This window comes from Pan troglodytes, chromosome 10 (genome assembly GCF_028858775.2).
Source record: "Pan troglodytes isolate AG18354 chromosome 10, NHGRI_mPanTro3-v2.0_pri, whole genome shotgun sequence".
In the NCBI taxonomy this organism is placed as follows: domain Eukaryota; kingdom Metazoa; phylum Chordata; class Mammalia; order Primates; family Hominidae; genus Pan; species Pan troglodytes.
This window is the reverse complement of record NC_072408.2, coordinates 44,690,612-44,828,471: the sequence shown is the minus strand read 5'-3', so window position 1 is coordinate 44,828,471 and position 137,860 is coordinate 44,690,612. Positions and strand designations below refer to the sequence as shown.

The 137,860-nt window shown below is 43.6% G+C and overlaps 3 protein-coding genes and 2 non-coding genes across 39 annotated transcripts; 3 read left to right on the top strand and 2 right to left on the bottom strand.

The window, feature by feature from the left end:
* The first annotated feature begins 1,225 nt into the window (after positions 1-1,225).
* Positions 1,226-1,329, top strand: LOC112205065 (U6 spliceosomal RNA). The gene has a single exon (XR_002938930.1). It is a non-coding gene; the product is annotated as a U6 spliceosomal RNA (small nuclear RNA).
* A 10,372-nt stretch (positions 1,330-11,701) lies between these two features.
* Positions 11,702-32,672, top strand: LETMD1 (LETM1 domain containing 1). 18 transcript variants are annotated; one of them, XM_001152104.6, is made up of 9 exons: positions 11,702-12,211; positions 12,764-12,915; positions 15,814-15,929; positions 17,498-17,580; positions 19,558-19,744; positions 19,868-19,969; positions 20,074-20,226; positions 21,763-21,859; positions 23,082-24,147. In XM_001152104.6, the coding sequence occupies exons 1-9, from the start codon at positions 12,090-12,092 to the stop codon at positions 23,150-23,152; spliced, it is 1,083 nt and encodes a 360-aa protein (XP_001152104.1). In that variant the 5' UTR covers positions 11,702-12,089; the 3' UTR covers positions 23,153-24,147. The 18 variants fall into 18 exon arrangements, with proteins under 18 accessions (XP_001152104.1, XP_054519320.1, XP_009423662.1 ...); XM_054663345.2 differs by lacking the exon at positions 23,082-24,147 and adding an exon at positions 30,974-32,672 and having other exon boundaries at positions 11,728-12,211; XM_016923400.4 differs by lacking the exon at positions 23,082-24,147 and adding an exon at positions 30,974-32,672 and having other exon boundaries at positions 12,051-12,211; positions 12,743-12,915.
* CSRNP2 (cysteine and serine rich nuclear protein 2) lies at positions 24,930-47,326 on the bottom strand. 7 transcript variants are annotated; one of them, XM_063785634.1, is made up of 6 exons: positions 46,972-47,326; positions 40,460-40,748; positions 40,132-40,368; positions 37,544-37,803; positions 31,385-31,681; positions 24,930-28,387 (listed from the first exon to the last, which is right to left on the bottom strand). In XM_063785634.1, the coding sequence occupies exons 3-6, from the start codon at positions 40,280-40,282 to the stop codon at positions 27,464-27,466; spliced, it is 1,632 nt and encodes a 543-aa protein (XP_063641704.1). In that variant the 5' UTR covers positions 40,283-40,368; positions 40,460-40,748; positions 46,972-47,326; the 3' UTR covers positions 24,930-27,463. The 7 variants fall into 7 exon arrangements, with proteins under 7 accessions (XP_063641704.1, XP_063641705.1, XP_016778885.4 ...); XM_063785635.1 differs by lacking the exon at positions 40,460-40,748 and adding an exon at positions 41,303-41,504 and having other exon boundaries at positions 46,972-47,226; XM_016923396.4 differs by lacking the exons at positions 40,460-40,748; positions 46,972-47,326 and adding exons at positions 45,113-45,181; positions 46,155-46,328.
* Positions 47,327-57,425: 10,099 nt separating this feature from the next.
* Positions 57,426-136,828, bottom strand: TFCP2 (transcription factor CP2). Of its 12 annotated transcripts, none has more exons than XM_054663338.2 (16): positions 135,992-136,828; positions 110,063-110,107; positions 82,303-82,454; positions 81,353-81,429; positions 79,996-80,101; positions 74,530-74,636; positions 72,774-72,926; positions 70,896-71,006; positions 70,187-70,275; positions 67,820-67,868; positions 67,335-67,428; positions 65,597-65,687; positions 63,317-63,441; positions 62,434-62,576; positions 59,646-59,697; positions 57,426-58,941 (listed from the first exon to the last, which is right to left on the bottom strand). In XM_054663338.2, the coding sequence occupies exons 1-16, from the start codon at positions 136,111-136,113 to the stop codon at positions 58,904-58,906; spliced, it is 1,554 nt and encodes a 517-aa protein (XP_054519313.1). In that variant the 5' UTR covers positions 136,114-136,828; the 3' UTR covers positions 57,426-58,903. The 12 variants fall into 12 exon arrangements, with proteins under 12 accessions (XP_054519313.1, XP_063642735.1, XP_054519314.1 ...); XM_063786665.1 differs by lacking the exon at positions 110,063-110,107 and adding an exon at positions 88,649-88,804; XM_054663339.2 differs by having other exon boundaries at positions 57,426-58,938; positions 135,992-136,764.
* Positions 126,591-126,698, top strand: LOC112205057 (U6 spliceosomal RNA). The gene has a single exon (XR_002938922.2). It is a non-coding gene; the product is annotated as a U6 spliceosomal RNA (small nuclear RNA).
* Positions 136,829-137,860: the final 1,032 nt, after the last annotated feature.

Here is a 137,860-nt window from a genome sequence, read left to right as displayed (position 1 = left end):
CAAACTTCTGACCTCAGGTGATCCGCCCGCCTTGGCCTCCCAAAGGGCTGGAATTACAGGCGTGAGCCACCGCACCCGGCCTGATAAAAGTTCTTTGATGATGCTTTTTGATGACTGCAATTACGAAAATCAAAGGCTACTTCTTGGCTGGGCACTGTGACTCACGCCTGTATTCCCAACACTTTGGGAGGCCGAGGAGGGCGTATCCCCTGAGCCCAGGAGTTTGAGACCAGCTGTGCAACATGGTGAAACTCCATCTCTACTAAAAATACAAAAATTAGCTGGGCGTGGTGGTATACTCCAGTACTCTGTCTCTTAAAAAAAAAAAAAGCTACTTCTTGTAAGTTTAGAATACTGCTCCTTCTCTGGAGATACTAGTCTCCTCTTCAAGTCGTCTCTCACAAACTGGTTTCAGGTGGACTCTCCTGAAACCTTTCAGTTTGATGGTCAGGAGATCCGGGTACTAATCTTAGATTCACCAACAACTTATGTGTAACTCTGCTTCAGTTTCACAATCTTCTGGAAAAAAAAAACAGGAAAAAAAAAGCACATAGGATTCTCTTTACCTCTTCTTTCCCACTTGCTTCTTTTTTGTTTCTTTGTTTTTTGAGACGGAGTCTCACTCTATCACCCAGGATGGAGGGCAGTGGCTCGATCTCAGGTCACTGAAACATCTGCCACCCAGGTTCAAGCAATTCTCTGCCTGAGCCTCCCAAGTAGCTGGGATTACAGGGGCCTGCCACCATGCCCGGCTAATTTTTGTATTTTTAGTAGAGACGGGGTTTCACCATGTTGGCCAGGCTGGTCTTGAACTCCTGACCTCGTAATCCACCTGCCTCAGCCTCCCAAAGTGCTGGGATTACAGGCATGAGCCACTGCGCCCGGCCCTCCCACTTGCTTCTTTAAAGGCCTTCAGTGAACCAAGATCACCACTGCACTCCAGCCTGGTGACAGAGCGAGACTCTGTCTCAAAAAAAAAAATAAGGCCTTTGAAGAGCTATTCTAAGCCTGGGGCCTTTTATATTCCCATTCTCTTCAAGAAAAAGACTCTGAGGGAGGAGATTAGAAGCAGAGAGTCCCAAAGATGGTGAAGAATCACATAATGAGGTGCTGAAGTATCAGAAGACAGAAAAGGAATAGGCAAAAATAAACTCCAGGGCAATTAAATATCTAAAGTTGTAAAAACAAAACAAAACAAAACACCAACCAACTTCAAAATTATCTGGTGCTCACTTTGGCAGCACATATGCTACAACTGGAACGATACAGAGATTAGCATGGACCCTGTGCAAGGATGACACGCAAATTCATGAAGCATTCCATATATATTTTTTAAAATTTATTTTTAAAGGCTGAGCACAGTGGTTCACACCTGTAATCCCAGCACTTTGGGAGTCTGAGGCAGGCAGATCACTTGAGTCCAGGAGTGCGAGACCAGCCTGAGCAACATGGTGAAACCCTGTCTCTACAAAAAATACAAAAATTAGCCAGGCATGGTGGTGCATGCCTGTAGTCCCAGCTACCTGGGAGGCTGAGGCAGGAGGGCCGTTTGAGCCCAGGATGTGGAGGTTGCAGTGGGCTGAGATTGCACCATTGCAGTCCAGCTTAGGTGACAGAGTGAGACCTTGTCTCAAAAACAACAACAAAATTATTTGAAAAAATATATAGTATTTTTATACTCAAGATAAAATTTTAACAATAAAATTATGAAAAAGCAGAAGTAAAAATGGACCATTCTGATTAAATTGACTATTAAAAATATTTAAAACTCCCATCTAAAAAACTTTTTTTCTTTCTTTTTTTTTTTTTTTTTTTTGACACAAAGTCTCACCCTGTCGCCCAGGCTGGAGTGCAGTGGCCCAATCACAGCTCACTGCAGCCTTGACCTCCTGGGCTCAGGTGATCCTCCCACCTCAGCCTCCCAAGTAGCTGGGACTACAGGCACATGCCACCACGCCTGGCTAATTTTTTCCAAATTAAACTGACAATGATATTTGTTTCACATCTACAGGACCATCAATAATCTAAAATTCTGACCATTTCAAGTGTCATTGAGGATATGGAAAAACTAGGACTCTGATATCCTGTAAAACTGATACACCCACTTTGGAGAGCAACTTGATAATATCTACTCAAGTTGAAAATGCACTTATTCTTTGATCTAGAAAGTCTACTTCCAGATAAATGCCTTAGAGCATTGTTTTTCCATCCATTAGTGAGTCATAAAATCAATGTAGTGAGTCATGTCCAGCATTTTACAAAAATGAAATAGGACAGAATGCAATAGAGTAGGAAACAGAGTGCATATAGCAAGGGCAGGTATTATTTTGTTAAATTTTGTTAAATTTTTATTTCATCTATGAACTGGGTCTTAATATAAAACATATTTCCATAGTGGTTTCAAAAAAAAAACCTCTAAAAACATTCCTTCATAGAAACTCTCATCCATTAGCACTAGGAGACCTGTTGGAGGATATTCCCTGAAATGTAGTGTTTGTAATAATGAAACACTAAAAACAATGTAAATGTCAATTAGTAGCAAATGGATAAGCAAATTGGGGTGTATTCATGTGATGGAACACCATTCAGCAAGCTAAATGAATGAACTTGCTGGGCCAGTGGCTCACACATGTAATCCCAGCACTTTGGGAGGCTGAGGTGGGTGGATCACCTGAGGTCAGGAGTTTGAGACCAGCCAGGTCAACATGGCAAAACCCTGTCTCTAATAAAAATACAAAAATTAGCCTGGTGTGGTGGCATGTGCCTGTAATCCCAGCTACCCAGGAGGCTGAGGCAGAAGAATCGCTTGAACCCGGGAGGTGGAGGTTGCAGTGAGCGAAGATCATGCCACTGCACTCCAGCCTGACAGAGCAAGACTCCATCTCAAAAGAAAAGAATAAAAATTTAAAAAATTGAGAAAATAAAATAAATCAATGAACTTAATCTAGATGAACAAATTATGAAAACAAAGTTAAGGAAACAAAACAAGATGCAGGAAAATAAGTGCCACATGAAACAAATTACATGAATTTTTAAAACATTAAGAAATACCATATATATGTAAATGTTCATATGTATGTATATGTATGTGTGTATAGATGTATGTATGTATATATGTATGTGTGTGTAAATACATCATAGATAGATAGATAGATATTCAAAGAATTAAAAGCAGACTAGGCTGGGCACAGTGGCTCATGCTTGTAATCCCAGCACTTTGAGAGGCCGAGGCGGGCGGACCACTTGAGGTCAGGAGTTCGAGACCAGACTGGCCAACATGGCGAAACCCCGTCTCTACTAAAAATACAAAAATTAGCCAGGCATTGTGGTACGGGCCTGTAGTCCCAGCTACTCAGAGGCTAAGGCAGGAAAATCGCTGAAACCCAGGAGGTGGAGGTTGCAGTTAGCCGAGATTGTGTCACTGCACTGCAGCCTGAGAGACAGAGTGAGACTCTGTCTCAAAAAATAAAACAATTAAAAATTTTTTAAAAATGAAAGCAGGCTAATATAAAAGTGATGCCTAAAGGGAAGGAGAAAAGGAAGAGAATTGGACTTGGAAGGCGAAAATAGGTATGATACTATTTATTCATTTTGGGTAGTGGATACATAGAGGAATGTTATAGTATTCTTTCTTATTATCCTTTTAAAACATTTTTAATACATACAAAAGAAATAGGATTAGGTGGGTTTTTGGGAATTAGGTTTTACTCTTGCTCAGAGAGTATCATAAAACTGTATTAACCATTGGTTATTAAGACCCTTGGCCAGGGCTGGGCGCGGTGGCTCATGCCTGTAATCCCTGCACTTTGGGAGGCCAAGGTGGGTGGCTCACCTGAGGTCAGAAGTTCGAAACCAGCCTGGCCAACATGATGAAACACTATCTCTACTAAAAATACAAAAAATTAGCTGGGTGTGGTGGTGGGTGCCTGTAATCCCAGCTACTCAAGAGGCTGAGGCAGAAGAATTGCTTGAGCCCAGAGGGCGGAAGTTGCAGTGAGCCAAGATGGTGTCACTGCACCCAGCCTGGGCAACAAGAGTGAAACTGTCTCAAACAAAACAAAACAAAACAAAACCCTTGGCAGGGCTGGGCGCAGCGGCTCATGCCTGTAATCCCAGCACTTTGGGAGGCCGAGGCAGGTGGATCACTTGAGTTCAACACCAGCCTGGGCAACAGGCCAGGCTAGAAACCCTGTCTCTACTAAAATAAAATTAGCCAGTCGGGCATGGTGGTACATGACCTGTAGTCCCAGCTACTTGGGAGGCTGAGGCACCAGAATCACTTGAACTCAGGAGGTGTAGGTTGCAGTGAGCTGATATTCAGACACTGCGCTCCAGCCTGAGCAACAGAGCCAGACGCTGTCTCAATAAATAAATAAATAAATAAATAAATAAATAAATAAATAAATAAAACCCTTGGCCGGGTTCGGTGTGGTTCATGCCTGTAATCCTGGCAATTTGGGAGACTGAGGTAGGAGGGTTGCTTGAGGCCAGGAGTTTGAGACTGACCTGGGCAACATAGTGAGGCCCTGTCTCTACAAAAAAATTAAAACTCACTTAAAAAAAAAAATCCCTCTTTAAGACTGGGCCCAGTGGTTCACACCTGTAATCCTAGTCCTCTGGGAGATCAAGGTAGAAGAATCCCTTGAGGCCAGGAGTTTAAGACCAGCCTGGGCAACATGGCAAGACCACCTCTCTATAAACAGATTAAAATACAAACAAAAACTCTTTCATTCTGGTATTTTCCCCCCAGTTCCTTGGGAAGAATAACTGTCCCGAATCAGCTTGTCAAATTTAGTGAATTAGTAACTAAAAGTGGCAAATCACTGCAGTTATTACCTCTGCTACAAAAAGTAACTTTACCTTTCCCTAAGGTTGCATTCTTCCGTATCTTTGCACATATTGTTCCTTCTTTCTTCCTAGAAATGGTACTCCCAGTGATACTTGGGTTTGGGGGCTCCAATCTTGTGCCATTTATTCCTACTACTTGTCTGCCAAGCAATCTCCAATTGACTCTCCACAACCTACTTCAAATCTGACTTTTCTTCACCTGGAAGCACCACTACTGCCACCACCATCAGAATTTATAAATTTACAGCCAGGCGCAGTGGCTCACACCTGTCATCCCAGCTACTCAAGAGGCTGAGGCAGGGAGAAGTGCTTGAACCCAGGAGGCAGAGGTTGCAGTGAGCCGAGATCACACCATTGCACTCCAGCCTGGGTGACAGAGCGAGACTCTGTCTAAAAAAACAAAAAATTATGAATTTACTACTCCTTCGACTTTTTTTTTTTTTGAGATAGAGTCTCACTCTGTTGCCCAGGCTGGAGTGAAGTGGTGTGATCTCGGCTCACTATAATCTCCACCTCCCGGGTTCAAGCGATCCTCCCACCTCAGCCTCTAGGGTAGCTGGGATTATGGGCAAGCACCACCACGCCTGGCTAATATTTGTATTTTTGGTAGAGACGGGGTTTCACCACGTTGGTCAGGCTGGTCTCAAAGTCCTGACCTCAAAGATCTTCCCGCCTTGGCCTCCCAAAGTGCTGAGATTACAGGTGTGAACCACTGCACCCAGCTGCACATTTTAATGTAAGGCAATGCCTTATGTTTCTCAAGGAGAAGAACTAAAAGATAGTTTTTGGCCAACCTTTTATGAAGTAGTCAGATGTCTACTTTAAACACCTACTTAGTGGAAAATGTAAGTCTAATATTATTTAGCAACACATATTTTAAATCACATATAAAACATTTATTTAGAAATAATGCTTTTTCAGTCAAATTTTATATCATAATTTTATTCAAATCATCAATGTCATCATCATTCACGCCACTTTTATCGTTAACTAGCCCCATTTGCAGAGCAAGACATCCTTACATGTATCTAAGTTGAGGACAGTTTTTTTTTTTTTTAGTCCATGCTGTGTTTGTATGTTCTTGGCTTATACAATATAATTTCTGTTTGTTTGTTTGTTTGTTTTTGAGATGGAGTTTTGCTCTTGTTGCTCAGGCTGGAGTGCAATGGCGTGATCTCGGCTTACTGCAACCTCCACCTCCCGGGTACAAGTGATTCTCCTGCCTCAGCCTCCCGAGTAGCTGGGATTACAGGCATGCACCACCACGCCCGGCTAATTTTGTATTTTTAGTAGAGATGGGGGTTTCTCCTTGTTGGTCAGGCTGGTCCCAAACTCCTGACCTCAGGTGATCCACCCGCCTCAGCCTCCCAAAGTGCTGAGATTACAGGTATGAGCCACTGCGCCCGGCATGTTTTTTGTTTTTTGGGTTTTACTGAAATGGATTCTGGGTTTGTCACCCAGGCTGGACTGCAGTGGTGCGATCTCAGCTCTCTGCAACCTCCGTCTCCCAGGTTCAAGCGATTCTCCTGCCTCAGCCTCCCGAGTAGCCAGGATTACAGGTGCCTGCCACCTCACCCAGCTAATTTTTGTATTTTTAGTAGAGACAGGGTTTCACCATATTGGCCAGGCTGGTCTCGATCCGCCTGCCTTGGCTTTTCAAAGTGCTGGTATTACAGCATGATCCACTGTGCCTAACCCTTTCTGGTTTTTTGTTTTGTTTTCTTGAGATGGAGTCTCCCTCTGTCACCCAGGCTGGAGTGCAGTGGCATGATCTCGGCTCACTGCAACCTCCCCCTCCCGGGTTCAAGTGATTCTCGTGCCTCAGCCTCCTGAGTAGCTGGGATTACAGGTGCACACCACCACGCCTGGCTAATTTTTGTATTTTTAGTAGAGACGGGATTTCACCATGTTGGTCAGGCTGGTCTCAAACTCCTGACCTCGTGATCCGCCCACCTTGGCCTCCCAAAGTGCTGGGATTACAGGCATGAGCCACTGTGCTCAGCCTCTGTAGTTTTTATTTTATTTTTGAGATGAAGTCTCACTCTGTCACCCAGGCTGGAGTACAGTGGCATGATCTCAGCTCACTGCAACCTCCACCTCCCGGGTTCAAGCGATTCTCCTGCTTCAGCCTCCAGAGTAGCTGGGATTACAGGCGTGTGCCACCACGCCCAGCTAATTTTTGTATTTTTGGTAGAGACGTGGTTTCACTATCTTGCCCAGGCTGGTCTCGAACTCCTGACCTCAAGTGATCATCCTCCTCAGCCTCCCAAAGTGCTGGGATTACAAATGTGAGCCACTGCGCTTGGCCATATTCATTTAATAAATATTTAATAAGCCCCCCTTGTGTGCCAGGGACTGGAATACAGTGAGCTTAGACTCCTGTGGGGAAGATAGCCATGAAATGTATAATGACACAGCTAATTAATTATGATGTTAAGTACTATGAAAAATAAGTATAGCTAGCTACAAAGTGAGTAACAGGAACCTCAGTCTGTGGGGTTAAGAGTTTCCTGTAACAGAGCTGTTTATATACAGTGCAGCACTAACTCATATGCCCAGCCTGCCTGGGTTCAAATTCTGACTCAATCTTGAGCAGATTATTGAACCTCATTTTCCTCATGTATAAAGTGGAGCTAGGTCTGGCTTAGTGACTCACACCTACGTGGACCCAAAATATCTGAGACAGGTCTCAATCAATTTAGAAAGTTTATTTTGCCAAGGTCAAGGACATGACACAGCCTTAGGAGGTCCTGATGACACGTGCCCAAGGTGGTTGTGGCACAGCTGGGTTTTTCTTTTTTCTTTTTTTTTTTTGAGACAAGAGTTTCGCTCTTGTTGCTCAGGCTGGAGGCAATGGCGTGATCTCGGCTCACCGCAACCTCTGCCTCCCGGGTTCAAGCAATTTTCCTCTCTCAGCCTCCTGAGTAGCTGGGATTACAGGTGTATGTCACCATGCCCAGCTAATTTTTGTTTTTTTTTTTTCTTTTTGAGATGGAGTTCCGTTCTTGTTGCCCAGGCTGGAGTGCAGTGGCGCAATCTCAGCTCACCACAACCTCCGCCTCCCGGGTTCAAGCGATTCTTCTCCCTTGGCCTCCTGAGTAGTTGGGATTACTGGCATACGCCACCAAGCCTGGCTAATTTTGTATTTTTAGTAGAGACGGGGTTTCTCCATGTTGGTCAGGCTGGTCTTGAACTCCCGACCTCAGGTGATCCACCTGCCTTGGCCTCCCAAAGTGCTGGGATTACAGGCATGGACCACTGTGCCAAGCCTAAGTTTTGTATTTTTAGTAGAGACGGGGTTTCATCATATTGGTCAGGCTGGTCTTGAACTCCTGACCTCAGGTGATTTGCCTGCCTCAGCTTCCCAAAGTGCTGGGATTACAGGTGTGAGCCACTGTGCCCAGCCCACAGCCTTTTGTTTGTTTGTTTTTTGAGACACAGTCTCACTCTGTTGCCCAGGCTGGAGTGCAATGGTGTGATCTCAGCTCACTGCAACCTCCACCTCCCAAGTTAAAGTGATTCTCCTGCCTCAGCCTCCTGAGTAGCTGGAGCTGGGATTATAGGCACGCACCACCATGCCCGGCTAATTTTTGTATTTTTAGAAGAGATGGGGTTTCACCATGTTGGCCAGGATGGTCTTGATCTCCTGACCTCGTGATTCGCCCGCCTCGGCCTCCCAAAGTGCTGGGATTACAGGCGTGAGCCACCGCGCCCAGTCGGAAACCTGAAAGGTTTTATAAAGAGAAATGACAAGCTTAGATTTGCAATTTTAAAAGTTCTCTCTGGCTACATACAACATGGAGAACTGGTTGGAGGGAGGACAAAACATATGGCAGGGAAACCAGTAAAGAGGCTGCTGTAGAAGTGGGGACCAGAGGCTTGCAGCTTAGCCTAGGGTGGTGGCAGAGAAGATAGAAGGAAGCTGGCTGATTGAAGAACAGCTAGAAGATAGAACCAACAAGATGCATGTGTGTGTGTGTGTGTGTGTGTGTGTGTGTGTGTGTGTGTGTGTGTAGCGGGGGAAAGGGGGAAGAGGCCTAAACACTAAATAAATATCTCAGGAAAGGGCTGGGTGCAGTGGCTTAAGTCTGTAATCCCAGCACTTTGGGAGATCAAGGCAGGGGAATTGCTTGAGTCTAGGAGTTCAAGATCAGCCTGGCTAATGTGGCAAATCTCTATCTCTACTAAAAACACAAAAATTAGCTGGGCGTGGCGGCATGCGCCTGTAATCCCAGCTACTTGGGAGGCTGAGGTGAGAGGACCACTTGAGCCCAGGAGATCAAGGCTGCAGTGAGCCATGATGGGGCCACTGCACTCTAGCCTGGGCGACACAGCGAGACCCTATGAAAGAAAGAAAGAGAGAAAGAGAAAGAAAGAGAGGAAGGAAAGAAAGAAAAGGAAGGAAAGGAAGGAAGAGAAAGAAAGAAAAGTCTGAGGAATGACCTGTGTTCCTGCCACATTCTTTCATTGCATGAAATGCCTTCCCCTCTACTCCATCCTTTCAGACACAGTTCCTTCCTATTTTCTCCACAAAATTCTGATTTTGTCTCCTTCTTTCCAAGAGAGTTCCAGAATTTTAGAGCTGAACATTCTTGAGTAGTTGACATGACTCAGAAGCTACCTGAAGATGGCTGGGCACGGTGGCTCACGCCTGTAATCCCAGCACTTTGCGAAGCTGAGGTGGGCAGATCACCTGAGTTCAGCAGTTCGAGACTAGCCTGGCCAACATGGTGAAACCGCGTCTCTACTAAGAATACAAAAATTGGACTGGGTGTGGTGGCTCACACCTCTAATCCCAGCACTTTGGGAGGCCGAGGTGGGAGGATCACAAGGTCAGGAGATCGAGACCATCCTGGCTAACATGGTGAAACCCCGTTTCTACTAAAAATACAAAAAATTAGCCAGGTGTGGTGGTGGGCACCTGCAGTCCCAGCTACTCGGGAGGCTGATGCAGGAGAATGGTGTGAACCCGGGAGGCGGAAGTTGCAGTGAGACGAGATTGCGCCACTGCACTCCAGCCTGGGCAACAGAGCGAGACTCTGTGTCAAAAAAAAAAAAAAAAGAATACAAAAGTTGTCTGGGCATGGTGGCAGGTGCCTGTAAACCCAGCTACTCGGGAGGCTGAGGCAGGAGAATCACTTGAATCCGGGAGATGAAGGTTGCAGTGAGCTGAAATTGCGCCACTGCACTCCAGCCTGGGTGACAGAGTGAGACTCTGTCTCCAAAAAACAAAAACAAAAACAAAAAACTACCTGAATATGAAGACCACGTCTTAGTCAACTTTTCTTTTTTTTTTGAGACAGTCTCACTCTGTTGCCCAGGCTGGAGTGCAGTGGTGCGATCTTGGCTCACCTCAACCTCCGCCTCCTGGGTTAAAGCGATTCTCCTGCCTCAGCCTCCCAAGTAGCTGGGATTACAGGCGCCCACCACCACATCCGGCTAATTTTTGTATTCTTAGTAGAGACGAGGTTTCACCATGTTGTCCAGGCTGGTCTCGAACTCCTGACCTCGGGTAATCAGCCCGCTTCGGCCTCCCAAAGTGCTGGGATTACAGGCATGAGCCACGGCGCCCAGCCGTCTTAGTCAACTTTCTATCCCGTCCACCCCATCTACCCAACACTTGTGAAGATCCAGGGCCATCTTTTAAAACTTTTCCTCTGACTGCACGAGTGGTACAGTCATTAATAACCTGTGCTAATATAAAGCTCTGTGACCCATAAAGCATTATACAGATGTGGGAGCTTTCACAGCTGTATTCTCTTTAGATCCTCAAAGATTTCTTATAAAGTAGGTACTATTATAAGGGAAATAAACTCAGAGCTAAAGTGACATATCCAAGGTAACATTCACTAAAACAAACATCAATGCCAAGATTGAACCTATATCCAGGGAACCCACATGGGATGCTCTACCACCTTCCATGAAGAATAAATATTCATATATATCCAAGAGGACTGTTAATTCTTGGAGGCAGTTAAGTACCACTTCTGGGAATCCTTCTTAGTTTCAAGTATGAATCTATTCAAACATGTTTACTGAGCACCTACTATGTGCTAAGTAAGGCACCTAGTGTTGGAGGTGCAGCAATGAACAAGGCAGAGAAGATGCTTACCCTCATTCTAGTTCAGGGAGCTGTCAAACAAGGACACAAATACATTAACACTGTAAGTGATAGATGCTACAAAGAAAATACAAGGCCGGGTGCAGTGGCTCACGCCTGTAATCCCAGCACTTTGGGAGGCCAAGGCTGGCGGATCACTTGAGGCCAGGAGTTGAAGACCAGCCTGACCAACATAGTGAGATCCCGTCTCTACTAAAAATACAAAAATTAGCCGGGCGTGGTGGCGGACGCCTGTAATCCCAGATACTCGGGAGGCTGAGGCAGGAGAATCGCTTGAACCCAGGAGGCGGAGGCTGCAGTGAGCCAAGATCGCGCCACTGCACTCCAGCCGGGGCGACAGAGCAAAACTGTCACAAAAACAAAACAACAAAACAAAACAAAACAGAGTAACATGAGAATAAGTGTGAAGTGTGTCCTTTTCGCCGGCACTGCTTCAGATAGGGTGGTCACAGAAATCCTCTCAGAATAGTAACATTTAAGTTGAGACAGAGCTTGGTCTTCGGTAGGTGCTTAACGAAAACCATTTTCCCACAAACTTAGTTCTGGAAACGACAAAGAGAGGAAAAAGTGTACTCAGTCCGCACAGGGGCCGCTCCCAGGCCTCCAACCTTCGCCGCCAGACTCACTGGAAAGTGGACAGTTCCCGGCCTATCCACGCCGGCACCATTAGAGGGCGCCGCGGGTCCTCCCAGACCCAGGCACTGGCAAACTGACATCTGCTACCTAACAATCGAGGCTCCGACGCCCCGAGTCCAGGCAGAGGGCAAGGGCGGCGCTGGGAAGCCCTGAGGCCCTAAGGAATCGCGGAGGGTCACTGGGCGCCTCAAGGAGAGGGTGCCCTCCGCATCGCAAACCCACACCAGTGGCATAAGAACTCGCTCCCTCTGGGACACCCTGTTTCCGGCGCCTTTAAACCTGGAAGTACTGCTGTGTCCAATCCTGGCCCTCCTTCCGCACTTAGTCTTTGAGTCCTTCCCTCTCCTGGCTTGTGCTGGAGCCAAGCAGGCTATGGCTACCAATCAGCGCTCAGAAAAGACGCATGCGTCTTCGAACGAACGCGACGTACGGTTAACTTTGACCCAAAGACAACCTCTTCTCTCCCGCTTCCCTCGCTGTGAAGATGGCGCTCTCCAGGGTGTGCTGGGCTCGGTCGGCTGTGTGGGGCTCGGCAGTCACCCCTGGACATTTCGTCACCCGGAGGCTGCAACTTGGTCGCTCTGGCCTGGCTTGGGGGGCCCCTCGGTGAGGGACCTGTAGCGAGAAAAGCATTTTTGACGTCCAGACTCTTTCAGTGTCTCAACCTTGCTTGCATTCTGTCTCTTAATTCTCAGAGTTCCACGCCTTGGCCCTGGAATTTTTATTCTGTTCAGGATTCAAACTCCGATCCCCACTAGTGACCCGGCTTCCTGACCCTCTGTACTCTCAGTGCCCCATATTGTCTGGTTTCCCCGCGTGTCCTGAGCTCATCTTTCAGCCTCAGTTTTTCGGCTCAGGTTTTACCGCTGCTATCTCGATTCCACCTCTTTCTGACTTAGCCTGCAGTTCAAATTGTCCCACAGGCATTGCGCTCTCTCCAGAGGCATACCCTGAGTTCCTTTCCTGCCTGGCCTTTGCCTGATTTGTGTTTCACAGTCTGATTGCCTATCTCTTCTTGACCCCAAGACCTTCCTTGGATTTCAGAAGTGTCAAGCCTTGGGATACAATCTCCGAGACTCCTGCTTTACATTAGGGACTCAAGGCGTGAGGGAGCTTCTAGGACTGATTCCCAGATAGTCTCTTTGATCTTCCTTGTAGGTCTTCAAAGCTTCACCTTTCTCCAAAGGCAGATGTGAAGAACTTGATGTCTTATGTGGTAACCAAGACAAAAGCGATTAATGGGAAATACCATCGTTTCTTGGGTCGTCATTTCCCCCGCTTCTATGTTCTGTACACAATCTTCATGAAAGGTAAAAACGAAACTATAATAGAAATTCCGGAATCAGCTCTTGGGCAGGGTCAAAGAGTTAGCATAAATAAGATCATTTGCAGGTTCTGCTATGGGGATGTGAGCCGAGATATATTTCATAAATGCCTGCGCCTTAAACTAATTCTTATAAATTAGCACTTCTTGAGAATGTTTCTAGAAAGATGTTATGAGAAACAACTTATGACAGCAACATGAGGGAGGGAGAATATAGGTATGTTCTCGTACTTTCTTAACCACACACCTGGCTATAGTAGAAATTTTTTGCCTTGCACACAGCAGGGATCTGTGGCTGTATAGACCTGCCCTGTGATTTATCAGTTGACTTATCCATAGGAAAATGAGGTCTAACCCTTGTTATGAATCTAAATTAGGTAGTATGTTGTAGTGGCAATAGCACTACATAATACTTGGTTTCTAAATGTTTTATTTCAAATCAGAGATCCTTAGTTACTAGGAGAAGATATGTATCGTGTCAAGTGTCTACTCTGGAGCCAGATTGCCTGATTCAAATCCCAGTTCGTCACTGTGTGATTGGACTAATTAATTAACCCCTCTTTCCTTGGTTTTCTTATGTGTAAAATGGGAGTAATGGAACCTACCTATTTATCACATGGTTATGAAGATTTTAAAAATTGATACATGTAAAGTACCTAGAACAGGTCCTGATCCCTAGTAAGTGCCAAGTAAATGTTAAGTTATTTTCATCTAAATGTTACCTAACAATATTATAGGTTGGTGCAAAAGTAATTGCGGCTTTTGGCTTTCAGTGGCAAAAACCACAATTGCTTTTGCACCAAATCTATAATATGCTCTATGCTTTTATCATAACACTATAATAAACTACATTGTCAAATCTGAACATTATCATAATTACTAGCTTCATGGACTTGAAAAATTACTTATCCTTAATTTGTAGAGATAAAATTGGCTGCTTTTTCTGTTTTCATGTAGATAAATAGGATCAAATGAGAGAAAGGGATGAAAGCATGTGTTTGTTTTTAAGCTTTTTATTATGAATTTTTTTTTTTTTTTGAGTCTCACCGTGTCGCCCAGGCTGGAGTGCAATGGCATGATCTCGGTTCACTGCAACCTCTGCTTCCCGGGTTCAAGCAATTCTCCTGCCTTAGCCTCCCAAGTAGCTGGGAATACAGGCGCCTGCCACCACACCAGGCTAATTTTTTTATTTTTAGTAGAGGTGGGGTTTCACCATATTGGCCAGGGTGGTCTCGAACTCCTGACCTCGTGATCCGCCTGCCTCGGCTTCCCAAAGTGCTGGGATTACAGGCTTGAGCCACCGCGCCCGGCCAACTATTATGGAAATTTTTAAACACACACAGATGTAGAGAGAGTAGTGTAACAAACTTCCATGTATTCACCTCACTTCATTATCATAACTCATGGCTGCCAATCCTAGTTATATACTTGCCTTATGTATTATTTTGAAGACAATCGAGACATCATATAATGACATGTAAATCATTGATAAATATGAAAGCATTAAAAAAATAGATGCAAGAAGCCGGGCGCAGTGGCTCATGCCTGTAACCCCAGCACTTTGGGAGGCCGATGCGGGCGGATCATCTGAGGTTGGGCGTTTGAGACCAGCCTGACCAACATGGAGAAGCACCGTCTCTACTAAAAATACAAAATCAGCCAGGTATAGTGGCACATGCCTGTAATCCCAGCTACTAGGGAGGCTGAGGCAGGAGAATCGCTTGAACCTGGGAGACGGAGGTTGCGGTGAGCCAAGATCGCACCATTGCACTCCAGCCTGGGCAACAACAGTGAAACTCCCATCTCAAAAAAAAAAAGAAAAGAAAAAAATTAGATGCAAGAATTTTCATAAAATGAAAATTTTAAATGTAATCATAAAAATATATTGAACTAAACTACTTTAAAAAGTGTTCCAGGCTGGGCACGGTGGCTCACGCCTGTAATCCCAGCACTTTGGGAGGCCAAGGCGGGCGGATCATGAGGTCAGGAGTTTGAGACCAGCCTGGCCAACATGGTGAAACCCAGTCTCTACTAAAAATACAAAAATTAGCCAGGTGTGGTGACGGGCACCTATAATCCCAGCTACTCGGAAGGCTGAGGCAGGAGAATTGCTTGAACTCAGGAGGTGGACGTTGCAGTGAGCCGAGATTGCGCCACTGCACTCCAGCCTGGGCGACAGAGCAAAACTCCATCTCAAAAACAAAAATAAGTGTTCCAGGCCGGGCGCAGTGACTCATGCCTGTAATCCCAGCACTTTGGGAGGCCGAGGCAGGTGGATTGCTTGAGGTCAGGAGTTCAAGACCAGCCTGTCCACATGGTGAAACCCCATCTCTACTAAAAATGCAAAAATTAGCCAGGCATGGTGGCACACGCCTGTAATCCTAGCTACCTGGGAAGCTGAGGTGGGAGAATTGCATAAACCTGGGAGGTGGAGGTTGCAGTGAGCCGAAATCGCACCACTGCACTCCAGCCTGGGCAACAAAGTGAGATTCCATCTCAAAAAAAAGAAAAAAAAAAGTTCCAGAAAGGAGATTAAATTAATATCTGGCTGGGGAATACATAGGGTTAATTTAGCAAGACTTTCTGAAGTTAGGGAGCTTGATTTTTAAAAAGGAGTGACCAATGAAACAGAAGAGGGAGACCATTCCATAGCAGATTACAGAAGCCAAACGTAGCTAGAAGAGAGGCGATGTGCTAGGGGAAAAAATGTTGAGAAAAGAGATTCGGGTTGACCTCAGGAGTTTCAAGTTACCTAGTTTAAAGCTTTGAGTATTGTTGGGGAGGGGTGAGAGTGTTTGCATGTGATTGAACATGGAGTAGGAAGCTGTGGTTAAGATTTAAACTGGGATAACATCACACTCTGTCCTCTACTTTAATGAGGCAGGATTGCAGATGTTATGGGCTGATGCCAAAAAGGCTAGAAGAATAAAGACAAATATGTGGAAGCACAATATAAAGTTTCATCAACTTCCATACCGGGAGATGGAGCATTTGAGACAGGTATGGGCCAGGGGCAGATATCCAGAAGTTCATGGTGAGGTAATTACATTTAATCAAGATCTCAAGGTTTTTTCTTTCATTTGTTGTTCACCATTGATCAAGCTTTTGCCCTTTGCCATGAGAACAAAATATTGAACTGAATGAGGCATCAGATTATTTGTAAGAATTGGGTTCATCCAGAGTTGTAGCCCTCCATAGCAAGAGCTCCATAGAATTTCTGGCACACTTTCTGAATGAAAGTTGTAAATACTAAAATCTAAGTAGTTTCGGAACGTAACAAAAGTCTGCAAGGGAGCCGGGCGTGGTGGCTCACGCCTGTAATCCCAGCACTTTGGGAAGCCGTGGCAGGCAGATCACGAAGTCAGGAATTCGAGACCAGCCTGGCCCACAAGGTGAAACCCCATCTCTACTGAAAATACAAAAATTAGCTGGGTGTGGTGGCGGGTGCCTGTAATCCCAACTACTCAGGAGGCTGAGGCAGGAGAATCGTTTGAACCCGGGAGGCAGAGGTTGCAGTGAGCCAAAATCATGCCATTGCACTCCAGCCTGGGTGACAGGGCAAGACTCCATCTCAAAAAAAAAAAAATAATAAAATGAAAATAAAAGTCTGCAAGGGCAGCCAGGCACAGTGGCTCTCGCCTATAATCTCAGTATTTTGGGAGACCAAGGTGGACGGATCACCTGAGGTCAGGAGCTTGAGACCAGCCTGGCCAACATGGTGAAACCCCATCTCTACTGAAAATACAAAAATTAGCTGGGCATGGTGGCAGGCGCCTGTAGTCCTAGTCCCAGCTACTGGGGAGGCTGAGGCAGGAGAATTGCTTGAACCTGGGAGGCGGAGGTTGCAGTGAGTGAAGATCGCGCCACTGCACTCCAGCCTGGGTGATAAGAGCAAAACTCTGTCTCAAAAAAAAAAAAGTCTGCAAGGATCCAAAGGGCAGCATGAAAGTAGTATTTGGTGGTGACTTGGGTCGTTTTGAAGCTGAGAGTAAGAATCTAGGACCCATTCCGCAGATCAGGAAGAGTTCACTGAAGGATTTGGTATAATGTCAGGCTCTGTACTAGACATTATTTGGGATACAAAAGTAAATAAGTCAGAGGTTTTGTCCTCAAGGAACTAACCATCCAGAAGTAAATAGAAATAAACTTGGGGACCACATGCAGTGCTCATGCCTGTAATCCTAGCACTTTGGGAAGCCAAGGCGGGCAGATCACTGGAGGTCAGGAGATTGATACCAGCTTGTCCAACATGGTGAAACCCTGTCTCGACTAAAAATACAAAAGTTAGCCTAGAGTGGCGGCTTATGCCAATAATCCCAGCTACTCGGGTGGCTGAGGCAGGAGGATCACTTGAACCCAGGAGGCAGAGGTTGCAGTGAGCTAGGATCGCACCACTGCACTCCAGCCTAGGTGACAGAGCAAGACTCCATCTCAAAAAGAAAAAGAAAGAAATTTGGTCCTTTTTCTGGGCTGTAATAGAAGTTTACTGTACAGTGGGGTGGATGGATTGTCTATTGTATTAACAACTTATTTGGGTTAAAACTGCATCTGTGTTTATTTCTGCTTAGTTCCGCCAAGACGTCACCAAGTGTCTTTTCCTAGGTATTATTTCCATTCCACCTTTTGCCAACTACCTGGTCTTCTTGCTAATGTGAGTACAGACTTCCATCTCCCCAACATCTTGAAGATGTATCAATTTTTTAAAATTAAGAATTACTTTAAACAGAACTCACTTCAGAAGATAGGCAGAGGTTATCAAACTTCTGCTCCAATCTTCTCATTATTCCAAGGTTCATAAAAGCCACTTAGGAAGACCTTGGTTACTGTGACACATCACAGCTATAAGTGTAGGTGGCCTAGACTCTCCCTATCTCTTAGCTGCCCTGAGTCATGTGAAATAAGATAGTGACCTTCTCCATCATCCCTAGAGGCTCTCTCACTCCCCGAGAGAGAGTACTTTTAGACTAATTTCTTTAGGAAAAGTACATTTCGTATTCTGATAACATTTTTATTACTTCATATCCAAAAATGACATTTCTTAACTGTGATCTTGCATGTCATTCATTATCTATTGCTGTATAACAAATAACTTCAAAGCTTAATAGCATAAAACAATCGTATAAATCATTTTCATGATTTTGTAGGTCAAGAATTAGGGCAGTGCTCAGGTGGGCGGTTGATTTCTCTCTTCCATGTAGGGTTGACAGAGGTCCCTTAGTGATATTTAGCTGCTGAATGGACTAGTCTGGAAGGTCCAATATCACTCTTATGTCTGGTGCCCTGGCAGGGATGGCTACACGGCTAGAACTGTCAACCAGAGTGCCCAGATGTGGCTTCTTCAGTATGGCAGCCTCAAGATAGTGGGACTTCTAACTTGGGAGCTCAGGGCTCCAAGAGTGAGGGGTTCTAGTAAGAATCTACATGACTTTATAACCCTGTCTTGAAGGTCACATAGACTCACTGCTGCTCTGTCCTATTGATTGAATCAGTCACCTAGAATGAAAAAAGGGCAGGATGTAGACCTCAGCTCTCCATAAGACAAGTGCCAGAGAATTTGAGGTCATGTTTTAAAACCACCAAACACGTAGATAAATAAATTAAAAAACAAATCGTGGCCAGGTGCGGTGGCTCACGCCTGTAATCCCAGCACTTTGGGAGGCCGAGGCGGGCAGATCACAAGGTCAGGAGATTGAGACCATCCTGGCTAACACAGTGAAACCCTGTCTCTACTAAAAATACAAAATACTAGCTAGGTGTGGTGGCGGGTGCCTGTAATCCCAGCTACTTGGGAGGCTGAGGCAGTAGAATCGCATGAACCCAGGAGGCAGAGGTTGCAGTGAGCCGAGATCGCGCCACTGCAGTCCAGCTTGGGTGACAGAGCGAGACTCCGTCTCAAAAAAAAAAACAACAAATCAGTTGCCTTTTACATACTGGGTCCACATAAGGACTGTGCTATAGTTAGATTGTCAACATCACATATAGTGTCCAGGTCAGGCTGCAACTGTCTCTAAAGCATGCTCTTCACATGCTTTAGTTCAAAATGAGTCATTATATCTGATTGCTGCATGGCAGGCTATTCTGCTAGTCCTTCCTTTCACATCACATTTCAGTAATGGTGCTTGAAATTGTGCTTCAGTGTGTCTTATAAACTTTGGTCTGAGAGTCACTTAAGAGAAAGGGCTGACTGTAGTGGCTCTCACCAGTAATCCCAGCACTTGGGGAGACTGAAGCAGGAAGATTGCTTGAGACCAGGAGTTCGAGACCACCCTGGGCAATATAGCAAGACCCGTCTCTGCAAAAAAATTAAAAACTTAGCCAGGCATAGTGGCCTGTGCCTGTAGTCCCAGCTACTCAGTAGGCTGTGGTGGGAGGATTGCTTGAGCCTAGGAGGTCAAGGTTGCAGTGAGCTGTGATCTTGCCACTGTACTCCAGCCTGGGTGAGAGAGGGGACCCTGTCTCTTAAAAAAAAAAAAAAAAAAAAAAACTAAGAAAGAAAAAGAACACTGAGGTAGGGAAATAGTGTCTCCATCTCTTCTTCCTAGTATTCATGTCTACCAAATGCTTTCTTTGGCTTCCTCTGAAAGAAGCCAGTTTCAGCAAGTGAGTTTGTGATTCTTTCTCCTTTCAGGTACCTGTTTCCCAGGCAACTACTGATCAGGCATTTCTGGACCCCAAAACAACAAACTGATTTCTTAGATATCTATCATGCTTTCCGGAAGCAGTCCCACCCAGAAATTATTAGTTATTTAGAAAAGGTCATCCCTTTCATTTCTGATGCAGGACTCCGGTGGCGTCTGACAGATCTGTGCACCAAGGTATTCCTGCAGTTAACCCTTCCTACAAATGTGGAATCTTGTTAGATTCAGTGTGCACTAAAACTAGCTAAGAGGAGTAGTCAGGACTTTCCTAACATCTACAAATCTCTTACCTCTTCCAAGATACAGCGTGGTACCCACCCAGCAATACATGATATCTTGGCTCTGAGAGAGTGTTTCTCTAACCATCCTCTGGGCATGAACCAACTCCAGGCTTTGCACGTGGTGAGCACTTTGAGGGCTTCTCTTTTCCATAGCATCACCATGTTTCAGGTGTTTGCTTGAGCTCATACTATTTGCCTTTCCCCTCCTATGTGGTTGTGTTACAGAAAGCCTTGAGCCGGGCCATGCTTCTCACATCTTACCTGCCTCCTCCCTTGTTGAGACATCGTTTGAAGACTCATACAACTGTGATTCACCAACTGGACAAGGCTTTGGCAAAGCTGGGGATTGGCCAGCTGACTGCTCAGGAAGTAAAATCGGTAAGAGCTTGATTGCAACATCAACCCTCAATCCTTGGTGTGCTTTTGAGCCTACGGCAGGCTGGAGGTTTACAGGGGCTCCTTGTCTTGTTTGTTATATAGAACCCAGCTTCTTTATTCTCTCACTTCATTTATTTATTTATGATTTATTTTTATTTATTTATTTATTTTGAGACAGAGTCTCATTCTGTTGCCCAGGCTAGAGTACAGTGGCACAGTCTTGGCTCCCTGCAACCTCTGCCTCCCGGTTCAAGTGATCCTCCTACCTCAGCCTCCCAAGTAGCTGGATTACAGGTGTGCACCACCACGCCCAGCTAATTTTTTGTATTTTTAGTAGAGATGGTTTCACCATGTTTGCCAGGCTGATCTCAAACCCCTGGCCTCAAGTGATCCATCCACCCAAAGTGCCAAGACTACAGGTATGAGCTACCGCACCCAGCATAGTAATTTATTTTTCAGTCTCACTATTTTGACCAAGCTGGTCTTGAACTCCTGGCCTCAAGCAATCCTCCCATCTTGGCCTCCTAAAGTGCTGGGAATACAGCCGTGAACCACTGTGCCCGGCCTTTTTAAAAATTATTTTTTAATTAGCCAGGAGTGGTGGCACATGCCTGTAATCCCAGGTACTTGGGAGGCTGAGACATGAGAATTGCTTGAACCCAGGAGGTGGATTGCAGTGAGCCAAGATCGCACCACTGCACTCCAGCCTGGGTGATAGAGTGAGACTCTGTCTCAAAACCCCCCCCCCCCCCAAAAAAAATTATTTTTTATTTTTGTAGAGACAGGGTCTCACTATGTTGCCCAGGCTGGTCTTGAACTCCTGGGCTCAAGTGATCCTCCCGCCTTGGCCTTTCAAAGTGTTGGGATTACAGGCATGAGCCACTGCGCCCAGCTCCTCACCTCATTTCTGTGTCTTTTTTCTCAAGAAACTTAGCTAGGGGGAAGGAATTGCCCACAGAAATTTTGGTTTGTATTTCTTTTCTTCTGGCACTTCAGAAAGCAAGGATACTGCAGTTTAGACCTACTATTTTAGCTTATATAGGACTCTTTGCTTGTCATCTTGTCCATCACTAGTTTTCAAATTGCCACGAGGAAAGGCTTCATGTGGGAATGAGGTTGTAACTTTTTTTTTTTTTTTTTTTTTGAGACACAGTCTCGCTCTGTTGCCCAGGCTGGAGTGCAGTGGCATGATCTTGGCTCACTGCAACCTCCGCCTCCCAGGTTCCAGTGATTCTCCTGCCTCAGCCTCCCGAGTAGCTGGGACTGCAGGTGCATGCCACCACGCCTGGCTAATTTTTGTATTTTTTAGTAGAGATGGTGTTTCACCATATTGGCCAGGCTGGTCTCCAACTCCTGACCTCGTGATCCGCCTACCTCGGCCTCCCAAAGTGCTGGGATTACAGGCACGAGCCACCGTGCCCGGTGAGATTGTAACTTATTTAAAGGAGATTTAGGATTGTTTGTGGATTTCCATTTCCTTGGCGTAAGTAATCACTCTATGATTATTAAAGACCATTTCTGTTCTGAGTGGTATAGGCTTGTTATCTCCGTGGCCTGAATTCTACGCATATTGGTGAAGATAGGTGTCGAACTTGGCTGGGAGAATGGCTGCAGATTTCCTGCAGCCTGAAAGGTAAAACACATTTCTGTGATTATACCACTAAAATCCAAGTCACTTTTGTATTTTATTCTGAGGTCATTTTGGAGTTAATTATTGAGTACTGTGAGACATATATATACATACATCTAATTGAAAGGGCACAAACTCACATGCCTACTGCATGCCCGGCAGGTAACGAAGTAGGCCATAAGACAAGAGGGAGTAGTGGGGACTGTGGAAACATAAGAGTGAATGCATGCTAGTGTGAATTTTCCAACCTTGGCACTTCCTTATGGGGGGATATCCTGTGCTTTATTTATTTATTTTGAGACGGGGTTTCGCTCTTGTTGCCCAGGCTGGAGTGCAATGGTGCGATCTTGGCTCACCGTAACCTCTGCCTCCTGGGTTCAAGTGATTCTCCTGTCTCAGCCTCCCAAGTAGCTGGGATTACAGGCATGCACCACCACGCCCAGCTAATTTCGTATTTTTTTTTAGTAGAGACCAGGTTTCTCCATGTTGGTCAGGCTGATCTCGAACTCCCGACCTCAGGTGATCCGCTGGCCTCGGCCTCCCAAAGTTTTGGGATCACTGGCGTGAGCCACCATGCCCAGCCTATCCTGTTCTTTATAGGTATTTATTATAGCAGTATCCCTAGCCTCTACCCACTAGATGCCAGTAGCACCCCTTCACCCACAGTTGTCTCAACCAAAAATGTCTCTAGACATTGCCAAATGTCCTAGGGGTGGGGAGGAGAGAGGCAGGATTGTCCCCGTTGAGAAGTACTGGTCTAAAGGCATTCAAACTCAGAAAAAAAACAGTCTGCTGACCAAACACAAAGCATCTGAGGGTATGTATTAGGCTTGTTTGCCCCCTGTTTAGGCTAGGTCTTGATGTTTTGTGGGCCTTTGGATGTTAGGGTAGGCCTACTAATCTTGAAGCTGAGAAATGTCCCTAGAGCACCAACTTCTACCAGAAGAATCCCAAGGCGACTGGTGTTTAGTACCATTACCATCTCTGAATTTTCTACTGCAATCACATGAGAAATAGAGGATGAGCAGATACGAATATATAGTAGAAGGAAAGGAAGGCATGCATACAGGGGCTGAAACAAAGAAGGGGAACTTTGAGAAAAACAGCTTCTTCATTCCACCCCTCCCTGCACTTGGCTTCCTGCCTCCAGGCTTAAGCCATATATAACAAGGCAGTTATAAGGCAGTGTTCCCAAGCCAAACCACTAACACTGTGGTGTTTTCAGAAGCTGAGCTGTCTCTCTTGCTGCACAACGTGGTCCTGCTCTCCACCAACTACCTTGGGACAAGGCGCTGAATGAACCATGGAGCGGATGGCATTGTCCTGCAGTCGTATAGTATAGCAGTGCAGGAACAAACAGCACTTGCCAGCAAAGTCTGTGTGGACTGTTAAGTGTGTGGGAGGCAGAGAGAGGAGCAGGGGCCATGGGCTTCACAGCATGGCACACGTGTGGGAACTGCAGACATTCCCCTCACAGCTAGAACTGAAACAAACCCTCTTGCTAGGGGTGGCCCGTGTGAGGTGTCATCCTGTCCCCCTCATAATTACTAATAGCTGGAACTGGCAGCAGCCTCTACTGGGCTTTTACTGTGATATGTTCAGTTCATGTCCTAGGAAGTCAGCTTTTGCCCCAGGTGGGAATCCTTATTTGGCTTAGGACTGATCCACTTCCATGTTACTTACATCTGTGGGGTTTTGTTGTTGCTGTTAGAAAATTTGTGGCTGGTGAAAACAGCACTCCTTTGGCTGGAGCACTCTTGTCTGTGCATGTACTTGGGTGTTTCCCTCCATCCTTTCTGATATGACCAAAAATCAAGTTGTTTTGTTTTTTGTCACCTTCACTGGCATGGGCTAACCACTTCTTTTTCAAACCCTCTGAACACCTTTTTTTGATGGGTAACTTGCAGGAATATTCTATTGGAAAAGATAACAGGAAGTACAAGTGCTTCTTGACCCCTTCCTCAATGTTTCTAGCCTTCACTCTCCATTGTCTTTTCTGGGCTGTATTACAGCCCTCTGTGGATCTTCAACTCTGCTGCCTCCACTGTGATGCAGCAGTCCAACTGTAACTGACAGTGGCTGCCTTCTCTGGGCCACGGATCACACCTGTAAGGTACTAATTACTGCCCAGCCTGGGGAGATCAGGAGAGGTCTGCATAGAGTTAGTAAGTTGGGTTTAGCTTTTGTGTGTGCATCAGTGACTTAGAGTTCTGTAATAACTTACTGTAAATGCATGAAGCACTGTTTTTAAACCCAAGTAAAGACTGCTTGAAACCTGTTGATGGAAATGACTTATGCATACTCTAATCATTTTGCTGTCTCCTTTTACAAGACTGACATAACCTAACAAATGGGGATTTAATTGGTTGGAATAGAACCTTCTGATGGGATGGAAGTTTTGCAGAAACTGATTTGAAGTTGATCTCCTTGCTGGACACTTTAAGGTGATAACAAGGAAAAGAGAATTTCATAAAGTTAATGGAATGAGGCCGGGCACGGCGGCTCACGCCTGTAATCCCAGCACTTTGGGAGGCTGAGGCGAGCGGATCACAAGGTCAGGAGATCAAGACCATCCTGGCTAACACGGTGAAACCCCGTCTCTACTAAAATAGCAAAAAATTAGCCAGGCGTGGTGGTGGGCGCCTGTAGTCCCAGCTACTCAGGAGGCTGTGGCAGGAGAATGGCGTGAACCCGGGAGGCGGAGCTTGCAGTGAGCCGAGATCACGACACTGCACTCCAGTCTGGGCGACAGAGTGAGATTCTGTCTCAAAAAAAAAAAAAAAAAAAAAAAGTTAATGGAATGAGAAAATGGGAGCCCAGAGTAGGGACAGGGCTAAGCTCCAACAGAGCAGGAGCAAGGCCTGCTTCAGCTGAACAGGTACACAAGGGCATATGAATCAAGTCCAGCTCTTGGTACTCCAAAGAGAATATTCTATTTTTCCATCACAAAATGTTTCTATTGTTAATATTAATTCCTAACTGACCTAATTAGTTTTATAACGAAGCTAGAGAAGCATCCTTTTTCTAACAAGTAACTGAACTGTGGCCTGCCGAGACAAAGAGTAACACACCATTCTTTCGAATATTTCTTTAATATTACATTTAAATATTCTCTTTAAATACAGCATTATCACAATGTAAAGAACCTAAAGGGGAAAAAATTATTTTCAGAGAACCAGACAAGCTTTGGATTCACATTGAAAATACTACCTGTGTACAGTATGTGAGAAAGGAAATTGGAAAATAATAAGGGTTGTGGTAATAAGAGTCATTTATCTAGGCCTAGACTGGGACTGAAGCTATCTGCTTCTATGATCAGAGGCCTAGCTTTCCTAGCAACCATGAGCTAGAATTCTGTCCAACTCAGGTAGCACCAGAAGTGAGATGGACTAGGTTGTAGAGAAGGCCTTTTGCTTGACAAGACAGTTAATGCTAAATGTTAATATTTAGCACTTGTTTGGGATCAGTGTGAGTCACAACTGTAGAGTTAATGAAGGGGATGGACTTAAGAAACTACAGGTTTTCAGAAACATCAAATATCTTGTGGGTTGGCAATGAGCTTAATAATTACAGATTCATATTCCTGGTTTGATCCCAAAACCTAATGTGTTCCTCATCGTGCAGCTGGAATCTACTTCCTAGATTAAGCCGGAGCCTTCCTGCAGAGACAGTGGGCAAACCTCACCCTCCCCTTCCGACACAAACTTTGAAAAAGATTCTTTTCTCCATAAAGCCAAATTCCCAATTAAGCTTCAGTCCTGTGTTTGAGGGTACCAGTCTAAGGTAGGGGAGTCTAGTTCAGTTCTGGGTAGCTTTGAGATCTCAGGTACTTAAGACTCTCAACTGTGTTTTGTGAGGCTAGGGGATGGGGAGAGATAAGGATCTATGTACTTAAGTTCCCCTCCAAACTAAAACCAAGCAAAAACTGGAACAAATAGGAAAGGCAGAATGAACTAAAAAATGTTATGTGTATTAAATACAAATCCTTTCAGGCTCAGAGTTGAGAGACTTCAGGGGTGAAATGCTGCTGCGACATATGTGATGGTTTCTGTAAGACACCAGGGCCTTAATATCCCACCAGAAAAGGCTTTATGAGCAAGATAAGTAGGAGTAGTGTCTCCCCCCCAACACAGTTTTTCACTTTTGTGTGTGTGTGTGGTTAATAAACCATACCAGAAGTAAAGTATGGTGTAAAGGATGCTTGAGAAGAATAGTTTTGCTCCCTACTGCCTCCATTTTAGAACAGAGACAAAGATCACTTTGCTAGTGAAAGGAAATCAGTGCTGTTCAATGGAGATCTTAGAACACAGGATGAACAGGAACTGTATTCCTCCTGACAGAGGTAAGAACTGAATCAAACTGAATGAGTTCCATTCTATACGCTTTGAAGGTTATAATTAGAACTTGAATCCTTTGGAATCTGGGAGTTGCATGTAGCATTTAAGAACTGGCTTGGCTTCCAATTTTTATATATCATCAAGATGGAGGGGTCCAATAAACATTTGCAGTTCTTGGAATTGAACTGGAACGGTATAAGAACTCTAACCCGCTATGTTGAAAACGACCATGAGGGTAGGTCCAGGAAAAAAAAAACAAAAACTGATTGGTGACCTTAAGATTGCCACATTCTACATTCCACTAAAGCTCAGATCTCACAAAGAGGGAAAAACCTGGGTGAAAAAACAAGCATGGCACAAATATGTCATCTTTCCAGATAGCAAGCAGCCTGTTCCCGCTGCCTCCTTTGGCCACAGTTAACGCTCCACATAGGCCTCCTGTGGGATGGGTGAGCCCCAGCCGAAAGCTGCCTGACAGTGCTAGTGTCAAACACGTACAGAAGGCTCAGGCTCGTTATACCATATCCCCAACCAATCCAGCTCTTTCTCCAAAGGAAAAAGGATGGAGAGAAAAAAAGACACATAGACAAGTTTAACTCTAGTACTTAAGAACATGTGGAAGAAACAATTCAAGTTACAGACCAGGAATCCCCAGTGTGGGGAACAGGTCAGAGAACACCAAACATGTCAAATATTAACTTATTTACCAAATATGGGATTGAAGGAAGGCAGGTTACATTTTTGTAAATCCTAGAGATTTTGTACAGAAGCAGAGACCCTTCCACTCCCTCCTCCCTAGACTCGACCAGGTGACTTTCCAGTTTGAAGTATTATGACACACCAAAATGGGATATCAGAATAACCACCGAGAAAAATGAGCTTGTACCCTGCCTGGGGCTTGGGAGAGAAAGGGCTTTGCCATGCTCTTCAAATTCTCGTGTTCTGGTCCCTACGGAAAGAATAACTGCTTGAGTTACCCAGCTTTTCCTGTGAGATCCTAGTTCTTTGTTCCAGTGGCCCAGAAAGCTTAATGTTCAGCACTACGCAGCTTTCTTTGCCCCAAGACTATCCCCAGATCAAGGTAGGGCTGGTCTTGGTACTGTTTCCCTTTTAAAAAATACTCAAACAATCCTTTCCCACCCATTCCCCAAAGACCCCAATAAAATAACATGGGAGCAGCAGCTGCTTCTACAGTTTTGTTTTGAAATGGTGTTAGATAAAATAAGGGAATAAATAGAGAATGGGTAAGAGGCAGGACCTCTAGCGCCTGTCACACTGCCAGAGGGAGTTCTAAGGAAGAATCTTCAGGGGGCCGATCCTCATTCTGCTGGGAGGTCTTCACCATCCCACAGCCCTCTTCATTGTCCGTGTGGAAGGGGAGGCTTGAGGGGGACCAGGAAGGGTGGAAGTCTTCATTTTCAGGCTCCTCAGGGTTACAATCTTCGGGCAATAGAGCTTCTAGGGTGGGTGTTTTCCCCACCTCTGATTTACAGAGGGCAGCTGGGTCTGTGGAGCTACAAGCCACGAGTGAGGTAACAGGGAGAGAGAAGACATTCAGATCCTTCTCCTTTGGGAAAGAGGCTGAGCCTTCTTCCGTACCAGGCTCTCCTTTCACTCCCAAGACTGGCCTCTGCTCCACTTGATAATAGACCAGGGGCCCACTGTTCAAGTAGGATGGGCTGTTCACCGTTGAGGCAGTTGGGTGGCCTGAGTTCTCGGTAAAACACAGGACAGAGGAGCCTGGGGGCAGCTGAGCCTGGATGAGAATGGGGGCTGTAAGGCCTGGGCACAGCTCTTCGGGGACAGCCAGGGGCTCCTCTAGGATGCACACACCCAGGCTCTCGATGCTCGAGTCCAGGCTGGCACTAGAGCCGCTGGAATCTTCTTCTGCCTTGAGCCGCTCCAGTTCCTCTGCACTCTGCAGGTGCATCACTGCTGTCTCATTCTCAGCAATGAACTCCTGGAAGTCCTGGGTCTCAGAGCCCTGTGCTCCTGTCAGGCTGCAACTGGCAGTCGGGGAGGGCTCCTCATCTGGGGCTGCTGGGCGGCTCACCTGCCGCTTGCTCTCCAGCTCCAGCTTCATAATGGTGTGGAGGTAATGAGTCCGGACCCGGATTGGATTAAATTCAATGCGCCCTGCCATGTTCCCACAGCCATCCCGGGAGCAGCCACATGGAAAGGACATGCGATCCACCTGAGCGGGGACAAGACGGTTGGGGCAAGATGAGACCTACAATCCTAACAATGGAGACAGGAGACATGAGCTGGCAAACAGGCAGTTGGGATTTGAGGTCTCCTTATAAGAAGAAAAGCAACCAATTCAAAGCATAGCATGCAGTGTGAGCTAACAGAACACTAGATGGTAGTTATCAGACCACTTGCATTTCAATCCCAGCTCAGCCATTAATTAGTGGTGTGACCTCAAGAGAATCATTTATCTCTCTAGGGCTTTGTTTCCTCTTCTAAATAACAAGTAGACAAAATCACAGCACAGGGTCCTTCCAGTTAAGAGTCCACAGATACTTCTCTGAATGCTGATAGTTTTCACAGAGGAAATTTACGAGCCTCAGAGACTTTCAGAACTTACCTGGTTCACTGAGACAACAAAAGGCTGGAACCAAGCCTATGGCCTGCAATGACAGGCATGGGAGAGTGAGTGGAAGATCTTGCTACTTCAAAAAAAATACATTCTGGGGAAACTAAGCAAATGTGCCTTAGTTTGCTAAGGTGCTAGAACGCAGGTTCACACAGTGGCCAATTTTTTAGCTACCTGCTTTATTTTCCCTGAGGGTTGACTAGTTTAGTTCTGAAGCAGTTACCAAGATAATTAACTTACAGACCAGGAATATCTGGAAAGGAGATGCTTTCTACCTCCTTATCACTTTCATATTCCAACAGGAAAAACACATAAACCAAAAATAAGAGGAAAAATTAAAACCACAAGTAAGCAAATAAGCATGTACAAATCACAATGTCTTTCTATGATACTGACTTATAGAAATCTCCACTCCAGTTATACCATTTTTTTTTCCTTTGGAGATAGGGTCTTGCTCTGTCATCCAGGCTGGAGTGCAGTGGCGCCATCATGGCTCACTGCAGCCTGGAGCCATGCTGGGATTACAGGTGTGAGCCACCGCGCCCAGCCCTAATTTTAAAATTTTTTGTAGAGACAGGGTCTCGCTATGTTGCCCAGGCTGGCCTCAAACTCCTGGGCTCAAGCAGTCCTTCCACCCCAGCCTCCCAAAGTGCTAGTTACAGGTGTGAGCCAACGTGCCAGGCCCAGCTGCATCAATTCTTAGGACTGTTCTCAGGTGTGTGTGTAACAGAATGACTCATTATGGGACTTTGGGCTGAAAAGCAGTATTTGGCCAGATATACCACAGTTATTTGTTACCCAGTTAAAAATAAAGAAAGGGTGAGTTAGAAGAAATCCAACCACAAGGACTCAGCATCTACACCCTCAGTAATTAAGTTCCAGATAGATTTCATTCTTAGGGATGGTATTGCTGTTTTCAACTGAAATGTGTCTTAAACTGTCCCCCGTCAGAGGGCCAACAAGGGGCCAGGCACGGTGGCTCATGCCTGTAATCCCAGTACTTCAGGAGGCTGAGGCAGGCAGATCACCTGAGGTCAGGAGTTCGAGACCAGCCTGGCCAACATGATGAAACCCTGTCTCTACTAAAAATACAAAAGCTGGCTGGGTGCGGTGGCTCACGCCTGTAATCCCAGCACTTTGGGAGGCTGAGGCAGGCGGATCACGAGGTCAAGAGATCGAGACCATCCTGGCCTACATGGTGAAACGCTGTCTCTACTAAAAATACAAAAATTAGCTGGGTGTGGTGGTGTGTGCCTATAGTCCCAGCTACTCGGGAGGCTGAGGCAGGAGAATTGCTTGAACCCGGGAGGCAGAGGTTGCAGCGAGCCGAGATCACGCCCTACTGCACTCCAGCCTGGCAACAGAGCAAGACTCCGTCTCAAAAAAAAAAAAAAAGAATTACAACAATACAACAATTAGCCGGGCATAGTGGTGCACACCTGTAATCCCAGCTACTTGGGAGGCTGAGGTGGGAGAATCACTTGAACCCAGGAGGTGGAGGGAGCAGTGAGCCAAGATCACGCCACTGCACTCCAGCCTGGGCGACAGAATGAGACTCCGTCTCAAAAAAAAAAAGGGCAGCCAACAAGAGATGATACTTTCTCTTTCAGATAACTATGGTTTTAAGCTCTGCTAGGCCAGGTCTGATCCTGAATTATAAAGCTCTGAATACTATTTTGATTTTTTCAAAATTGGAGTAAAGGTACTGAAGAATAAGTGTTTGCAGATAGAATCTACAGGCCCACACCATTCCTCTGCTAACTTTTTGAGACAGGGTCTTGCTCTATCGCCCAGGCTGGAGTGCAGTGGCACAATCATAGCTTACTGCAACCTATGCCTCCCAGGCTCAAGTGATCCTCCTCCCATCTCAGCCTCTTGAGTACCTGGGACTACAGGCCCATGCTACCATGTCCAGCTAATTTTTGTATTTTTTGTAAAGATGGGGCTTAGCCATGTTGCCCGGGCTGGTCTCGAACTCCTGGGAAGCAATCTGCCTGCCTGCCTCGGCCTCCCAAAGTGCTGGGATTACAGATGTGAGCCACCATGCCCAGTCCTGCTTCCTTTTATCTCAAGGAATCAGTATTTAGGAAACAGTATTTAGGAAATACTGTTTAGGAATCAGTATTTAGGAAACATTTACTAAATGTTAAATGTACTAACTCCTCTTCATCCCTTTCCTAACAGCTGCTGCTTATCACCTCTGAGAAATGAAACAAAAAAAGATGAGATACCTCCACAGCCTAATAATCCTGTCATGCTTGTTTTCTTTGCAAAAATTTCAAGAGACAGGGTCTCACTCTGTGACCCAGGCTGGCGTGCACCGGTGTGAACTCAGCTCACTGCAGCCTTGACCTCCTGGACTCAAGAGATCCTCCTACCTCAGCCTCCCACATAGCTAGGATTAGAGGTGTGAGCCACCATGCCTGGCCGTGTGCTGTTTGCTTACTCTGTTGACGGAGGAGGGTTGCGGAACTGGAGAGTGTTCACAACCATAGGGAATCCACCCCTGAATGGGCCTCCCATGTTCAGTGGCACCCACACCTTACCCCGCTGACCCTGGTGTAGATATACTATCTCAGGCCAACTTGGACTGACCTGGCATTTAATCCCAGCCTGGCTGCAGGCACACGCTTCTGGGTCACAATACAGTCGGCAGTCACAACCACATTCTTCCCGTGACAGGCGGATGGCTCGAAGTTCTTGCTTCTCTTCAGCATCAATACGGTGGACCCCAGAAGCCCTCAGCAGGGCCCGTCGCCGTTTGGTGGGCAGAGGCTGCAGGAAGAAGTAATCATCCACCTCCACATTTTCCACATCAATATCTTCATCTGACACATCATCCAGCGTCAGGCCATCAGCCTCCACCGACTCCACTGTCCCGTTCTTGGTCAGCTGCCAAGAGACAGGAAAGGTTAGCCTCATAGACATGAGCGGCATGCACCTCCTCAGTGGCCATCCGAGAGCAGCACTGTCCCTTGAACCTTCTGCAATCATGGGAATATCTGTGCTGTCCAAAATGATGGCAGCTACTAGCACATGTGGCTACTGAGCACTAGAAATGCAGCAATTGGAAAACTGTCATTTTATTTATTTTTTTGAGACAAAAGTCTCATTCTGTCGTCCAGGCGGGAGTGCAGTGGTGCAGTCTTGGCTCACTACAACCTCCGCCTCCCGGGTTCAAGCGATTCTCCTGCCTCCCAAGTAGTTGGGATTACAGGCGTGAGTCACCATGCCTGGCTAATTTTTTCTATTTTCAGTAAAGACAGGGTTTCACTGTGTTGGCCAGGCTAGTCTTGAACTGCTGGCCTCAAGTGATCCACACACCTCAGCCTCCCAAAGTGCTGGGGTCCACTGTGCCAGCCCAATTTACATAATTTTAATTGAATAGCCGTATGTGACTACTGGCTGCTATATTCACTAGCACAAGTCAAAAGAACAAATCCAGAGTGGCAAGATGGGAAATCTTACGTACCATCACCTTTCTGGGTCCAAGCTTCTCAAAAACCCGTCTCATCTTCCCTCCTACACGAAAATCTATTTCCACAAACATACCGTCTATTTCCAGACATGTATCCCCTAATTTACACTCACTTGCCTTCTAACACAGGGAGGAAAAGGTATGTGAATGACTGGATGATCCTTGGATATACAGAAAAATGTGAAACACCCTTCAACTTGCACCCACTGAATGCAAAACTACCTTCTTGAAAAAAAAAAGGGCAAATTAAAGTGTAGTAAAAGGCTACCAGGTCTTAATCAATGAACCCAAATCCCCACAGTGTGAACAATTATCTGTGCATGCACTAAAGAGCTTCATTCTACTGTAAGGAGAAAAAGCAAATATATTAACAGGTATTAAAGAAAGCCCTTGGCCGAGAAAAAATGTATTTCTTCTCCTTTCTTTTTTCATTTTTTTTTGAGACGGAGTCTTGCTCTGTCGCCCAGGCTGGAGTGCAGTGGCGTGATCTCAGCTCGCTGCAAGCTCCACCTCCTGGGTTCACGCCATTCTCCTGCCTCAGCCTCCCGAGTAGCTGGGACTACAGGCACCTGCCACCACGCCCGGCTAACTTTTTGTATTTTTAGTAGACATGGGGTTTCACCGTGTTAGCCAGGATGGTCTCAATCTCCTGACCTTGTAATCTGCCCACCTCAGCCTCCCAAAGTGATGGGATTACAGGCATGAGCCACCGTGCCCGGCCTCCTTCTCCTTTCTAACTTTTTTTTTTTTTTTGAGACAGGGTCTCACTGTCGCTCAGGATGGAATGCAGTGCATGATCTCGGCTCACTGCAATCTCTGCCTCCTGGGTTCAAGTGATTCTCCTGCCTCAGCCTTCCAAGTAGCTGGGATTACAGGCTCCTGCCACCATGCTCAGCTAATTTTTGTATTTTTAGTAGAGACAGGGTTTCACAATGTTGCCCAGGCTGGTCTCGAACTCCCGACCTCAACTGATACACCCAACTCCACCTCCCAAAGTGCTATAATTACAGGCATGAGCCACTGCACCGGGCCTAATCCTTTTTTATTTGACTTCAAAGAAAAGCTGTATGTGAGGAAAGGTGGTATCAATAATACTGAGCGTACTATGTACAGGCAGAAATCTGGGTTTTCTTTTTTTTTTCTTTTTTCTTTTTTTTTTGAGACGGAGTCTCACTCTGTCACCCAGGCTGGAGTGCAGTGCCGCAATCTCGGCTCACTGCAAGCTCCGCCTCCTGGGTTCACGCCATTCTCCTGCCTCAGCCTCCCGAGTAGTTGGGACTACAGGCGCCCGCCACCACACCTCGCTAATTTTTTGTATTTTTGTATTTTTAGTAGAGACGGGGTTTCACTGTGTTAGCCAGGATGGTCTTGATCTCCTGTCCTCATGATCCGCCCACCTCAGCCTCCCAAAGTGCTGGGATTACAGGTGTGAGCCACCGAGAAATCTGGGTTTTCTGGGCTGAGATGGATAGAGAGCCAAGAAAGGGAGTCTTGGTGGAAGGACAGACTGAAGACAAGCCGTGGCTGAAAGAGTTCTGAAAACTCACTAGAGAACTCAAGAAAATGAGGCCTCATAATCCCTGGGGCTCTGGAAGCTGCTAGCAGGATGAAAGCCACGTGACTGGAGCCTTTGGTTGATTTCATCAGACAACCACAGAGTAGAGCTGCTAAAGGAACAACTCCTGGGAGAGATGTGATGCAATGGACTTGGGTAATCAGCTACACACCTGGTTTTCTTGTTTGTGGGGGAGGCGGTAGAGAAATGAAGAGAAGTAAGGTGGGGCTTCTGGAGGTTTCCTAGTCAGTGATTTCGGTACTAGGCAGGCCAACTACAAAGGGCCTTTCTGTTTATCTCAGGATTGCTCCTGTCTACATCTCCAGGGTTGACCTCCCCCTAAGCATACCCCCTCCTGCGGTCCTCTCATAGGCAAGGGATTAGAGATGTAACACGAGGACACTCATATAGATGTGAGAATTTAAATATCGAGATAGAAGTGGCATTTCAAATCAGTGAGAAAAGAGTCTTCTAGTTATTAAATCGTATTGGAACAACTGGATATTTTCTGGGGGAAAAAAGATTCCCAATGTATACTATTCATGATAATGAGTTCCATATGGATAACAGGCCAAAATACAAAAAATGAAATAAAAATATTAGAAAAATTATAGTTAACTAAAGTTGTGGAACACCAAGCAGCTGCTGGAACAACCCCAAAGGAAGACAAACATTAGATGGTACATGAGAGATGCAGAATGTACATTTTTTGAAACCAACTGCCTCCCTTATAGAGGGCTAAAAAACAGGCCTGGTGCAGTGGCGCATGACTGTTATCCCAGCACCTCTGAGAGACTAAGGTGGAAGAATCGCTTAAGACCAGGAGTTTGAGACCAGCTTGGGCAACAGAACAAGACCCCGTCTCTACAAAAATTGGCCGGACATGGTGGCTCACTCCTGTAATCCCAGCACTTTGGGAGGCCGAGGCGGGTGGATCACTTGAGGCCAGGACTTCGAGACTAGCCTGGCCAACGTGGCAAAACTTCGTCTCTACTAAAAATAAAAAAATTAGCCCAGCATGGTGGTACATGCCTATAATCTCAGTTGAGGGAGGCTGAGGCACAAGAATCGCTTGAACCTGGGAGGCGGAGGTTGCAGTTAACCGAGGTTGCGCCACTGCACTCCAGCCTGGGCAATGGAGTGAGACCCTGTATCAAAAAAAAAAAAAAAAAAAAAAAACTACAAAAATTAACCAAGCATGGTGGTGGGTGCAGCTGCAGTCCCAGCTATTTGGGAGGCTAAGGCAGGAGGATCGCTTGAGGATTGCCTCTGTGCTCCAGCCTGGGTGACAGAGTGAGACCCTGTTTCAAGAGAAAAAAAAAAATCTAAGCAAAGAATAAACTAGGTAAGGTAAAGCAAGGGATTCCTCTTGACATATAAAGATAAGCCTGGTGCAGTGGCCCACACCTGTAGTCCCTACTACTTGGGAGGCTGAGGTGGGAGGATCACTTGAGCCCAGGAGTTTGAGACTAGCCTGGGCAACAAAATGAGACCCCATCTTTAAAAAAACAAAGTGCTGTATTAGATGTCATCACTGCTGGTGCTCACTAAACATCCTGCTAACAAGTAGAGCTCCTGTATCTGTCTTGGGTTTGCCTGGCTTCGTCCCTAGAATTCCTGTAAGTGGAGAACACAGAACAGGATGGTATACTGTATTGACAGATCATTCCTCTGCCAGATTTAGGAGAGTGGAGTTTTCTTCTAGGGAAAGGAAGGAATGCCTTCACTGCAATTGATGAGAACAGTGTTTATTTGCCCAGCTGTTGCTACGGCAGCTGGAAGGTGACAGGGTCAGTGATGGAATTCCTCAGACAGAGGAAAGGGAAGCCTGAATGTCATTCTAGAGTGAGAAAAACAGGTGTAGGGCTTTAGGAATAGTCTGAGGGAAGTAGACATACAGCTCTCAGAGAAAGAAAGGAATGAGATGCTCTGGTTAGCCTACATCCTCTGCCACCAGTCTCCAACTCCACCACATTCTAATGTGTCTCTCTCATGACTCTGGAAATAATGGAGCTACCTGTTTTAATATGGGTCAGCATGCTTTGGGCTTCAAAGAAACCTGGCCAGGCTTAAACTGGTGTTCTTCAAATTTGGAATCAGGATCTCTGGGAGAAATTTTTGAGAACTAGTAGAAACTATGGCTGTGGGAATACCAAACAGTGCTAAGATGAAAAATGGGTGGCCAAGTGCGGTGGCTCACGCCTATAATCCCAGCACTTTCTGAGGCTGAGGTGGGCAGATCACGAGGTCAGGAGATCGAACCCATCCTGGCTAACATGGTGAAACCCCGTCTCTATTAAAAATACAAAAAAAAAAAAAAAAAAAAAATAGCCGGGTGTGGTGTTGGGCACCTGTAGTCCAAGCTACTCAGGAGGCTGAGGCAGGAGAATGGTGTGAACCCGGGAGGTGGAGCTTGCAGTGAGCCGAGATCGCGCCACTGCACTCCAGCCTGGGCAACAGAGCTAGGCTCCGTCTCAAAAAAAAAAAAAAGAGTGGCTATGAAGAGCCATGTAAGGTGGGTCTTTTCCCAGCCTCTCTCTCTCGAAGAGGTGGTGCTGTATCAGGTGGCAGGCACAGTATTATACAAATCTAAATAACTATTTGATAATGCTGTTTGTATCTACAAGATTATCACGTAAGGGTGATGGGGATTATAGAAACAGCAGGATCCTTTCAGAGACTGTGAAATATCCAAAACCTGTTCTGTGCATCCGGCCAAGGGACAATCATTTGACCAGAAATTGAAAATTGTGCTTCCTTGAGTTCCAGGGTAACAGACCTGAACGCCTTCACGTATTCATATTTTAAACTTAAAAATAAATTGGGGGCGGGGGTGTTGGGCATGGTGGCTCATGCCTGTAATCCCAGCACTTTGGGAGGTCAAGAGGGAAGGACCACTTGAGCCCAGGAATTGAGACCAACCTGGGCAACATTGCAAGACCCCATTACTATTAAAAAAATACTAGCCAGGCATGGTGGCATGAGCCTGTGGTTCCCAGATACTTGGGAGGCTGAGATTGGCAGATGGCTTGAGGCCAGGAGTTCAAGGCTGCAATGAGCTGTGATTGAGCCACTGCACTCCAGCCTGGGTGACAGAGAGAGACCCTGTCTCAAAAGAAAACATACATACATACATACATACATACATAAAATTGAGGGAGGCAGTGGGGGTTTGGGAGGGGGAAATTCTAGGGAAGCCATTTTGCTATATCTGGTAGACTCCCCTGCCAGATGCAAAGAAGGGAGTCTTGGACTGAGATTTGATTTCAAATCTGAGATTTTTCATTAGAAAGAGTTGAAATCTCTATACCCCAAGGACAACAGTCAAATAAAAAAAAAAAATCAGCTGGGTGCAGTGGCTCACACCTGTAGTCTCAGCACTTTGGGAGGCCGAGGCAGGTAGATCACTTGAGACCAGGAGTTCGAGACCAGCCTGGGCAACATGGCAAAACCCTGTCTCTACTAAAAATACAAAAACAAGACGGATGCACACCTGTAATCCCAACTACTCGGGAGGCTGAGGCACAAGAATTCGCTTGAACCTGGGGAGGCCGAGGTTGCAGTGAGCTAATATCATGCCAGTGCACTCCAGCCCGGGCGACAGAGCAAGACTCTGTCCCAGAAAAAAAAAAAAAAAAAAAAAAAATCAATCAATCAACCAACCAATGAACCTAAATGGTTTCCTACATGGACAGCAGCAGATCCCAGAACCCTTAGGCACCTTCATTTTCTTGGCATGGAGTTTCTCTTCCTTCAGGTGCTCACGCAGAATCTCTCGATGGTTCACCTCCTGTTCCTGGGCAAACTCACAGAGTGTATAGCTCCGTACAGAGTTATGGCGCTGGGCCATGCCCAGAGAGCTACCACCCTGGCTGGGCACACTGGTAAAACCTTGGCGCCGGGCAAAGTAGTATACAGTCACCTGGTCAAAGCGTACATTCTTCCTCCGCAGCTGCTTCTGCCGCTTCAGGATGGATGTGGCTGAGAAGGGAGCACAGAGAGATGTTTTATTTATTTTTCTATTTATTTATTTAGAGACGGAGTCTCGCTCTGTTGCCCAGGCTGGAGTGCTGTGGCACTGTCTTGGCTCACTGCAGCCTCCACCTCCCGGGTTCAAGCAATTCTCCTGCCTCAGCCTCCTGAGAAGCTGGGATTACAGGCGTGTGTCACCACGCCCAGCTAATTTTTGTATTTTAGTAGAGATGGGGTTTCGCCATGTTGACTAGGCTGGTCTTGAACTCCTGACCTCAGGTGATCCGCCCGCCCCGGCCTCCCAAAGTGCTGGGATTACAGGCGTGAGCCACCATGCCTGGCCGAGAGATGCTTTATTAACTCAGGGATGACCTGTTTGGGGAGCTTGCTCTTTCTCATCCATCTAGGCTCTCAACTCTTCTTCTCTAAACGTGCTCTCTATATCTAGAGAACTGTCTAATATCTTCAAATCCTAAATGCTCTGTCAGAAGGGACCTTGAACTTCAGCTGGTTCATACAACTGCCTCCAGACTGACTATACCTAAACAGATGACCACAAAATCCATTTTTAGACATCAGCTGGGAAGAGGATCTCTAGTTAATCTTTTCTGGATATAACAATCTATAGCTTTACTGTCCAATACAGCAGCTACTAGCCATGTGTGGCAATTTAAGCTAATTAAAATTAAACAAAATTTAAAATTCAGCTCGGGCTGGGCATGGTGGCTTATGCCTGTAATCCCAGCACTTTGGGAAGCTGAGGCAGGCGGACCATGAGGTCAAGAGATCAAGACCATCCTGGCCTACAGGATGAAACCCCATCTCTACTAAAAATACAAAAATTAGCTGGGCATGGTGGCACATGCCTGTAGTCCCAGCTACTCAGGAAGCTGAGGCAGGAGAATCACTTGAACCTGGGAGACGGAGGTTGCAGTGAGCCGAGATTGTGCCACTGCACTTCAGCCTGACGACAGAGCAAGACTCCATCTCAAAAACAAACAAACAAAAATTCAGCTCAATTATACTAACCATATTTCTTTATTTTCTTTTTTCCTTTGAGACAGGCTCTTGCTCTGTCACCCAGGCTAGAGTGCATGGCACAATCACGGCTCACTGTAGCCCCAACCTCCCAGGCCTAAGTAATCCTCCCACCTCAGCCTCCAGAGTAGCTGGGACTACAGTTGCACACCACCACACCCAGCTAATTTTTGTATTTTTTGTAGAGACGAGGTTTCGCCATGTTGCCCAGGCTGGTCTTGAACTCCTGAGTTCAAGTGATCCACCCACGTCAGCCTCCCAAAGTGCTGAGATTACAGGCGTGAGCCACTGCGCCCAGCCACTAACCACATTTCAAGTGCTCAATAGCCACATATGGCAACTGGCTACTGTTGGACAATGCAGATACAGAACATTTCTATCATAACAGAAAATTCCATTGGACAGCATTGATCTGTAGCAGGGGACAGCAAACTGTCAAGAGCCAGACAGTAACTATTTTAGGCTCTACAGGCCATGAGGTCTCTGTTGCAATAATTCAACTCTGCCACTGTAGCATGAAAGCAATCATACACAATGGGTATAACTGTGTTCCAACAAAACAGGCATTGGGCCAGATTTGGCCCATGGGCAACCCCTCATATATAGTATCAGTTCTTTCCAAGAACTAATAGAGCCGTAAGAATTAAGAAATCTTAGCCGGGCACAGTGGCTCACGCCTGTAATCCCTGCACTTTGGGAGGCCGAGGCGGGTGGGTCACCTGTGGTCAGGAGTTCAAGACCAACCTGGCCAACATGATGAAACCTTGTCTCTACTAAAAACACAAAAAATTAGGCGGGCGTGGTGGCAGGCGCCTATAATCCCAGCTACTGGGGAGACCTGAAGCAGGAGAATCACTTGAACCCGGCAGGCAGAGGTTGCAGTGAGCTGAGATCGCGCCACTGCACTCCAGCCTGGGCAACAAGAGCAAAATGAGAAAAAAAAAGAATTAAGAAATCTGGATTTGCCCCAGTTGTCCAAGCAGCAAGCATTTATATCCTGCTGCAGCTACAATTTCCTGGAACTCTCTGAGACTCTGGTGGGGGCAGGGTAGAGTCCTAGACTCCTTTTTCAATCTAATTTAACCCATTCTGGGAACCAGCAACCCACAAGACAAGTAAAATCAGCTAGAATAAATCAGACTTTAGTCTACGGTGTGAGAGAAATGAGGTCCTCCAAAGAGCAAGGAAAGATGATGATTAAGGGCAAATCCCCAAGCCACACAGACGCTGTCTCGAGCTGCCATGGGTTCTGCTGCTTGGGGAATGTGGGTATAGGCAGGGACGGAGCAGCTTACTCACGTGTGAAGCTGGCAGTGGTAGGAGGATTGAGGCTGTCGCAGCTGTCAGCACTATCACTGCTGGAGATCTCATCATCTGAGTTGGAAACTGATGAGCCCACATCCACATCATCAAACTTCCTCTTGAGACCCGAGCCCGTGAATGCATCCATTGGTTTCAAAGGGGTTTCCTTGGGGAGCCCACCAAGTTGGCCCCAAAGCCCCTACTCACCACCAGCTAGCCAGGTACATTAGGATTCTGCCCAGGGAAAAAAAGGAATCAGCATTCCTGTCCCCAGACAGACTCCTCCCCAGTCTATACACACAGCTCTCTAAAGAAAGCACCTCACCTAGCACTGATGTCTGCTTTCTCAATATTACGTTCTTTCTCTACTAGCTCTGGCCAACATTCTCCTACTTTCGTTTCCCTTCAGCTCCTCTATTCTCAATCACTCTTAGAATAATGAGATGGGTAGCAGCAGCACCTTTCCCAGTGAAGGAAAGGCCTTTGCTTCCAATCCAGCTGGGGTCTAGGCTTCATTAGCCCAGGAATCACAGTAGCTGCTCTTCTGATCATATAGAAAAGCTCTCCAAGGGACCAGTGAGAAGAACTTGAGATCAAAAACACAATTATCACTGCTGCTTGTTTGGTTGGCAAAAAAAAAAAAAAAAAAAAGGAAAAAAAGAAAAGCAGAATTAGGCTTTGCCTAAACCAAGACTAGACCCAACTATTTATCTGTTTTAGAAACAGGGTCTCACTATGTTGCCCAGGCTGGTCTTGAACACCTGGGCTCGAGCAATCCTCCTGCCTCAGCCTCCAGAGTAGCTGGGACTACAAGGCACACACCACTGAACCCGGCTAGACCCACTTATTTTTCCTAGTGATAATACAGCCCGGCATTTCCCAAAGTGCGTGTCTTATGGTATTAATAGCTTTTACATAGAAATACGACTGCTGTGTCAAAAGGGTTTTAAAAATTGCCTATAGTGGAACTTCTTAGAGGCTTTTAATATACTAATAAGGATGGTGAAGGCTGAGAGAACACAGAATGCAGTGTTTCTACAAACGTGATTAAGGAACCCACTGTTTCCAAGGTATTTTAGAGTGCAAATAATGCTTGGAATACACTTTGGGAAATACTGCTCCAGGCACTCAATTTTGAAGGACATTAGCAGTCAGGAAAACCCTTTACCCAGATCTTCATAAGTGTAAAGTGTTTCACCAGGCTTCTATAAAGGTCAAATTTGGTACCAAAGAATGGACCCAAGATTAGAATCTGCATGGCTTCAAAACCCAGAATCTTTTCCAATCTCATACTGCTCCATAAAATAGGGCTCATCTGGTCTGTCACCATCCTCTGTGCAAGGACATCGTAGCTTTACAATCTTTGCCCTCTATAAAGAAATCAGCAAGGGGAAAACAAATAGCAAGAGAAGTAACTATTTATTCTGGTTATATCAATATGGCAAGCAGTGTTGTTTTCAACACACTTTCATACAACCAAGGAGTCTGAGATAGTCCATTTCCTAGGTACAAATCTTTTTCCTCCATCTTTGGATTTAAGTTCCAGAAGGACACGAATCTGCTCAGCAGAAATGCTGTCAAAGCGGGAGCCATGTGTGATGAGACACGAACCCTCCCTTGCCTCAGTAATGCCAGAATCTCCCCAGACTATGATCTCACTAGTTGCTAATTATGCAGCAGGAATAACAACACTGCCCAGAACGACAGGGCTGCATTACTGCAGAGCAGCTACCCAGAATATACTGTGGTGTCAAGAGATGCCTGCTACAGAGCTGCTTTTCTGGACTGTGTCTGTTGGAAGCAATTTGCCTGCTTTTGGATCAGCTCTTCAAAGTCAACCAGACGTAATAAGTACCTTAGAGAAGGTATTTCCTAATCTATCCAGATTGCATCAAATTCTGCATTCAAGTCACAAGATGTACCTAAGAAAGCTCAGCCATCAGAAGTCTCAGACAAGCACATTCCTGAAATACATTTGCCAGGGAAGAAAAAAAAATCAAGTATTTGATAAAAATTGTAATTAAATTAAAAAACGAGCCCAAAGTATCAGTTTAGTTCTTCATGTTACTGATCTTATCAGAGGTCACATTCTTAGGGCATGGTAAGAAAGGAGCGAGCCAAGGGCTTTTTATGGGTTAAGATTTTAGCTGGGTTTAAAGATACCGATCAACAAGAAGACATTTATGCATCCAACAGACACATGAAAAAATGCTCATCATCACTGGCCATCAGAGATACGCAAATCAAAACCACAATGAGATACCATCTCACACCAGTTAGAATGGCGATCATTAAGAAGTCAGGAAACAACAGGTGCTGGAGAGGATGTGGAGAAATAGGAACACTTTTACACTGTTGGTGGGACTGAAAACTAGTTCAACCATTGTGGAAGACAGTGTGGCGATTCCTCAAGGATCTAGAACTAGAAATACCATTTGATCCAGCCATCCCATTACTGGGTATATACCCAAAGGATTATAAATCATGCTGCTATAAAGACACATGCACACGTTATGTTTATTGAGGCACTATTCACAATAGCAAAGACTTGGAACCAACCCAAATGTCCATCAATGATAGACTGGATTAAGAAAATGTGGCACATATACACCATGGAATACTATGCAGCCATAAAAAAGGATGAGTTCATGTCCTTTGTATGGACATGGATGAAGCTGGAAACCATCATTCTGAACAAACTATTGCAAGGTCAGAAAACCAAACACCGCACGTTCTCACTCATAGGTGGGAATTGAACAATGAGAACACATGGACACAGGATGGGGAACATCACACACCGGGGCCTGTCGTGGGGTGGGGGAAGGGGGGAGGGATTATACCTAATGTAAATGACAAGTTAACGGGTGCAGCACACCAACATGACACATGTATACATATGTAACAAACCTGCATGTTGTGCACATATACCCTAGAACTTAAAGTATTAAAAAAAAAAAAGATACCGATCGACAAACAAATTTCTCATTCCATTCTATTGTAGCGGGGAGGGGGAGCCCCTTGTGATTGAATGCTTATGTGGGTGGAATTTTTTAAGGAGACAGAATAAAGCTGGGCACAGTGGCTCACATCTGTCATCCCAGCACTTTGGGAGGCCGAGGCGGGCGGATCACCTGAGGCTGGAGTTCGAGACCAGCCTGACCAACATGGAGAAACCCCATCTCCACTAAAAATCCAAAAAAAAAAAAAAATTAGCGAGGCGTGGTGGCGCATGCCTGTAATCCAGCTACTCAGGAGGCTGCGGCAGGAGAATCGCTTGAACCCAGGAGGTGGAGGTTGTGGTGAGCCAAGATCGTGCCATTGCACTCTAGCCTGGGCAACAGAGGGAGACCTTGTCAAAAAAAAAAAAAAAAAAAAGCCGGGTGTGGTGGCTCACGCCTCTAATCCCAGCACTTTGGGAGGCCAAGGCGGGTGGATCACAAGGTCAAGAGATCGAGACCATCCTGGCCAATATGGTGAAACCCCGTCTCTACCAAAAATACAAAAATTAGCCAGGTGTGGTGGCGCGTGCCTGTAATCTCAGCTACTCAGGAGGCTGAGGCAGGAGAATCGCTTGAACCCAGGAGGCGGAAGTTGCAGTGAGCTGGGATTACGCCACTGCACTCCAGCCTGGGCGGCAGAGCAAGACTCTGTCTCAAAAAAAAAAAAAAAAAAAAAAAAAAGGAGGGAGGGAGGGAAGAGAAGAAGGCAAGCAGGCAGGCAAGCAGGCGGTCTTTTTCCTTAGCCTGGAAACACTCAAGGATTTATGACTGGAAGTAAATGTCCACTCCTGTTCTTTCCTCAGGTGTCCCCAGGCTTCTGGTAGTATCTCCTGTGAATATTTCTCTTTAAGCCCCATATGAACTTGGGTCTGCTCCAAAATCATCTTTATTACTAGAATTCTCCACGGTCTTAACCCAGTTGCCCTCAGAAGTATCAGTTATCTTTAGGTTACTTTTTGTGAACTTGGATGCAGCAAGGATTGCTGGCTGCTTGTTCTATTCTCCTCTTTTTCTGTGTTTTCTCTACTTCTGGAATAGTGGTTTCTGGGCAATGATAGGAGATAGGTAAGAAAGAAGAAAAAAGATGTGACACCTAGGAGAAAAGTATTTTCCTTAAGTTGTCTGAGAACAACTGGAACCTATGGCTATGTGTGTAAATAACATGTATACTGACTTATGGTCAAACTCTTCCATTCACATGGATGGCACTCAGGGAAATCCTCAAGGATTCCTCTCTTCACCCTACCCAGGCTCTGTTAGCAGCATTTTCTCTGACATTAGCTCCATTATTTTTTTAAAAAGAAAAAAGATTATGTCCCAACAACAATATAAGATTAAATTTCAACCCAGCTCCCCTTGTCCAACTCTCTGATACGAACTCGACTTTTAGATGAAGATGTTCACTGGGCACCAAGAACAAACCTCCTGTTCACTTCCATGGTGCCCTGAAGAAATCCTTCTTTGGGAGGCTGAGGCAGGAGGATTGCTTGAGGCCAGGAGTGCAAAACCAACTTGGCCAACATAGCAAGACCCTGTCTCTGTATTTTCAAAAAATTGGCCCGGCATGGTGGCACATGCCTGTAATCCTAGCACTTTGGGAGGCCAAGGCGGGCAGATCACTTGAGGCCAGGAGTTCAAGACCAGCCTGGCCAACATGGCAAAACCCCACCTCTATTAAAAATACAAAAACTAGCTGGGCATAGTGGTGTGTGCCTGTCGTCTCAGCTACTTGGGAGGCTAAGGCGGGAGGATTGCTTGAACCCAGGAGGCAGAGGTTGCAGTGAGCTGAGATTGTGCCACTGCACTCCAGCCTGGGTGACAGAGCCAGACCCTGCCTCAAAAAATAAAATAAAATAAATAAAAATAAATTTTTTTAAAAAATAAATCTTTCTTTGCAATAGTAACAGAATAGTTTCCATACTTTCCAATTCATCAAATTAATCTTTCAAACTACAACTAGAAAAATCAGTCATTCCTACCTCTCTCAATTATTCATTGGTAGAGGATCAATGCCTGTGTTCAAGAGATACACTTGTAAGTTTTAGCACCTAGGAATGCAGGTAAAAACCGACAGTTAACTGTCAAAATGACCAACTCAACAAATGCTTTTGGAGAAAATAACGCAACTCTCTTTAAAGCTTTTAAATGCCAGTGAAACGAAAGGTCAGCTGACACTTTCTGGCTACATGTCTAATGGTCTTTTCTCAAGAGTTTCTAGCTGAACATTTTCCAAAGTTATATGAAATAGTTAAGATCCAGAGCACAGAATACATCAGGCTAGCACCTAATAAACAGTTCCACCAGCATATGTATATTTTAGTACTAGATCTAAGTTTTTTTCAGGCCTAAAAGGATTCCTATAACCACCAAAACCAGCAAGAGGGACTGCCCAGGCAAAATTTTCTGGAAGAATCTATTTGCAAAGTTTAGGTAATATAAGTCTCTTTCTTAAATGAGTCCAAAGTAATAAGCTACATCTCACAGGAGAAAGCCTCTTCACTTGACTGGAACCCAACCTTCTGCTAAAGGTCAAGGAATCAAAACCTCCAGTAAGATGGTCAGGGCTACCATCTGTAGCTGGGTTGGAAGGAAGGCTTGCTGCTGTGTTACCATAAACCTGAATAAAATGACCTGCCCTGTTTCTCCTTTTACAAGATACTGTGGTTGTTTCTCATATACTATGAATTTCATGGATCCATGTGTCTTTGTGATCACCAGGATCATGAACTTACAAAGCACCCAAGTGAAAACCCCCCCGCTTAAGCTAGGTGTTTAAAGAAAGCCGTGCACTCACCACCCCCACTCCCCGATTTTTACCCATTCACTAATACAAGGTTAGAATTTTCCATGCCTAAACTACCATCGTGTGGAAGACAGATCTTTGTGGGAACTGGAACATGATGCTGCATTAACTCTCAAGGATATCCAGTCATTTATAACACCGGCACAACCAACATCCTGGCTTTGTGGATTTGCAAGACAGAAAGCCAGTGAAGAAAAAAATCTGAACTATGGATTTACCTCGAACTGAAAACTGCAGGACAAGGGGACAGTGTTGTCTTGTGGGGATAACTTCTAGCATTTCATTCTGAAGAACAGTTTGTGTGTCACACTGCCACTCTCAACCCCTTTAAAAGGATGAATCAAGACCACAGCACTAAAAGGGACGGGTGGCAGTTGGCTGCGTAATTGGGCCTAAGAAAAAAGATCAAGCTAGCAACCAGGGCAATTGATGCTTTCATTTTCCCACACGACGCCAGAAATATGGGAGACATCAGGAACCGGAGCGAAGGGACATGTCAAGTCACCAGTTCCTTTTAATGAACACTCCTGCCGAACCCTTCAGCTCTCGGCCCACTTCCCTCTGATTCCTGCTAACCTTCCCGCTCGTTCCAATCCTCTGCAGCCCCTACCCAGCCTTCCTCATCCCTTCCTGCCTGCTACTCACAAATTCCCAACCACTCCTCCCACATTTTCCTCTGTTCCCCCTCCCCTTCCTTCACTTTCCTCCATCCTACATCATTCTCCACTCCATTCCGAACTCAATCCTCATCCGCAATCCTGCAGGCTTCCAAGCCGCCCATCGGTCTCCCGCGAGCTGCCCCCGCAGTCCGGGCCAGCGTCCTCGGTGCCCCTCGCTCCCACGCCTCTTCCCGACTCGGTTCCTTCCCAACGGCACCCGACCTCCCCGCCCCCCGACCGCTCCCGTCCGAGCCTCTCATTTCTGACCCCTCCATCCGCACAGCTCTGGGCTTGACCACTCCTCCACGGCCGCCCGAGGGCCGATCCCGAGAAAGGACGAGGCGCACCCTCCGCCCCGCACCCCTAGGCCCATTACCAGCCCCGCCGCAGCTGCCTCCTCCCGTGATGGTCGCTGCCGCCCCCGCTGCCGCCGCCGCCCTAGCCCGGTGGGAAGGAGGGAGGAGCGAGCGAGTCCCGGGCCCCGCGGCGACGGCCGGGGAGCTCCCAGGGCGGCAGGGCGGGGAGGGAGGGCGGTGGGCAGCCCAGCCGGCAAGCAGAGAGGGCCGGGCGGCTCCGGCAACTCGGGCGCCCCCAGCAGCAGACGCCCAGAACCGCCCCGGCTCCGGCTAACAATAGGCTCCGGCTGCAGCGCACTGGCTCTTATAGGCGCCGGCACGTCCTGACCGAGACCCGGGGCTGGCTGGGAAATGGAGTCTACGGGCCGGCCCCACGCCCAGCAGCATGCCGGGAGTTGTAGGCGGTAACTGCTGCAAAGCCGAAGCCGGCGGGCAAACCGGCTCCCGAGGCGGCATCTCTGCTGCAACCTTTTAATGGGGGAAGAGAGGAGACTCAGCTACAGATCTTAAATAAACGAATTCTCCTCCAAAGCTCCCTTTTTCTTTCGTGTCCTGACCACACGCCATTAGGAACATGATCCCCCCTTCTCCTCGCTCATGGGGTCTTAGTCTTCAGCAATATGACTTATTGCAGCCTGCGCAGGTTATAAAGAATACAAGCAATATCTTGAGTTATCTACTTATATGAGGGAGTGCTTTGAGTGTTTTCTTTAAAAAAAAAAAAAAAAAAAAATTGCTGCCGGGCGCGGTGGCTCACGCCTGTAATCCCAGCACTTTGGGAGGCCGAGGTGGGCGGATCACGAGGTCAGGAGATCGAGACCATCCTGGCTAACAAGGTGAAACCCCGTCTCTACTAAAAAATACAAAAATTAGCCGGGCGTGGTGGCGGGCGCCTGTAGTCCCAGCTACTCGGGAGGCTGAGGCAGGAGAATGGCGTGAACCCGGGAGGCGGAGCTTGCAGTGAGCCGAGATCGCGCCACTGCACTCCAGCCTGGGAGAAAGAGAGAGACTCCGTCTCAAAAAAAAAAAAAAAAAAAAAAAAAATCTTCTCAACTTTGCAAACTAATTTATTTATTTAAATAGAAAAGTGGTTTTCGCCATGTTGCCCCAGCTGGTCTTGCACTCCTGGGCCCAGGCGATCCGCCCGCCTCGGCCTCCCAAAGTGCTGGGATTATACGCATGAGCCACCGCGCCCTTCCGCAACCTATTTTTAAGAAAGGGCGCCAGGCGCGGTGGCTCATGCCTGTAATCCCAGCACTTTGGGAGGCCGAGGCGGGCGGGCCATGAGGTCAGGAGTTCGAGACCAGCCTGACCAACGTGGTGAAACCCTGTCTCTACTAAAAATACAAAAATTAGCCGAGGGTGGTAGCACGTGCCTTTAATCCCAGCTCCTCGGGAGGCCGACCCAGGAGAATGGCTTGAACCCGGGAGGCGGAGGTTGCAGTGAGCCAAGACTGCACCATTGCCCTCCAGCATGGTCAACAAGAGCGAAACTCCGTCTCAAAAAAAAAAAAAAGAAAAAGAAAAAGAAAAAAAAGGGGAAAACCAAGATTAAGAAGTCAAATTTGTATGTGATTTGCCAAGGACACAGAGCCTTGGTTTCTTCTCTGTTGTCTTTCCCTTGAACTATAAGGCTCGGCAAGCTCGAGCTGCATTCTCTTGTCCCCCGCCCCCCACCCCGCCCCCTCATTTTGTTCTGTCATCTTGTTTGCTTCTACTTTCCCCCTTCCATACTCTGCTTGAATACACTGGCCTCATTGCAGCTCCTTCAACTGGGCAATCATTCTCTTACCTCAGGGCCTTTTGTCTGGCTTCCACCAGCTAGCCACATACTTACTCCCTCACATAATATCTGCTCGAATGTCCCCATATCCGAGATCTTCCCTAACCATATTTCTTTTTCCCTGCATTAAGAGACAGGATTTCACTCTGTCACCCAGGCTGGAGTGCAGTGGTGCAATCACGGCTCACAGCAGCCTCAAACTCCCGGGCACAAATGCCTAACCATATTTCTAAAATGGTGCTTCTCCTTAGTTTCTATCCCTGTGCCTTATATTTCTTCTTAGCATCCACGTATTTGTTTTTGTCTTGTCTCACTTGACTAAATTCGGTGAGAGCAAGGAATTGTTTTGTTTACTGTATCCTCAACACACAGTACAAAGCCTAGTAGTTGACATTTAAGAGCATGATAGATATTTATTGGATAGATGGATGGACAGCAGGATTTAAACTCACGTTAGGCTGGTTCCAAAACCTGGTACATTTTTCACTGCAACCAAGAAACTATGAAGCCAGATCCACTAGCTACCAAGCCATCTCAGCTTTAGAATTGAGAGGCTGGATGGCTTGGGAAAACATGCTAAGAATTTCAGTTCTCTCCCCTAGGTGACATCAGAGACTCCAAGAAGCTAGGACACTACACTGCAAAATAAAAAAGCAGGAGATCAGAAAAAAGCAATCTTTTGGTAACATGCACTTGTCATCTCTCTTTGCTGAAATTCAGAGGCAATATAATGAGTGATCAAGAGCATGGATCCTGGAGTGATCGAGAGCATTGATCCTGGAGCCAGACTGCCTGAATATAAACCCCACTTCCTCTACTTACTAGTGGCATGACCCCGGGCAAGGGACATAAGTTTTCTGCCTTAGCTTCCTCATTTGCAAGCCAGGAATAACGATGTCTATCTCATTGGGTTTTGTGAAGATTAAACAGCTGATATATTGGAAAATGTTTACAACAGTCAGTGCTGTGTAAATGTTAGCTATTTTTAATCATAAGCTTTCTATTCAGTTGTGTAGAAGGTTTGGTTCATGATCCCATTCTTCCTGTGCATACAGAAGACAAAAGGGAAGAGAAAACTATCCTAGACCACTCTATAGAATCAGTAGGCTGAGTAACAAAAAACCAGCCTGATGCCCATGTTGAGGATGCTAAAAAAGTGTCTCATATGCCTACACATCCAGTGTTCCAGCAGTCATGGAAATTCATCAGGGTACCATCAGCCCCAGTGCCCAATGCATTAACCTCAATTGGTTAATGCCACCAAACTAGAAGATAGCCAAACCAATGTTATTACATCCTTTGAGAAGATGGCAGAATTCAATTTGGCAATAAGCTCTTAATCAGTCAGAAGATCATCTGGGCCAGGCATGGTGGCTCACACCTGTAATCCCAGCACTTTAGGAGGCTGAGGAGGGAAGATTGCTCGAGCCCAGGAGTTTGAGACCAGCCTGGGCAACATGGAGGGAGACTCTGTCTCACAAGAAATTTTTAAAAATTGGCCAGGTGCAGTGGCATGCACCTGTGATCCCAGTTACTTGGGAGGCTGAGGTGGGAGAATCACTTGAGCACAGGAGGTCAAGCTGCAGTGACAGCTGTGTTCATGCCACTGCACTCCAGCCTGAGTGACAGAACAAGACCCTCTCTTTTTTAATTAAAAAATAATAATAAAATAGAGATGGGGGGTTCTCCCTGTGTTGCCCAGGCTGGTCACGAACTCCTGTGCTCAAGCAATCCACCAGCCTCAGCCTCCCCAAGTGCTGGGATTACAGGCCTGAGCCACCACACCTGGCAGAGACTCTGTCTCTAAAAATAAAAATAATAGGCTGGGTGCGGTGGCTCAGGCCTGTAATCCCAGCACTTGGGGAGGCCAAGGTGGGTGGATCACTTGATGCCAGGAGTTCAAGACCAGTCCAGCCAACATGGCGAAACCCCATCTCTACTAAAAATAGCTGGGAATGGTGGCACGAGCCTGTACTCCCAGCTACTTGGAAGGTTGAGGCATGAGAATCGCTTGAACCCAGGAAGGCGGAGGTTGCAGTGAGCCGAGATTGTGCAACTGAACTCCAGCCTGGACAACAGAACGAGACTCTGTCTAAAACAAAAAACAACAACAATGAAAAAAATCATGACCCGAGCAGTGTTTTCTTTTCTTTCTTCCTTTTTTTTTCTTTTCTAAGAGAGGGGTCTCACGTTCCCCAGGCTGGCCTTGGACTCCTGGGTTCAAACAATCCTCCTGCCTTTGCCTCCCAAAGTGCAAGGATTACAGGCATGAGCCACCACGCCTGGCCCTGGGAAGTGTTTTATACTTTGGTCTTGCAGCTATGACTGTGTGTGAAGGTGATCTTATAGTCAGTAGTATCCTTAGATTATTGAGCTAATGAACAGGTGTATAGTATTCAGTATAAACTGTTTTACACTCATAATCCCTTTAAAACTCTCAAATAACTCTATGAATTAAGTATTACCTCCTTTTTAATACTTAATTCATAGGGTTAAGATGATAAAATTGAGGCTTGAAAGATTACTCTGTCCAAAGTCATATCCAGGAAGAGAAGGATCTGGGATTTGAATGCAGGCCTATCTGACACCAAAATATATACTGTATCAACTACCTCTTACCACCAAAAGATAAACGAGAACACATTCCCCAGAGAGGTGAAAATAAATAGGACAGAGGATATAATATGTTGAAATTCTTAGAGAAAAAGAGTTAAAATAAAAATCTAAGGCATTGTGTTTGTTTTTCTGAAAAGGAATCTGTAGACTTAGCCCTAAAGTTGTTATGCTACTTCACTAATTGACATTTAATTATATTATATTCCAGATCTAGAGAGACAGGCACCTCTTTGTGACTAATTCCACACTAACAAAAAGAGAACAGTATGTGTAAATCTGAGAAAAAGAGTGCCACAGCAAACTGAAAGCACAAACACCAAAGAAGTCATATGCGCCATTGCACTCCAGCCTGGGCGACAAAAGTGAAACTCTGTCCTCCCACCACACAAAAAAAGGAAAAGAAAACAAGAATCTACATTAATTAAAATGTGCACCCTCATCTTAAACATATCTAATATATGAAAACAGAGATTCGCATAATAGGTAAGCCAGTTATAACTCATGTCCCAAAATACCATATCAGTAAAAAATAGTACAATAAGACAACAAATAATACAATAATATTAGTTTAAATAGCAAGTTCCCTTATAATTGATATTAATCCAATTGAAAACTTTAATTCATATAAACTTTTCAGTGTCTGAATTTGAAAATGCAAATGCTAGACTTACTTGAAATTTTTGGCCAGGCGCGGTGGTTCATGCCTGTAATCCCAGCACTTTGGGAGGCGGAGGTGGGTGGATCACCAGGTCAAGAGTTCGAGACCAGCCTGGCCAATATGGTGAAACCCTGTCTCTACTAAAAATACAAAAATCAGCCGGGCATGGTGGCAGGCGCCTGTAATCTCAGCTACTTGGGAGTCTGAGGCAGGAGAATCACTTGAACTCGGGAGGCGGAGCTTGCAGTGAGCCGAGATAGTGCCACTGCACTCCAGTCTGAGTGACAGAGCAAGACCCCACCTCAAGAAAAATAAATAAATAAATAAATAAATTTTCAAGCAAGATAGATTTTAGCTTAGGCCTATGTTCACAAGGAACACTACAGGGGAAATGCTGTAGAGAATGTGTGAACAAAGACGTGAAAAGAAGAAGGAAGAAGTGGAAATAGATGAAAATTCAAGGTTGAAGATAAAATACAAGGTCACTAAAAGAACCAGGAAGGAGAAATAAAGTATGCAGAAAAAACAGTGCTGGTGGCATTACTCCCATGTCACAAAGGGCATCTTTCCCAACTCACTCCATTTTGCAGTGGTAGGATATTCTTCCTCATTTAAGTTTTGGAGTTGGTATAATGAAACAAAAATTAATCACAAACTAAAAGCAAGCATTCTAGCAGGGAAAGCCTTAACTCACAACTAAGAAAGTAGAGCATTTGCAGGAGAAGCAGAATGATGTAGGATTACTCCTAATGACATAATATATAGGCTGGGTGTGGTGGCTCACGCCTATAATCCCAGCACTTTGGAAGGCTAAGGTGGGAGGCTCGCTTGAAGCCAGGAGTTCAGATCAGCAAGGACCACATGGCAAGATCCTGTCTCTACAAAAAATAAAAATTAGGGCTGGGCACAGTGGCACATACCTGTAATCCCAGCACTTTGGATGGCTGAGGTGGGAGAATCGCTTGAGCCCAGGAGGTCAAGGCTGCAGTGAGCTGTGATGGTGCCACTGCCCTCCAGCCTAGGCAGCAAAGTGAGATCCTGCCTCAAACAAAACAAAACCAATTTGTTGGGTGTGGTGGCACATGCCTGTAGTCCTACCTACTCAGGAGACAGGCGAGAGGATCACTTGAGCCTAGGAGTTCAAGGCTACAGTGCGCTATGATCACACCACAGCCTGGGCAACAGAGCAGGACCCTGTCTCTTAAAAACAAAAAAAGAAGCTAAGAAAGAAATAGGCTGGGTGCAGTGGCTCATGCCTGTAATCCGAACACTTTGGGAGGTCAAGGCTGGTGGATCACTTGAGGTCAGAAGTTTGAGACCAGCTTGTCCAACCCGGTGAAACCCCGTCTCTACTAAAAATATAAAAATTAGCTGGGTGTGGTGGCACATACCTGTAATCCCAGCTACTGAGGAGGCTCAGGCAGGAGGATCGCTTGAACCCAGGAGGCAGAGGTTGCAGTGAGCCGAGGTTGCGCCACTGCACTCCAGCCTGGGTGACAGAGACTCTGTCTCAAAAAAAAAAAAAAAAGGAAAAAAAGAAAAAAAAAGGAAATATATATATATATAAATGGGGCAGCTAGGTGGGACAATTGTGCCATTCCTACTGAGACTGGAGTTCTCATAAGACCCATGGGGGCCATAACAGATCAAATTCCTGTAGAGGAACCGTCCGTGACCAAGGAAGCAGACCAATAATTCAGTAAAATGATAAAATGGTCCTTCAATTTCAGTTCTCCTGTCCCCCCCAAATCTGGAATTGTTAGGTTTGGCCAGAGAAAAAAGCTACAATCCTGTCCCCCCAAATCTGGAATTGTTAGGTTTGGCCAGAGAAAAAAGCTTCAATCCTGACTTCAAATATTTGGACTCTAAATTGCTTTCAAGACTGAATACCGAAGCTCTGCTCAGCCCTTCATGGTGATTTGCAAGACAGTTCAAATCTCTGCGGTAACCCTATACAAAACACTTTCTCAGAATATGTGGGGATACACAGGGTTTTGAGAACACTCCTCCATTATGCATACATTAGAAATGGTTGGTGCCATTATCCCACACCTTCTTTACTTGCCAAGCTTCCCCCGGAACCTCCAGCTCAGAGATCATACTCTGCCCTCACAACATACCCAGTACCTGAACTTCCAGGAATCAGAACTTCAGCCCCTTCATGTGGACCTTACTTTTTTGTCACGTCTTGGGTTGTCTTTTTAAAATTTCTTTTTTTAGATAGAGTCAGTTTCTTTTTCTCTCTCTCTTTTCTCTCTTCTCTCTCTCATACAGGCTGGAGTGCAGTGGCGCAACCTCCGCTCACTGCAACCTCCACCTCCTGGGTTCAAGCAATTCTTGTGCCTCAGCCTCCTGAGTAGCTGGGATTCCAGGCACCCACCACCACGCCCGGCTAATTTTTATTTTATTTTTTTTTATTTTTAGCAGAGATGGAGTTTCACCATGTTGGCCAGGCTGATCTCAAACTCCTGACCTCAGGTGATCTGTCCGCCTCAGCCTCCCAAAGCGCTAGGATTACAGGGGTGAGCCACCACGCCCAGCCATGTTTCCTCCATTTATATGGCTTCTTAAATAAATCATTTACGTGGGCAAACATTCTCATTGGGCCATAACATTGAACAGTCAATCTCATTACTCAACAGCCACATTTCACGTACTGACTACTCAATCCTTAGAGTCCTGCAACGATTCCCTCCCCTTTTATTAATATTTCCCAATAACTCCCTTTTAATTATCAAGTCTTTATACAGCAGATTTTTCTACATGGAACCTATTATACTTCAAAGGAGTACAGGCAATTGTAAGTCAAATAGGATGCTACGCCTCTTCTCTAAATGGCCTAGGCCGGTATGGTGGGTGGCTCACACTTGTAATCCCAGCATTTTGGGAGGCTGAGGCAGGAGGATGCTTGAGCCCAGGAGGTCAAGACCAGTATGGGCAATATAGGGAGACCCTGTCTCTACAAAAAAATACAAAATTAGCTAAGTGTGGTGGCACACACCTGTAGCCCCAGCTACTTGGGAGGCTGAGGTAGGAGGATCGCTTGAGCCTGGGAGGCAGAGGCTGCAGTGAGCTGAGATGGTGCCACTGCACTCCAGCCTGGGTGACACGCACACACACAAAAAGATGCATGTTCAAATATATGTGACCTAAATGGCATCCATACAGAATAACCAGTTTTTAAAAAGAATGATGTAGAACTAAAAATTCTAGTATAGTAAGATATTCAAGATATGCTAAATACAAAAATCAAATTGCAGGTCATTAGTATAACATGAGCCCATCTGTGTGTGTGTGTGTGCATGTGTGATGGGGGAAATTCTTTGCAATGATTACCTCTACAGAGTGGGACTAAGAGGTAAGGGGGAAAGTTATATGATACCATTCTTTATTGTTTGAATTTATCATTCTGTGTATTACTTTCATAATGAAAAAGCTAGTATAAAATTTTCACTTAATTGAAAGGATTATTAGTGAACATATGCAATGTTTTAAAGCAAACTGAATAATTACAGTGTTCTAGCACTATGCCAATTCTTACCAATTATACATCACTGGCACAATAAAAATTTTTTGTAGCTAAAGAAAGCCTAAGAGATTTTCTGGTAAATTTAAGGATCTATAATTTCAAAGTTGTATAAGTTCATTTCCATAAATTCGAAGACTACTCTAAAAAACCCTGACTTCAGGTAAAAATAGTTAAGTGTAATTTATAGTCAATATATTAATAAAGGCCAGGCGTGGTGGCTCATGCCTGTAATCTCAACACTTTGGGAGGCCAAGGCAGGAGGACTGCTTGAGGCCAGGAGTTCAAGACTAGCTTGGCAACATGGTAAGATCCCGTCTCTACAAAAAAACATTAGCAGGGCTTCGTGGTGTGTGCCTGTAGTCCTAGCTACTTGGGAGGCTGAGGCAGGAGGATCACTTGAGCCTGGGAGTTTGAGGCTGCAGTGAGCTATAACTGGCACTGCACTCCAGCCTGGGTGACAGAGGGAGATATAATTCTTGTTTTGTTTCCTTTGAGATGGGGGTCTTACTTCGTCACTTAAGCTACAGTGCAGTGGCATGATCACAGCTCACTGCAGCCTCCAATCCTAGGCTCAAGTAATCACTGCCATACCTGGCTAATTTTTTAAACTTTTTGTAGGGATGGGGGGGGCGGGTCTCACTTTGTTGCCCAGGCTGGTCTTGAACTCCTGACCTGGCCTAAAGTGATCCTCCCATTTTGGCCTCCTAAAGTGCTGGGCTTACAGGCATGAGCCACTGTGCCTCATCTATATATTTAATTTTATGCATCATTTGCAGTAAGAGTCACAAATGCAAAGATTTGGAAGAAACCTTAAAAGTCACCTAGCCTTGGGCCAGGTGCGGTGGCTCACACCTGTAATCCCAGCACTTTGGGAGGCCGAGGTGGGTGGATCATGAGGTCAGGAGTTCAAGACCAGCCTGGCCAACATAGTAAAACCCCATCTCTACTAAAAATAGAAAAATTAGCATGGCATGGTGGTCCGTGCCTGTAGTCCCAGCTACTCAGGAGGCTGAGGCAGGAGAATTGCTTGAACCCGGGAGGCGGAGGTTGCAGTGAGCTGAGATCAGGCCATTTAACTCCAGCCTGGGCAACAGAGTGAGACTCCGTCTCAAAACAAAAAAGTCACCTAGTCTTGGCCAGGCACGGTGGCTCACACCTGTACTCCCAGCACTTTGGAAGATGAGACGGGGGATCACTTGAGCCCAGGAGTTCAAGACCAACCTGGCAGGCAACACAGTGAGACCTCATTTCTATATTTTATTTTATTAAAAAAAATTTTTTTTTTGAGACAGTCTTGCTCTGTCACCCAGCCTGGAGTGCAGCAGCCTGATCTCAGCTCATTGCAACCCCACCTCCCAGGTTTAAGCAATTCTCATGTCTTAGACTCCCAAGTAGCTGGGATTACAGGTGTGTGCCACCACGCCCAGCTAATTTTGTATTTTTAGTAGAGACAGGGTTTCACCATGTTGGCCAGGCTGGTCTTAATCTCCTGGCCTCAAGTGATCTGCTTGCCTCAGCCTCCCAAATTGTTGGGATTACAGGCATAAGCCACGGTGCCCAGACTCATTTCTATATTAAAAAAAGAAAAAAGAAAAAGGCATCTAGTCCAACTTTCCTACCCAAACACCTAGACATAAAAAAAAAAAAAAAAAAAAAAATCCAAACCAATAGCAGCCTGCTGAGGAAAGAACTGAGGTTGAGAACCAGTACTAGGAATATAAGACAACCAGATATGTCTCCTCCTCAAAATGGAGACACCTGGTAATCATTCACTAAGAAGCATTTTGGTGTAATATAACAAGTTGCTCAGGTCAGTTTTAAACAAGTCATTGACTTAATTTTTTGGTTTCAAAGTTTTCAATTTGTTTCAAATCAAGAGAAATTAGACCATGATGCAGATTGAGTTTAATGAACAAAAATCTCTGTATAAAAAACATTTAAACCTTATCAAATGCTTTAAACACACACACACACACACACACAAATCCAAATCCAATACACAATCTTAGAACATTATCTTTGTGTACCTCAACATAACCTGTAAAAGTATTTCTAGATAAAACTTTACAAGTGAAGAAAGAAAACCCATGATGTTACACTTACACACTTACACACACACACACACACACAATCATTCTTAAGGAAGAACAAAAACATGGTAAGAGTGTGAACAGGAAGGGAATGCATCTTTTTTTGTAAAGCTTATATTAAAAAACACAGCATGAGTAAAATAACTTCCTATGCCAAGAGAAGATGCAGAGAGAGGAAACAGAAAGCAGGGATGAGACTAACTCATTAATAAATAGTTTGAGAATGTCATTCAAGAACAGTAAATTTGGGGAGTTACAGATAATCCCCAGTTGTCACCACCTCAAATTCTTTGATTCCGATAACTAATGACACTTAAAAAGCATCTATGTGTTCATTTTTTGTAGGTCTTGATTTGTTCATCATTATTTAGGTGTGCTTTGTCTCTTTCAGTGGTTAATTCCTCAGTTCATACTCAGTGTTATGTCGTAGTCACCAGAAGGGCCACAGTAATAAGCGAAGTGAACACAGGTTATAATGGGTGGCACTGGTGGTATGAGAGGGTGAATAAGGAGGGCCAGATTGCCTGGTTTGGATTTCAGCATCACTGCCTGCCAGCTCCTGGCACCTAGCAAGCTACTTAGCCACTGTGTGTCTCCATTTCCTCATCTTCGGTTGGGGGTCACTATAGCACCTACTTCAGATAGTGTGATTAGGGGGTTAAACAAGATGGTCATTCAAAAAATTTATCACACTGCCTGGTCAATAAATGTTAGCTGAAAATACTATTAGTTGTGGTATTACAGGGGAACCAAAAGGAAAATTCTGTCTCTGTATTTCTCCTCACTGATAAAGTTTTCAGGGACAAACGATGGCAAAAAGCAGAGATACCAGTACATTTGAGACCAGTACAAAGAGATTGAAGACCTAGTCTTATGAATATAGACACCCATTTTTATATAAGAAAAAAATTACAGGGCTCCATATCACAAAATTTAAGATCTTCCTGTTAAACATCACACAATTCCCATCATCATTATGCCCTACATACACTCTAAATTATGTAGAGTTTCTACTGATATTCAACAACAACAAGGTCCAGAAAGTTTAACTAAAACAGCTGCAGAACTGCATGTTGGGCAGTAATCTGTGTGTGCCACAAGAGCTTGGGCCAACACAGAGGGCCAGGATTCTGCCTCCATGGCCTGGACTCCTCCACACACAGTCAGATGAGTCAGGTTCTTGCAGACCTTCAAATCTCCATTCATATCCCCCTTCAAGAGGGCCGTTTTCAGAGGTGAAGGAAGCAGCAGCCACTGGGCACAAAACGCCACACTCCTACTTCAGTATGATATGATAGCTATCATTGGTTTCTGCTGTTAAAAAAAAGAGAGAGAGAGAATCATCTTTAGTCACCTCTAAAACACAGCAGGAGAAAAAAAGTATGGTAAGATTCTCGTGAGAAGGGGAGAAAAGGGAGGTGGAGGTTGCAGTGAGCTGAGATCACGCCACTGGACTCCAGCTTGGGCAACAAGAGCGAAATTCTGTCTCAAAAAAAAATGCATTATAAAAACAACATGCCTCAATTTCCTCATCTGTAATGGAAGATGGAAGAGAATGGCAAAAAGCCGGGCCGGGCACAGTGGCTCATGTCTATAATCCCAGCACTTTGGGAGGCCAAGGTGGGTGGATCGCTTGAGGTCAGGAGTTCGAGACCAGCCTGGCCAACAAGGTGAAACCCATCTCTACTAAAAATACAAAAATTAGCCAGACATGGTGGCACGTGCCTGTAATCCCAGCTACTTGGGAGGCTGAGGGAGGAGAATCACTTGAACTTGGGAGGCGAAGGTTGTAGTGAGCCGAGATCATGCCACTCCAGCCTGGGCAACAGATCGAGACTCTGTTTCAAAAAAAAAAAAAAAAAAAAGCCAACTTAAAAAAAGGAACAATCTCTAATATTGTCACTTTCTTTACCCAAATATGGTTACTTTTCCTATCTCTCCTCAAAGAAGTATGTACTTTGCCTAGTAGTAGTAAAGCTGTTAAACTGCTTAGAGAAAGATGTTTGTCTTACTATTACCTTTCATTGTGTCCAGAATAAAACATGCTTCTTCCTGAAAGTTCTGTATCATCTGAAAAATGCAAGAAAATTTGTGATTATTTAAATGAAAAATAACCCCTTTATATTCCTGTGTCCCTAAGGACTACCCCACATCCAGAGGGATTTATATGGGAGGCTTTACAGGTCACAAATAATGTATTTCTTGAATATCTAGGATCATAAAAGTTTTTTCCTCCCCTCCCGTTTGGTTTTTAAATATTAAAAAACTAACCAGATTAGAAGAGTTGTTTTAAAGCCTGGTATGCATTTCCCTGGGTTAACTCCAAGACTCTCCAAGGAGCACACGGACACTAATATGTGCATACAGGAGAACTGACTTCCGTGTCTTCAACTCCCATATGTGCTCTTTCCTAAAACCTCTTTAATTTTCCTTCCCCACCTTCCCTTCTCAAACTCCCTTCTCCCAGGGATAAACTCCCTTCTCCCAAGATAAAGGCATGAGTTTCACCCTCCCAGGATCCTAATAAGGTGGCCCATGATGTGAAAGCTTCAGGTGGCAAAGTGGAATGGCGAAGGTGAACGCTAATAACTGAGCAATAGACCCTTTTATGAGCCACATGGTTTCTAACTCTTTCCTTTCACCAGAATTAAAGAGTAACCTAATCACAAATTGTTGTAAGATAGAGGATTCAAAATGATTTTTTGATAATATCACTATGTAATTTCTGGTATATAATTCTGAAGTATAATCTAATGACATTGTCATTACAAAATTCCATCCATTCCTATCAATTTATGGGAATCAAGTCCCTCAGCATTTATATCTAGAGGAAAAAAACAGAATGGAATTGATGCTGAAATCCTGTGTCATTCTAGCAATCAATAGGCAGTATTCATCTACAAAGGAAATGATTATGTGCAAGGGTATGGGTAGGGAAGGAAACAATTTCATTGAACTCATTCATAGATATACCTGTAATAATTTTTTTCTTAATTTTTTTTTTTTCTTCTGAGACAGAGTTTTGCTCTTGTTGCCCAGGCTGGAGTGCAATGCCCCCATCTCGGCTCACCGCAACCTCCGCCTCCTGGGTTCAAGGGATTCTCCTGCCTCAGCCTCCTGAGTAGGTGGGATTATAGGCACGTGCCACCACACCCGGCTAATTTTGTATTTTAGTAGAGGCAGGGTTTCTCTATGTTGGTCAAACTCCCGACCTCAGGTGATCTGCTTGCCTCAGCCTCCCAAAGTGCTGGGATTACAGGTGTGAGCCACTGCGCCTGGCCTTCTTTTTTTCTTTTTTTGGATGAAGTCTCGCTCTGTCGCCTAGGCTGGAGTGCGGTGGCGCAATCTTGGCTCACCGCAACCTCTGTCTCTCGGGTTCAAGCAGTTCTCTGCCTCAGCCTCCCAAGTAGCTGGGATTATAGGCACCTGCCATCATGCCCAGCTAATTTTTGTATTTTTAGTAGAGATGGGGTTTCACCATCTTGGACACGATGGTCTTGAACTTCTGACCTTGTGATCCACCCGTCTCAGCCTCCCAAAGTGCTGGGTTTACAGGCATGAGCCATTGCGCTTGGGCAGCCTTCTTAATCTTTAATAATTACTTATTAAAACATGTAGCATATTTACATTATTTTAATCAATTGTATAATTATGATAATTCCATTATAATAATTTTTAAATTTTTATTTAAAAACTTTATTTCAAACAAATATAGTAGGATAATCAATAAAAGATGTTTGTGCATAAAAATATGTTATGGTAAGATGGCCAGGCGTGGTGGTTCACATCTGTAATCCCAGCACTTCGGAGGGCTGAGGCGGGTTGATCACTTGAGGCCAGGAGTTCGAGACCAGACTGGCCACATGGTGAAACCCAGCCTCTACTAAAAATACAAAAATTAGCCAGGCATGGTGGTGGGTGCCTGTAATACCAGCTACCTGGGAGGCTGAGGCAGGAGAATCGCTTGAACCTAGGAGGCGGGGTTGCAGTGAGCCGAGATCACACCACCGCACAACAGCCTGGGCGACAGAGTGACACTCTCTCAAAAAAAAAAAGTTACAGTAAGATAAAATTCAACGGGGGAAGTAAATGAAAATAAGAGTTCAAGGAAACAGAGGAATAGTATAAGAATTCTAACTGTTAAAGAAAAGCACAATCATGTATTTTTTTTTAATGGATGGTGGTGGTATTAAATCATTTTTGTATTAAGGTTACATGGGACGCAATTAGAATAATGATGTAACCATTTCACTTAAAAATGTCATTATATATGCCCAGAAATGACATCTTTTACAACTATTTAAACTTTAACAAAAAATTTTAAGTCAACCTAAAAATGTGCATGGGAATATGTGGTTTTTAAAATATTTTAGGACCAGGCGCAGTGGCTCACATCTGTAATCCCACCACTTTGGGAGGCCGAGGCAGGTGGATCACTTGAGGCCAGGAGTTTGAGACCAACCTGGCCAACATGGCAAAACCCCATCTCTACTAAAAATACAAAAATTAGCCAGGCGTGGTGGCGCACGCCTGTAATTCCCACTATTCAGGAGGCTGAGACAGGAGAATCACTTGAACCCAGGAGGAGGAGGTTGCAGTGACCTGAGATTGGGCCACTGCACTCCGGCCTGGGCAACAGAGAGAGACTGTTTCAAAAAAAAAAAAAAATTAGGAGGAAAGCAAGCAAAAAAGTATGAAACCCTCTGATCTAGAAAACAGAACACTCTGCCCCAGGAGAACTGCTCTTGCTCCATGCACTGACAAATTAATCATCATCTGGTAATTCAACTGTACTGAAAAATCTACCTCATCACTGATGAGCACATGAATTCCTGTTGGCCCCTGCTTGTAAATCTGGCTGATCTGGCAAGGGGAAATGCTGAAAAGCTGAGCAATTTTTTCTGTCAATTCAACAGCTGTCAGTTCTTCTAGATAGATAGCATGGTAAACTGCAAAAGGGAGAGAGCAACAGCAGTCAGTACAAAGTTTGTCCACTCTTACAGGTAACTTGATCACTAGGAATGCCCACTTTTCTGAAGGACTCAGAAATCACACTGCCTACGTTCAAATCCTGGCTCAACCACTTGCAGCTGTGTGACCTAGGGCAAGTTATTTAACATTCCTAGGCCTGATTTTTCTTGCATAAATACCGGAGATAACAGTAAAATCCTCCACAAAGAGGAGATATTAGTTGTAAATATTAAAGCATATAAAAAGTGTTAAGAATAGCACCTGGCTGGGTGTAGTGGTTTACACCTATAGTCCCAGCAATTTGGGAGGCTGAGGCAGGGAGATCGCTTGAGCCCAGGAGTTCAAGACCAGCCTGGGCAACATAGGGAGATCCCATCTCTACAAAAAATAAAACAATTAGGCAAACGAGTAGCTATAGTTCTAGCTACTCGGTAGGCTGAGGGGAGAGAATCACTTGAGCCCAGGTGGTCAAGGCTGCAATGAGTCATGATTGCGCCACTGTACTTCAGCCTGGGTAACTGAGTGAGACTCTGTCTCAAAAAAAAAAAAAAAAAAAGAATGGCACCTGCCATGTATTAGGAACTTAATAAATGCTAGTGATTATTGTTACTTCTAGCAAATACTAAATCTGCTGTTTGATAGTTTCCCATCACACATGCCCATAAGTTATCTCTTCACCTTTCTTCATATCTGTCCTGGTGTGTCCAGAACAACCTACCGAAGAAAGTACCATTTGAGTCTCCATCCTCATGCTTCTGCTGCTGTTGCTGCTGCTGTTGTTGCTGCTCCCTCAACTGCAGTGATTCCTGACAAACATAAATGGTTAACCTTGGACGCACCATCCTAAGGGGAGGAAAAAGACTAATTAGTCTTACATTCTTTATGGTAAGCACAATAAAAAGAAGGGAGAAATTGTGTTTCTACATTAATCGTATAGAGCAGATGAAAATTGGAAGCTCATTGGCCAAATGCAATTAATTTGCTATGTTTTATTAGTTCCCCAGTAGTAGGGTTTTTTTTTCCTTAAGTGGAATTAGTTCCAATATGAGACATCATATAAACCTCTAAACTTTTGGTTTTTCCTGAAGACTCAGATCTAGCAATCTTAGGCCCGCATTCTCACATGAAAACAATCAGCCATTCTTCTTACATGATGCATATATTCTTCACTATACCCCAGTCTTGACTGCCATTCACTTACATTACCCGTATGTACTCTATAGTCATTTGAGTTTGTGGCCTTTGGTGTAAAAGTTAGAAATAGTCAAAATATAAAAGCCACTGTCTAATGGGTCAGGTTCAAGATATACTTTTTACTAAAAAATGCCAACACAGTAAACTAGATCATCTTATTTCTCTCATTACCTTCTCCTAACTAGCCTAAGTCCTTTCTCTGTTCTTCTTAGAGAAAGGTATTCAACTACCTCTTGATCTGATCATCTTACTCCTTCCAATTTCTAAACACCCTTTAGATAATATGCTTGAAAAAATGAAAGATCAATTATTTTTCCACAAGTCATCAACCCCTAATTTCACTTCCTTCCTTAAAATTTTCCAAGATTCAACATCCCTTATGATGTAGACAAAAACAAATATGACCAGGCACAGTGGCTCACATCTGTAATCCCAGCACTTTAGGAAGGCGAGTCAGAAGGATTGCTTGAGCTCAGGAGTTTGAGACCAGCCAGGGGAACACGGCAAAACCCCGCCTCTACAAAAAGTACAAAATTAGGCGGGCGTGGTGGTGCGTGCCTGTAGTCCCAGCTGCTCAGGGATCTAGGCAGGAGGATGGCTTGAGCCCAGGAAATCGAGGCTGCAGTGAGCCATGATTGCATTGCTGCACTCCAGGCTGGGTGACAGAGCAAGACCCTGTCTCAAGAAAAAAACCCCAAAACAAAAGCAAACCAAAAATAAATACTGCGCACTCTGTTTTACTGTGTAGTCACTGATTTAGTTCTGTTGCCATTGACCTAAATGCTTTTTTCATCAATGTTACTACTACCTATTTAAAATTGTAAATCCCAAAAAAGGACCACAAATTACTATGTATTTTAACAATTGCAGGCAGACACTTCCTACCCACATTTGCCAGGCGCGGTGGCTCACGCCTGTAATCCCAGCACTTTGGGAGGCCAAGGCGGGCGGATCACGAGATCAGGAGATCGAGACCATCCTGGCTAACACGGTGAAACCCTGTCTCTACTAAAAAATACAAAAAATTAGCTGGGCATGGTGGCGGGCGCCTGTAGTCCCAGCTACTCGGGAGGCTGAGGCAGGAGAATGGCGTGAACCCGGGAGGTGGAGCTTGCAGTGAGCCAAGATTGCTCCACTGTACTCCAGCCTGGGTGAAAGAGTGAGACTCTGTTTTCAAAAAAATTTAAAAAAAGTAATTCCCACCCACATTTAAGAATGACCACTTCTCCAGTTAAAACCAACTTGGGACCTTTGCACCTGTTGTTCCTTCTGCCTAGAACAGTCTCCCTTCCTGTGACTCCAGAGCTGCATCCTTCTCAGAACTCAGCTTAAATATCCCCTCCTTGGAGAGGCCCTTCCTGACCATATTCTGGGCACCCTATAGCCCACAACCTTGTTTTTTGCTTATTTGTTTTGTTTTTCTTCAAAGCTCTTATCACTATCCACAATATTTATTATCTTACTCCCCATTAGAAAGTAAACTCCCTAACAATGGGCACCCTGTTTTGCTCACCAATATATTAATATTCCCAGAGCCTACAATAGTACCTGGCTCATGAAAAGGATGATGAATTTTCATTGGAAAATTCATTCACCTGGAAATGAAAAATGGAATATCATGGGGAATTCCTTGGACAAAGTGCAAGAAAACATTTTTCTAAAATCTTTATTTGGTACATAGCTGACATTTAAAAGAAATGTTTTGAGAAGGTGTATTTAGCTGTGTAGAGTATTGTGAAGAATTCCTGAATCCAAATCCATTTGGAATCCCAACCTTATTGATATTTTAACACTAATTACATACCGGCCTTTTAATGCATTAAAAAGTCTGATTCCATCTGCAGGGCCACAGATTTGGATCACATCATCTCTAGTTAATTTCAATAAATCTGCCCCTGGAATAAATATAAGAAAATGGATGATAAAGGCAAAGATTCTCTTTGTTAATGACTATTAAAATGGGCTGTATTATAAGGACACCTCATTACCAGAATGTTACAATCCATAATTTTCTTCATGGCATATAAGGCCCTTCATGACCTGGCTCCTAGCTCCTCTCCCGTCTCAATTCCCCCCAATTAACCTCCCCACTTAACCCTATGCTTTCATCATACTGATGATGTCTAATGAGCAAGTTGTTCTTTCTGCCTGAAATAACCTTCCACTATCTAAGCTGGGCACAACATGCCTGTAGTCCCAGCTACTCGAGAAGCTGAGGTAGGAGGATTGTTGAGGCCAATCGACTGTTAGGAGTTCAAGACTGTTAGGCGTGGGTAACATAGCAAGACCCTATCTCTTAAAAAAAAAAATCCTGGGCCAGGAGCAGTGACTCACGCCTGTAATCCCAGCACTTTGGGATGTCGAGGAGGGTGGATCATTTGAGGTCAGGAGTTCGAGACCAGCCTGGCCAACATGGTGAGACCCTGTCTCTATTAAAAATACAAAAATTAGTCAGGTGTGGTGGTGGGTGCCTGTAATCCCAGCTACTCGGGGGCTGAGGCAGGAGAATCGCTTGAACCCAGGAGGTAGAGGTTGCAGTAAGCTAAGATTGTGCTTCTGCACTCCAGCCTGGGTGACAGTGAGACTCCGTCTCAAAAAATAAATATATAAATAAATCCTGGATTCACCTCATGTGTCACACATGTTCCCTAACACCAATCCTCCCATGAGCATCTTACTGTCACTATCAGAACACTTATCTACAAAATCACAACTATTTATCGTTTTTTCAGAGTTTTATTTTGATTTGATTAGTTGTGTTTTGTTTCGGTGCCTTTTTTTTTTTTGGATACCAGATGATTAATGGGCCATTTGATCAGGAAGTATGCCTCATCCATTTGTGTATTCCTACCACATCAAAAAGTGCTAAATAGGCCAGGTGCCGCAGCTCATACCTGTAATCCCAGCACTTTGGGAGGCCAAGAAGGGTGGATCACTTGAGGTCAGGAGTTCGAGACCAGCCTGGCCAATATGGTGAAACCCTGTCTCTACTAAAAATACATAAATTAGCTGGGTGTGATGGTAGGCGCCTATAATTCCAGCTAATCAGGAGGCTAAGGCAGGAGAATCGCTTGAACCTGGGAGACGGAGGTTGCAGTGAGCCGAGATCATGCAACTGCACTCCAGCCTGGGTGACAGAGTGAGATTCCATCTCAAAGAAAAAGAAAAAAAAGCTAAATAAAAGTGTATTGTGTAAATGAAATAAATTATAGTGATATCAAGGGGAAAATTTCAGACTACCTGCAAATGCCCCCTTGATAAAACTCTACGAAATATACATTTTAAAAAGTGTTGTATGAAATAAGCATTTTTAAATTAAATTGAATTTAAACTGAAAAGTGTTTGTTTTTAAGTATTTCACAGCACAGCTGCAGCTAGTGAGAAAGTCTTAAGGGTTCTATGAAATTCATTTCATCAGAAAAATGCAGTAAGATCTCTCATACACATATACACACACACAACTCTCCCATGGATACCAGGAGGCCCTAGAATGCAAAGGAAAATTTCATGCTAGGGAAAACAAAAGAAAAATAAAATTTAACCTGAGAAGTTTGTGAAAAGCCTTGTGAATGTAGAAAAACGATTTCGATGCAACCACTGCTGAGCTTCCTGAGGTGTGGTTGTTGGTAAGAGGTTCTGAAAGGGAGAGCACGTTTTTTAGGTAACCAAATAGGTTTGTCTGTTACCCCATTAGGTAACACATAGCCAAACACCCCACACAACCCCATACTCAGGCCTAGTTTGTGAAAGTTGTTTTCTCTTTCTCCAACCATGCAAGATGCTCAAGGAGTTCCATCCTTTTCTTCCCCACTAGACTGTAAGCTGCTCAAATGGAAGGGTCCTGCATTACTTGTTTCATATCTTTAGTCCCTAGCACAGTATCTGGTTCATAGTCAAAATTCAATAAATGTTTGTTTAATGAATGAATGAATAATACTCCCTAAAAGTTGGGCATTTCTACTGAATTGGACAGTCATCAAAGTATTACCAGACATTGCAAGTAACTGACATTCAACTTTAGACTTACATCTGTGACTGGAGGGGGTGGCTCTGGCTGGTGGTTTGGTGAACCATTTCTAAAGAAACATTTAAAATGAAAGGATGAGTCCATGACACATGCTGGGGCTCATTATTTCATTCCTCAGCTTCACAATAAATCTCATGCTAGAGATTAAAGAAAAATCTGTGCTCTCTCATAACACATTCTTATTCTTTGACCCAATACTTTAATTTTCTATTAGTTTAACCTAAAGACTTTATGAGGAGGAGGAGAAACTATGTCATTAGCAATATTTTCTTATTATTGAGGAAACTGAAGAAAATATCAACATTTCAATAAATTGGGACTGATGAGATAAATTATGGCATAAAAATATTTAACCATAAATTTACTAAGATGAAAAATTATGAAAGAATAATTATCAAGAAAAAAATTTAAAAATAAAATGAAAAATATCAGGATAAAAAATTTTATCAATACATTACTACTGTAGGAAATACATAAATATGCACACATATACAAGAAAAATATTGGAAGAAAATTTATGCAATGCAATATCATCACACAGATTTAAAATAAAAAACAATTTTTTTTTTTTTTGAGACAGAGTCTCGCTCTCTTGCCCAGGCTGGAGTGCAGTGGCATGATCTTGGCCCACTGCAAGCTCTGCCTCCCGGGTTCATGCCATTCTCCTGCCTCAGCCTCCTGAGTAGCTGGGACTACAGGCGCCTGCCACTACACCCAGCTAATTTTTTTGTATTTTTAGTAGAGACAGGGTTTCACCGTGTTAGCCAGGATGGTCTCGATCTCCTGACCTTGTGATTCGCCCGCCTCCACCTCCCAAAGTGCTGGGATTACAGGCGTGAGCCACCGCGCCCGGCAAAAAAAATTATTTTTAAAGTAGCCCCAAAAATTAGTGCTGCCTAATTTATGATCCAAGGGTTATCTCCACACTCCAGTTTTTCTTTTTCTTTTTTTTTTGAGACGGAGTTTCACTCGTTTGCCCAGGCTGGAGTGCAGTGGCATGATGTCAGCTCACTGCAACCTCTGCCCTCTGGTTTCAAGCGATTCTCCTGCCTCAGCCTCCCAAGTAGCTGGGATTACAGGCGCCCGCCGCCACACCTGGCTAATTTTTTTTATTTTTAGTAGAGACAGGGTTTCACCATGTTGGCCAGGCTGGTCTCGAACTCCTGACATCGTAATCTGCCCACCTCGGCCTCCCAAAGTGCTGGGATTGCAGGTGTGAGCCACCGCGCCCAGCCTGTTTTTCTTTATACGTTCTTTGTCTACGAATTGTCCCTCTTCCCTAATGCCTACTTTTATGGAAGAAAAAGTTTAACTAGTATGAAGTACATGACAAAGAGAAGAGAAAAATTTTTAAACACAGCTCTTAAACCCTATATCATATTTGGAATTACCTATAAGTAGAATGTATCATCTATGTGGATGTTAAGATTTTTTTTTCTTTTAAAAAAAGATGTTTTTCCTTTTTTAGCCTTAGCTGCAAAATTCAAATTTGGTATTCGAACTTAGTAATTAACTTATCTTAGGGCCCTACTTATATGTATTCCTTCTACAACTAATACCTACTTTTATTCTTAATTGTTACGTTTTAAATATTTAAGCTACCTTAATTAAATACTTTAAAAAGTAGGTCAGACAAAGAGCCTAAATAAATCCAAAACCACAAACATTGCAACCAAACAATACACTCGCACATTTGGTAGCCTAACTATTTCAAGTTTCAATATGGCTATGTGAAATACATGTTAAATGCTCAGACTATAATACAGCTACTTTTTAAAATTGGAGTAGGCATCTGTACCAACTTTCAATTATCTCTTATGGTAAAAGATAATAAGGCAAGATTAAATGTATCCCATAAATAATTCCAAAACTTCATTTTAGCCATCATCTTCAAACTTATTTCCCCAATTATCAAAGATTCATAATAATTAGGTGTTAGAAGTATTCCTAACAAGTAACAAAACAAATTTTAGTGTTTGTACAATTGTTTCCAGTTCCCAAAGACCACTGTCTGGTGCAAGTATGATCAGGAAATGAAATAACCACAAGATGTGCAGTAATAGGGAGAGGCAAAAAGCCCAGATCATCAGTCCCTGAACCACTAAAAATTGACCATAAATGCTACTTTCTAGTGGGGGGAAAAAAGACGAGGAGGAGGGAGAGGGGAGAACACAAAGAGAAGAAAGGGCTATATAAAACTCTTTCGATCTCTTTTGAAGCTACTCCAAATCTCAGTTAATATATAAATCCATCAAAGAACGACCAAATAGATATACTTATTGATTTAAAAAGATCTTGTTTATGAACAGGTAATGAAAGAATATATATTTTGGACAAATACAAGCCAATTTTATTTCCCAGACTTACCCTTCCCCAAGAGAAAAACTGCTATGGGAACTGTTGAAGCCAGGTGATGGGGAGTTATTGACATACGTGATCTCAGGCCATGGAGAACACTAAAAACAAAGGATATGTTAGATAATGAACAAGCACATATGACCCCAGGATTTGACTAAAACATTGTTACTTGAATAGCACATCTTGATTAGTAAATCTTAATTCCTCAGAGACTCCCATAAGCAATAGAGAACACTGCTTCTCTTTCCGCCATCTTGGAGCCTGTGGAGGCCTGCTGGGAATAGGACTTCTAAAAAGAAATACGTCTAGAAAACTGCAGTCCCGGGCCATTTTTGTTGGTTATAAGTGGGTTCCAGAACCAAAGGCAGCACACAGCTCTTCCTAAAATTGAAGGTGGTTTATGCCCAAGATGAAACTGAATTCTATTTGGGCAAGAGATGTGCTTATGTATACAAAGCAAAGAACACCACAATAGCTCCTGCAGCAAACCAAACCAAACCAGAGTAATTTGGGGAAAGATAACTTGGACACAGAGACAGTGGCATGGTTCGTGCCAAATTCTAAAGCAATCTTCCTGTTAAGGCCACTGGACACAGAATCCATGTGATACTGTGCCCCTCAAGGCTTAGGAGAAGTAAATTCTGACCAGTTTGGAAGTGATGAATTTTTAAGATTAAAAATTATGAACTGAAATTGTCACCAAAAGAAATCTTTTTACCTCTGTGAGTATGGTTGTCTCATAGGAAGGCTGATATTTCTCCTTTTCATGAGGTGTTCGTTTCTCCATTTTTTCCCTATCCGTTTTTTGCTTTCTGTCTGCACCTTTGGGCTGAAATGAAAAATATTTTGTTTTAAATTCAGGTACTCACCTTTTAACCCAAAATATTGCTTCCAAAAACTTAAATATTCACGTATGAAACAAAATTGTATGTGCAGTGATGTAAAGGCAAGACACATCACTTTAAGTTTGAAAATAGGAAATTTAAATGTTTATATTCGATGGAGTTGAAAAGAATCAGATCTATAGCTACTGACATGGAAAGATCTCTAAAGCACATAGTTCACTGAAAAAAATCAAGTCTCAAAACATTTCTTTCTTTTTTTTTGAGACAGAGTCTCACCCTGTCACACGAGCTGGAATGCGGTGGCGAGATCTCGGCTCACTGCAACCTCTGCCTCCAGGGTTCAAATTATTCTCCTGCCTCAGCCTCCCCAGTAGCTGGGACTACAGGCGTCCGCCACCACACCCAGCTAATTTTTTACCTTTAGTAGAGACGGGGTTTCACCATTTTGGTCAGGCTGGTCTTAAACTCCTGACCTTGTGATCCGCCCACCTCGGCCTCCCAAAGTGCTGGGATTACAGGCATGAGCCACCGTGCCTAGCCTCAAAACATTTCAAATAGTATAATCCCATTTATGTGTAAAAGAAAATATGTATATAGCTATGTATGTGTGTGTATAAAAGCATAGGAAGGAACTAGAAGAGCTGGGCGCAGTGGCTCACGCCTGTAATCCCAGCACTTTGGGAGGCCGAGGCAGGCGGATTGCCTGAGGTCAGGAGTTCGAGACCAGCCTGGCCAACATGGCGAAACCCTGTCTCTACTAAAAATACAAAAAATTAGCTGGGCATGGTGGTGTGTGCCTGTAGTCCTAGGTACTGGGGAGGCTGAGGCATGAGAACAGCTTGAACCCAGGAGACGGAGGTTGCAGTGAGCTGGCACTGCACCACTGCATTCCAGCCTGGGTGACAGAGTGAAACTCCGACTCAAAAAAAAAAGAAGAGGGAAGTAGAAGAACACATACGAAATTATGAAATTATGACAGTGGTTTCCTCTGGGAAGAGGTTGTGGAGGGGGTCAGTGTAAGAGTAGTAAAGGGAGAATTTCAGTGTTGCTATGAATACCTCTGTATTATTCAATCTCTTACAATGAGAACATATTTATTCATGTGATAAAAATAAACAGGACCCTGGCTAGGGCACAGTGGCTTACACCTGTAATCCTAGTACTTTGGGAGGCCAAGGAGGGCAGATAACTTAAGCCCGGGAGTTCAAGGCCAGCCTGGGCAACATGGCAAGACCCCCTCTCTATAAAAAATACAAAAATTAGCCCGGTGTGGTGGCACATGCCTGTAGTCCCACCTACTGGGGAAGCTGAGGCAGGAAGATCGATTGAGCCCAGGAGGTTAAACTATGATTGCGCCACTGCACTCCAGCCTGGGTGACAAAATGAAACCCAGTCTCAAAAATAAATAAATAAATAAGACCAAATAAGAAAAGATCAAGTATGAAAATAACCAAAACTAGTCAATTTTTGTGAGCTTTACAAGAGCTTGTAACTTCAATAGGCTTTAAGAGCTTTCAATGAGAATCCATGTTCTTGCCTCTAGCCCTCTTTTCCAAGTTCCTATTATCCTACGACCATGTAAATTTCTTTACCAGGCATCTTGGTAATTATTTCAATGACTCTAGCTTAGACTTTTTTTGTGTGTGTGAGTTTTCAAAAAAAGACAAGTTGATTTTCTGACTTGGTAACTAATGTTAAAATAGAAAGATAAGGTAAAAGAATCCAAGGGCCAGCACATTGCCCAGGAATACCTTGAAAACTTTGATCTGGCAGCTGGCCGAGTGTAAGTGCTCAGTATATTCCCCGTTTTCATTCTCCTTGAAGGTATCTATTTGTACTCGGAATGGCACCCCCTTTTCTCCACCATGTTTCCTCATAGTGAACTCTGTGCTAATACAGTGCACCTGAAAAGAATACAACAGCAAGGCTTCAGTACCGCTAGCTAGCCAAACCAGTTGGCAGTATTTTTTTTAGCAACTATTAACAGCAAAACCTTTACCAGGCATTATGAATACCTACAAAAAACACTTTTCCTCTTTTTGATCTTGAAGAACTTACAATCTGATAGAGGAAATAGAAAAATGCTTTACAAATGCAAACAAAATAAAAGTACAGATCTAATGCTAACAAAAGCTACTGTGAGGAACTAAATTCATTAACTGCTTCAAAGAACACAGAGCTAGCAAAAGAGAAATGATTTATGTTAGTTAAAGTTTCCTCAATTTTAAGGAAGATTGTAGAAAGAGGAGTCACTACCCAGTCTGGGAACATAGTAAATATGAAAGTTCACAGCAATAGTGGAGAAAAAGGTTTGCTTGGCTACTGCATAAAGTCTAAGATTGGTGAATTTTTTTTTTTTTTTTTTTGAGACTAAGTTTTGCTCTTGTCACCCAGGCTGGAATGCAATGGCACAATCTCGGCTCACCGCAACCTCCACCTCCCCGGTTCAAGCAATTCTCTTGCCTCAGCCTCCCAAATAGCTGGGATTACAGGCACACACCACCACGCCCTGCTAATTTTTGCATTTTTAGTAGAGACAGGTTTTCGCCATGTTGGCCAGGCTGGTCTCGAACTCCTGACCTCAGGTGATCTGCCTGCCTTGGCCTCCCAAAGTGCTGGGATTACAGGTGTGAGCCACGGCACCCAGCCTGGTGAATCTTAATAGAAGAACCTTGTCTGATTGACTACTCCACAAGATTATAGCTGAAAGTCTTAAAATCATATATATAAAGTGTTTACTTAACATAGTGACTATCTCATGTGAAGTATTAATAAACTAGTGGTTACTATAATTACTACAAATAAGGATTTTCAAGGACTCTACCCAAAGAACATAATCAGATACGCAAATCAAATTTTAAGTATAAATATGTTCAAAATAACATCACAGATAATAGTAAAAAATCAGGCCAATCAAGGCCGGGCATGGTGGCTCACACCTATAATCCCAGCACTTTGGGAGGCCAAGGTGGGTGGATCACCTGAGGTCAGGAGTTCAAGACCAGCCTGGCTAGCATGGCGAAATCCCACCCCTACCAAAAATACAAAAATTAGCCAGGCATGGTGACATGCGCCTCTAGTCCCAGCTACTGGTGAGGCTGAGGCAAGAGAATCGCCTGAACTGGAAGGCAGAGGTTGTAGTGAGCCGAGATTGCACCACTCCACTCCAGATTGGGAGACAAAGCCGAGACCCTGTCCCCCCCCAAAAAAATTATGCCAATCTAACTGCCAAATAATTGTTATGTAAATTATGGTACAACCAAGAAATGAAATATTATGCAGCCATTACCAAGCAATTTTGGGAGACACAAATAAATAAACTGGGGTATTAGAAGAGCAATTCAGAAACTCCTCAATGCTCTCAGGCACAGGTTAAAGAGCCTGGGCTTGACAGTCAGGCTAGAACCCTGTAAAGATTTCAAAGTTAACATGTTTTATCCTTTAAGAAATAAACTGGTAGTAAGAGAGATGCTCTTCAAAACTGGAACCCTATCTGCAACGCCTTACCTGAATAAACACAGATGTCCTCTTTGCAGGGTCCCACAGGAACTCCACTGTATTTAGTTGAGTTGGATTAGCCCTAGGATCGATTATACCCACAGACATTGGGATATCTGAGAAACAAAATGGTAATCATTGAACAATTCTGAGGGCCACTCAGTTTTAAATAAGAAAGCATTGATTCTTATATTACTCAATGTAGCTACCAAGATTTTTGTATATCACATCCTAAATTTCTTTGTTTTTTTTTTTGTCGTTGTTGTTGTTTTTTATGGAGTCTTGTTCTGTTGCCCAAGCTGGAGTGCAGTGGTAACAGGCCTGGAGTGCAGTGGCACCATCTCAGCTCACTGCAACCTCCGCCTCCTGGGTTCAAGCGATCCTCCTGCCTCTGCCTCCTGAGTAGCTGGGATTACAGGCCCGTGCCACCACGCCCGGCTAATTTTTTTGTATCTTTAGTAGAGATGGGGTTTCACCATGTTGGCCATGCTGCTCTCAAACTCCTGACCTCAGGTTATCCACCCAGCTTGGCCTCCTAAAGTGCTGGGATTACAGGCTTGAGCCACTGTGCCCAGCCCACACCTTAAATTTCTTTTTTGTCAATGAAAATATTTGATTAGAGTAAAATTGACTTAAGTACTTTGCTTCTGAGCACCTTTTTTCCTCTTTAAAAAGTTTTTAAAATACGGCAATTAAAAAAATTATTTGGCCAGGCACGGTGGCTCACACCTGTAATCCCAGCACTTTGGGAGCCCAAGGCAGGCGGATCATGATGTCAGGAGTTCGAGACCAGCCTGACCAACATGACGTAACCTCATCTCTACTAAAAATACAAAAATTAGCCGGCCGTGGTGGCCCACACCTGTAATCCCAGCTACTCAGGAGGCTGAAGCAGAAGAATTGCTTGAACCTGGGAGGTGGAGGTTGCAGTGAGCCGGAGATCGAGCCACTGCACTCCAGCCTGGGTGACAAAGCAAGACTTCATCTCAAAAAAAAAAAAAAAAAAAAAATTATTTTTAGGCCAGGCGTGGTGGCTTACACCTGTTATCCCAGCACTTTGGGAGGCCAAGGTGAGCGGATCACCTGAAGTCAAGAGTTCAAGACCAGCCTGGCCAACATGGCGAAACCCCGTCTCTACTAAAAAATACAAAAATTAGCCAGGCATGGTAGTGGGCATCTGTAATCCCAGCTACCTGAGAGGCTGAGGCAGAGAGAACTGCTTGAACCAGGGAGGCAGAGGTTGCAGTGAGCCAGTATTGTGCCATTGCGCTCCAGCCTGGGTGACAGAGCAAGACTGTCTCGAAAAACAAAAAAATCATTTTTAAATTGAGAAATAATAATTGTACATATTCATGGGCTATATAGTGATGTTTCAATACATATAATGCATAGTGATCAGATCAGGGTAATCAGCATATTCATTGTCTCACACATCTGTCATTTCTTTGTGTTGGGAATGTTCAGTATCCTCCTTCTAGCTTAAAATATGGCAATTTAAAGGCAGTTTCCTTTTAATTTGTTAAAATCCTATTTAAGGTGGATTAAGTCTACACTATCATGAAAACTGTAATTTATAATCTATTTCAACTACAGTTTGAAAATTAGTTTCATTGCCAAAAGCACATTAAGAGTATTGCTATTGAAGGGGTGCAGCAGAGTGTCTATATGAAGGTAGAAAGCATTATATCACGAATGGAAGTGGGAAAATTTTAACATAAAGATTGATGCAGGCCAAGCATGGTGGCTCACGCCTGCAATCCCAGTACTTTGGGAGGCCAAGACGGGTGGATCATTTGAGGTCAGGAGTTCGAGACCAGCCTGGCCAACATGGTGAAAACTTGTCTCTACTAAAAATATAAAAATTAGCTGGGCGTGGTTGTGGATGCCTATAATCCCAGCTACTCAGGAGTCTGAGGCATGAGAATGGCTTGAACCCGGGAGACAGAGGTTGCAGTGAGCCGAGATCATGCCATTGTACTCCAGCCTGGATGACAGAGCAAGACTCTGTCTCAAAAAAAAAAAAAAAAAAAAAAAAGATGGTTGATGCTGACTTACCAAGTCATCAAATAATCCTATAACAGAGTGACAAATCTTTACTTAAAAGGGAAGCAAGAATTAATGGGTTTGAGTAGAACTTTTCTTTCCATTCCACACAGCAGATATTCAAATAGCATTCCCTGATTTCTCCTATTAATGATCAAACTGGGGAGTTAAGGCCAGGTAATATGTATTATCAGAACTGTGGTATTAACTATACTACTGTTTTGGTATCAATGATTCAAACAATACAGCATCAAGTGGGTCCCACTCCACAATATTAGTTGTGTTAGATTCATCTTAAGGTCAACTTATCATACAGATATCAGGATCACTGCATGAGAACCAATATTTTCTCAGGTAAAATTAGTAGCAGTTAAATTTTTCTTAACAACTATGTTTACCAAAAGGAAATTTTAACCAATTAGAAATCAGAGATGCAGATACCATGAAAAGTGACTGCATGTGTATTTGTGAAGATCTTTCCTTTATACCCTATGACTTAGGAAAAACAAATTCTACTCTGTGTAGCAATGTGGGAAGACACAACTTAACTGCAAACCAAGTGACATAGCTTCTAATACCAGAACTCCCACTTTATAGTGCCTGGTTCTCAGGCACTAGTAAAATGAAGGAACTTTCAGCATGCTGGGGAAAAAAGTCTGCCCCTCTTTACAAACGCAAAACAAAATATCAGATCCTGAGCAGCCAAAACAATGGTGAAATAGAACAAAGTTGGAGGTCTCATGCTTCACGACTTCCAAACTGACTATAAAGCTACACTTAGCAAAATAGTGAGGTATAGGCATAAAGACAGACATTTAAACAAATGGAATAGAATAGACAGCCTACAAATAAGTATTCAAATATATGGTCAAATGAGTTTTGACAAGGGTGCAAGACCATTCAGTGGGGGAAAGAACAGTCTTTTCAACAAACGGTGTGGAGAAAACTGGGTATCCACATGCAAAAGAATGAAGTTGGGCCCTTCTTTCTGTATATGGTTTACCATACAACCTTTTTTGTATATGGTTGTACCATATACAAACACGAACTCAAAATGGACCTGTGACCTGAATATAAGACCTAAAACTATAAAACTCTTAGGAGAAAACATATGGGAAAAGCTTCTTGGCACTGAATTTGGCAATGATTTCTTGGATGTGGCACCAAAAGCACAGGCAATTAAAAAAAATTAGATAAATTGGACCACCTCAATGTAAAACTTTAGTGCATCAAAGGATAGTATCAATATAGTAAAAAAGCAACCCACACAATAACAGAAAAGATTTGCATGTGATATATCTGCTATGGGGTTAATATCCAGAATATTTAAAAAATTCTTTCAAATCAATAACAAAAAAAAACAAAACAATCCAATTCGATAGTGGGCAAAAGACTTGAATAGACATTTCTCCAAAGAAAATATATAAATGACGGGCCAGGAGCCTTGGCTCACACCTGTAATCCCAGCGCTTTGGGAGGCCAAGGCGGGTGGATCACCTGAGGTCAGGAGTTCGAGACCAGCCTGGCCAACATGGCAAAACCCTGTCTCTACTAAAACACAAAAATTAGCTGGGTGTGGTGGCGGGCACCTGTAATCCCAGCTACTCAGGAGGCTGAGGCAGGAAAATCGCTTGAACCCGGGAGGTGGAAGTTGTAGTAAGCCAAGATCATGCCACTGCACTCCAGCCTGGGCGACAGAGGGAGACTCCATCTCAAAAATAAATAAATAAATAAATAAAAATAAAGAAAGAAAGAAAATATATAAATGGCCAATAAGCACATGCAAAGATGCTTGACATCACTTATCACCAGGGAAATGCAAATCAAAACCACAATGAGATACTACTTCACAACCATCAGGATGGATATTATCAAAAAATAGAAAGCAACAGGCCAGGTGTGGTGGCTCACGCTTGTAATCCCAGCACTTTGGGAGGCCGAGGCGGGCAGATCAAGAGGTCAAGAGATTGAGACTACCCTGGCCAACATGGTGAAACCCCGTCTCTACCAAAAATACAAAAATTAGCTAGGTGTGGTGGTGCATGCCTGTAATCCCAGCTACTTGGAGGCTGAGGCAGGAGAATCACTTGAACCTGGGAGGCAGAGGTTGTGGTGAGTTGATATCGCGCCATTGCACTCCAGCCTGGGCAACAAGAGCAAAACTCCATCTCAGGAAAAAAAAAAAAAAAAAAAAAAGGAAAGCAGCAAGTGTTGACAAGGATTGGAGAAATTGGAACCTTTTTTTTTTTTTTTTTTTGAGAGAGTCTCGCTCTGTCACCCAGGCTGGAGTGCAGTGGCGTGGTCTTGGCTCACTGCAAGCTCCGCCTCCCGGGTTCACACCATTCTCCTGCCTCAGCCTCCTGGGTAGCTGGGACTACAGGCGCCCGCCACCACGCCTGGCTAATTTCTTTGTATTTTGAGTGGAGACGGGGTTTCACCGTGTTAGCCAGGATGGTCTCGATTTCCTGACCTCATGTTCTGCCCACCTTGGCCTCCCAAAGTTTTGGGATTACAGGCGTGAGCCACCACGCCCGGCCGAAATTGGAACCTTTGAGTACCGCTGGTAGAAATGTAAAATGTGTAGTCACTGTGGAAAACAATATAGTGGTTTCTAAAAAAAATCTAAGATAGAGTTACCATATGACCCAGCAATTCCATTTCTGGATATGTATCCAAAAGAATTAAAAGCAGAGACTCAAACACATATTTGTACATCCATGTTCATAGCAGCGTTATTCACAATAGCCAAGAAATGGAATCAAATTAAGTGCCTATCATGGGATGAATGGATAAACAAAGTGTGATATATACACACAATGGAATATTATTCAGCCTTGCATGGGAAGGAAATGCTAATGTATGCTATACCATGAACCTTGAAAACATTATGCTAAGTGAAAAATGCCAGTCACAAAAGGACAAATACTGCATGATTTCATTTATGCAGTACTTAGTAGTCCAATTCATAGAGACAGAAAGGAGAATAGTGGTTACCAGGGGCTATGAAGAAGGGAGAATGGGGAGTTGTTGTTTAACAGGTACAGACTTCTGGTTTTGCAGATGAGAAAAGTTCTGGAGATGGATGATAGTTATGGTTACACAATAATGTGAATGTACCTAATGTTACTGAACTATCCACTTAAAATTGGTTAAAATGATAACTTTTATGTAATGCATATTTTACCACAACTTAAAAAACAACAAAATCAACCTATAGTTGCTATGGAACTAAAGTGTTTACACTTCCAACTTCAATTTTGATATCATTTTAACTTGTATTACTTAAAATTTTTTATGCTTAGTAAATAATTTCAAGGTTTATACTAATTGAGCCTCTCAAGCATATGAATCAAGGTAAATGTCAAATAAAGAAAACCAACTCTGGGTCCATAGCTAAAGGCATTTCCTAGGCAACAGATTCTCTTAACTCACCTATGTCAAGAATTCTGTCTCCAGGTCGGTTCCACCTCCAGCCCTCTAGCTGCTGATGTTCAGTGTACTGAAGCCTTCTGTCATGGAACACCACACGGAATATACTCTAAAAGGATACAACAAAATCAGATGATAACAAGACCTCTTGAAAATCAGTGCTGACAAAGAAAAACTAGCAGGACTCACTGCCAGTTGGTTTCTAAACGCAATCTAAAATTATTTTTCTTAAGATCTGTTTCACTCTAAAACCCATACCATACTAAGTGCTATTTCAGGATAAAATTTTATAATTTCTCAGATATAATCTTTTTTTTTTTTTGAAACAGATTTTGCTCTTGTTGCCCAGGTTGGCGTGCAATGGTGTGATCTCGGCTCACCGCAACCTCTACCTCCCGGATTCAAGGAATTCTCCTGCCTCAGCCTCCTGAGTAGCTGGGATTACAGGCATGTGCTACCACGCCTGACTAATTTTGTATTTTTTGTAGAGACAGGGTTTCTCCATGTTGGTCAGGCTGGTCTCAAACTCCCAACCTCAGGCGACCCGCCCGCCTCAGCCTCTCAAAGTGCTGGGACTATAGGCGTGAGCCACCGGGTCCAGCCAATTTCTCAGATAGAATCTTTATAATTAACTGGTACCATATTTAAAACTTGGCTTAAACTTCAGTCCGATGGTAACTAGGAATAAAGTACTCCTGTCTGAAGCGTTTCTGCACGCCTCTTCTGTTATACCACGGCCTATCTGGCTTAGCTCTTCAGATGTATATGAAAAACTCACCAACTCCCCTGCTTGCTAACCCACCATACAACCTGTAAACACTGAGGGTAGGTAGAGCCTGTTTCCATCAACTTTCCTTTTGTTACTCTTACTTTGTAGAAGTGCCTATTAATTCCTCCCACTACCTTTTGACAAAACTCCTCTGTTTCAACTGTGCTGTGAATTATCAAAATCCTAACTGTTAATCTAGACTAAGAGAACTGCTCTTCATCAAAGTAGCTTCTGTTTTCCTTGCTATAAGACTAAGTATCAAAAAAGATACTGAGGCTTCTCTAAAGATCTCAAGGAGGTTACTTTACTCCACCCAAAAGAACTTCACTGAGCCAGGGGTGATTACCCTGGACAGGGAGTGGTAAGCGTTCTATTTCTGCAGCTCTGAAAAATTCATGTGAATACTGGGGCTTACTCTGACCCCAAAGAAATAACACATCAGCTTACTACTCTGCCAACAAATTACTGCAGGCAAGAGATACCATTAAGCCATTGGAAGCAAAAGAACATTAACAACAACAACAACAAAATTTAAAATCCCAAAAGGATTAGTAAAAAATATTGTACAGAAGAATGATTTATTCGTTTTACCTTCACCAATTTGCCATTAATTTCTGGAAGTTCTCCAAGTTTCCTATTGTCTAGCATTCGAATTTCGTAAGACTGTCCTAGAAGAAAAAGTAATTACATATTATATTGACCACAAATTAACTTCACTAGATTCGGAAAGAATAAAATTCAGTTGGTTGAATATACAACAGTATAATAATATTATTAGTATTAGTAACAACAATCAGAAGCCTTTACTAGATGCTCAGCACTGTGCTAAGTATTGTCACATTATCTCATTTAACTGATATACCTTTCTAAGGTATTATCAATCCCATTTTACAGACAAAGAAATTGAAACTTAAAAGAGTTTTAGCAACTTGTCCAAGGCCACACAATTGGTAAATAATAGAGCCAGGTAGAGTAATACTTCTCAGACAGTAACCAATGGGAGTGTCTAGGGAATATGATTAGGAAGAGGAAGCTGGACACTAAAAATGGACAGCTAAGCAAAAGAAGCTAGTAATAGATATCAAGTATGACATTAGAACTCAAATCTCTGAAGTAGGACTTCTAGTTTGATAGGGCACACTAGAAAGATCTAAGTTTTTACATATAAGTGTACCTAATAAAACATCATAAATGGCCAGGCACGGTGGCTCACGCCTGTAATCCCAGCACTTTGGGAGGCCAAGGCAGGCGGATCATGAGGTCAGGAGATCGAGACCATCCTGGCTAACACGGTGAAACCCTATCTCTACTAAAAATACAAAAAAATTAGCCGGGTGTGGTGGCGGGTGCCTGTGGTCCCAGCTACTCAGGAGGCTGAGGCAGGAGAATGGTGTGAACCTGGGAGGCAGAGCTTGCAGTGAGCCAAGATGGCGCCACTACACTCCAGCCTGGGTGACGCCGTCTCAAAACAAACAAACAAACAAAAAAATCATAAATACAGTAGGTCTGCAATAGTACTAATGAATGAGGAAGGATCTAACCTTGATTGAGATACGTTAGGGTTTCATCATGGAGTTTCACTGCTGGAGAGGTAGCAGCACAAAGCACATATTGAAAAGGCAGGATTTTATTCTCATTATCAGGAGGCAAACTCGACTCTTCTTGCTTAAAAATGGGCAATGCAAGGACATCACTAAAATAAAACAAATGACTCACATTAATACCTGGCAATGGTGCAAACGCAGGTTTATTGCTGAATGATTTAACTGCAATGCTTTGGAAAGCCATAAACATTACTCACCTTGGTGGAGTTTCATCCCAAGAATTCCATTTAGATTACCTGCTGTGATATCCCCCTGACCACAACAGTGTGGGTGATGACAGATATTCACTGCTAAAACCACTAAGTGTTAAAGAGAATGTTTCTAGGAATCATAGACAGGGGTTCCTAAAAGGACTGTGGAAATTATAAACAGAGTTCTAAAATGTATAAATCTAGGACATTCAGTAACGTCTTCATTCTCAGAAAGGCAACAACTATACTATCTATATAACCATATCAGCTGATTTACTATAAGGACTAAAATAACTTCTACAATTCCTTAGAAGCCACGTGAAAAGGACAAATCAATAACGAGTATATATTTCAAGGTCATCTTACATTCTGTGGAATAACAACTAATATTGAGATGTTCCTACAAGCCATTTCCTCTAAGAAAAAGCTTTTTGTATCTATCAGTTTATATAAACTTGCAAACCAAAGACACATACCCATCCTTTGTCAGTGGGAATGTAAAACCACACTCTCATCCTTTTGTCAGTAGCAATGTACAATGACATAAAACAGTTTAGGAAAAGGTTTGGCAGTTTTTTATAAAATTAAACATGCAGTCAGGCACAGTGGCTCATGCCTGTAATCCCGGCAATTTGGGAGGCCGAGGTGGGCGGATCACCTGAGGTCCGGAGGTGGAAACCCGCCTGACCAACATGGCGAAACCCTGTCTCTACTAAAAATACAAACCTAGCTGGGAGTGGTGGCGCATGCCTGTAATCCCAGCTACTCAAGAGGCTGAGGCAGGAGAACTGCTTGAACCCGGGAGGTGGAGGTTGTAGTGAGCCGAGATGGTGCCACTGCACTCCAGCCTGGGCAACAAAGGCGAAACTCCATCTCAAAAAAAAAAAATTAATTAAAAAAATTAAATTAAATTAACCATGCATCTATTGACCCAGCAATTCCACCCATTGGTACTTATCCAAGAAAAATGAAAACGTAAGTCCACCCAAGACTTGTTATAAATGTTCACAGCATAAAAGCAAAAACTAGGCCAGGTGCTCACGCCTGTAATCCCAGCACTTCGGGAGGCCAAGGCGGGTGGATCACCTGAGGTCAGGAGTTTGAGACCAGCCTGGCCAACATGGTGAAACCCTGTCTCTACCAAAAATACAAAAATTAGCTGGGTGTGGTGGCGCATGCCTGTGGTCCCAGATACTTGGGAGGCTGAGGCAGGAGAATCACTTGACCTCAGGAGGCAGAGGTGCAGTGAGCCGAGATCGTGGCACTGCACTCCAGCCTGGGCAACAAAGCAAGACTCTGTCTCCAAAAAAAAAAAAAAAAAAAAAAAGAACAACAGCAACAACAAAAAAATAAAAACTGGAAAGAACCTAAATGTTCATGAGTAAGAGAACGGATGTACAAACCATGGTATATCCATACAATGGACTACTCAGTGAAACAAAGGAATGCAACACGGATGAATCTCACAGATATAATGCTCGACAAAAAAAGCCGGACACAAAGAATGTGTAATGCATGGTTCTGTTTATATGACAGTCTAAAACAGGCAGAGCCAAAGAGAACAATGGTTTCCTGGTGGGGCAGGGGATGACTTGGAAGGTATATAAGGGAACTTTGTAGGGAGATAAAAATGTATTATACTATGATAGGTCTGCTACATGGTTGTAACTGTAACAGCTTATTTTTGCATCTCATTGTATATGAATTTTACCTAAAAAAAAAATTATTGATTAGAGGATGGGGAATAGGTAGAAGTAAAAATAATAAGAGGGCTAGGTGTGGTGGCTCATGGCTGTAATTCCAGCACTTTGGGAGGCCAAGGCAGGCAGATCACTCGAGGCCAGGAGTTCAAGACCAGCTTGGCCAACATGGTGAAACCCCATCTCTACTATTAATAAAAATACAAAAATTAGATGGGTGTGGAGACACACATCTGTAATCCCAGCTATGTCAGAGGCTGAGGCACAAGAATTGCTTGAGCCGAGATTGTGCCACTGCACTCCAGCCTGGGCGACATAGCGAGACTGTGTCTCAAAAAAAAAAAAAAAAGGTAAAAAGAGTAGTAACATGTTAAAGCAAGGTGATGAGTACAAGAGGGTTCATCATATTATTCTGTTTACTTTGTATATGTTTGAAATTTTCCACAGTAAAGTTTTTTTTAAAAAAGAAAAAATATATATAGGCCACAGAGTACTTCTGGGTACAAAAGAAAAGGAACAGGGTACATGAAATAAAAGAAACAATTAAGATTCCCTTGGCTAGGCACGGTATGGCTCATGCCTGTAATCCCAGCACTTTGGGAGGCCAAGGGGGGCAGATCACTTGAGGTCAGGAGTTTGAGACCAGCCTGGCTAGCATGGTAAAACCCCGTCTCCACTAAAAGTACAAAAATTAGCCGGGCGCGTTGGCGCGCGCCTAGTCCCAGCTACTTGGGAGGCTGAGGCAGGAGAATTGCTTGAACCTGGGAGGTGGAGGTTGCAGTGAGCCAAGATCGTACCACTGCACTGAAGCCCGGGAGACAGAGTGAGACTCCATCTCAAAAGAAAAAAAAATATTCCCCCAAAAGATCAGAAGTCAGGAATCCAGTGATTTTTTTTTTTTTTTTTAAGACAGTCTCGCTCTGTCTCCCAGGCTTGAGTGCAGTGGCACGATCTCGACTCACTGCAACCTCCACCTCCCGGGTTCAAGTGACTCTCCTGCCTCAGACTCCCAAGTAGCTGGGACTACACGCACACGCCACCACACCCGACTAACTTTTGTATTTTTAGTAGAGATGAGGTCTCACCATGTTGGCCAGGCTGGTCTCAAACTCCTGACCTCAAGTGATCTGCCCACCTCAGCCTCCCAAAGTACTATGATTATAGGCATGAGCCACCACACCCAGCCCAATGATTCTTGTTAACATTCCCCATGTTCAAAATGGAATACATTGAAATCTTTACCATAATTTAAATATTAAGCTTCTAAAGAGACAAAAATGCTTTTGTTTTAACCATTCACAGATGAAAAAGCAATTCTTTATATGTACCTATATACCTCACCTGTATACACATTTTCCCCAATACATCAGATTACAGGGTCACTACCTTCAGGCAAAGACACTATTGACAGAAAGTTGACTACACTCTTGTGAATTTTACAGACAATATTATAAATTATTACTGGAAAATAAAACAAGTAGCAAATGTTCTGATTATTGACTTCACACACAGGTATAATACAAATTTACTGGCATGAACACTAAAAAACAGAGGGGTGGAAGAGAAGAAAATTTTTCTTTCTGTTGATGTCTGGAAAACAATGTTATTATTTGAATCCAGAAAGATTAGATGCAAACCAGTTTTCATGAAACAGTTTTATTTTTTTTCTTTTCTTTTCTTTTTTTTTTTTTTTTTGAGATAGAGTCTCCCTCTGTTACCCAGGCTGGAGTGCAGTGACACCATCTTGGCTCACTGCAACCCCTGCCTCCTGGGTTCAAGTGATTCTCCTGCCTCAGCTTCCCGGGTAGCTGGGATTACAGGCACCTGCTACCACACCCAGCTAATTTTTATATTTTTAGTAGAGACAGGGTTTCACCATGTTGGCCATGCTGGTCTCGAACTCCTGACCTCAGGTAATCTGCCCATCTCGGCCTCCCAAAGTGCTGGGATTACAGGTGTGAGCCACCACACCCAGCCTATGAAACAATTTTCTAATCGTTAAAACATATTTCAAAGGCCAGAAACATAAAAGGCACTTTCTTTTGCTTAGGCTTTGCTCATATGAGTTAAGAGTGGAGAATGTTGAGGGAATCCTTCTTCCTGTCCATATTAATTTTTTTCCACATGAAACATATTATTGTTCCCTTGAGACTATTTACAACTGTAGAAACATAGAGTTTTCTAAAAAATTACTCTGTTCTAGTTCTTTTATTTCTCAAGATCAGGAAGTTACCAGTGCTCTCCTAACAAAAAGTATAGAAAATAAAGTAAAACACCACAAAACTTAACACAGTGTTAGCATTTCTAAGCCTTTACTACCTTATCATTCTCAAATACATCACATCTGATGATTCCTTAAAAGATTAGTAAAGATTACCAGATTTCAAGGCAAACAGAATTTTGAAACATAGCAACAGTTCAACCTCTATGAATGTAGGGTGGTTATTTTTTCTTCTCAAGTATCACTACCAACCACGGTTAATAAATAGCAACCATTCCTAGTCTTCTCAGGATCATGTGGCATTACACCTAACCCATGACTAAGCAAAGGACTGTCATCTGGGGCTGGAATTCTAAAACTGATTCTCAAAGTTACCCCTAAAATTAACTCAAAACAGTACAGCCAAACCAAATACACAAGACTGTATTTCCTCATCAAAGAGTTTAAGATCTATAAACCCCAAACATATTTCAATTATTCATATTCTTGCTACACTGCATTTCTTTTAGTCTGCTGCAGGAGCAAAAGTATCATCCAGTTCCACATTCCTAGAGATAGAGGTTAAAGGTCACTGTAAATATAATTCTAGGCCCCTATTTATACCAAAACAAAAACAAGTGCATCCAGAAAGAAACAATTTTGGAAATACAAAAGTCTGCTCTTCCTCAGAGGTGAGTTTAGAAAAGGAAAACCCAAACCCATTCTGGTAGATTCTAAGTAGTTGCTGCCAATGTATAATTTAACATTTTATTATATTTTCTGATTGCTTTATGTATTTAATTCATTTTTTTATTTTTATTTTTTGTAGAAATGGAGGTCTTGCTATGTTGCCCAGAGTGGTCTCAAACTCCAAGCCTCAAGTAATCCTCCCACCTCTTCTCCCAAAGTGTTGGGATCACAGGCACGAGCCACTGTGCCTAGATTAATTCATTCCAATGAACAATAAGCTATTTGAAAGGAAGACTTCTCTTTCCTGTTCTTAGCAAATATTCACTGATATGATGTATACTTTTGTTTTGTGAAATAAAAATTATAGGAGGCCACTAAACTCCTATACTAGGCCCCAACAGGGCAGACTAAAAATAAAAATGGAGTCATTCACCTTAAGGTCTACATCGCTAAACCTAAACTAAGCTATGTTATCTTCTAAGAAATCAGGAGAGAGAGAACACCTAATTTCCCAAACAGGACAGTTTAAATCTTCAAACAGCATGATAATGAAGTTCCCTCTGCTTTAATCCTCACACAAAAACAGTAGCCTGAAGTAACCTGATGTTAACCAACCAGATACTTTTCTTTTTTTTTTTTTTTCTTTTTTGAGGGGGTCTCACTCTGTCACCCAGGATGGGGTACAGTGGCATGATCAAAGCTCACTGCTGCCTTCAATTCCTGGGTTCAAGGGATCCTCCAGCCTCAGCCTCCCAAGTAGCTGGGACTACAGGTATGCACCACCATGTCTGGCTAATTCTTAAATTTTTTGTAGAGATGGGGTCTCATCATGTTGCTCAGACTGGTCTTGAACTCCTGAGCTCAAGCTCTTCTCTCTTAGCCTCCCAAAGTGCTAGAATTACAGGCATGAGCCACCTGGCCCAACTAATTGGTTATTTTTTTCTTTTCTTCTTTTCTTTTTTTTTAAGAGTTCTGAAGTGATTTTACTTTTATTTCCTTCACTTTAAGCCAATTATGAAATTTCAGTGATTTCTGGGGTAGGGGGGTAAGGCAGTGTTAAGAATCATTGGGGCTGTGGCCCAGTCAGCCTGCGGAGGTGCAGGCAGGGTGGGCCCTCATGGGGCAGCCAGAGGAGCGGACTGCCCCGCCGGCAGGTAGGTCATGTTCCGAGAGCGTGAGGGCTATTACGCAATGTCCTCCGCGGCTTCCAACTTGCACAACTCGATCAGGCCGTCCCCCGCGGTGGCCAGTGAGTTGGCAATCAGCTCGGTTGCCTTGGAGTCGCCCTCAGCAGAGAGCACGGCTGCCTTTTTCTGCTGCTCAACCTTTTTCTGCTGCTCAGCCTTTTCCTTCACAAATCTGGCCCTCTCTGCTTCCTGCTGAGCCACCTGTTTGGCTTCCACTGCTTCTGTGAACTCCTTTCCAAAGGTCAGATATGTCAAGGACACGTCGTCCAGGATGAGCCCAAATGTGGCTGCTTGCTCCGTAAGGTCGTTGCTCACCTGCCTGGAGACCAGCTCTCTCTGAGTGATTACTTATTCAGCATCAAAGCGAGCCACCACTGACTTGAGGATCTCGGTCGTGATGTACGTCAGCACAGGCTCATCATAGTCCTCTCCGATGCTGGTGAAGATGCGAGGAAGCTGGCTAGCAACAGGCTGGAAGATGATGCGCAGTGTGATGTTGACATTCTGTAAATCTTTGCTACCAGTGATGATTGGTACATTACGTGGTGGAGAAAGGCAAAGATAATTGGTTTCTGTACCCACGGGATGAGAAAGTGAGTCCCCTACCACAATGTCCTGTCATTTTTGTCCTGGAATCAGTCAAAGATGACAGCTCTGTGCCCAACATCCACATTATATAAGGCAGAGTTCACAGGTCTCCTGCAACAGCTAAGGCCAAGACAAACTTACCGTGGACTCAAACACTTTGGCTGCCATGTTTTCTTCTGTGGGACCCTCTCACACCTGCTTCCACTCTGACCTCCATATGAATCAACCAGTTATTTTTCTATTGTTCTGTCTCCCTCTCCCAGCCTTATAAGAAAAAGTAACTAATTGAAAAGTAACTAATATACTCTGTTCTTTGCTTCTGCTTTCTTTAGCCCTTCTGTCTAACCTCTTCTGCTCAGCTCACTGGAACAATTACTGTATTTTATGGAATGATGTCTTGCTCAATTCCAGAATCATAAAGAAAGCCAATTGAGATCTTTTAAATTTGCTGTAATTCTGTCCTTTGACAGGTTGTTTGCATTCACCAGAATACTCAGCACTATATACACTATGATCATTTTGGAATTTTTTATCTTACCCTATCTCTGATCAAAATATAAAGATATAGAAATCACAGGCTGGGCGTGGTGGCTCATGCCTGTAATCCCAGCACTTTGGGAGGCTAAGGTGGGCGGATCATGAGGTCAGCAGATCAAGACCATCCTGGTCAACATGGTGAAACCCCGCCTCTACTAAAAATGCAAAAATTGGCCAGGCACGGTGGCTCACGCCTGTAATCCCAGCACTTTGGGAGGCTGAGGCAGGTGGATCACGAGGTCAGGAGATCGAGACCATCCTGGCTAACATGGTGAAACCCCATCTCTACTAAAAAAGACAACAAAAATTAGCCGGGCGTGGTGTTGGGCGCCTGTAGTCCCAGCTACTTGGGAAGCTGAGGCAGGAGAATGGCGTGAACCCGGGAGGCGGAGCTTGTAGTGAGCCGAGATTGCGCTACTGCACTCCAGCCTGGGCGACAGAGTGAGACTCTGTCTCAAAAAAAAAAAGAAAAGAAAAGAAAAGAAAAGATATAGAAATCATACCTGTTAAAAGGATAAGTTGAGTGTATGTTAAAAATGTATACCCCTAAATGGAAATCCACACCTCAGCATGGAGGCATAGCAGAAAGCAATTGAGTGAAAGTAAGAGGAACAGAAGCAATATCAGGAGTGATCTTTCTTGAATGTAACTAGGATTCCACAAAGAGCTGCTTCATGGTCCCCTGAGGTATAAATTACCCTTTTGAGAAAAGGCAGCCCTGAATGGTCTCTAATTCATAACTGTGGTTTAGCTTTCTTCCTTCAGGCCTACCAGCTGTTCGAGATGCTCTGTTCTAGAAAGAGCCTAGAAAAGGGAGAAGGAGAGGGTTGAAGAGTGTTACCTTGAGTAAGAAAGGCAGTAGATAGCATCTAAGGAACTTAGAAACTAACTTGGGACAATAAGATGTCATGAACTTCAACTTTCCTATTTGTAACCCTCATTTAGCCTCCACTAAATAAGAATAAGGCATTTGAAACAAAAGCATGCTAACATCCCTATGTTAGCTACAGCATGAAAGGGCAACAGCTGAAGAGACTACACTCTACTCTGAGGCCAGCTTCAAAAGAAAAAAAAATCTCCAGCAAACAATTGGCCATAACAACTTTAAGAAAATAGATTGATTTTCTGGGATTTGTGGGAAGGATGTAAGGTCAGATCAGGGAGGAGACCTGGCAAGAAGAGATGGCCCTGTGGTTTTACCATAAAGCCAGTGATGATACAAGATTTCTGCTACTGAAAAATCTCATTCAACTAAAAACCAGCATATATGATTTTTAAAATTTGCCTTGCTAATTATTCTATCATCCAGAAGGTAGAAGAAATGAGTAGAATTATAATTTGGAACCTAATCTGAATAAGAAGAAACTGATCAGAAAAGAAGTAGTGGATGCCTCAAAAGAAAACAACCAAGACAGATAGGCAGGCAGAAGGGCAAGGGGCACAGCTAGATGTAGCAACTAGACTCTGAGAACAGGCTTCAACCAGACCTAAGGCTGAGGTGCTAAAGACAGGACCGAAGTCTGAGGTGCTAAAAGGGAAGACAACAGGATTGAGGTTCTCAAAAATGAAATTCTGGCAATCTCACATTATTTAACATAGGGGGGAAAAAAGAGGGGGCTTATCTAAAGAGACTAGCTGGAAAGCTCACCAATCAACTAAGAATTAGACAGACATACACAATATATATAAAAAGAAAGAAACTATTTTTAAAAATTGCACTGATGTGTCATCAAGAAGGAAGCTGAAGCTGAAGCCCAGAATGTGCTGAGACTTGCAACAAAGGTAAGGAAGGCACAGGCCCACTCTTTGATGTAAAAGGCGTATTACTAATTAATATAAAGCAGAGACAGAACATCTCAATTCCTGTTTTTCCTCTATCTTTTCTGTCAAGAAAAATCATCTTGAAAGTAGAAAGAAAAGAAGAAATATTAGGAAAAGTGGATTAGTGACCAAGATAAATAAGGAGACTGTCAAAGGGTGCCTATCTCTCTAAATGAATAAAAAATTCCTGGATGAATTCTACACTAGAGAACTTGAAGAGTCTCTGCAGATGAGACCCATGAGTGACACTCTGGAAACCCAGACAAATCTCATGATTCTAATAATCCCAAATATCACATTAGCTTTGTGTGTCTGAAGAAGCAATTTTCTTTTCTTTTTTTTTTTGAGACGGAGTTTCACTCTGTTGTCCAAGAGGGAGTGCAGTGGTGCGATCTCGGCTCACCGCAACCTCTGCCTCCTGGGTTCAAGCAATTCTGCTGCCTCAGCCTCCTGAGTAGCTGGGATTACATGTGTGCACCACCACGCCCAGCTAATTTTTGTATATTAGTAGAGATGGGGTTTCACCATGTTGGCCAGGCTGGTCTCGAACTCCTGACCTCAAGTGATCCACCCAACTCAGCCTCCCAAAGTGCTGGGATTGCAGGCATGAGCCACCGTGCCCAGCCTGCAGAAACAATTTTCAAAAAGAAGGGAGAATATATTCCCTGTACCTTATACCAGAGTTGATGTGATGTGCAGGACAAGCAAGACTGAAGAATAGGTTACTAAAAGAATAGTTCATTAAAAAACTAGTATTGGCATTAGGAGATATACCTAATGCTAAATGACGAGTTAATGGGTGCAGCACACCAGCATGGCACTTGTATACATATGTAACTAACCTGCACATTGTGCACATGTACCCTAAAACTTAAAGTATAATAAAAAAAAAAAAAAAACAAAAAAAACCTAGTATTGGGAACATCTAGAAACCATAACCAAACTCCATTTTCCTTTTTTTATATGGTTAGGCCAGCAAATGCTAGAGGCATAAATATAGTATCTGGATTTCAGCAAGGCATAAAATAAAGTCTCTCTTGATATCACTGTGCAAGGTGAAAAAATATGAATTTTTTAACTTAAAAGTTAAGTGGCTTCACAGACAACTATACAACTGTACCTAAAGAGTGCAGATAAATCTGGAAGAAGGCTCAGTAGTATGCAACAGGGGCCCAGAGCAACCTGTCCTTTGTAACATTTTTTTATAAATGACTTGGATGAGAATATGGAAAGGAGGATGATCAAATGTGCAAATGACAGGTATCTGGGATGGGAAAGTAAATACCCTGTATGACATAATCAACTTTTTAAGTAATTCTAAGTGGCTGGAACAGGAGGCTAAATTTAAGGGGATCATATTTAATAAGGATAAATATAAAGTCATAAGCTTAGAACAAAAAAATCAACAATAACAACAAAATGGCACAGGACAGTGAGAAACAACTAGGCTTTTAAAAAAGTCTATTTCAAAGAGACATACAGCGTGTTACAGCTGCCAAAATCACTGGTATCAGGTTTCATTAAAAACAAAGTCTGAATGAAGAAAATGTCATTCTCTATGCAAATCAGACTACATTTGAATATACTTAGTTCTGAGTGTACAAATTTGAGAGGACTTAAAAAATCTAAGGAGAGGCCAGGCACGGTAGCTCATGCCTGTAATCCCAGCACTTTGGGAGGCTGAGGTGGGCGGATCACGAGGTCAGGAGTTTGAGACCAGCCCGGCCAACATGGTGAAACCCCATCTCTACTAAAAATACAAAAAATTAGCTGGTCATTTTGGCAGGCGCCTGTAATCCCAGCTACTCAGGAGGCTCAGGCAGGAGAATCTCTTGAACCCAGGAGGCGGAGGTTGCAGTGAGCCGAGATCGTGCCACTGCACTCCAGCTCGGGCGACAGTGAAAGACCCCGTCTCAAAAAAAAAAAAAAAAAATCTAAGGAGAGAGATAAGAATAAGTGAGGTGACCTAAAGTCATGCCACATGTAGAGTAACTAAATGGAAAGAGGATCGCTGAAGCAAAGAAGTCTTTTTAGTTCTGTTCTGTAAAGAGATTTCAATAGCTCAGGGTTGGATGAGTTGATCTCTTTAAGAGGGCCTCCTAATCAGTTCTATGATTTTATTATTCTAAAAAGACTAAATGTTGTGAGACTATTCAGGTATTAGAAGCTGCACTGGAAGGAAAATGGGCACTGGGAATCTTTTTGGCAGGATAAAAATGTTCTAAAACTGGGGGAAAAAAAAAAAGCAGCAGCAGCTTCATTGGGGCCAGGCACAGTGGCTCACACCTATAATCCCAGCAATTTGGGAGGCTGAGGCAGGAGGACTGCTTGAGACCAGTAGTTTGAGACCAGCCTGGGTAAAAAATAAGACCCCATCTCTACAAAAAAAATTGTTAAATTAGCTGGGCATGGTTCTGTGCATCTGTAATCCCAGTTAATTGGGAGGCTGAGGTAGGAGGATCGCTTGAGCCTGGGAGGTCACAGTGAGCCATGATTGTGCCACTGCACTCCAGCCTGGGCAACAGAATGAGACCCCATCACAAAAAACCTACAAACAGAAAAATAACATTAAAAAAAGAAGCTGTTGGCCGGGCGCAGTGGCTCACTTCTGTAATCCCAGCACTTTGGGAGAACGAGGCGGGTGGATCACCTGAGGTCAGGAGTTCAAGTCCAGCCTGGCCAACATGGTGAAACCCCGTCTCTACTAAAAATACAAAAATTAGCTGGGCATAGTGGTGTGCATCTGTGATCTCAGCTACTCAGGAGGCTGAGGCAGGAGAATCGCTTGAACCTGGGAGGCAGAGGCTGCAGCGAGCCAAGATCATGCTACTACACTCCAGCCTGGGTGATAGAACGAGACTCCGTCTCAAAAAAAAAAAAAAGAAGCTGCATTGGACTGTGTTTAGGGATCCTATTTATTATTAGAAAATGCTAACTGGCATATAGTGTCCTCTGATAGGAAATATCACCAGTTCACTGCTATTACAAAGTCCAAAGCATATTTTCCATCTGCTATAGAAGGCAGAGCCAAATGATAACTATAAAAGCCTATATACTGGCTAAACTAACTGGCTTATAAATCTGTCTATACTTAAAAAAAAACTGGCCAGGCACGATGGCTCACACCTGTACTCCTAGTACTTTGGGAAGCCGAGGCAGGTGAATCACCTGAGGTCAGGAGTTTAAGACCAGCCTGGCCAACATGGCAAAACCCCATCTCTACTGAAAATATAAAAACTAGCTGGGCATGGTGGCAGGTGCCTGTAATCCCAGCTACTCGAGAGGCTGAGGCAGGAGAATCATTTGAACCCCGGGAGGCAGGGGTTGCAGTGAGCCGAGACTGCGCCACTGCACTCCAGCCTGGGTGACAGAATGAGACTCCATCTCAAAAAAAAAAAAGAGTTATTTGTACATTTGTGTACTTGCCATGACAAAACAAGGACTAGACGCAGTTCGGGCGCGGTGGCTCACGCCTGTAATCCCAGCACTTTGAGAGGCCGAGGCGGGCGGATCACGGGGTCAGGAGATCGAGACCATCCTGGCCAACATGGTGAAACCCCATCTCTACTAAAAAAAAAAAAAAAAAAAAATTAGCTGGGTGTGGTGGCGGGCGCCTGTAGTCCCAGCTACTAGGGAGACTGAGGCAGGAGAATGGCGTGAACCCGGGAGGTGGAGCTTGCAGTGAGCCAAGATCGCGCCACTGCACTCCAGCCTGGGTGACAGAGCAAGACTGTCTCAAAAAAAACCGAACAAGGATTAGACAAATTGACAAATTATATTAAAGGTATAGATAACATCTAGGCATACTAAATCTTCTGTATACTAAATATAACAGGCCCATTGGTATAGTTTTTTTCTATCACAAACAATTCCTAAAAATGGTATTCTTGGTTGAAGTTAAGATATAAAAAGTTTTCAGTTCTCAGAGAATGTCTACATCTTATGAACATCCACTTGGCCAAAGATGAACTATGCTCTCAGTATAATGAATGATACTCTCAGATCTTCTAAACTGTCTATGAACAAGCTGAGTAAAATATGTATTTCCTGAAATATCAATAACTCCCTTTAAAAATAATTTTTTTCACTCAAGGTGGCCTTGAATAACTCCTCTTTTGAAAAGAAAACTTCAGTCATTCAAAGATTTATTACCTACTAAGTACCAGCTACTATTCTAAGTTTGAAAAACCACACACTGATTTTTAAAAATAAAATTATTTTATTTTCCTTCTTTCCTCTCCTTTTTCTGTTCTTTTGGTCTTCAGTGTTTCAGCAGCAGTAAATAATTGGTATATCTTTTTAAGTTCTTACTACTTATTTAAACACAAAGTTTATGACATCATCTATTCTCTATTTTGTACTCACTTCTCCCTAACCAATTTACAACTAAGTTATTTTTCATTTATGCCTAACTTTCAGCTAAACACTTGCTAGACAGTTCCTATCTAACTGTAATAGAACAAATGCTAAAATAGAGGAACAACTGGTTGTGGGGGAAATGAATATAAATGAAGTCTAAATAATCCAAATGTAGTCTTAAGTTTTAAACATCATAAAAACCACTCGAGATTTCATCACTAGGCTGCTAAATGTGCCTTTGGTAGCTAATCTCCAAAGATGGTCTCAGATGACCCACAGTTCTTTGTATTCACACCCTTTTGCAGCACTCCTTCCACACTGGATCTGGGCTGGTAACTTGCTTTAACAACAAGAATGTGGAAGAATTAGCAGTGTGCAAGTTCTGGTTTAGGGATTAGTGTTTTTTGTTTGTTTGTTTTTTGTTTTTTTTTTTAGACAGAGTCTCACTCTATCGCCCAGGCTAGAGTGCAGTGGTGCCATCTCGGCTCACTGGAACCTCCATCTCCTGGGTTCAAGTGATTATCTTGCCTCAGTCTCCCGAGCAGCTGGGATTACAGGCATGTACCACCATGTCTGGCTAATTTTTTGTATTTTTAGTAGAGATGGGGGTTTCACCATGCTGGCCACGCTGGTCTCGAACTCCTGACCCTGTGATCCACCTGCCTCTGCCTCCCAAAGAGCTGGGATTACAGGCATGAGCCACCGTGCCCGGCCGGGTCTAGTCTTTAAGAAGGATTGCTAGCTTTTACCTTTGCACTTTTGGGAACCCTGAACTGCTAGTAAGAAGTCTGGCTACTCTGTTGAAGCAACCACATGGAGTGGCTCAGTGGAGAGGGGGAGACCCTGAGGCTACACGGAAAGAGAGCGAGCTCCAGCCAACCCAGTGTCCCAGCAGAGCCCAGCATCAAACATGTAAGTGAGCCATCTTGAACATCCCAGCCTAGGCCTCAGAATGACTGCAGCCTCAGCCTGCTGATACCACATGAAGAAGAACTGCACGGTCAATCCACAGATTCATGAGATGTCATTGTTGTTTGAGCCACTAAGTTTTTGTGCGTGGTTTGTTATGCAATAAGATAACAAAGCTTCTAAAAAATTTCTTTGTTCTAAAACAAAACTTAATAGTAATGGTGAATATGCAAAGGAAAATATTAAGTCAACCTTAATTAGAACAGTTCTACTAAAAAAAAAAGGTACATTCCGAAAGCCATTGTATGACATTTAAGAAAAAATAACAGAGCACAAAACCACCTCAGATTACAATATAACTCATCTGAACTTAAATTACCCTTTAAAACAAGTTAATGCTATAAAACCTTTTACTACACTGCCAATAAAATATACCTATTTTCACTCTCTCTTTTTTTTTTTTCAGACGGTCTTGCTCTGTTGCCCAGGTGGGGTACAGTGGCGTAATCACCACTCACTGTAGCCTCAGCCTCTTGGGCTCAAGCCATCCTCCCACCTCAGCCTCCCAAAAAGCTGGAACTACAGGTGTGTGCCACCATGCCCAGCTAATTTTTGTATTTTTTTTTGTAGAGATGAGGCTTTGCGATGCTGCCCAGACTGAGACTGGTCTCAAATTCCTGGGCTCAAGCAATCTGCCGCCTTGGCCCCACAAAGTGCTGGGATTACAGGCGTGAGTCATCATGCCCAGCCTTTGTTTTCACTCTTTGGGTAAAGAAACAGTGTTGGCTGGGCACAGTGGCTCACGCCTGTAATCTCAGCACTTTGGGAGGCTGAGGCAGGCAGATCACTTAAGGTCAGGAGTTTGAGACCAGCCTGGCCAACGTGGTAAAACCCTGTCTCTACTAAAAATACAAAAATTAGCCAGGCATAGTGGCAGGTGCCTGTAGGTTACTTGGGAGGCTGAGGCACAAGAATCACTTGAACTCAGGAGGTGGAGGTTGCAGTGACCTGTGATTGCACCACTGCACTCCAGCCCAGGCAACAGGGCAAGACCCTGTCTCAAAAAGAAAGAAAGAAAGAAAGAAACAGTGTTAAAGAATTTGAACAATATGGCCAGATCCAAAAATTAAGCAACTGGATAAGAAAACAAACAAAAAATGTATAAGAAACAGAGAAAAAAGGAGAAAATAAATGTGTGTAACAATCAGTGTAGCCCCATTAAAGGAATGATGGGATGACTATCTTCTTTCCTCCATCTTGTCACATATTCTTTAGTTTTGTGGTTTTCAACATCTTGAAATACCATTCGTATTAGGTAAGCCATTTTATATTCAGACCCAGTACACACATACATATGTTTGTGCGTCTACAGAACTGAAAAGTTTCACAAAACAATACTTACTAATTTTGGTATTTTTTCTTTTTTTCTTTCTTTTTTGAGACAAGGTCTGGCTCTATTGCCCAGGCTGGAGTCCGGTGGTGCAATCTTGGCTGACTGCAACCTTCACCTCCTGGGCTGAAGCCATTCTCCCACCTCAGCCTCCTGAGTAGCTGGGACTACAGGCATGCACCACCATGCCCACCTATTTTTTTTGTATTTTTAGTAGAAATGGGATCTCACCATGTTGCCCACGCTGGTCTTAAACTTGTGAGCTCAAGTGATCCGCCAGCCTCAGCCTCCCAAACTCCTGGAATTACAGGCATGAGCCACCCCACCTGGCCTTGGTATTTTCTATTTGACTTCATTTTAAATTTTCCTACAACTTGAAGTTTGGAAAAAATACTGTTCTAGTCTTTTGTGCCCCTTAGAACTTTGTACCAATTAAATCAAGTTTATTTACAGTTCCTTTAACAGTATTTTAAAAACAAACATAATAAAAGACAAGTCTAAAAGATCATACTGTAATTCAGCTACTTAAGTACAGGAATAATATCTACTTAAATAGATAATCAAACAAATACAGGTTGGGCACTGTGCCTCATGCCTATAATCCCAGCACTTGGGAGGCCAAGGCAGGAGGATCACTTGAGCCCTGGGGTTCAAAACCACTCTGGGCAACATAGTGGGACCTTGTCTCTAAAAAAAATTTTAAAAATTAGCCAGGCATAGTGGTGTGCACCTGTAGTCCCAGCTACTCAGGAGGCTGAGGTGGGAGGATCACTTGAGCCCTGGAGGTTGAGGCTGCAGTGAGCCGTGACTGTGCCACGGCATTCCAGCCTGGGCAACAGAGTGAGACTGTCTCAAAAAGAAAACAAAAAACAAAAAACCTACAATTCAGGGCCAGGCGCAGTGGCTCACACCTGTAATCCCAGCACTTTGGGAGGCCGAGGCGGGCGGATCACTTGAGGCCAGGAGTTCGAGACCAGCCTGACCAACGTAGTGAAACCCCATCTCTACTAAAAATACAAAAATTAGCCAGGGGTTGTGGTGGGCACCTGTAGTCCCAGCTACTCGGGAGGCTGAAGCAGGAGAATTGCTTGAACCTGGGAGGCAGAGGTTGCGGTGAGCCGAGATCGTGCCACTGCACTCCAGCCTGGGTGACAGAGTGAGACTGTCACACACACACACACAAAAAAAACAACTACGATCAGATCCTGCTTTTTAAGTCAGAAAGTATTTAGAAATAAAACAGTTTTCAAGTCATCTTCTGCTGTATTTGTACATTATATTACTAAATTCAAGTCAGGTCTGTATGAAAGGCATATAAATAGCAGTGGCTCTCAATCTTAGCAGCTGAACATCAGAATCACCTGGGGAGCTTTAGGCCATATCCCATGTCAACTAAATCCAAATGAGGAGGAGGGATTGGTGAGCTTAATTACTCAGTGCTATGTATTAATATAAGATAATGAATGGATTTGATCTCTATGTCATCTAGGATGACCATCTTTTTATAGCAAGACTTGACTTTACAGAGGTCCTCAGTGAGCTATCTTGAAACATTACCACAAAGGGTGAGGGAATTTGTTCCGGTCTACACATACTCATCACCACTACTGGGGTGAAAACACTCAGTCTGACACTGTCTCAGTAAATCCCTTCAAACCTTTTTTTCTTTTTTGAATTCATCAAATAGTCTTTGAGCACTTGCTATGTTCTAGGCCCTGTTTTAGGTAGCAGGAATATAGCAATAAACAAGTTAAAGAAGGTTCCCTGGCCGGGCGCGGTGGCTCATGCCTGTAATCCCAACACTTTGGGAGGCTGAGGTGGGCGGATCACGTGGTCAGGAGTTCGAGACCAGCCTGGCCAACATAGTGAAACCCCGTCTCTACTAAAAATACAAAAAAAATTTGGCCAGGTGTGGTGGCAGGTGCCTGTAGTCCCAGCTACTCAGGAGGCTGAGGCAGGAGAATCTCTTGAACTTGGGAGGTGGAGGTTGCAGTGAGCTGAGATCGCGCCATTGCACTCCAGCCCAGACAACAGTGTGAGACTCTAAATAAAAAAAAAAAAAAGAAAAAGAAAAAGAAGGTTCCCTGACAGAGCATAACATCACTGTCATCTAAATTTCTATCTCTTCACAGCAATACCATACTAAATTATTCTGCAAACCCCTCATGTTTTCTTCCTCTCCAGTTCAGTCTTTACAGTATTACTGATAATAAAGGAAGCAGTATTACTGATAATAAAGGAATTATTTTAAAATATATAGTAAAAATGATGTAACTTGAAAGGGCCTAGTATGTTTATAGCAGGTGTTTTATGCAACTGCCCTGAGTAGCTTACCTGTATTCCCTTCCAGTTTCAAAGCAGGAACATGGAAACACAAGTGAGCAGTAGATAAAAACTACACCATAGGCTGGGCACAGTGGTTCACGCCTATAATCCCAGCACTTTGGGAGGCCAAGGCAAGTCGATCACTTGAGGTCAGGAGTTTGAAACTAGCCTAGCTGACATGGTAAAACCCCATCTCTACTAAAAGTATAAAAAATAATTAGCCGGCATGGTGGCACGCACCTGTAGCCCGTAGTCTCAGCTAGTTGAGAGGCTGAGGCAGGAGAATTGCTTGAACCCAGAAGAGGAGGTTGCAGTGAGCTGACACTATGCCACTGCATTTCAGCCTGGACGACAGAGGAGACTCTGTCTCAAAAACAAACAGCAACAAAAAAAACTATACCATATCTGGATTTTATGCTGTCCCTGAGAGAGATACCTGTCATTTGATAGTCTTTCTCTGGGAATACTGGTTCTGGAACTGTTTCCCACATGTCAAAACTGGGCTTAATGTTCTTTAAGCACTTTAAGAAGTGCTTCTGGACTACAAATCTATTTCTTCAGCACGATTATGAGATCAGTTTAGATCACTTGCGAGATACCAGATGTACATTTCATTATGTACATCTCAAAGTTTACCAAAAAATGGAGCTGATTTCCCTTTTTTTGCCTCGTCTTTCAGTCTCTCACATTTCCACTCTGCTGAATTATTTGCCAACTACCAATTATTTATACCTACCAGAAATGTGCTTTTATTTTCCTTTAGCTTATAAAGTCACTAAACACATCTAATTTTTGCTAACCTTATTTATTTTGGAAGCTGAAAAGTATCTGTGTCAGATAAAAATTTACTTCCAGGGAGCTTGTAAGATATTAAAAGTTTAATCAAAGAAATCTGAATCAGCAAAGCCCTACCTCAGGAGATTTACTAGATATAGGCCTACCTTCTTAGTTTTTTTCCATACATTATAGGATTAGCATTTACCAGCCTACAGATCTCATTAAAACACTGCTAATTGAAAACATCACCTGTGGCATCATTAGTACTAGGCTCTTTTATTAAATTTCTGAAATCACTGACTCTTTCCAGTTAGGCAAAAAATGGCAACTCGCAGCAATATTCATAGGCTATATGTTGAAGGGAATCTGACTATTTTGATACAGAAAATAGAACTCCCATTTCAGCATTCAAAGCTCAAATGTATATCATCATAGTATGGCATAACTGGGAAAACACCAACAGTTTTGTTTTGTTTTGTTTTCTTGGGACTAAGGGAATCCACACTTAACCCTTTATAGTGCTGAGCCTCAAAGCTTCTTTTCCGATCCAAAATGTCTACCAGCTCATGCTTTCTTCCCCCTTGCAGTCAGGCTTCCATCTTCACTGGCAAGCATCACTATTACCTCTCTATACTTGAGAGTTCTTATGTCTTGCTCATCCTGTACTCCCTACCATGCCTGGCTTCAAAGTAGGACAATCTCTCTAGTCCCTCATTCCTCCCCTTAATGAAAGGCACAGACACTTTTCTGTGTATTTATTTATTTTCTATTTTTCTCTGTGTGTGTTTTGTTTGTTTTTTGAGATGGAGTAGCACTCTGTCGCCCAGGCTGTAGTGCAATGGCACTATCTTGGCTCACTACAACCTACGACTTCCACGTTCAAGTGATTCTCCCACCTCGGCCCGTCGAGTAGCTGGGATTACAGGCGCACTCCTATAATCCCATGTAAACCATGCCTGGCTAATTTTTGTATTTTTAGTAGAAATGGGGTTTCACCACATTGGCCAAGCTGGTCTCAAACTCCTGGCCTTAAGTGATCCAACCGCCTCGGCCTCCCAAATTGTTGGGATTACAGGTGTGAACCACTGTGCCTGGCCTAGTTTTCTGTGTTTTAAGGCTTTAATTGCTGATGACTTTCAGGAAAATCCTGAAAGTACCAGAATAGTTAGTCCTATGAAATGGTAAATAGGCTCTAACCATCTCTCCTCTTTTATGCTAAAAGTGATAGGACTTACGAACATTTCTCCTCCTTCAGACCACATTTCTTTTTTCTTTTGAGACCAAGTTTCGCTCTGTTGCCCAGGCTGGAGTGCAATGGTGAGAGGCTGGAGTGCAATGGCATGATCTTGGCTCACCACAACATCCACCTCCCGGGTCCAAGCGATTCTCCTGCCTCAGCCTCCTGAGTAGCTGGGATCACAGGTGTGCGCCACCACACCTGGTAACTTTCTATTTTCACTAGAGACGGGGTTTCTCCATGTTGGTCAGGCTGTTCTCGAACTCCCAACCTCAGGTGATCCACCAGCCTCGGCCTCCCAAAGTGCTGGGATTACAGGTGTGAGCCACCGTACCCGGCCAGACCACATTTCTGATGAAGGAAGGCCTTTTCTTCTAAAATGGCCAGCAAATTCCCTAGAGATGTAACCAGTTAGACGTGATGATGCAATCAAAGCAGAAATGTTATTTGCCCCTTGTCTTTTATAGACAGAGAGTAAATTTGTATTTCTAAGGATACGCAGAGCAGAAGACACCCAGTTTACTAAGCCTCAACCCTCCTCAGGCACGATAACTAGCTTTTTATCATTATCCTCCAACCTGCAGCCAGAGTAACTTTTTAAAAAGGTAAATCTAGAAATGTCCCTTCTCTGTTTATAAAGCTTCAGTGGTTTCCCAACGCAATCATGATAAAGTGCTAACTCTTCAACATGGCTCCCAAAACTCTTCAAAACTGGGCCCAGTTTACCTTTTCAGTCTCATCTCTCACCATACTTCCCATCTCTCTTTTCCCTTTATCTACATATGTATAGTGAGACGGCGTCTTGCTCTGTTGCCCAGGCTGGAGAGCAGTGGCGTGATCATAGCTCACTGCAAGTCTCAAACTCCTGGGCCCAATCAATCCTCCCACCTCAGCCTCAGCCTCCCAAGTAGCTAGGACTATAGGCACACACCACTACGCCTGGCTCATCTTTTAATTTTTTGTACAGACAGGGCCTCACTATGTTGCCCAGACTGGTGCTGAACTCCTGGCCTCTCAGGATCCTCCTGCCTCAGCCTCCTAAAGTGCTGACATGACAGACAGGAGACACTGCACCTGGCCTCTTTGACTTTTTTAAAAGATTCAGCAGACAAACTGCAGTTCCTTCCCTTGCCCCCAGGCCTTGGGGTCCATCTGCTCTCTTCTACCTCAACTCAATTGCTATGATTCATTTTTTGCACATAAATTTCCATTTAATTCATACAATAATGCTGTGAGGTAGGAGGAATTGTCTCCTCCTCACCATTTTCCAACTGAAGGAACTGAGGCTACAGTAATTAGAAATGTTAAATGATGTGCCCAAGGTTACACAGCTATTAAATACTGGATTTGCAAATGAGTTTATTCATTCATTCAATAAATACATTATGAACACTGATATGCCTGGAACTATTTCAGGCAGTAGGGAAATAGTAAGCAAATAAACTCATTTTATCCAAGTTTTATCCTTGTTTATCAACACTCAATGCCTCATATTAAGTAGCAACTGTTCAAAACATCCCTGAGGGGAAAAATAAATAATCAAAAGCTCCCACTGATGCTCCAAAGATATTTCTAAAGGTGTTGCACTCTAACACTTATGCATGGATATTTGCACAACTCATACTAATAAAATGATAGTATTGATTAACTATGATTTCACTAAAAGAACCTGAAAAGGACTCAAAGGCCAGGCATGGTGGCTCCCATTTATAATCCCAACACTTTGGGAGGCTGAGGCAGAGGATCACTTGAACCCAGTAATTCAACACCAGCCTGAGTAATATAGTGAGACTCTGTCTTTCTTCCTTTTTTCTTCCTTCCTTCTTTTCTATCTTTCTTTTCTTTTTCTTTTTTTTTTGTAGAGGTGGGGTCTCAAAATGTTGCCCCGGCTAGTCTCAAAATCCTGGGCTCAAGTGATCCTCCCACCTCAGCCTCCCAAAGTGCTGGGATTATAGGTGTGAGCCACTGCACCTGGGCCTTCCCTTCTTTCCTTCATTTTTTAGAGACAGGGTCTTACACTGTCACCCAGGCTGGAGTGTAGTGGTGCTATCATAGCTCACTGCCACCTCAAACTCCTAGGCTCAAGGGATCCTCCTGCCATAGCCTCCTGAATAGCTGGGACCACAGAGACACACTACTGCAACCATCTAATTTTTAAAGTTTTTGGTTGGGCACAGTGGCTCACACCTGTAATCGCAGCATTTTGGGAGGCCAAGGCAGGTGAATCATCTGAGGTCAAGAGTTTGAGACCAGCCTGGCCAGCATGGTGAAACGCTGTCTCTACTAAAAATACAAAAATTAGCCAGGCGTGATGGCAGGCGCCTGTAATCCCAGCTACTTGGGAGGCTGAGGCAGGTGAATCGCTTGAACCGGGGAGGCAGAGGTTGCAGTGCGCTGAGATCACACCACTGGACTCCAGCCTGGGCAACAGAGTGAGACTCTGTCTAAAAAATACAAATAATGATAATAATAATAAAAAAATAATATTTTTTACATTTTGTTTTGGTAGAGATGGGGTCTCACCATCTTGCCCAGGATGGTCTTGAATTTCTGGGTCTAAGCAATCCTCTCACCTCAGCCTCCTGAGTAGCTGGGACCAAAAAAAAAAAGCAGGGGGAAGTGGGGGAAGAACTAAAAGATTCTGCAATATAGCTGATCTTTCTGCCCAGAAGGCTAAATAAATTTCCAGATTTCTGTGTGGTTCTTTTTATTATTTAGGTCTGTGTTCAAGTGTGTACCTCTGCAGAGAGACATTCACTCATCATTCTACCTAAAGAAGACTCCATATATTTTCATTATGGCACTTCTTTCTGAAATTTCCTTATCTATCTGTTTATAGTTTCTTCTCTGTACTTCTTCCATAGGAATGCAAGCTCTACTCTTGCAAGGATCTTCTTTGTCTTGTCACCCTATTATCAACAAGACCTGGCCATCCTAGGTACTTAATAAACACTATTTTTTTAAATAACTAAAATAATAAGAATATGCCCATATAAAAAATAGGGGTCTTTAGCTGGGCAGGGTGGCTCACACTTGTAATCCCAGCACTTTGGGAGGCTGATGTGGGCAGATCACTTGAGGCCAGGAGCTAGAGACAAGCCTGGACAACATAGTGAAACCTCATCTCTACTAAAAATACAAAAAAAAAAAAAAATAGCTGGGCATGGTGGCGCACGCCTGTAATCACACCTACTCGGGAGGCTGAGGTACAAGCATCGTTTGAACCTGGGAGGCAGAGGTTGCAGTGAGCCGAGATGGCGCCACTGCACTCCAGCCTGAGTGACAGAGTGAGACTCTGTCTCAAAAAAAAAAAAAAAAAACCAGGCACAGTGGCTCACGCCTGTAATCCCAGCAGTTTGGGAGGCCAAGGCGGGTGGATCACGAGGTCAGGAGTTTGAGACCAGCCTGACTGACACGGTGAAACCCCGTCTCTACTAAAAATACAAAAATTAGCCAGGCGTGGTGGTGCACACCTGTAATCCCAGCTACTCAGGAGGCTGAAGCAGAAGAACTGCCTGAAATCCCCGAGGTGGAGATTGCAGTGAGCCAAGATTGTGCCACGGCACTCCAGCCTGGGTGACAGAGCAAGACTCTGTCGCAAAAAAAAAAAAAAAAAAAGTCTTTATAATTAGGCTACTTGGCAAACATGATTGGGATATACTGTGGATGAATAGTCAAGACAATGCTGCTACCATTTATTATCAAATCTGTATTGAGTACCTGGCTGTCTATGATCCCTGTGAAGATCTCCTGAATATTCTTCTTTACGGGTCTGCATGTTACTGCAATTACTTCTTCATGTACAATTTAATTAATTAAATCTCTCATACATTTTTAAGCATCTTCTTTCCCTACCAAACCTACAAACCTATATGCCCTTGAAACCATCTTCTCTTTTGCTCCTGATGCAACGAAGGCTAAGTTCCTCCTCCTGGGAAAGGCTAATCCTTACCCACAGACTTGGATCCCATCCCTTCTCAATTCTCAAGAACCTTTTTCCTCTGATTATCCCAATACATGTACCATCAATCTTCCTCCATGGATCATTCCCATTAGCATACCATCACATTTGAGTATTTCCCATCTTTTAAAAAGAAAGTCTTCCCACATCTGCCTTCAACTACTGCTATACTTCTCTGTACCTTTCATAACTAAAAGTCTTTATACACAGAATCTCTATTTCCTCACTTCCAATTCATTCCTTCAACCAAGACAGTTCAGCTTTCACTACAACACACCATGGCAAGTACTTGTCATGGTCACCAATGACTTCCATGTAGCCAAACTCAGTGGTCACTTCTCAGGGCTCATCTTACTTCTGTTTTCAGGAGCACTCAACCCAACTGTAACTCCTAAATTTACCACTCTCTTCTCTGGATCCTGAATACTCTTACCTGATTTTCTTCCTACCTCACTGGCAACATCTTCTCAACTCCCTTGTGGCAACCCTCCCCCTCTACAAAATCTCTGGACTTGATTTTTGGCTCTTCTCTTTCTACACTTTCAGAAGATCTCATTAACTCCCATACATTTAAGTATCTCTTTATTCTGATGACTCCCAAATGTGTCTACTAGGCCTAGACTTGTATATTGATTTGCATATTTAATACCTACCTAACACTGCCTTTTGGATGTCTCTCAGAGATACCAAATGGACCAAGTCCAATATAAAACTCTTGATCTTATTCTAAACATAACTAGCCTATCCCCCTTTCTCAGCAAATGGCAACACCATCCAACAAAATATTCAAACCAGAACTATTGAAGGCATCCTAGATGGATCCTTTCCCTTATCCTCATGTCCCTTAGCAAGTCCTATACATTTTTATCTATAAAATATATCTTGAGTTCATGTTCTCTTCAGTAGAGGATAGAAATTTAGAGGACAGGCTCTGGAGGTAAGCTACTACAATTTATATGACAGTAATAATTGCTAGCATTTATTGAGCACTTACTAGTTGCCTGACACTACCCTAATTATTTTACGTATATAAACTCATTTAATCTTCATAACAATCTCACAAGGTAAGTACTATTATTATTACCTCCATTTTAAAGAGAAGCATGGAGGTGTTAAGTAATTTGCCCAATCCTGGTGGGGCCAGAATTCAAACCCCTAAGTTTGGTTTCAGATGTCACTATGCTAGGCTGTCTCTTGGAAAAGATAGACCAAAGATGGGGAGTTGAAAGCTATTCAACAGTCCAGGTAAGAAACAATGAGAATTTGACCCAGCAACGAAAGTACAGATACAAAGCAGGCAAATTCAAGAAATATTCAGATAAGACCTAAATAGAGGGTTACATTATGTTCAAAGATTGAAAGGCTGGATACATATGCCAATGATGTCAATTTATCCCAAATTCATCTATAGGTTCAATTCCAATAAATATTGCAATAGATTCAACTTGACAAGATGATTCTTAAAAAAAAATTTTTTTTGAGACAGGGTCTCATTGCTGCCCAGGCCAAGTGCAGTAGCATAATCATGGCTCACTGCAGCTTCAACTGCCGAGGCTCAAGCAATCCTCCCCCAACCTCAGCCTCTTGAGTAGCTGGGACTACAGGTGTGCACCACCACACCTGGCTAATTTTTCAATTTTTTTGTAGAGATAGGGTCTGTTTATGTTGCCTAGCCTGGTCTCAAACTCCTGGGCTCAAGCAATCCTTCCACCTTAGCCTTCCAAAATGCTGAGATTACAGGTGTGTGCCACTGCACCCAGCCATTCTAAAATTTCTATCAATAAGCGAACCAAGAAAGGCCACATACTCCTGAAAAAGAATGAGATGAGGGCTATGCCCTGCCAGATACCAACAATTACTTAAAAACTTGAGTAATTAAGACAGCATGGTATTGACACAGATAGACAAATTAACCTATAGAAGAGAACACAGAACCCATAAACTGACCCCACATATACAGAAATTTGATTTATGACAGCTAGTATAGTTGATCAGTGGCAAAAGATGGACTTTTCAACAAATTATGCTGGAAAAATTAGACATTTGTAGGTGAAAAAAATGGAATTGGAGCCTTAGCAACACCCAATACAAAATCAACTTTAAGTAGATTAAAGACTAAAGTGTGAAAAGCAAACATAGAAAACTTTAAAAAGACAATACAGGAGAATATCTTTACAGCCTCAGCATAAGCAAGAATTTCTTAGACAACACTGGACACGGTGACTCATGCCTGCAATCCCAACACTTTGGGAGGCTGAGGCGGGAGGATCACTTGAGGTCAAGGGTTTGAGACCAGCCTGGCCAACATGGCAAAATGCCGTCTGTACTAAAAATACATAAATTAGGCCAGGTGCAGTGGCTCACGCCTATAATAATCCCAACGTTTTGGGAGGCCGAGGTGGGCGGATCACTTGAGGTCAGGAGTTCGAGACCAGCCTGGCTAACATGGTGAAACCCCGTCTCTACTAAAAATACAAAAATTAGCTGGGCATGGTGGTGGGTGCCTGTATTCCTAGCTACTTGGGAGGCTGAGGCAGGAGAATCGCTTGAACCTGGGAGGCAGAGGTTGCAGTGAGCCGAGATCACATCACTGCACTCCAGCCTCGGGGACAGAGTGAGACTTCGTCTCAAAACAAAAAAAAACTAAATACAAAAATTAGCTGCGTATGGTGGTGCACACCTGTAATTCCAGCTACCTGGGAGGCTGAAGCAGGAGAATCACTTGAACCTGGGGGGTGGAAGTTGCAGTGAGCTGAGATCACACCACTGGACTCCAGCCTGGGGGACAGAGTGAGACTCTGTCTCAGAAAAAAAAAAAAAAAAATACAAATACAAATACAAAAATTAGCCGGGTGTGGTGGTACACACCTGTAATTCCAGCTACTTGGGAGGCTGAGACAGGAGAATTGCTTGAACCCAGGAGGTGAAGGTTGCAGTGAGCCAAGATCACACCACTCACTGCACTCCAGCCTGGGTGATGGAGTAACACTATCTCAAAAAAAAAAAGATTTTCTTAGACAAGACTCAAAAATCATATACCATAAAAGATTCATAAATTATACTAAGTTAAGAACTTTAAGCCAGGCATGGTGGCTAATGCCTGTAATCCCAACACTTTGAGGTAGGTCAAGATGGGAGAACTGCCTGAGCCCAGGAGTTTGAGACTAGCCTCAGCAACATAGGGAGACCCCCGTCTCCACAAAAAATACAAAAAATTAGCCAGGCATGGTGGTGCATACCTGTGGTCCCAGCTCCTTGACAAGGCAGAGGCAGGAGGATCACTTGAGCCCAGAAGTTCGAGGCTGCAGTGAGCTGTGATTGCCACTGCACTCCAGCCTGGTCGACAGAGCAAGACCCTGTCCCTTCCCCCTCCCCACCAAAAAAAGAACCTTAGAACCAAAGACACATAAAGAGAGGGAAATGACAAGCCACAAACTGGCAGAATATACTGACTACATACAAAACTTGACAAAAGATAAGTATCTAAAATATATTTGAGGCTGGCCATAATGGCTCACACCTGTAATCTCAACACTTTTGTAGATTACTCCGTCTCTACAAAAATAAAAAATTAGCCAGGCATGGTGGCATGCTCAGCTGTTATCTCAGCTACTCGGGAGGCTAAGGTAGGAGGACTGCCTGAGCCCAGTAGTTTGAGGCTGCAGTGAGTCAAGCTTGTGCCACTACACTCCAGCCTGGGTGACACGGCGAGATCCTATCTCAAAAAAAAATTAATAAAATATATTTAAGATTCCTATAAATTAATATGAAAAAGGCCAAACCTCCCTCCCCCACCCCATACCCCCAAAAAACTCAAATACTTACTTCTTAGGAGAAAACATCAGTGGCCCACAAACATATGAAAAGGTGCTGGCCTCATAAGAAATTAGGAAAATACAAATTAAAACCACAATAAAATACTATTCCACACAAAAATTACAACAGTGAACAATTAAAATAATGGCTAGGATGCAGAACCGAAACACCTGACCTCTAAGTATACTAGAACAATAATTTAGCATTATCTTGTAGGAAGATACAGCAAGCTCATAATCCAACAATTCCATTGTTCCTATAATCCCTCTGCCTGGAATATCTTTCTCCTCCACCTTTGCAGGGCCAAATCTTACCCTTCTTTCAGATACCACCTTAGGAGGCAGAAGTAGTATTTCTGTGTTCTGAATTCCTATAGCACTTCAAGTGCTTTTAGCATATTTATTTCCAGCCTGTATCAAATTTATTTATATACATGTCTTATCTTCTCCATCAAATTGTAAGCAAATGAAAGACAGAAACCTGTTTATTTAGATTCAGCACCTGCATATGGGAGCATATGGTGAAGACAAAGCTACAGAATCAAGTTGTACAAAACCAAGTACATAGTAGGCACTCGAGTGTTTGCTGAATGATAGAGTAAAAATCTGCTTAGTGACTGAGGGAATAAACCAGGATTTGCTGTGCATATAAAACATTAGGCCGGGCACAGTGGCTCACGCCTGTAATCCCAGCACTTTGGGAGCCCAAAGCAGGCAGATCACCTGAGGTCGGGAGTTCGAGACCAGCCTGGCCGATATAGTGAAACTCCATCTCTACTAAAAATACAAAAATTAGCCAGGTGTGGTGACACATGCCTGTAATCCCAGCTACTCGGGAGGCTGAGGCAGGAGAATCACCTGAACCCAGGAGGCAGAGGTTGCAGTGAGCCGAGATTGCGCCACTGCACTCCAGCCTCAGCAACAGAGTGAGACTTCATCTCAAAAAAAAAAAAAAAAAAAAAAAGAAAGAAAATTAAACCATTGGTGAAAGGAAAACTGGAACACCAATTTGTGTACACAAAGTCCCAAGTTTATTCTGTTAGGTTCTACTTGAGGCATAGTGAGAGTCGACTATCAGCAACAAATGGAAACTACTATGAACAAGGCAGATAAAGGAGATCAGGATAGGAAGAGGTGGGGGGGAAAAAAGAGAGAAGGTGACAAAGTAGAGGGAAGGCTGGGATAACTGGCAAGCCACATGTAGGAGAATGAAACTGGATCCTCATCTCTCACCTTATACAAAAATCAACTTAAGGTGGAGCAAAGACTTAAATCTAAGACTTGAAACCATAAAAATTCTAGAAGATAACATTGGAAAAAGCCCTTCTAGACACTGACTTAGGCAAAGACTTCATGACCAAGAACCCAGAAGTAAATGCAACAAAAACAAAGATAAACAGATGAGACTTAATTAAACTAAAAAGCTTCTGCACAGCAAAAATAATCAGCAGAGTAAAGAGACAACCCACAGAGTGGGAGAAAATCACAATCTATACATCTGACAAAGGACTAATATCCAGAATCCACAAGGAACTCAAACAAATCAGCTAGAAAAAAAACAAACAATCCCATCAAAAAGTGGCTAAGGACATGAATAGACAATTCTCAAAAGAAGACATACAAATGGCCAACAAGCATATGGAAAAATGCTCAACATCACTATCAGGGAAATGAAAATCAAAACCTCCATGCAATACCACCTTACTTCTGCAAGAATAGCCATAATCAAAAAATTAAAAAAAAATAGATGTTGGCATGGATGTGGTAAAAAGGGAACACTTTTATACTGTTGCTGGGAATGTAAATAGTACAACCACTAGGAAGAACAGTGTGGAGATTCCTTAAAAAACTAAAAGTTTATCTACCATTTGATCCAGCAATCCCACTGCTGGGTATCTACCCAGAGGAAAAGAAGTCATTATATGAAAAAGATACTTGCACACGCATGTTTATAGCAGGACAATTTGCAATTGCAAAAATATGGAACCAGCCCAAATGCCCATCAACAAGTGGATAAAGAAAATGTGGTGGCCGGGCGTGGTGGCCCACACCTGTAATCCCAGCACTTTGGGAGGCGAGGCGGGCGGATCACAAGGTCAGGAGTTTAAGACCAGCCTAGCCAATATGGTGAAACTCCATTTCTACTAAAAATACAAAAATCAGCCAGGCGTGGTGGCGGGCGCCTGTAGTCCAGGCTACTTGGGAGGCTGAGGCAGGAGAATCACTTGAACCCAGCAGGAAGAGGTTGCAGTGAGCCGAGATTGCACCACTGCACTCCAGCCTGGGCAACAGAGTGAGACTCTGTCTCAAAAAAAAAAAAAAAAAAAGAAAAAGAAAAAGAAAAGAAAATGCGGTATATAGGCCAGGTGCAGTGGCTCACATCTGTAATCCCAGCACTTTGGAAAGCCGAGGTGGGCGGATCACCTGAGGTCAGGACTTCAAGGCCAGCCTGACCAATATGGCGAAACCCTGTCTCTACTAAAAATACAAAAATTAGCCTGGAGTGGTGTCAGGCACCTGTAATTCCAGCTACTCAGGAGGCTGAGGCAGGAGAATCTCTTGAACCCAGGAGGTGACGGCTGCAGTGTGCCAAGACTGCGCTGCTGCACTCCAGCCTGAGCAACAGAGCAAGACTCCATCTCAAAAAAAAAAAAAAAAAAAAAAAAAAAACCAGAAAGAAAGAAAATGTGGTATATATACACCATAGAATATTACTCAGCCATAAAAGGAATGAAACAATGGCATTTGCAGCAAGCTGGATGGAACTAGAGCCCATTACTCTAAGTGAAGTAACTCAGGAATGGAAAACCAAACATCGTATGTTTTCACTCATAAGTGGGAGCTAAGCTATGAGGTACAAATGTTTAAGTATAATACAATGGACTTTGGGGACTCAAGGGGAAAGGATGGGAAGAGGTGAGGGGTAAAAGACTATACATTGGGTACACTGTACACTGCTCAGGTGATGGGTGCACCACAATCTCAGAAATCACCACTAAAGAACTTATTAATGTAACCAAACACCACCTGTTCCCCAAAAACCTTAAAAAAAAAAGGAGAAGGAAGGAATGGCAGCACTGCTGCTTTGTAGGTTGTTTTCCATAATAAGAGGAGGACAAGAAAAATGTAGGAAAGCAAAGAAAATTTATGAACTTACAGTAAAAAGGAGTAACAGCATAACTTAAAAGAATGAAGAAATAGATTACGTGTTAGATAAATTTTTTCTTAATTTTTTTTCTTTTTTTTCGAGATGGAGGCTTGCTCTGTCACCCAGGCCGGAGTGCAGTGGCACGATCTTTGCTCACTGCAATCTCCACCTCCCAGGTTCAAGCGATTCTCGTGCCACATCCTCCTGAGTAGCTGGGACTACAGGCATGCATCACCACGCTCAGCTAATTTTTTGCATTTTTAGTAGAGATGGGGTTTCGCCATGTTGGCCAGGCTGGTCTCGAACTCCTGGCCTCAGGTGATCCACCTGCCTCAACTTCCCAAAGTGCTGGGATTACAGGGTGAGCCACCGCGCCTAGCCTTTAATTTGTTATAAGGTATTTTAGACATAAAAAAGACAAAACAGTGTAACAAATGACTGTGTACACTCTAGGCAGCTTAAGATACAGCATTAACAGTTGAAGCCCCCTATATTTTTCCTCAGTTACATCCCCTCCAACTCCCAGAGGCAACATTATCCTGAATTTGCACTTAATCATTCTCAGCATGTCTTTATATTTTTACAGCAGTGCCATCTTTTAAAAAGTAATGAAGTATGGCTGAGTGCAGTGGCTCACGCCTGTAATCCCAGCACTTTGAGAGGCCAAGGCAGGCGGATCACCTGAGGTCAGGAGTTTGAGACCAGCCTGGCCAACATGGCGAAACCTCTTCTCTACTGAAAATACAAAAATTAGCTGGGCGTGGTGGCAGGCACCTGGAATCCCAGCTACTTGGGAGGCTGAGGCATGAGAATCGCTTGAACTCGGGAGGCGGAGGTTGCAGTGAGCCGAGATTGTGCCACTGCACTCCAGCCTGGGCGACAGAGCGAGCCTCCATCTCAAAAAAAAAAGAAAAAAAAATTTTTTTTAAAAGTAATGAATTAAAAATTCTTTTTAATTTTAAAATTTAAAAAGTAATGGATAACGTTTGCAGCAAAACAGGGCGAATCTCATCTAAATACACTGTCCATCATAACAGACTTAGAATGAAAGGGAAAGTAAAGGACAGTAACAACTGACCAACTCTGAGACAAAGAGAGAAGATTTGGAAGATGGACAGATGATAATTGAAGTGGGGAGAAATGAAGAAAAAAAGTACTGAAAAATCACAGCAAACAACAACAACAAAAGGGCAAAAATCAGTCTCAATAAAGAGACTTAGGTCTCAACGAAGAGAGATAGTTGCCTCAGGAACTGCTATAGTACTTGCCTTTTTTAACAAAATGGAGATAGTGAATTCATTCATTCAACACATCAGCGCAAACTACTTATTAGGCACTATTCTAACAGTAGGCAGAGGGTAGAGAACAAAAGAAAATCCCTTCTTTTATGAAGCATGAAGTTGGGGAGAGAAGCCAACAAATGAATTACACATCAGATGTTAGGGAAGAAATAAAGCAGAGGGGGTAAAGAAAGCAAGGAGTGCTGGTGAGGGGGAGGAGGCTCTTGCTATTTTACGTGAAGGACATTAGAAGGCCTCTCTGATAAAAAGACATGTGAGCAGAAACCTAAAGGAAGTAAGGAACATACAGGAATGTTTCGGGAAGAGTAACTGCAAATGCAAAGACACTGAGGTGAGACTGGAGCCCTAAGACCAGGTGCGGCTGCAGCAGAGCAAGCCAGGGGAAGAGTATATTCAATGACTGGAGGAGCAGACCATATGGATCCTTGACAGACCTGTGGCTTTTATTCAAAGTGAGATGTGAAGCCACTGGACAGTTTTCAGGAGAAAAGTAGCATGATCTGATGAACATTTTAAAGAAAGTGATCATATAATTTATCACTAAAACAGGTACACCTTGGTGAGTGAGGAAGGGTGATATTAACAGTTACCTTAGGACAGTATTAATAAGACCTAATTTTTTGTTGTTATTGTTGTTGAGACGGAGTCTCTCCCTGTCGCCCAGGCTGGAGTGCAGTGGCGCGATCTCGGCTCACTGCAAGCTCTGCCTCCCGGGTTCACGCCATTCTCCTGCCTCAGCCTCTCAAGTAGCTAGGACTACAGGCGCCCGCCACCACGCCCGGCTAATTTTTTGTATTTTTAGTAGAGACTGGGTTTCACCGTGTTAGCCAGGATGCTCTCGATCTCCCGACCTCGTGATCCGCCCGCCTCAGCCTCCCAAAGTGCTGGGATTACAGGCGTGAGCCACCGCGCCTGGCCAATACCTAATTTTAAAAGGCTTCTCTGAGTGCAAGTCATTTTGAAGGGATTCCTGCTGGCCAAACCTGGAACACTGTCATCAAAATATATAGTGATAGAAGATTACATTGTATTCAATAAAGTAAGAATCTATGAGTCTACATTGATAAAAAATAATAGGAACAGAAAGCTCTTTCTTACAGTAGAAAGCCAACTAATAAATGTAGAGGGAAGGCAAAAAGAGAAAATCACTTGGCAACGATCATAAAGATAACTGATTAGGGCAAGAATCATCTGAATGCTAAAATTAACAGGTGAAAAGTTTGAGAACAGGATATTTACATAGTCTCAAAACATCTCCCAAGACATTATTACAAAAGGCAAATGAATAACTTTATGATGGAGAAAACTGGACCCTACCACTCAAGTAACACTGCCAGTAACAGAAGCAATAAATAGCATGTGCATCCTAATATGATACGCAGAGAACTCAGCATCACTTCTTAGGTATTAATGCCCAACGTGCATAACCTGAATCTAACCACGAGGAAACAACAGACAAAAACAAATTGAAGGATGCTCTACAAAATAACTACCCTGCACTTATCAAATTGTCAGTGTCATAAAAATACAAGGAACAAGAACTGTTCCAGATTAAAGGAGATGAAAGAGACAAGGTCACTGAATCAACACATCATATTGGATATTCTTTTACTATAATGGATATTATTAGGACAACTGACAAAATCTGAATAAGGTCTATAGATTATAGCATTGTGTCAGCGTTAAGTTCCCGATTTTGATCATTATACCATAGTTATGTAAGAGAATTTGTTTTTAAAAAATACAAACTGAAGTATTTAGGTGTTTGGGGAGCCACATCTGCCTTTTACCTTTAAATCATTCAGAAAAAAATAATTCTGAGTGTGTAAGAAATTCTGAGAAAGAGAAGGATAAAGCAAATATATTAAAATATTATCCTTTGGGGAATCTAGGTGAAGGGTTTTCACAAATTCTTTGTAGTATTCATGCAAATATTATACAAGTCTGAAATTATTTTTTCCCAACTGCTTTTTATTGTGATAAAATACACATAACAAAATTTACTATCTTAATCACTTTTAAGTGGACAGTTCAGTGGTATTAAGTACAATCATATTGTTGTACAACCATCACCATCATCCATCTCCAGAACTCTTTTCATCTTGCAAGGCTGAAACTCTTATAGCCACTGAACAGTAACTAGCCCCTGGCAACCATCATTGGTGGTGATACTTTCGCAGCTAGCTGAGGCATCAGGACTTGGGCAAAGGAGAACTATTTGCATTCTTTTTGTTTTCCATTTTTAAAATCTGTAGTAAAATATACATAATACAGTGTTGGCTGGGCACAGCAGCTCATGTTTGTAATTCCAGCACTTTGGCAGGCCAAGGCAGGGGGATGGCTTGAGGCCAATTCTAGACCAGCCTGGGCAACATAGCAAGACCCCATCTCTCTAAAATTTTTAAAAAATTAGCTAGGTGTGGTGGTGCACACCTGTAGTCCCAGCTACTCAGGAGGCTAAGGCAGGGGAATAACTTGGGCCCAGGAGTTTGAGGTTGCAGTGAACTGTGATTGTGCCACTGCACTGCAGCCTGGGTGACAGAGCAAGACCCTGTCTCAAAAAAAAAGTTATCATTTAACCTTTTTTTTTGTTTTTTGTTGTCTATATCAATGCTTCAATCTGTAATATTTTAACCATTTTTAAGTATACACGTCAGTGCTATTAAGTACGTTCACCACTATCCATTTTCAGAACTTTTCATCATCCCAATCTAAAATTCTGTGCCCATTAAACAAGAACTACTCACTCTCCCCTCTCCTGGTTAACCACTATTCAACATTCTATCATTATGAATTTGACTACTTGAGGTATTTCATGGCAGTGGAATCATATATTTATCATTTCGTGTCTGACATTTCACACACCATAATGTCCCAATGTTTATCCATATTATATTACACATCAGAATCTCCTTCCTTTTCAAGCCTGAATAATATTCCATCATATGTATACATTATATACATTTTGTTTATCTAGGTTGCTTCCACCTTTTGGCTGTTGTGAATAATGTTGTTAAACATGGGTGTACAAATAGCTGCTCAAGTCGCTGCTGTCAATTGTCTTGAATATACACTCAGCAGTGAAACAGTTGTATCATAATTCTACATTTAATTTTCTTGAGGAACCACCATACTGTTTTCCACAGTGAATGCACCATTTTACAATGCCACCAGCAATACATAAAGGTTCCAATTCCTCTACATTCTTGCCAACACCTGTTACTTTGACTTTTTACTAGCAGCCATCCTAAAGGCTGAATAATATTCCATTGTATGTACTTACAACATTTTGCTTATACATTCATCCCTTGATCAATGGGCTATACCTATGAACACTAAGTACACAAATATCTCTTAGAGACCCTGCTTTCAATTATTTTGAGTATACATTAGGTCATCCTTATCTGATGGGGGGGATCCAAGACTCCCATGGATGTGTGAAACCAGGGAGAGTATCAAACCCCGTATAGTGTGTTTTTTCCTATACATGTATATCCATGGTAAAGTTAATTTATAAATTAGGCAGAGTAAGAGATTAACAACAACTAATAATAAAATAAAACTATAACAATATATGGTAATAAATTATATAAATGTGGCTGGGCACAGTGGCTCACGCCGGTAATCCCAGCATTTTGGGAGGCCGAGGCGGGTGGATCACTTGAGATCAGGAGTTCGAGACCAGCCTGGCCAATATGATAAAATCTCGTCTCTATTAAAAATACAAAAATTAGCCAGGCGTGGTGGCAGGTGCCTGTAATCTCAGCTACTCAGGAGGCTGAGGCACAAGAATTGCTTGAACCTGGGAGGTGGAGGTTGCAGTGAGCTAAGATGGTGCCACTGCACTCCAGCCTAGGTGACACAGCGAGAGTCCATCTCTAAATAAATAAATAAATGTGGTCTCTCTCTTTCTCTCAAAATATCTTATTGTACTATACTCACCTATTTTTTTACAGGCCACAGTTGACCTTGGGTAACTGATATCTCAGAAAGTGAAACCTAGGATAAGGGGGAACTACTAAACCTCCACAAGTAGAATTACAGGATCATATGGTGTGATGATTTTTAGGTGTCAACTTGACCGGATTAAAGGATACTTAAAAAGCGGGTAAAGCATGATTTCTGACTGTATCTGTGAGAGTGTTTCCAGAGAAGACCGGTGTGGGAGTAGGTTGACTGACGGAGTAAGATCCATCCTCAATGTGGGAGGGCAACATCTAAAGGGCTGGGTGCCCAGATAGAACAAAAAGGCAGAGTAAAGGTAAACTCATTTTTTCTCCTGGGGCTGGGACATCCTTCTCCTGCCCTTTGATATCAGTACTCCAAGTTCTCCAGCCTTTGGACCCCAGGACTTACACCAGTAGCCTCTCAGGTTTTCAGGCCTTCAGCCTCGGTCTGAGAGTTATGCCATTGGTTTCCCTGGTTCTGAGGCTTTGAGACTTAGATTGAGCCACGCTACTGGCATCCCTGGTTCTCTAGTTGCAGATGGCCTATCACAGCCTTCTTAGTTTCCATAATTGAGTAAGCCAATTCCCCTAATAAATCCCCTCTCATTCACCCATCCATCCATCTATATCCTATTGGTTTTGTCTCTCTGGAAAATCCTGATACATATGGTAATTTTATTTTTAATTTTTGGAAGAACCACCAGTTTTTCACATAGGCTATGACATTTGACACGACTAACAACAGTGTACAATGGTTCCAATTTTTCCATGTCCTTCCCAACAATTATTTTCTGCTGTTCTTGATAGCAGCCATCCTAATGGGTGTGAGGTAGCATCTTGGAGTTTTGACTTGCATTTCCCTAATTAGCAACGTTGAGTATCTTTTCATGTGCTTATTGGTCATGGTGTATAATCCTTTTACTATGCTGTTAAATCTGGTTTGCTGGTATTTTGTTGATGATTTTTACATCAATGTTTCTAAGAAATGTTAGTCTATAGGCCAGGCGCAGTGGCTCACGCCTGTAAAGCCAGCACTTTGGGAGGCCAAGGTGGGTGGATCACTTAAGGCCAGGAGTTTGAGACCAGCCTGGCCAACATGGCAAAGCCCCGTCTCCACTAAAAATTTAAAAATTAGCTGGGCATGGTGGCACATGCCTGTAATCCCAGCTACTTGGGAGGCTTTGGCACGAGATTCATTTGAACCCAGGAGGCCCAGGCTGCAGTGAGCCAAGACTGCACCACTGCACTCCAGCCTCAGTGATAGAGTGAGACTCTTTTTGTCTCAAAAAAAAAAAAAAAAAAAAGAAAGAAAGAACTATTAGTCCATAGATTTCTTATAGCATCTTTGTAGGGCTTTGGCATCAAGACTATTCATCCATTTTGCATTGCTATAAAGGAATACCTGAGGCTGGGTAATTTACAAAGTAAAGAGGTTTATTTGGCTTATGGTTCTGCAGGCTGTACAAGAAGCATGGTGCCAGTATCTGCTTCTGATAAGTACCTCAGGAAACTTTCAATCATGGCAGAAGGTGAAGGAAGAGCAGGTATGTCACATGGCAACAGAGGAAGCAAGGGGGGGGGAGGTGCCACACTTAAACAACCAGCTCTTGAGTAAACTAATAGAGCAAAAATGCACTCATTACCATAGGGACCACACCAAGCCATTCCTGAGGGATAAACCCCCATGACCCAAACACTTCCCACTAGGCCCCACCCACCTCCAACACTGCAGATCAAATCTCAACTTGCGATTTGGAGGGACACATATCCAAACTATGTCAAAGATAATGCTGACTTCACAGAATGAATTAGTGAGTGTTCTTTCCTCTTCAATGTTTTGAAAAGTCTGAAATGGATTGGTGTTAGTTCTTCTTGAAATGTTGATAGAATTCACCAGCGAAGTCATCAGGTCCAGAGATTTCTTTGTTGGGTCATTTTCGATTACAAATGCAATCTCCCTATGAGTTATGAGACTATTTACATTTTCTATTTCTTAGTAGTTTAGTCTTGGTAGGTTTTGTGTTTCTAGGATGTGACCATTTCATCTAGGTTACCCAATTTGTTGGTGTACAATTGGTTTATTAATCTGTTTCCCCAAAAAACTAGTCAAGTGCAGTAGTAAGGATAGGGGAAAGAGTAGAACAAGTTCTATCTGTAACTGACTGTCAACAATCAATTAAGACAGTTCACTATCTCCAGACCAGCCTACAATTGCTTATCGTACTCTATTATAATCTCTCTTTTTTTTTCTTTTTTTTTTTTTTTGAGATAGAGTTTCACTCTTGTTGTCCAGGCTGGAGTGCAATGGTGCAATCTCAGCTCACTACAACCTCTACCTCCCAGGTTCAAGTGATTCTCCTGCCTCAGCCTCCTAAGAGCTAGGATTACAGGCATGTGCCACTACGGCCGGCTAATTTTCTTATTTGTATTTTTAGTAGAGACGGGGTTTCACTATGTTGGCCAGGCTGGTCCCAAACTCCTGACCTCAAGTGATCCGCCCACCTCAGCCTCCCAAAGTGCTGGGATTACAGGCGTGAGCCACTGTGCCCGGCCCATGATCTCTCTTTTTAAGAGACAGGCTCTGTTACCCTAGGTAGAATGCCGTGGAACAATCATGGTTAACTGCAGCCTTGAATTCCTGGACTAAAGCAATCCTTCTGCCTCAGCCTTCCGAGTAGCTAGGACTACAGGAATGTGTTATTTTTTTGAATAGACAGGGTCTCAGTATGTTGTCCAGGCTGGTTTGAGCTCGTGGGCTTGAGTGATACTCCCATTTCAGCCTTCAAAAGCATAGAGATTATACATGTGAGCTGCCATGCCCAGCCTACCCTTTCCATTTCTGTGGAATTGAGGGTAATATTCCCACTTTCATTTTTATCTTTAGTATTTCAGTAATTTGAGTTTTTTTTTCTTTTTTTTTTTTTTTTTTTTTTTTTTTTTTTTTGAGACAGAGTCTCGCTCTATTGCCCAGGCTGGAGTACAGTGGCATGATCTTGGCTCACTGCAACCACCGCCTGCCTCCTGGGTTCATGCGATTCTCCTGCCTCAGCCCCGCAAGTAGCTGGGATCATAGGCGTGTACTAATTTTTGTATTTTTAGTACAGACAGGATTTTGCCATGTTGGCCACGCTGGTCTCGAACTCCTGACCTCAGGTGATCCTCCCACTTTGAACTCCCAAAGTGCTGGGATTATAGGCATAAACCACTGCACCCGACCCATTTTAATTTTTTTTTTCCACTATAATCTTAATTTTTTTTTAGAAACAGAGTCTTGTTCTGTCACCAAGGCTGGAGTGATATGGCATAATCATAGCTCACTGCAGCCTCAAACTCCTGGGCTCAAGCAATCCTCTCACCTCAGCCTCCTGAGTAGCTAGGACTACAGGAATATACCACCATGCCCAGCTAATTTTCCTTCTTTTATTATTTTTTGTAGAGACGAGGTCTTGCTATGTTGCCCAGGCTGGTCTTGAACTCTGACCTCAAGAGAGCCCCCCCATTCCTAAAGCACTGGTATTACAGGTATAAGCACCATGCCTGGCCTCCATTATAATCTTATAGGACCACTGTTATCTATTCGGTCTGTCACTGACCAAAACATCATTATGCAGTACATGACTTTACTGAGCCTTCCACCCACCCCTGGGCATACATAATGACTTCTTAATTTCTCCCATCTATTTGGTTCCTTTTGATCATCTTAGTCATCAGTATCTGTTTTTTTGTTTGTTTGTTTTTTAAGATAGAGTCTTGCTCTGTCGCCCAGGCTGGAGTGCAGTGGCAGGATCTCGGCTCACTGCAACCTCTGCCTCCCAGGTTCATGTGATTCTCCTGCCTCGGCCTCCCGAGTAGCTGGGACTACAGGCATGAGCCACCATGCCCAGCTAATTTTTATATTTTTAGTAAAGACAGGGTCTCACCATGTTAGCCAGGCTGGTCTCAAACTCCTGACCTCAAGTGATCCACCAGCCTTGGCCTCCCAAAGTGCTGAGATTACAGGCGTGACCCACCACACCCAGCCCCTAGTCATCAATATCTGGCTCTCAAAAGGGAAAAAAGAAAAAAAAATGGAGACGGGGAGTATGGTGCCAGTCCTTTAAATCTCCTGGACATCGGCCAGGTGCGGTGGCTCAAGCCTGTAATCACAGCACTTTGGGAGGCCGAGGCGGGAGAATCACAAGGTCAGGAGTTCGAGACCAGCCTGGCCAACATGGTGAAACCCTCTCTCTACTAAAAATACAAAAAAAAAAAAAAAAATTAGCCAGGCGTGGTGGTAGGCGCCTTTAATCACAGCTACTCAGGAGGCTGAGGCAGGGGAAACGCTTGAACTCAGGAGGTGGAGGTTGCAGTGAGCCAAGATCATGCCACTGCACTCCAGCCTGGGCATCATTGTGAGACTCTGTCTCAAAAAAGAAAAAAAAAAAGAAATCTACTGGACATCACTTCAGTGGTGGTAGTGGGGGAATTTGCAACAAAGTGGTGAGATGCAACAATAACCATTGCCTCTTTGCAACTCTGTGATCAAAACCAGCAATTCTTTCTTTTATTTTTATTTTTATTTTTTTTTGAGACAGAGTCTCGCTCTGTCACCCAGGCTGGAGTGCAATGGCGTGATCTTGGCTCACTGCAAACTCCCGCCTCCCAGGTTCAAGCGATTCTCATGCCTCAGCCGCCCAAGTAGCTGGGATTACAGGCGCCCACCACCACGCCCAGCTAATTTTTGTATTTTTAGTAGAGACTGGGTTTCACCACATTGGCGAGGCTGGTCTCGAACTCCTGACCTCAGGTGATCCACCCACCTCAGCCTCCCAAAGCGCTGGGATTGCAGGCGTGAGCCACCGCGCCTGGCCAGAAGCAGCAATTCCGACCGGAGCACAGATTTCTGAAATTTGGGTTTGTTTTTAGAGACAGGGTATCACTATGTTGCCCAGGCTGGCCTCAAACTCCCAGGCTCAAGCAATCCTCTCGCCTCAGCCTCCCAAAGTCCTGGGATTACAGGCACCAGCCACTGCACTTGATCCAGATTCCTGATATTTGGAAGAGATGGTCCTTTCTGCCCACCTTAGGTTCCACAAACTACATGCAAGCTGCTCCAGGAACATGTGCACAGCTGCCTGCCATGGGGCTGAGGGATGTGGATGGGCAGCTGCTATTGTGCTAAGCGCTGAAACTGACTGAAATTAACCAAAATTTACCATCCAGGATTGGATGGTAAATTGCAGTTAATTCCTCACAGTTGTAAGATTTCAATAAACTCCAGAGTTCCAAAGGAGATGCATCAGACAGATTCTGCCAAAGCAACTGTTATCTTGGTGGTGGGGAGACAGATTTCTGGTACCTCCTACTTTATCAACTTCCCAGAATCCTCTCTGAATTTTTTTTTTTTTTTTTTTTTGAGACGGAGTCTCACCCTGTCACCCAGGCTGGAGTGCATTGGCACAATTTACGCTCACTGCAACCTCCGCCTCCAGGGTTCAAGCGATTCTGCTGCCTCAGCCTCCCGAGTGGCTGGGATTACAGGTGCCCACCACCATGACCAGCTAATTTTTTGTATCTTTAGCAGAGATGAGGTTTCACCCTGTTGGCCAAGCTGGTTTCAAACTCCTGACCTCGTGATCCACCTGCCTTGGCCTCCCAAAGTGCTGGGATTATAGGCGTGAGCCACCGCGCCCGGCTGTGAATTTTTTTTTTTTACTCCGCTTTTTCCATGTTAAGAATGAAATTATCTTTTAAGTGAAAAAAACACAGGCACTGGCACTTACAAAGGGTTCTTTCTGTGTAGAGAACAGATTGGATGAGTGTGTGTGCGCGCATACACTGAGAAGGAGGGTTGGATCAACTAAATGTGTGCTGAAAATTAAGGACATAGGTCAACATGACAGAGTAGGAACTTCAGGAGTTAGTACCTTCACCAAAATAACTATTGAGATGGCAAGAACTGCTTGAGGTGATATTTTAGGACTCTGGGGTCTAATGAAACACTTGCAGTGTCCAGAAGAGTGCTTGATGAAGAAAAAAGTTGGTAAATTTTAGTGAATTTTGGCATTTGGAATAGCATCTTATCATTCTCTAGCTCCCATCCCTGTGGTACCCAACTGTTGGGATGGCAGTTCCTGCTGCAGCTTGCTGGTGCTAGGGCAGGAAATAGGGGCTTTGTCCTCCAAAAATTGAAGTTATGTGTTTCGTTCACTACTTTTGATTGCTGAGGAGCTGCCAGAGCGCTGGCCACTGTTTCACACATGCACACCCCCGACTGAAGTTGCCTACCTAGTGGCACTAGACAAGTGAACTTAAAGGGAGAGAACACTCTTTTTTTCTTTCTGTTTTCTTTTCTTATTGGATCTAAGCATTTAAGGAACTCTCTGTCAAGTCATTGAAAGACCACAGAGATAAAAGAACAGAGACTTCAGTGACCGCATGCAACCAGATATACACTCTTTGCAAAGACAGTTTGGAAAAGTCACTAAACAAATGCAGCTTTCGTAAGTAACAACAGTAATCCCTAGGGAGGCAGTGGAATCTGACTTTCAGAGTTACCATATTACAACACACAAAATGTCCACTTCCCAACAAAAATTTGCAAAGCAAACAAAGAAACAGGACTATATGGCCCATTCACAGGAAAAAAAAAAAGAAATTGGCTGGGCACAGTGGCTCACGCCTGTAATCCCAGCACTTTGGGAGGCCGAGGTGGGTGGATCACGAGGTCAGGAGATCGAGACCATCCTGGCTAACACGGTGAAACCCCATGTCTACTAAAAATACAAAAAATTAGCCGGGCATGGTGGTGCATGCCTGTAATCCCAGCTATTCAGGAGGCTGAGACAGGAGAATAGCTTGAACCCGGGAGGCAGAGGTTGCAGTGAGCCAAGATCATGCCACTGTACTCCAGCCCAGGCAACAGAGTGAGACTCTGTCTCAAAAAAAAAAATAACAATAATAATAATAATAATATTTTTTATTCGCACCACTGCACTCTAGCCTGGGAGACAGCAAGACTCCATATCAAAAAAAAAAAAAAAGAAATGGACAGAAACCACCCCATAGCAAGCCCAGACAATGGACCTACTAGACAAAGATTTTAACTGTCTTAAATATGCTCAGAGAGTTGAAGGAAACCATGAAAAACAAAAACAAACAAACAAACAAAAAACTAAAGGAAATCAGGAGAACAATGTATAAACAAGTAAGGAATATCAATAAAAATATTTTAAAAATATAAAAATGAATCAAATAGCAATTCTGGACATAAAGATACAAGAGCCAAAATAAAGATTTCACTAAAGGATTCAACAGCAGAGTTGAACAGGCAGAAGAAAGAATCAATGAACATGAAGATAGAATTGAAATTACTTAAGCTAAGGAGCAGGAAAAAAAAACGAACAAAGAAAAAGGAACAGAGGCTGGGCACAGTGGCTCACACCTGTAATCCCAGCACTTTGGGAGGCTGAGGCGGGTGGATCACCTGAGGTCAGGAGTTCAAGACCAGCCTGGCCAACATGGCAAATCCCCATTTGTACTAAAAATACAAAAATTAGCCGGGCGTGGTAGCCCATGGCTGTAGTCCCCGCTACGCAGGAGGCTGACGCAGGAGACTTGCCTGAACCCAGGAGGTGGAGGTTGCAGTGAGCCAAAATGGCGCCACTGCACTTGAGCCTGGGTGATAGAGCTAGACTCCATCTCAAAAAAAAAAAAAAAAAAAGAAAAGAAAAAGGAAAGAGCCATGGGGCCTACTGGGGTACCATCAAATGTATCAACGGCTAAACCAACCTAATTAATACATGCATTACCTCATATGCTTCTCTTTTTTGTGGTGAAAACACTTAAAATCAACTCTACTCTCTTAGCAATGTTCAAGTATACAATATATCGTTTTAACTATAGTCCCCATGACATACAAGAGCTCTTGAACGAAATCCTGATTTTCTTTGTGGTTGGGTCTCACTCTGTCACCCAGGCTGGAGTGCAGTGGCACAATCACAGTTCACTGAAGCATTTACAACCCTAAATTTCCCTCTGAGTTTTTACTACATCCCATGAGTTTTGGTATGTATGTTTTCCTTTTAATTTGTCTCAATATATTTTCTTATCTCCCTAATGATTTCCTCTTTTTATTCATTTGGTGTTTAAGTGTGTTGTTTAATGCTCACTTCAGCAGCACATATACTAAAGTTGGAATGATTCAGAGAAGATTAGCATGGCCCCTGAGCCAAGGATGACATGCAAATTTGTGAAGCATTCCATATTTTAAACACTTCAGGGCTGGGTATGGTGGCTCATGCTTGTAATCTCAGCACTTTGAGAGGCCAAGGTAGGAGGATCACTTGATCCCAGGAATTTGAGACCAGCCTGAGCAACATGATGAAACCCTGTCTCTTCAAAAAATACAAAAATTAGCTAGGCATGGTGGCACGAGCCTATGGTCCCAGCTACTTGGGAGACTGAGGTGGGAGGATTGCCTGAATCTGGAAAGTGAAAGCTGTGATGGTGCCACTGCACCCCAGCCTGGGCAACAGAGCAAGACCCTGTCTTAAAAAATAATAGTAATAAGGCCGGGCGCGGTGGCTCACGCCTATAATCCCAGCACTTTGGGAGGCCAAGGCGGACAGATCACCTGAAGTTGGGAGTTCAAGACCAGCCTGACCAATGTGGCAAAACCCTGTCTCTACTAAAAATACAAAAATTAGCTGGGCGTGGTGGTGTATGTCTGTAATCCCAGCTACTTGGGAGGCTGAGGCAGGAGAATCGCTTGAACCTGGGAGGCAGAGGTTGCAGTGAGCCAAGATCACGCCACTGTACTCCAGCCCAGGCAACAGAGCGAGACTCTGTCTCAAAAAATAAATAAATAAATAATAATAATAATCATAAAATATTAGAAAGAAGGCAGGATATGGTGGCTCATGCCTTTAATCCCAACACTTTGGGAAGCTGAGGTGGGAGGATCGCTTGAGCCCATGAGCTCAAGACAAGCCTGGGCACCATAGTGAAACCCCCATCTCTACAAAAAATAAAAATAAAAACAGAGATTAAAAAAAGGAAAGACCTTAAGTCAATACTCTAACTTCAGACCTTAAGGAACTAGAAAAAGAAGCACAAACTGGACCCAACCAAAGGGAGGGAATAATAATGTTTAGAGCAGAGATAAGTGAAATAAAGAATAAAAATAAGGCAGGTGCAGTACCTCACACCTGTAATCCCAGCACTTTGGGAGGCTGAGGCAGGAGGATCGCTTGAGGCCAGGAGTTCAAGGCCTGGGCAAGACAGTGAGACCCCATCTCTATGAAATTAAAAAAAAAATTAGCTGGGTTTGGTGATGCATGCCTGTAGTCTCAGTTACTCAGGAGGCTGAGGTAGGAGGATCACTTGAGCCCAGCAGTTTGAGGTTGCAGTGCATATGATCACACCACTGCATCATTCCAGCCTGGGTAACAGAGCACGGCCCCATCTCTCAAAAACAAACAAACAACAACAACCACAAAAACCAAGAAGAATAAAAATAGTAGAATCAACAAAACCAAAAATTTGTTATTTAAAAAGATCAACAGAATTTACAAACTCTTGGCCGGGCATGGTGGCTCACGCCTGTAATCCCAGCACTTTGGGAGGCCGAGGCGGGCAGATCACAAGGTCAGGAGTTCAAGACCAGCCTGGTCAACATGGTAAAACCCTGTCTCTACTAAAAATACAAAAATTAGCTGGGCACGGTGGCAGGCACCTGTAATCCCAGCTACTGGAGAGGCTGAGGCAGGAGAATTGCTTGAACCTGGGAGGCGGAGGTTGCAGTGAGCTGAGATCATGCCACTGCACTCCAGCCTGGGTGACACAGCAAGACTCCATCTCGAAAAAAAAAAAAAAAAAGTAATTAACAAACTCTTGCCAGACTGACTGGGAGAAAAAGAAAGAAGATGAAATGAAAATAAATAAAATCAGAAATGAAACTGGGGATATTACTACTAATTTTATATAAATGAAAGGATTATAAGAGAATACTGTGAATGACTAAACCAGCATATTAGATAATTTAGATAAAAGAGACAAATTTTTAGAAACATTAAAGTACCAAAACTGACTCAGAAAAAATTAAAAGTCTCAACAAACCTATAATAAGAGATTGAATTGATAAACAAAAACCTCCCAACAAAGAAAAGTCCAGTATCACATGGCTGCATTGGCAAATTCTACCAAATATTCAAAGAATTAACACCAATCCTACTCGAACTCCTTCAAAAAACAGAAAAGAATGGAACACTTCCTAACGTTCTATGAGGCCAACATCACCCTGACACCAAAGCCAGAAAAAGATACGATAAAATTCAGGCTGGGCATGGTGGCTCACACCTGTAATCCTAGCACTTTGGGAGGCTGAGGCAGGAAGATCCCTTGAGTCCAGGAGTTCAAGACCAGCCTGGGCAACATAGGGAGACTTGGTCTCTTAAAAAACAGATATGATAAGAAAACTATAAACCAATAGCCCGTATGAATATAGAAACAAAAATCCTCAAGAAAATAACAGCAAACTGCAAGCTGGATCCAACAGTACATTAAAAAGATTATATACCATGACCAACATTTATCCCAGGAATGCAAGAGTGGTTCAACATAAGGAAATCAATCAATGTGATACACCACATTATCATCTCAATAGACACAGAAAAGATATTTGAAAAAATTCAATACCCTTTTAAGATTAAAAAAAAAAACCACTCAGCAAAAGTTCAAAGACATTATGCTAAGTGAATAAGTCAGTCACAAAAGGACAAATATATGATCCCACGTATATGAGGTTTTTAGAGTAGTCAAATTCATAGACACAGAAAGTAAAATGGTGGTTGCCAGAGGCTAGAGTGGGGGGAGATGGGAAGTTAGTGTTTAATAGGTACAGCATTTCACTTTGGGATGAAAAAGTTCTGGAGACAGATCATGGTGACAGTTGTACAACAACGTAAATGTACTTAATTACACTGATCTGGACATTTTTAAAGGGTTAAAATGATAGAATTTTATGTTATGTGTATTTTACCACAATAAACACACACATACACACATATTCAGCAAACTAGGAATAGAAGGAAACTTATTTAACACTAAAACGGCATTTATGAAAAACTCTGAGTAGGGCATGGTGGCACATGCCTGTAGTCCCAGCTACTCAGGAGGCTGAGGCAGGACTGCTTGATCCCCGGGAGTTCGAAGCTGCAGTGAGCCATGAACATGCCACTGCACTCCAGCCTGGGCAACAGAGTGAGACCCCATCTCAAACAAACAAACAAAAAAGTTGGCCAGGCATGGTGGCTCACATCTGTAATCCCAGCACTTTGGGAGGCCAAGGCAGGTGGATCACCTGAGGTCAGGAGTTTGAGACCAGCCTGGCTAACATGGTGAAACCCCGTCTCTACTAAAAACACAAAAATTAGCTGGGTGTGGTGGTATGTGCCTGTAATCCCAGCTACTTGGGAGGCTGAGGCAGGAGAATCGCTTGAAGCTGGGAGGCAGTTGCAGTGAGCTGAGACCATGCCATTGCACTCCAGCCTGGGCAACAAGATGGAAAACTCCATCTCAAAAAATAATAATAATAATAAATAATAAATAAATAAAAGTTAACATCTGTGAACAGCCTCGGCAACATAGCATGACCCTGCCTCAAAAGAAAAAAAAAGGAAAGCAAAAAAAGATATCTCTGACTGTGGGTCACTATATTAACAGATGCTTAAAGTTGTTTTTCAGGAATTAGGGGACAGCTCTTACCCAGTTGAGACCACCAATCCCTCAACTGGACCTGCATGAGTGCCCAAAAAGTGACCTTTTCATGTCAGAGGGACAAAAACTCCACACTTAGAACATGTTAACACTGCCATTTTCTGCACATGGCCTATGAAGAGCAATGTAGCTCAATTACGCTTGTGCAGAAACCTTGATTACCTCACCTTTCCTACCTGCCAATCACCTTTCCCCATGCTTTAGACCACCCTGCGTCCCACCCCACAAATACTGCCGAGCCCTATTTTCAGGGTGCCAGATTTGGGATTTGCTCTCCTGTCTCCTCATTCAGCAGCCCTATGAATAAAATCTTGTCTCTTTTGCAAAACCCATCATCATAGTGATTGGCTTGCTGCACATGGGCAGGACGAACCTAGTTTGATATCACAACCATCATCACAAACAATTTTAGAACATTTTTAACACCCTGAAAGGAAACTCCATTCCCACTAGTAGTCCCTCTCCATTCCCTCCTCCTCCATAGTTCTAGTCAACCACTAATCTATTTTCTCTACAGATCTGCCCATTCTAGAAATGTCATAGAAATGGAATCATATGTATGTGGTCTTTTGTGACTGGCTCCTTCACTTATCATGTATTCACAATGAATCTCCTTTTCCTTTTAGTATAAAGTTTGTGCCACAATAAAAATATAAGAAAAAAAGAATAATAAAAGGACCACTGATAAGGATTAAATAAATCTAATTAAGATGACTCTTTATAAAATACAAATTAATAGATTTGAAGATGAAACCATTATAAGATGCAACAGAAAATAAACTAGGGTAAAACAAATGCGTCAGAGAAGATATTTTATAAAACAAATTGCTTGTCAAAGAGAGTATTTTCCCTAATAAAGATGTAGAACGTCAGACTGATTGACATTTTTTTTTTTTTTGAGACAGTCTCGCTTTTGTCCCCTAGGCTGGAGTGCAGTGGCTCGATCTTGGCTCACTGCAACCTCCGCCTCCCAGGTTCAAGTCATTCTCTTGCCTCAGCCTCCCGAGTAGCTGAGATTACAGGTGTGCACCATCATGCCCAGCTAATTTTTGTATTTTCAGTAGAGACAGGGTTTTACCATGTTGGCCAGGCTGGTCTTGAACTCCTGACCTCAAGGTGATCTGCCCGCCTCAGCCTCCCAAAGTGCTGGGATTACAGGTGTGCACCACCATGCCTGGCCTGATTGACTCTTAGAACCAGTTGGCAAAGATTATTGCTGGAGGGTGGCACACTAAGATCCAAGGTCTTATTAAAAGGAGAAATAGGCCTGGGAACCGTGGCTGACATGTGTAATTACAGCAATTTGGGAGGCCAAGGTGGGAGGATCTCTTAAGGTCGGGAGTTAGAGATCAGCCTGAGCAACACAGCAAGATCTAGTCTCTACAAAAAGTAGAAAAACTGGCCAGGTGTGGTGGTGTGACCCTGTAGTCCTAGCTAGTCAGGAGGCTGCAGCAGGAAGATCACTTGAGCCCAGGAGTTTGAGGCTGCAATGAGCTACAATCACGCCACTGCACTCTAGCTTGGGTGACAAGAGTGAGATGTCGCCTCCAAAAACATAAATAATAAGACAAAATTAAAATTAAAAAAAATAAAAATCAGGGCTGGGCACAGTGGCTCACACCTATAATCCCGGCACTTTGGGAGGCCAAGGGGGAAGGACTGTTTGAGCCCAGGAGTTCCAGAACAGCCTGGTCAACATAGGGAGACCCTGTCTCTGCAAAACATTTAAAAATCAGCCAGACATGGTATCTCATGACTGTACCCCCAGCTGCACTCCAGCCTAGGGGACAGCTACTTGGGAGGACTGCTTGAGCTCAGGAATTCGAGGCAGCAGTGAGCTGTGATTGAGCCACTACACTCCAGCCTTGGCGACAAAGCAAGACCCCAACTCTAATGAATAAATAATCAGATTTCTAGTCTGTGCCCCAATCACTGGAGATGGGACCCTGTAAACTGGTGTTTTGTTTTGGTTTGGTTTTTGTTTTTTTGAGACAGGGTCTCACCCTGTCACCCAAGCTGGAGTGCAGAGGCACAATCACAGCTCACTGCAGCCTTGACCTCCTGGGGTCAAACGATCCTCCCATCTCAGCCTCTGGAGTAGCTGGGACTAGGGGCAGGCACCACCATACTCAGCTAATTTTTTTATTTTTAGTAGAGAGAGGGTCTCCCTATGTTGCCCAGGCTGATGAAAACTCTTGAGCTCAAGCAGTCCTCCCACCTTGGCCTCCCAAAGTGCTGGGATTACAGGCACGAGCCACCATGCCTATCCCCAACTGTATTTTTATTTTTATTTCATTTTTTTTTGAGACACAGTCTGGCTCTCTTGCCCAGGCTGTAGTGCAGTGGCACAGTCTCAGCTCACTGCAACCTCCGCCTCCCGGGTTCATGCGAGTCTCCTGCCTCAGCCTCCCAAGTAGCTGGGATTACAGGCATGCACCACCACGCCCAACTAATTTTTGTATTGTTGGTAGAGACAGGGTTTCACCACGTTGGCCAGGCTGGTCTCAAACTCCTGACCTCAGCGGATCCACCCGCCTCAGTCTCCCAAAGTGTTTGGATTACAGGCGTGAGCCACCACACCTGGCCCCCAAGTGTATTTTTAATAAGCTGTCCAGGTGACTCTTATGAATACTAAAATTTGAAGACCAATATCTAATTAACACAAATTAATAGAATAGATTAAATGTGTATGAGTCAAGAGAGCTGGGTGCAGTGGCTCACGCCTGTAATCCCCCAGCACTTTGGGAGGCTGAGACGGGTGGATCACCTGAGGTCAGGAGTTCAAGACCAGCCTGGCCAATATGGTGAAACCCCATCTCTACTAAAATTACAAAAATTAGCCGGGCATGATAGCGTGCACCTGTAGTCCCAGCTACTCGGGAGGCTGAGGCAGGAGAATCGCTTGAACCCGGAAGACAGAGGTTGCAGTGAGCTGAGATCGCACCACTGAATTCCAGCCTGGGCAACAGAGCGAGACTCCATCTCAAAAAGAAAAAAAAAAAGTCAAGAGAATAGTGACAAGTACCTAACACATGAAAAAAAGGATGAAAAAAACAAAAAAGCCAGGCGTAGTGTTATATGCCTATCGTCTCAGCTACTCGGAAGGCTGAAGTGAGAGGATCACTTGAGCCCGGGAGATGGAAGTTGTACTGAGCCGAGATGGTGCCACTGCACCCCAGCCTGAGTGACAGAACAGGACCCGTCTCAAAAAGAAAAGAAAAGAAGAAAGTACTTAAAATGTTGGCACACTATGCTCTCAAGAACTCAAAGTGATGTTTGAAAACTTGTGCATTTGATTTTGATGTTGAAAAAACTAAATGTGTAAATATGCAAGCCATTCTAATGTCTGTGAAAAACACAGAGTATGATTTGTAAAGCACTCTTAATTAAATGTAAGATGGCATAGTATCAAGAGCATATGGTATTGCACCTAGTAGATTACAAATGTTTGCTGGTGATGTTAACTATTTTTATAATGAGTACAGTTATATTTAATTATTTCCAGCCTAACCTCTGGTAACCTAAACAAAATCAAACTTTTTGCTGTGAATATCTTTACACAAGTAACAGCATAAAAAATTGTCAAATATTATGTCAGACGCTCACGTGTAAGTTCAGGGTCAGGGCACTTACTTTCAGACCAAATTAACCTCTATTTTTATGCTCAGACTTATATAAACAAGGATAGGTAAAACCAAAGTTAAATTTCTCATGACTAAGAACACTGCATGATAGAACATACGGAACTCAAGTTTCCCTGAAAATCACTAAAATATTTATATAACGATAGTATTTTTTTCCAATTTTTCTTAATTTTTAAAATCTTTCTTTTTTTTTTTTAATTTTAAGAGATGAGGTCTCACTCTGTCACCAGGCTGGAGTACAGTGGTGCAATCACAACTCACTGCAGACTCAAACTCCTGGGCTCAAGCAATCCTCCCACCTCAGTCTCCTGAGTAGCTGGGGCTACAGGAACATGCCACCAGGCCTGGGTAATTTATTTGTTGATTTATTTGTGGAGAGCGGGTCTTGAACTCCTGGCTTCAAGAGATCCTCCAGTCTCCACCCCCCAAAGTGCTGGGATTACAGGCATGATTATTATTTAGAATAACAGTCTTTATTATTCTAAGTAAAGATTCCTGAAGATGCTGAAGTATTAAATTCTCTCCCCCCTTTTTTTTTGAGACGGAGTTTTACTCTTGTTGCCTAAGCTGGAGTGCAATGATGCGATCTCTGCTCACTGCAACCTCCGCCTCCCGGTTCAAGCAATTCTCCTGCCTCAGCCTCCCAAGTAGCTGGGATTACAGGTGTGCGCCACCACACCCATCTAATTTTTTGAATTTTTAGTAGAGACGGGGTTTCACCATGTTGGCCAGGCTGTTCTCGAACTCCTGACCTCGTGATCCACCCATCTCAGCCTACCAAAGTGCTGGGATTACAGGCATGAGCCACCGTGCCCGGCCTGAAGTATTAAATTCTAACTCATAATTTTACTTCAGTGAGGAAAGTCTACTTTGAATTGGCAGGAATAAAGGAACTTTATATAACTCTTAAAAGATCTCATTATCAGAATGAAAAATGCATCTACTTTCCCCCTAAAAAGCATCTTTCCCCTATGAACTCATAAACCCAATGAAAATATTAAGTTCTAGTCTCTTGACTCACTTAGTCAGATTAAGTCTTAATAATGCATTAGGAAACCCAATTATAGTCCATCTACCCCTAAGATGCAGCTGTTTCAACATTTCCATACAGGATTCTTACACATCTATAAATGAAATAAACTATACTGGAGGAATGAAGCAGCCAATGCATGCAAAAAGTTCTATAGGCAATAATGTTGCTTTCTAAGGAGTTTTTGTTTTGTTTTGCTTTGTTTTTCAAATGGAGTCTCACTTTGTTGCCCAGGCTGGAGTGCAATGACACCATCTCTGCTCACTGCAACCTCCGCCTCCCGGGTTCAAGCGATTCTCCTGCCTCAGCCTCCCGAGTGGCTGGGATTACAGGCCCGCGCCACCACACCCGGCTAATTTTTGTATTTTTAGTAGAGACGGGGTTTCACCACGTTGGCCACGATGGTCTCGAACTCCTGAGCTCAAGTGATCCGCCCGCCTCAGCCTCCCAAAGCGCTGGGATTACAGGTGTGAGCCACCGCACCCGGCCGAAAGGAGATTTTTCATCTGTTATCAACAACTGGCTTGATACATAAAGATCCAGAAGCATCTTAAGTTTTCTTCGTCACTTTTTCATTTCACAGCTTATGTTTTAAAAGTCAGAAATCCCAGAATTAAGTAAAGTCTTAAAGCAAGCTAGTGGTAAGATAGAGCTGTACGGACTTCTTCATCAAGGACTTCCATATCTTTCCAACAAGAAACGAACCAATATTCATCATTAAGCACCAGCTCCCAATTTCCCAACTTCCTAGATACCATTCCTATGCTATATGTAACCCTTCTTCACACAACGTCAGACTTACCCACACATACACCATCAGTCCCCAAGTCTCCCACATTGGCACAAAAGCCTCTCAACATTCATCTGGTTACTAATCAGGGACCACTTCCTTCTTCCACTGATTCTGCACAGGCTTCATATCGCCTACAATCGCTTTTTCCATTTCTTCCACAACACTAACTACTCAAAGCGACAAAAGAACAAGTCCCTTTTCCCCAATCGTAAACAGCTTTTTAAAACTCTATACACCTCCTTCCCACTCAACCCCTTTTCTTAGTGTCTATCCGCCTTTGTTATTCAGAAGGTGTAGGGTCTGGGAAAATCTCACTCACCTCATGCTATAGGCACCAGCACCCAGTTCCTGGCCGATCCCGGACAGGCTAGCATCAAAGTCCTGCACCAACCCGGATTCAATCACTTCGTCGGCCAGAGGCAGCTTCAGAGCCCAGGCCATCCTGGCTCCTTCCTTGCCCCAGGAGACACGGTGTCTTGTACAAAGGCGCGGAGGGTAATTCTACCCAACAGGAGTAACGCAAACCAAGAAAACTACAAACCAAGGTTTCCCACGCAGTGCCCACCAGCCACCCCCAAGCCCGACCAGCACTGCTCTGTGCACAACTAATCTCCCGTACCCTTGGCTGCTCGTTCTTGGCTGCCCCAGGTTCCAAAATCCCCCCTGCCCAGCTCTCAGGAACGTGAGGACCCCTTTGCTCAACTACTGCAGACTTCCCAGAGGCAGCTCTGGACTCCCGCACTCCCACTCCTCTTGGGAGTTCGTAGTGGTGGCTTGCTGCTTCCCAGTCAGACCAGCAGCAGCCGCAGGAAGCCAGCCCGGCGCTCCCACGCTGCTTTTGCACCTTTTCCCCCGCCCCTTTCTGCTGGAGGCCCCCTCCCTCCCAGGTCTCGCTGTCTCTTTCCCCTCCAGGCCTCGCTTCCGGTCAGTCCCACGATCACTTCCGGTCACCCCTTCTCAACCCCACGGCTTAGAACCAAATCCAGGTTTCCGCTGAGCCGACTTCTCGCCCTCTGTAGCCCCCCACGGCCTGGAAACACGGAAGGAGAAAGTCCAGCACAGGCGTAAAACCTAGACTCGCCAGGCCCTTCCACCGTCCGCCGCCCCAGCGCCAACCAATCATGGCGTCCTCTTTTCTCGCCTGCCCGGCGAACGTGACGTCACGCTGTCGTTCGCCTATAAAGAAGAGACCGCGTCAGTCTCGGCAGCGATGATAGGCGGGCTGCGCCACGGCTCTGCCCCCGAGATGGGCTGGGCGATCACGGGGAGGACCCGGCGTGCAAGTGTCCGGGTTTAAACGTGTATCCGTGTAGTTACCAGAGTTCTGGTATTCGCTACCCATCAAGTCGTCACCCTGAGCCATGGAAGGAGCCCTTCTTCTAGCCTTATGAACCCACTCCACCCCTGGCGGACTCTTGACGGCTTCCCAAACGCTCCTTACGTGTGTGCGCTTGCTCCTGCCCATCCTCCTGTCTCCTTAAACTCACCTCTCCGGAGGTCAAGACCCTGCATAAGTCCCACTTCCCTGTATATTCATTTTATCTTCGGCATCCTCTCTAATGCATTTGAACAGAAAAGCATGAGATCAGTAAAAATGTGGTTTTTAGGCCGGGCGCGGTGGCTCACGCCTGTAATCCCAGCACTTTGGGAGGCCGAGGCGGGCGGATCACCTGAGGTCGGGAGTTCAAGACCAGCCTGACCAACATGGAGAAACCCCGTCTCTACTAAAAATACAAAAATTAGCTAGGTGTGGTGGCGCGGGCCTGTAATCCCAGCTACTCGGGAGGCTGAGGCAGGAGAATCTCTTGAACCCAGGAGGCGGAGGTTGCAGTGAGCCGAGATCGCGCCATTGCACTCCAGCCTGAGCAACAAGAGTGAAACTCCGTCTCAAAAAAAAAAAAAACAGTAGTTTTTAAAAGGTTGTCGTGCTGGTATAGGGTGTTGGAATTTAAAAGATCTGAAAATCAGAGTTTAGGCTGGCGTCTTCATTTGCTACTTTGGTGTCTTCAGAACAATTGCTTAATGTCACAGATTTAGCTTTCTCGTTTGTAAACGGGAGTGGGAGTAACTTTATCTGCTCCACCTTCCTCCTTTGAGGATTGAGTAATAATGGCCATTGTTTATTAAGTATCAACTATTGCTAGGAACTTTATTACACTATGAGTAGTCCTCAAAGCGATCTTGGAAT

Excerpts from the sequence above, each read along its gene's own strand:
- LETMD1 (XM_016923399.4), top strand. The coding sequence starts at position 12,090 with ATGGCGCTCTCCAGGGTGTGCTGGGCTCGGTCGGCTGTGTGGGGCTCG. Across the intron at positions 19,970-20,073 it reads AACTCCAGGCTTTGCACGTG|AAAGCCTTGAGCCGGGCCAT; the intron begins GTGAGCACTTTG and ends GTTGTGTTACAG. Across the intron at positions 21,860-23,081 it reads GATTTCCTGCAGCCTGAAAG|AAGCTGAGCTGTCTCTCTTG; the intron begins GTAAAACACATT and ends TGGTGTTTTCAG.
- TFCP2 (XM_054663338.2), bottom strand. The coding sequence starts at position 136,113 with ATGGCCTGGGCTCTGAAGCTGCCTCTGGCCGACGAAGTGATTGAATCC. Across the intron at positions 81,430-82,302 it reads CCTAACGTATCTCAATCAAG|GACAGTCTTACGAAATTCGA; the intron begins GTTAGATCCTTC and ends TTTTTCTTCTAG. Across the intron at positions 63,442-65,596 it reads TTTAATGCATTAAAAGGCCG|GATGGTGCGTCCAAGGTTAA; the intron begins GTATGTAATTAG and ends TCCTCCCCTTAG.
- CSRNP2 (XM_063785634.1), bottom strand. The coding sequence starts at position 40,282 with ATGGATGCATTCACGGGCTCGGGTCTCAAGAGGAAGTTTGATGATGTG. Across the intron at positions 31,682-37,543 it reads TCCATGCCAAGAAAATGAAG|CTGACCAAGAACGGGACAGT; the intron begins GTGCCTAAGGGT and ends GTCTCTTGGCAG. Across the intron at positions 28,388-31,384 it reads AGGCTGGGATTAAATGCCAG|GTGGATCGCATGTCCTTTCC; the intron begins GTCAGTCCAAGT and ends GTCCCCGCTCAG.